Genomic DNA, 144,179 nt, shown 5'->3' on the forward strand with positions numbered 1-144,179 from the left:
ACAAGACCAAAACAAGGCCTGGAAATACAGCTTTTTATTGCTACACATTTACTACAGCTTTTTATTGCTACACATTTATCCCCTTTGTCACTGTGATTAATGGCAAATAAGTCTTGTCAACTGTTGTTGGCTTCATTCTCTTCTGGTTTTTTTTTATTCTCTTCTGTATTCCTCTCAAACTCTCGTTTTATTTCTCCCAGTTAACTAAAGAGAGCTCTGTCCAAAAATTGCTGTGACTGCACAACCGCCATTCATTTCATTCTGCTTTATGTTCAGAGCCCCTTGGAATGAAGAGAGATTGCCCCAGAGCAGTATTAGTAAATTAAGCTTTGGTGCAAGTAACCCCAAAGTCATTAAAAACCTATCTAGAGAACTTGCAGGGAGGTCTTTCTTGAAGGATTGTGCGCAGCAAATGTCCATAGGTTTGATTATGGCTGTGGCAACTCAGAAATAACCATGGAACGCATTAGAATTTCTCCATCAAAATGTCAAAGGGACAATACAGAATAATCTTGATTTCAAGCACATTATTGGAAGCGCAACTCACGGAAATAAGCATGTCCTGCTAACTGGGTAAGAGACACTCTTTCAAGTGGGTGCTCCCTCTTTTTAGCAGCAGGAGAGTAACTAGCCAACCTCACCCCAGCAGTGTCTTTTCTAGTGGCTGTCTGCTGGTGTTCTTTTGCATCTTTTTAGATTGTGAGCCCTTTTGGGACAGGGAGCCATTAGTTATTTGATTTTTTTTCTCTGTAAAGCGCTTTGTGAACTTTAGTTGAAAAGCGGTATATAAATACTGTTAATAATAATAATAATAATAATATTAATAATAATAATAATAATAATAATAAGATGATGATGATGATGATGATGATGATGATGATGATGATGTCAGTAATGGCCCAATTCTATCTGGGCCTTGTACTGATAGAACTTGCATTCTGTCAGTCCAAGGCTTGGGCTGCAGTGTAGCAGCCTCAGTGCATAGGCTGGGGCCGCCAGCATGAATGGCTGGCTGCCCCAAGCATGCATCAATGGAATGTCCAGCCCCCACCTGGAGCATGTAAGTCAGCAATGGGGGTGTTGCAGGGCATTCGTGAGGAGAATCAGGGCTGGCTTGGAGAGTGTCAAGGATGGACTGGGGAAAGATATCGGCGGCGGCAGCTCCACTTACATCCTTTGCCCACAGTTGGCCTCAACACACACCCCTGAATCAGTCAAAGAGCTGTCACAGATCCCAGTAGGCCCACTGGGCACAAGGCAGTGGTGGAGTAGGTAAGTCAAAAATGATTTTACTTACCCCTCCATCACTGCCTCATCCCTGGGTAGCCCATAGCATGCAGCTCTGTGCCAGCACGGCTGCATGAGATAGAAAGTTCCAAGACAGGATTGGGCTGTAAGTGTATTACTTGAGAATCAAGTCAAGAAACCTTTATTAGCATATTTAAAATACAAACAGTGTAAAACAAAAGATAGGATTTACTTGAGACTCTATCCCGTTCCGTCAACCGAAGCAATACTCGTTTCTAAGTAATATGTTGAAGAAGTTTATTCCTTACGTACCATGAACCGTGGAAAATGCACTCTGGGAATGGTCCCAGTAGTATCTGACCAGTATGTTGTTTTACTTCCATTATCATTTTCACAAGCAGTGCTTGACATGTGAATGTCAAGAACCGGGTTCTGCAAACAGGTGTCAGGAATGGGCAGTTGCATTGTGATAATTAAACTTCCGATTTGGAAAAGCCTCGAGGTTTGTACATAAGACTGTCTTTGATGACTTTTTGGAAGCAGAGGCTGCCACACTTCCTGACAGGCTGTTGTAAGTGTAAGTCTGTTGCATAAGCGCTGTCTCGGGGCTTGGCACACTAAAGCAATTTGAGAGTTGGTACTTGCACACCTTAGGAACAGAACTGAAATGCAGCTCTCTTCAGCATTTTCCTCTGTGATTCTGGATGACTAATACCAGTGGCATAGCTAGCGGGGGGTGGGAAGCGGTCCCCCCGGGTGACACCCTTAGTGGGGGGGTGACACTACTAGTAACCAAAATTGCTAAAAACATGGCTGTTAGGAATAATACCATTGTTATATACCATTCAATGTGTAATTTATAGCAGATTACAATGGAACAAACTGGAGTGAAATATCTCCATTCCATCAAATCTTATGACAAAAAAACCAGAAAACAAAAATGTAACTGTCTTATGTATTAATCTAACACACATCTAGTATTTTCTGAATGCTTTAACATCTACCAGATCTAACAATGCTGATATTTAACAATACTTTGGTACCAGTAATGGATTTTGTGGATTGGACTCCACTTCATCAGATGAATGAAGGATTATCTCATGAATAAGCCTTCATGCATCTGGTCAAGTGTACTCTAGTGTACTAAAGCATATGCCGCAACAACTCAATTCGTGTTGAAGGTGTTTGTGGGGAAACCTAAGAAGACCTTGCCTGAGGCCGACCTTCTGATGGAGGCTTAAAAACAGCCTGGTGCCTGTTTTCAGGTAGTTCATTTCAGGATTGGGAAAACTAGGCGCTGGCTTCCTTTTGATGAAGATCCCTTCCCTGATGTTTTGGTTTCTCCTCATGAGAGGTGAAGAATGACAAAACTCTTATTTCTGCCTCTCATCATGAAAGGCAGCAAAACATCCATGTGTGGTAGTTGCCCAGTCACTACTATAACTGTGTTTACAAACACCTGATGAAACTGATATAGTTTCCCACACATCTGATATAGTACTATCAAAACAGCCTTAAACTGTCACTCATGGAAACCCTGGCAAAATCCCTGTCCAGAAAGTGACACTCAAGCAACGTGGATGTACTGCTTCTGTCACAGGCACCTGATGTTGAACCTGTTATTGAATTTCCTTGAAACATTTACAGTAGGTACATTTCACTTTATGTAGCTCACCACCAAGCCACCATGAGAGCGCAGGTCTTCCCTATAAAATACAAGCCAAGATGGTGTAGTAGTGGTTTGGGAGTTAGACCTGGAAGATCCAGGTTCAAATCCCTGCTTAGCCATGAAGCTTCCTGGGGTGACTTTGGTTGAATCACTCTCTCTCTCAGCCTAACCTACCTCACAGGGTTGTTGTGAGCACAAAAGTAGGGAAGGGACCATGTACACCACCCCAAGCTCCTAGGATGAAGGGTAGTATAAAAATGTGAAAACAAAAGAAATAAATATATGTGTTTTGGCAAACTTGCTGAGTGCATTTGCAGCAGCAGACAGTCTCAGAGCTGTATATTTTCAAGCAGCCAGGTATCCTTTTAAGAGTATTATTCTGCTTGATAAATTACTTCAAAATACAGCATGTCTTTTGTTTGTGATGTGGTGCTTTTAACATTTTGCAGTAAATAAGTTTTGCATAATAACAACAACAAACATACACATGGTTTTAGGACAGCACGACCAGTCTGTATGACCTCCACCTGCCAGGCTGTATATTCATTGCATGCAGACAAAAGTAATCCTTATGGACCAAAACATCAAACCAAATTTGCAACTCTACAGATGGACCCTTCAAGGAAAGACCTATTGCCCACAGATGTCCTCTAAAGGTTCATGAATTCCCCTGAAGTTCCCATGCCACAATTGCAATCGTTCAGCAAGTTTCCATTTCTGAGAAGGATAACAGGAACATGATGTGACTGTAAGAACATTTGGGCACCCACATCAACTCTCTACTATTTTTAACCATTGCTATCAGGACCCTTGAGTTATCCACATTCCTTTAGAATGACTATTACAGAAGCACACTGGAGATCTTTGGATCCACATAATCCATTATAAATGTGAGCACTATTTTGGCAATTAGGTTTGCTTGACTTACAGCCCAATCCTGACCAATTTTCCACCACTGATGAAGTTGCGATGCATTCATTAGATAAAGGAACACTTGTTCCTTTACCTTGAGGAGGCCTCTGTGACTGTCTCCCCACTGCAAAATGCAGTGTGTGCCCCACTGGCATGGCTGCGTTGACACTGGAATGTTGGTTACAACTGAGCTGATAGTTCAGCTACTCTTTGAAGCTTACGGTTAACCTGGTTAATAGGTGATTCTCCCTTCATTTCACACTACTTTAGTACACTGGTATCTTAAAATTGGTTTCTTAATCTGTAGAGCCAATTACAGTAATTTTAGTTTTAATTATAGAGTCGACTAATTAATTTTAGAGTCAAATAAGAATAGCAGAAGTGGTGGGGCAGCAAAAATCCAGTAACATGAGAAAACTGAGATTACAAGTGAGGCATCAACAGAATGGCTCACACAGACATCACACAACTCCCAGGAGGGGCAAGAGCAACACTGGTAGTAATTGTACATTTGGCACCTTCAATTTCAATTCAGCAGTGGCGTCACAAGGGGGGTGCTGGCCACACTGGGTGACATGCACAGGGTGTGTGTGTGTGTGTGTGTGTGTGTGCGCGCGTGTGTGTGTGTGTGTGAGAGAGGCATCACTACTAGCCAAAAAATTTTTAATGTTGGTATTTTTGAATATGCCATCATATTATATATCAATTTGTGTGTAATCTCATACAGAATGCAATGAAACAACTGCGTTAAAATATCTATTCTATCAAAAGTTACAGCTAAAAAAACCAATGTAGTGGGGCACTGGTACATCATGCCCACCACCTGAGGTGTTGCCACCTGAGGCGTTGCCCAACCCATTGTGCGGGAGGAGATCAATCATAGGGCTGATGTGCTGACCTCCCACACCAGGTGGCACAAGCCCTCATGAAGCCACTGCACTTCAGTGTTTGTTTTTTTCCCCTTGTTACTGGAGACGCGACTGAACAGCCACTGGGTAGATGGGACTCATCAGCCTGGGAAGGCAGCTCATCTGAGAGAAGGAAAACTCTGATCCCAAACCTCCACTGCCTTGTGGCTACATCCAGTTATGGAAAAGGCTTCAGGAGTCAACCTCGAGGAAAAATCCGGAGCCGGAGTCCCTGAGGCAGTTCATGACTGAACACAGTCACGTTCTGGCAACTCCTGCGACGCCGCTGGAACCAACCGTACTGGCTTCTGCCTTTCCCTTGGACCATTTCAGCGACGTGGAGAGGGGGGATTTGCTGCATGGGTAACAGTCTATCCTCCATATCTACTTTACCCAGGCTTCGCGCACTGGAGAGGACACTCTGTTCCAGAACACTATTCAGAGCGCGATACCATAGTCTCCCGAGACTGAAGGATGCCAACAAGAAGAAGAACCAAGCCAATTCATTCATTCAAGTTGTGGCCCTTACCGATGGTGGTTTTGAATCTATAGTAACTGCTCATTTCCCCAAATAAACATGGAACACTGACACAATTCTGTATTTGTAGCATGCATGACATGAAATATCAGAGCACGATAACAACAGAGAGACTAGTTTGAAATACAGTGTATTTTTCTTTGTCTCTAGTGTAGATATTTTTTGTGCAGTGTAGTGTAGATTATCCTTTTTGACTGCTTTTTAAATAGCCTTTTTCTGTATCTGCAGTCGTTCGTCTGTAAATGCCATGCAGGCATTTTCTCTTTCCCCTGGATTCATACAAAAGAGGAAAGGGAGAGAGCACCTTCCTCCTCCAAAAGGAAGCAGGAGTTATTCCTCAGAGGAATAAGAGTGAGAGAAGCAAGGAAAGGGTAGAAACAGCAGAGCACGGGGTTCCCTCATGGACAAGGTGTGCTGTCTTAGATATGTGCCTAGCCTCTGAGCCAAGAAGAATATGTGCTGCAGTTCACATCAAGTGCCATCTAGGGGCAAACACACAGTGCTGCTATTTAGAGATGTAACACATTATGCTTCTTACCTCTGGTTCAACGAAGGGCTCCAGAGGCTGGCTGTCAGAATTCCTACAGCAGACAATCCAAGGACCACAATCCTTTCTCCCCCCTGTAGTGCTGGTTCAGGACAAAGTCACCTTCTGTTTAATTTTGTCCCAGTCTAGTTAGCTAGAGGCTTCTAGCCAACATTTTGGCTGGTCAGTTTCAAGATGAACAACACCTTCCCCTGCTCCTTAGATACCTTATTCATGTAGGCAGGTCATATGAGTTTGTACATACGACATACATACTACAAATGCTGGCCTGGTGTGCTAATGCTACATGCAAATAGGTTAGCATGCATGATCTTTAAGCATCACCAGATTTCATGGGAAATGTAACTTTGGGTACATTCATGGGTAAGAGAGATGCCAGGTCAGAGGCCTCCAAAACCCTGAGACTTCTGAGGGCCTGGTGATGTGACAACAGAGACACACAGTGCAGGTGAGGCAGAACCACTCCATCATAGTCCATGGAAAAGCACCGCAGCAGCCCTGCCTGCTCTCCTCTGTAAGAAGGCGCTCCTTACACCAGCTTTCTCCGGTGTAAGAAGAGCCTCCTCAGGTGTAAGCAGGCAGGGCAGCTGCTGTGCTTTTTCATGGACTTCGATGGGGTGGGTCTGCCTCACCTGCCACACTCACACCACCGGTCCATGTGTGACAAGGCTGCAGACCATTGAAAAGAGGGCTACTAAAGTCCCAGTGGTACAGGGTAAAGCCCAATGGCAAAGGGGTGGGGCCCAGCAACATCCCCAAATAACCCGATTGCTTTATGGTTCCGGTAGGATTGGGCCACTGGTGTTTCTTTTTCCATTGCCATATTTTATATTCTATGTTCAATTCACTGGATGTATAGAATCCTTATTATTAAAAATATTTTTATACTGCTTTTCAACAAAAGTAGATCACAAAGCAGTTACCATAGTAAAATAAATCAATAAATGGTTCCCTGTCCCCCTAAAGGCTTACAATCTAAAAAAAAAAATACTGAAGAAATACCAGCAATAGCCACTGGAACAGACACTATGCTGGGGCAAAGCAAAACAGTTGCTCTCCCCTTGCTAAATATAAAAGGATACCACTTGAAAAGGTGCCTGTTTGCCCAGTTAGCAGGGCTAGCACTAATTATTTAATGATGATTTTGATCATTGCAAACTGGTTGTTAGATAATTTTATGCCTAATAAAGGTTGACTTGACTTGACTTGACTTGTTAGATAATTCTATATAAACACTTGTTTCATACCTGCAAATATTTGATTTTTTAAAATATTTGGAGTCAATTCATCAATGTATAATTGGAATTCTTTACTAAAGTAAATTCAGCTTTTGTCTTAATGCTGCTGTTTTCAAACTCTCCAGGAGTTTGAAACCCGCAGTAAGTCTTTGCGGGGGCGGGGGGGGGGCGGGGAAGGCCGCAACACGATCCCCAGGATCCTCTGCAAAAGCAGAAGCGGAGCGCAATCGCCCCACTCTCCCTTTCCCTGACCTGGGGTGCCCTGCAGGCGCTAGCGGAAGGCTCCCTGCACCCCTGGGAGGCTGCAGGAGGCTTGGGCAAGTGCACCCAAGCCCCTGCAGCCCCCCTGAGAGGCGCGATCCTGTGGATCACATTGCTGCCTTCCCCCTGTCTCCTGGCTGCCCCCGCCCCTTAAAGGGGCAGAGGCCAGGACCCACAGGCTGGGGCGTCGCGACGCCCCAGTGTGAATACCACTGTCTTAATGGATTGATGAGATCTAACTTCCTCAGACTGCAATCTTATACTAACTTACTTGGAGTAAGTCCCATTGAACTCAGTGGGATTTACTTCTGAGTAGATAGACATAGGCTTGTGCTCTCAGTGTTTAACCCATTTCTGTCTGGCCCACAGGTGTACACATTTGGTCCCTGTTGGTATATGCAACGTTGGGCAGAAATTTAAAGCAACACCACCAACAAAAGAAATTTTGTATAGAGCTGAATCTGCTAGAAGGGGCTGATGGGCATTTTAAAAGCTCTTTGTTCACAGAACTCCAGCCGCGTAGTGTGCTATTGTTTAGAAGAGTCTGGGGAACAATGCTTTCAGTGTGAAGTGTGAATGGTTTCCTTTCCTCTAGTGGGTCGCTTCTGCAGTCATCTCAAAGGAATGCAGATATCAAATAACTCGGGGTTTCTGGTTGCGGTGGGTAGAGCAGCAGTGGAAAAATACACAGTCATGTTATACGTGCCTATCAGCAAGATAGAGAGGCACAGGATGAAGCTGATGCCTTGACGATGTTGTACGGAAGGGCGTCGCATTTAGACATTGGAGCCCTAAATTCATATTGTTATGCAGGGCAGATCCATGGGACTGGCAGGCGTCTGCAATCGGCACCATTTCCTCCTTCAACTTAAGTTGACTCCCATGTGATGAGTGGGACATCTGTCTCGTTTGGTAGGTTTCCAGAAAACAAAAGGAAGCCAGTGATGTTAGAACAATCAGTACTGGCACCAGGTTGCTGGGGGCTCTGGGGAAACGCCCTTTACTGGATTCCCCATGGCTCCCCATTCATGCATCCTGATGGCATATTGACCACTGCTACCATTAGTGAGGTTCAGGGCCCACCCACCCAGGTGGATCCTCTAATGGGTGGGACCCTCTAATGGGTGGACCTGGCTGACCACAAACACCATTCAGGGGTTTGATTTTGGACAGGTTTCAGGCAGTAATTCACAGCAAACTGCCCTCCATGTGTGTTCCCTCCTACCAGCTGAGCCCCCTTAATGTTTCTGATGGGGCTTACCTTGGCTGAGGGGATGGGATTGTAACAAGTTTTGCACGGTGAAAAGAGCAGTAGGACTATTTATGAGAGCACATGTGTATTGTTGTTTCAAAATCGTGCTGCAGAAACACAGACTGGAGACAGAATTCAGCATCATGAGCAGTGGCATAGCTAATTAAACTGCCAAGAGCAAAATGATGTCCTGGAAATGTTTTTTTAAAACACACAGTGTTTTAAAAAAGTGAAAAATGGGGCAGTAGCATAGCCAAGGCATTTGAACATTTGGTAACCCCTCCTCCATGACAAAATCAAGTTTATTAAGAAAATGAATAAATAAAAAGTTGTCTGGTTAATTGGCCATAACTTTCGATAGAATACAGATAATCCAATGTGGTTGGTTTCATTGCATCCAGCATTAAATTACCTTTCCAATGATGGCATTATTCACCATGCTGAGGTTTCCACAATTTTGCCCACTGGTGTCAAGTTCAGCTTATTGCCCCCCTCTAGTTCGTTGCCCTGTGCAATTGCTACACCCTGCACTCCCTTAGCTACCCCATTGATCCCTAGAATCTCAACTTCCTTCATTCTATTTAATTTTTAAAAGACAAAGTTTCTAGACTTTGACCTATGAAAAGACATTTAGAAATATGTGTGGCTAATGCTGGGTGGAGACAGATATACAGACAGACTGACTCCCAGTGAAGTGCGGAAGCCGGGGGAGGAAGCAGTACAGGATTTCCACTGGCCTGAGAGCTTCTGCTTTTTCTTATGATTAGCTGAAGCAGATGAAACAATAAACAAGTATAGACTGGGGGGGGGGAAGGTTGTGATTTATGTATAGAGGGATCCATTAAAAAAAAAGAAAGAATAGTGTACGAAGAAGAGGGGCAGGAGTTTCTCTTCCTTTCACTCACCCTCCCCTCATTTCTGGGCCTTGATCTAACTCAAGACATTGATACACAGAAAGCACCTTCCCCGTTGTTGGATCAGGAACAATAGGCAAAAATTGGATGCACAGTTTTGGATGTGAGTTTCTGCTGTCCATAAGGCATTGCTTTGCTTTCTATGGGATGCAACCTGAACGCGCACCCAATGCACATTCCACAGAAACCATGCAGTCCAGATCTCATGGCAAACCATGGATTGGCCTCCCTAGTTATTGTACCTGGCCCTTTAATGCCCACCTTTAGAAGGACAAGGAAGGCTGTATTGTACTTGAGACAAACCTTTTAGACAATTAAAAAGTGTTCGGGAAGGGGGTGGGTTTGGGGCAGCAGCTGCCATTGACTCCTAACCCCCTTGCCAGACCCAATCCAGTGGTGCAGTTCCATGCAGACATGCGCCAGCTTTTTAGCTAGCACAGGTCCAAGTAGACCCTTGTGCCACAGAGGCTTATCCCCAGGTAAGCTAACAACTGTTTCCTTACCCAGTGGAGACCTCCACAACTGTTTCCCCACCATAGGATGCAGTAGTAGCCATTGTGGCCCCACTGCTTTGGCAGGGGGGAAATGGATAGGATCAGGCTGTGATGCTTCAAGCCTATGCCCACTTACCTGGGAGTAAGCCACATCAAACACAATGTGTGTTTTGACTGCGTGAAGATGCACAGTATCGCCGTGTTTTACATGCCTTGAAAAACAACAGGTTCTGGGGGCAGTTCTTGTGAAACTGAATGATGACTTCTGGAGTCATTCATGCAATTTATTGTAGCCAATGGCCTAGCTGTTTAGAATTCTTCCCACTCTGACAATCTCACTATGGTGGTTTCTTTTTTTTCACTTTTCAGTGAAGAATGGAGCCTAATGCTTTCCTTGCTTGAACCATCTGGATATGATCAGCTTACATATTCTTTGTTCTTTAAACACTTTCAGTGTTGTGCACTTGGACCCCCCTCTCTGCTTCCAATTTATTGCATTCTATAATATGGATGAATGATCTTGCCTTAGTTGTGGGATTAGGGAGAAGGACTGGGGTAGCTGAACTTCAGAGGCATCACAGCCCTATAATTCAATGAGTTTTTAGTTCCATTTACCTTCACTGCGCTATCTGCTCCTCTGAATATCTGGTTTTAATTTGTTTACTTTTCTGTCTGTGATATTTACATGGCCAAGGTACACAGAAAATGGCTAATCCAAAGTTAATGGTGACCTGATGAAAAAAAAACAAAAGTCAAGATAGAGACTGCCATTTTCCAAAGTTGCTACAAGCACCAAAGAATGATGACATAGAGGCTGACATCAGTGTGTCCATTCTAAACAAGGAAGACAGAGTTCTACCTGGAAAAGCTGCATGTTTGCTTTGGCAGAGACCACTGGTTTTTCTGCATGTAAAACAGAGGAAAAACGTTCTCTTGAGAATCCTGGAAGTGAGACTGGTGATGTTTTGTGACCCAGAACATGTTTCTTAGTTTTATGACATCACAAGGATATCTTTTGCCATCCTTTAAGGGTGGAGAAATACTGGGAAACCTTTACATGGCAACCCAAGGCATGTCTACTCAGAAGTAAGCCTGGCTGACTTTAATGGGACTTACTCCCAGGTAAGTGTAAGGTAAGGTAAGGCTGCAATCCTGTGCACACATACCTGGGAGTAAGCACATTGACTATAATGGGACTTACCTATGAGTAGACATACTTTGGATTGGTCTGTTGACGACTGAATATGTGCAGTTCTCTTTGGGAGCTGTGGGACAAGCATGCTTCATTAGGTCTTTGCGTAAGACCCCAGCGGTCTATGGACAGGCACGTGCCAGAATCCACCATGAGACGACTGAACCAATGACAGGTAGCCTGATATATCAAGGAGCAAGTTAGATTTTGGATAGATGTTGAGCACAATGCTGGTTACTGTTATAATTTAAAGGGAATTTTCTTGCAACATGTGTTGGCTTTGGGATCATAAATACACTCATTAGCTCTGTGGGTGCAGTGGCATCACTAGGTTTTACATCACCCGGTGAGGAAGGCCAGCGCATCACCCCTATGATTGACCTCTTCCCATGCAGTGGGCAGGGCAACATCCCAGGCGGTGGGTGTGGTGATGCACCATTGCCGCTCCCCTGCTGGTTTTTTGGCTATACCTTTTGATAGAATAGAGATATTTCAATGCGGTTTGTCATCTTGCATTCTGCATGAAATTACACATCAAATGATATATAGCATGATGGTATTATTAGAAAGTACCAAGATTTTAAACATTTTGGCTGGTAGTGGTGTCACCTCCCCTTGCGTGTCACCCTGTGTGGCCTGCACCCCCTAGTGACACCACTGCATGGGTGTTCAACATTTATCAGGGAGTACTTTAACTGCTGCTGCAAGCCTTCTGATTATACAGGCCTAATATTTCCCTTACATCTTAGGTGGGGCACGACTGGTGCCCCTTTTTGGAGGATGCATTGCTGAAGGCTTCCCTCTTTCTCTGATGGTGCATCATCAAGTGCACCTCTCTTCTCCCACACTTGCTAGATTCCAAACTGAGCAAGCACAGGGGCAATAGTGTAGCTAGAGGAGAGGCAGTGTGGCAAGTACAGCAGGCTCAGCAATGTACCACATAAGTGGGCCCTCCCACTTCTCGCCTGAGCCATTGGGGCATAGATGACAAAGCGCAGGTGCTCCCCAAATGGCTTTGACAACGAGTGGGAGGGGCAGCTTACACGGCACATTGTAGCACCTGCTATACTTACCTCATTGCCTCCCCTCCAGCTACGCTACTGCACAGGGGAAGGGGTGGAGGTGGATGGTGATGGGGGTGCCCTGTTCTACAACCATTGCCAATCTGCCACGGGTTTTGAAATAACTGTTCCTTCTCCATCCCAAAATTTCCCACAGGCAAAGGTAGATACTCTCCTTGCCTCGTGGATTCTGAGAAGCCTGCATGCCTGTTTTAGCTTCTCCTGGGGAAGACTGCAAATGAGGTGGCTGCACACTTGACAACAGAACACTGCTTGTGCCATTGGAGATTGATGGTTTGGGATTATTGAGGGTTCATGTCCAGTAGAAGACATAATGATTGTGGCAGGGAAATGTGGTGATCCCTTTGTCATGCATTAGTCACTGTGCAAGATGCTTAGCCACCAAATCACCAGCTGCTGCCGTTGTGGACTTCTGCAATGAGACAACCAAGGGAAGAGAGAGATTTGTGGCAAAGCATCAGGAAACTGAGTCAATTCCTTTTGAAGGCTTCCTGTGTAGGCTTGGGTCAGGAATGTAACCTCTATGAGCCTTGTTTTGTAGTTTGGGAGGGGGCTGTATATGAACTGCATACATCCTTTTGTCCTTCATGTGGCTATTATAAGGCAACATTCATTGATATTTTTAAACATCAGTGGTGTTTCTTTCATTGGTAGTAACATTCACAGATCACTTCATTCAGTGAACCCAGACAGTACTTGCAGCACTGGAAAGGAAACAGCAGTTCAGCCCCAGAACTAGCCCACATGTTCATCTATGAACTCTATTGAAATGCATGGCAATGGCACAAGACCAAGTTGTGCCAGAGTGCCACCTGCAAGATAGCCACAGATTGTGCAACCTCCGTGTAGAAGATGCTCCTGGAAGTTTGTGGCCACAGGACACAAACTTTTCTCATACAGCACAATACACTTTCAGTTGCATTTCTGCTTCCTCCTGTTTGGGAAAGTTGCTAATTTATGTTCTCTGGGCTGGCTTGCCCTTGAAACTAGGACGTGTTCTTCAGGAATTGGCACAGATCCCTCATAAATCATGCCAATTAAATATGGCAACTGTGTTGAGACTGGCATCTACTAGTTGTAGCATTATGAGCTGCCATCTCATAATTATCCCAGGACATCAAAGAGGCCATAAAATTGTCTTCTTTGTCAAGGCAGCTTCACAGGACCACAGAATGATTCCAGGGACTGATTTGCTTGCAGGGCTGTCCACGAGTCCCTTATGTATCTCACCCATCCATATTTTATATTTGCTTGTAGACGTAGGAGTAGAATTGATTTATGGGAATCATCCTATGTCTGAAAAGTAATGCAAGACTTTGCACATTTATTTAGAAGAAAACCAGCCTCTCGAGACCAATGCATAGAGGGATGGCATAAAATACTGCTTTTAAGTTTGGATGTTATTTGTTTAGCCATGTAGCCTACACTATCCCATGAGTTGGAACAGCAGTTTGATCAACACAGGAACAATTCTTTTAGATTGTGAGCCCTTTTGGGACAGGGAGCCATGAGTTGTTTGCTTGATTTTCTCTGTAAACCGCTTTGTGAACTTTCCGTTGAAAAGCGGTATATAAATACTGTTAATAATAATAATAATAATAATAATAATAATAATAATAATAATAATAATAATTCTGCGCATAGGGAATAATGCCTGGTATGTTGTCACTGCCTTATTTATGAAGATTAATAATGTTTTTACATTCGATACAATTATTACTTTCTGATGGTTGATGCTACAGAGAAAAAAAATCAGGAACCTAACCCCCTCCTCTCTTTCACACACACACACACCAGTCTGAAGTTCTAATTTCATTATCTTTTAATATGTTTTATTATCTTATTGTCATTTAATATGCTTCCCTCGGTTTCTGATAGCTGCCAGTAGGGTACTTAATGGTTCTAACTTGGCCTTGCTGATTTGAAAAGGACATTTGAATCACAACATCACCATCTGTATCTTTGGCAAGCTGAGCAAAACACAGTCAGCTGCAGAATGGGGTTTTAGTCAGGTGATAAAAATAGAGGTGAGTAATGTTCATTATAAATGGGACGGTGGTTCAGATATCACTTTGATAACATTTCCATGCAGCAAGAGAATGCGTTTTTAATGAAGTGGAAAATCTTGAAGCAAATCACGTGCCTGTATTTTTCAGAGAAGTTCTAGCTCATTACCCACAGGCCTTTGCTGTGTAACAGTTGGGTATCAAGTATTAGTTCACAGCCTGCTGATAAAAGAGTACCATTAGCAATGAGCATTTGAGTGCATTTGAGTGGTACCGTTAGCAGTACCATTAGCATTGAGCATTTGAGTGCATTTGAGTGCACTGAGCACTGCCACTGGTATAGAAGGTCCAAGTTTGTCCAGCCCAGTGGGACTATGGCCAGTGCCCAAACTGGTAAACCCAGATAATTCCTCCATTGGAAAAGTATAACAGTGTACCACTGTAGTCTGGGCTAGAGTACACTCTATACTTAGAGTACACAGTAGTGTGTGTTCACAAATTCTTTTGGCCTAGGTACGCTCCTGATTTTTATTGTTGCAATTGAAATAAAATTAATGGTAATATTTTTTTCTAATTTTTTTGGGGGGGAGGGGCAGGTGACCAAGGCCCCTCTAGTTCATGAGGCCTTAGACTGCAGCCCACTCAGTCCATATGTAAATCTGGCACTGAACTCACTGTACCCCAGGATTCTTCATCCTTTATGCTCATTGACTAGGGATAGGGAGATGCTCTTTACACTCTCACATAATACCAGAACCAGGGGACATCCACTAAAACTGAGTGTTGGGCGGGTTAGGACAGACAAAAGAAAATATTTCTTTACTCAGCGTGTGGTCGGTCTGTGGAACTCCTTGCCACAGGATGTGGTGCTGGCGTCTAGCCTAGACGCCTTTAAAAGGGGATTCGACAAGTTTCTGGAGGAAAAATCCATTACGCGGTACAAGCCATGATGTGTATGCGCAACCTCCTGATTTTAGAAATGGGTTATGTCAGAATGCCAGATGCAAGGGAGGGCACCAGGATGAGGTCTCTTGTTATCTGGTGTACTCCCTGGGGCATTTGGTGGGCCGCTGTGAGATACAGGGAGCTGGACTAGATGGGCCTATGGCCTGATCCAGTGGGGCTGTTCTTATGACTGCTGCTCACAAAGGAAAGACAGAACAAGGTGATGTTCTACTAATCATTTTTTTATTGCTAGACATTATCAGTGAAGAAGAGAGGACACAAGGTTCCTGTTATGTCTATAGCAGCAGCCCCATCTTTGCCATTCTGGCCTTAGAAAAATGTATATGAAGGAAGGCTGTGAACCAGAATAACCATGTGTACAAGCTCTATGTTCAGAGGCAGCATAACACTTGATTTGCAACCACCATGAGCAATAAATAGGAGAGTAATAACTCCATTTTGTTTGACTTGTTATGGAGAATCCAACTGGCCACTGCCACTGTCACTGACAGAATGTAGAAACTACATGGGTTTTGAGCCAGCCCTGGCAGTTCTTGCATTTTCATTTATTTGTCCACATTTTTATTTCAACCTTTGTTTTGCCAGGTTCCAGGTCCAAGCTTTGCCTAGAGAACCTATGCCCACTTTAAACTAATTAGCTCTCCTTAGTTCCCCAGCAATGGCCCTACTTCTGCACTGCAGCACTGCTGGGCTCCACCACCAGAGTAGCTCACCTGTTTAATCTGCAGAGGTCCTCTTTCCTCCCCTCTCCGGCCAGCAGCTTCTCCAGCCACCACAGCAACACCTTGGTCCCCAGCAGGTCTTGGGCTTGGCAACCACACACCAGTCTCCAGTGTCACTAGCAAACCCTGTTCCAGCAATTCTCAGAAGTCCATTCACCATCTGTTCATCAGTCCATTAGTCCATCAGCCAGTCCATTGGTTCCTCAATCCAGTAGTCAGTCCTCTCTCTTCCTAGTTCCTTCCTTCTGCTCTCTCAGTCTTTCCAAGCGCCTTTCTTCTACACCCACCCACTCTCACTGCTCCAGGTGCTGCTTTTATCCCTGTAATGACCTGACTGCCTCTAGTGGCTGAAGCTGTGTAGCACACCCACTGTTAAGGCCTAGGCTTTAACCCTATGCTTGCCTGCCAGAGCAAGGGGCCACTGTTGACACCATATCCTATCTCCTTGAGGCATATTGCACATTTCCATTACACCTTTCCTCAAAGGAGTTCAGGGTGGTGTACATGATTCCTTCCCTTCTTTTGTCCACACAGCAAGTGAGGCTGAAAGATAGTGACTGACCCAAGGTCACCAAGGAAGCTTCATGAATGGATCTTCCAGCTGAATCTTGAAACTGGGTCATTCAGGTCTAAGTCTCACTGCTGAATCACTATACTATCCTGCCTTTGCCTAGGGCAGGGCCCTCCAAAACCCAACATGTAGGCCGGATCTGGGTTTGGAAAAAGCCCTTCTCCCATGAGTGGCATTTACTGTTCTGAATCCCTGTGCCCTGATCCCTGATCAGCTTGAAAGAAATGCAGTGCCACGGCAGAATGGTAAGTGCTGCTCGGGATGGGGAGGACTTTTTCAGGACACAGTAAGTTCCAGTTTGGAGACTCCTGGTCTAGGGTATGGGCCTCATCAAAGTGGTGATTTTTCAACATGCATGGAAATGAAGAAGTTACAAAGGAGAGGAGAATGGCTATGGTTTTCAGTGACCAATAAAAAGTTACCACTAATTATTAAGTTATTAAGATACCACTAATAACTTTGTTTACTTACTAGAATAAGCTGTAAACAATTTATATGAGTGCAGTCTTGTGGACAACACCACACCACCTATATAATCTGTGAACAGGGTTACAAGACCCACGTAACAACTGTAAAAGGTAGAGGAGCTCTGCTGAGCATCTGAGAATCATTCTCTAAAATAAATATACATATAATTTTTTTCATTGCTTTGCTAGCTGTTCCTTTAGGACATAAATCAGTTCCTGAAAACAACACAGTGCCAGGAAAAAAAAAGGGAAAGGAAATGACTGTCTTAATTTGCATTTTATCTGAATGTGCTTTCCTTGTGCCAGGAGTAAAAATTAAACCCTGCATTGTTTACTTCAATAAGTTAGGGAATAAAAAGCTTGGAGCAAAATGATAAATGTCATTTGACTATATCGTACCATAATTGTTAATTTCCAATGAGTTGAAATTTGTTTATAGCAATTGGCCGCAGGGTAAAATATAAAATTTGATCATCTAATGGAGGCAGCCAATAGAATGCTCTCATGCTCTTTCACCAGTCACCCTGAGAACCTGCACCGAAGACAGATGAATGGAAGATCACCAGTTGAAATGTGAAATGACCATATGAATTTTGCAGAGATTAATGGATTCATCCCTATTTGCCTAACAGCAAAAGTGAAACCGCAAAAAAAAAAAGAACAGACATTTCCTTCCAATATTTCTAATGGTGTCAGAACATAATGAAGGGGATGTCTCCTTCCAAAATGGACTCCTTGAGTCTTGTTCTCCATACCAGTGGTATCACAACAGATGTGTGGCCAGTGCAGGCTGCACAGGGTGACACCCTCAAAAGAGGGGTGACACTGCACCATCTGAGCCTCCATTTGGCAATCTTTGACCCATTACAGGTTCATCTGCCTTGTGGTCTTGCCTACAATCATGTTTATGCTGCACAATGGCAAGAACATAAAACAACTGGTCCCAGAGTGAGCCAAAGATTACTGAATGGAGGGGGTCTGGAGGGGGGCTTTTCACATTTAAAGCAATGTGATAGCCTGGAAGGCTGGGGTCAACTTGATAAGATCATTGTGTCACCCCTGAACTTCTAGAATGCTGAGATGCTGAAGGTACATGCCATACTCTCCCTGCTAACTGGGTAAAGAGGCACATTTTTCAAGTGATACCCACTTTCACCAATGAATTTGAACAAAATTTGAAATAGTGTCAATTGCCTGCCATATTCCAAATAGCAAATATCATTTCATAATGTAACATACAGCCAGTTATCAAATACTAAAGCATGTCAATTAACAAATAAAGGCTGCAATCCTAACCACACTTTGACTTACTTCTGAGTAGACCTGGTTAAGATGGTGCCCACAGTCTCACCCCAAGTACTAAATACTGGTACATACCAGCTATTTGATGGTATCTAATATTTAATGTTGCTGTGTGTCAATTGTCAAATGCTGGCAAAAATCAAATGTTGGTATATATATATATATATATATATATATATATATATATATATATATATATATATATATATATATATATATATATGTTATAAAGTAACAGCAAATATCAAATAGTCTTGTTAAATATTCAGTATTTGTTGAACATTTTAATAGTATTTGGAAAATACTTGAGCAACATACTTGAATATTCAGTATTCAGTATTTGTTGAACATTTTAATAGTATTTGGAAAATACTTGAGCAACATACTTGAATATTCAGTATTCAGTATTTGTTGAACATTTTAATAGTATTTGGAAAATACTTGAGCAACATACTTGAATATTCAGTATTCAGTATTTGTTGAACATTTTAATAGTATTTGGAAAATACTTGAGCAACATACTTGAATATTCAGTATTCAGTATTTGTTGAACATTTTAATAGTATTTGGAAAATACTTGAGCAACATACTTGAATATTCAGTATTCAGTATTTGTTGAATATTTTAATAGTATTTGGAAAATACTTGAGCAAATACTTGAGTATTTGGAAAATACTTAGACAACATGTCTGACATTTTCTGAGGACAATTTCAGATCAGTAGCAAGTGTCTTCTCATTGATAACAATGTAGCACCCCCAGGAGACCTCAGCTGCTAAAGCTAGGCTTGCCTTTGCAATTAGCCACTATTCTTGGGCCAGGCTTTACATTCTGATTGGCAGAGGGAGGAGGACGGTCTTTAAACCAGACTGCCAGGCATGGCACTGTGGGAGTGAAACATGGACGAGTCCTGACCGGGGAAGGAGAGGTTCTATTTAGAATATTGTTTTCTTTTGGCACAATCATAAACAGCATGTTTCCCAGCGCACTTTGCACGGGTGCTTGCCTTTACAAAAGGGCCATAAAGCGCTTTGCAAGATGACATAGCACTTGCCTGTGCTGGCCTGCACATGCCGGCAGATGGAGCAGCAGCTGCCGGAGAAAGTGAGTTCTGCACTGAGCAGCACAGAGGTGGAAGAGGTAGGGTGGCAGGGGAAGGCGGAGGGGCCGGAAGAGGGCCAGGGATGAGAGTGATCTGGGAAGGGGTGGGATTTGTGACGCTGGTGTGCACCACATCCTGTCCCCCTTCCTGGGCCTTATCTGATGACATGGGGCAATGAGAACATGGCACAAGCAGCTGTGCACGTGCAGGTCCAAGTTGCCCCATTGTGGCCTTATGTGGCCAAATGTCCCTTTACCCTGAGAAGACCTTCATCAGCCAAGACTCCCACACAGGATGCAGCACTGGGTGTGCTGGCACTGATGCACTGCTGTGTGGGAACACGTGCTGGATTGAGCTGTCTATAAACCTTGAATCAGGAATGAGGTCTGAGAAGGGTATGGAACCCATGGCTTCTATGACTTCATGTTATCATCCATTCACCTGCTTTGCTTGAAGTATTTTTATACCTCTTGTCTCCTAGAGCTTGTCATGTTTTTCTTCCACCACTGCTGTTGTCCAGAAGCAACCTGACAAGAACAGTAAGATCAGGGTTGCAATCCTATCCACACTTACCTGGGAGTAAACCCCATTGACTATAATGGGACGTACTTCTGAGTAGACGCGCATATGATTGGGTTGTAAGAGTACAATGTCTTAATACTATGAGATATGGCTGCTGGAAGTGAACATCAGTGGTAGTAAATTCTATCATTGCCTATTTTAATGTGTTCTGATAATTTTTTCAGGGGTTTTGTAGCCTGTGGCTGTAGTTGAGGAGCTAAAAAGGCCATATAATTACAACACTAGTAAAAGAGCCATGTGCTGGAACAGAAAGGCTTCTGTTACTGTGCAATTCTGTGCATGCCTCTTCATTGGCTGTACAAACTTATGTGTGATGGAATGTGTGTGTGCATTATTAGCCATACCTGTGTGAACTTGATTTCGATAGTCGTTCTAGTTATCCCCCCCCCCATTCCACTCCTTCCATAAAGTGAAAGGAATTTAGAGATCCAGAAATAACAGTTTTGTGCATGGACATTCTGCATCATATGTACTGTGAAAACATGGATTCCTTGCTCCCCTGCACATATTCAAACATATGACCAACACTGACTGTGTACTGAAATCTAAATTATATCACTGAAGCTTTGCTTGCAACATAATTAGTTTAAGTTTCTAGTATTCTAAAAACTGTCAACTGAGAGCTTTTGATGACTTTTTATGTTGGCTCATTTTATTATTCAGAACACAGTGCTAAACTGGGTGTCCCCATCGGACAAAAATTCTCTTATTATCATGCATATTTCAACCAACAAGTCATGAAACAACATTTGCTAGGACCCTTACAAAACTATCCATTTTAACTTTGTCTCCAAAAACTGGGACATGGGCAAGAATGAGGCTGTGGCCTTCAATAATTTGAGTACAAAATAACAGCTAGTGCTTTCTCCTGTGCCTAAAATGGCAAAGTTTAAAGGTTTCTTGCAGTTAAATTTGTAATTTTAAAGGGAAACTTTTTTCTTTCCCTTTTCACTGAAAACGGACATTAGACACAACCAAGCAGGAAACTGGACAGTCCTCACTGAAGGAGGACTCACGGAAAGAAGCCTGTAGAAGCCTCACAGAAAAGGACTTAGTACAAGCTTTGTACAGTTCCAGTTTGTCTCATCAGTAGCATAGCTAGAGGGGGACAAAACAGAACATTTTCCGGCACTACACCATGCAAGTGGCCCCTCCCACTTCCTGTCAAAACCATTTTGGGCACAAACAGCAATGAGCAGGCACTTGCCAAACCGAACTGCATTTCCTGTGTGTTGCTGTTGCTGTTCTGAATGGCTCTGAGTGGGAAGGGCGCTTAAACAGCGCACTGTGGCATCTGCAGTACTTACTGTTTTGCCCCCACCACCAGCCACACTGTTGGTTTCCATGAGGCCGGCATGAGAGAACTTGCCACTGGTTTGTACCCACCCAGTGCTTTCACACTTGTACAGTATTTTTCTTTCTTTCTTTGTCCATGCAGCTAGACTGTTTTAAAGCGGATAGCTGAACATTTATGGGCAAAATGATTTGGTCCAAATGCAGTCGCTTTATCCCAGTGCAGTCTGCAAAATTCCAGAAGCCTTTCCATGTCATGCATACTGGACAATGGTTGGCACTCTACTGGCCTAGGATAACAAGGTCTTAATAGTTAGCTTAACTGGAATAAGACTTGCAGGAGCCAGGAGTTTCCTAAGAGTACACGATAAGTGGGTCGAACCTAAATGTTGAGCTTTAAGGAATTCCAAAGTTAAACAAGCATGAAATATTATTGTTGAAGACGCCTGATGTGAGCTATGTTGTCTTGAACTTTCTCGGTCTCGCATGACTTAATACCTCAGGCAATATGTATTGGTTTGGAAGACTGTAAGTTCTATCTCACCTAACCACATATAATTAGGTGAGAATCTATTAGCCATTTAATATACCCTGAGGGGAATTTGGAAAGGTGAGTGGAAAGATATGTACAGCAATGTACTGTGTGTATAGCACTGTACGTTGACACAAGTCACAGATACACAACTTTTTTTGTTATATTTTTGTGAATCTCTTAGGCTGCCACCCTTACCTGGGAGTAATCCCATTGACCTCAATGGGCTTACATCTGAGTAGACTCAACAGTAGGATTATACTGTTAATATGTCAGTGGGACGTCAACATTCTTAGTTCCTGTTTATGCAATTTATCACTACAACCATTGTTGGCTATGTTAATAACTATTACGGATGTGAGATATTCGTGTATACAGGCAAATGTAAGTGGTCAGGTTGTTTTTATGACCAAAAGTTGTGCTCGCAAAATTCCATTCACAAATTAACCTCTGTAGTTTGGGAGCAGTCACGTTTACCCGTGGAATCAGAAAAATAACCGCTCTGCATGACTAACAACACAGATACACCACCAGTGTTACCTCCTTACTGTTTAAGCTGTTCTTCTCTTGAAGAACACACTGGGGACAACCAACTAGGAAGCTCTCCTGCACAAGCTCCATTTTTTTTTAATGTTTTATTTTTTAGTTAGTTCTGTGAATGACTGCATGCTTTCCTTCTGCAATGCTATTTTAAAGTGATAAATAGATATATTCAGTCTCACTACTGTGGAGAAAATACACATCTCCCACCTATCATCCATTATGTAGAATATCATCCTACTTACTTCCTGCATTCAGAGCATGTGCTCTACATACTTCTCTCCCACTTCAGTCTACCGTGAGGACCACTATTCCATCCTGGCTCTTTGTATAACAGTCAGAGGCGTAGCTAAAGTGGACAAGGGGGTACCTTGCCATAATATAACACTTTGGGGATATCTTAAATGCCTCTGAAATGCACTTGTGGTTTCCTTTCCTTCCTTTTGGAGACCTCTAAGATGTCATAGGGGGGGTGTTAAAAGTTTTTGAAGGGATGTTACAAATTTTTGCGCCCCTGGGTGTGAGATGCCTTAGCTATGCCAATGATAACAGCATAATTGTCTCTTCTTCATCCCTGAAGAAGAATGATGTGAGTGGGAAGAGTTGGCATCCTTCAGTCTCGGAAGACTATGGTGTCACACTCTGAATGGTGGTTCTGGAACAGAGTGTCCTCTCCAGTGCGCGAAGCCTGGGTAAAGTAGGTATGGAGGATAGGCTGTTACCCATGCAGCAAATCCCCCCTCTCCACGTCGCTGAAATGGTCCAATGGAAAGGCAGAGGCCAATACGGTTGGTTCCAGCGCCGTCGCAGGAGTTGCCAGAACGTGACTGTGATCAGCCGTGAACTGCCTCAGGGACTCCGGCTCTGGATTTTGCCTCGAGGTTGACTCCTGAAGCCTTTTCCATAACTGGATGTAGCCACAAGGCAGTGGAGGTTTGGGATCAGAGTTTTCCTTCTCTCAGATGAGCTGCCTTCCCAGGCTGATGAGCCCCATCTACCCGGTGGCTGTTTAGTCTCCTCTTACGACAAGTACAGCCAAACTGAGGGCCTATTCTTATCCCCAGCCCCCAGGGGAATGAGTGGGAAGAACTTAGGTATATATAATAAAGGTGAATGTCGCTTAGCGAGGTTCTGATCAACGATAAACCACATATATGACGTTCTGCCATTGATCTCTGCTTTCCCAACCCGAAGCCTCAGGAGCGAGGGGAGCTGTGCTTCCCTTGCCTATGGAGGCTTTTCTGAGCCCCACAGAAGCTGCACACCTCTGCCTTCTGAGGAAGGAAACCAGAAGTGACATTTTAATGCCTTATAAGCCTTTTAAGGCCCAGGGAAGCCCCTGGAGGACTTCCCTGAGCCTCAGGATGTCTTATAAGGCATAGAAACCAGAACCAGAAGTATAATTTTTTTCATCCAAAATGGCCATTCTGAGCCCCGTAGAGGCCACAGGTGGATGTGCATTATCTCTACAGGGCTCAGAAAAGCCTGTACGCTCTGAGGCTATGGAGGATTCACAGGCAACCTTCACAGGTGTCACACAGGCTTCACTCACAGCCTTCAGGGTGTCACTTAATGATGGGAGTCAGACAACACATGCCCATTGTTAAGCAATGCTCACTTGTACAATGTTCTGTCTTGACAGCACAGTGCTAGGTATATCCACTCAGAAGTAAATTCCATTGAGGTCAATGGGACTTACTCCCAAGTAAGTATGCATAGGACTGTAACCTGAGTCTTGTTTCACTTCACATCTGTTTCAAGATAGGCAACTCGGAATGCATCACTGGCTTCCCTTTGTCATATTATATCCCAATCCTATGCCTGTCTACTCAGAAGTAAGTCCTGTTAAATTCAATGGAGCTTATTCCCTGAAAAGTATGTTTAGGATTACAGCCTCTCAGCCCAATCCTATCCAACTTTCCAGCTCCGGTGAAACCGCAATGTAGCCCCGGGGTAAGGGAACAAATGGTCCCAAACCTTAAGGAGGCCTCTGTGACGGCACCCCCAACACAGCAGCACCAGCACTGGAAAATTGGATAGGATTGGGCTGTCTGTCTCTAATGACATTGACAGCAAAAGGATGGAAAGTTAACTTTTTAACAGTGTTTCAAAGGTTCTCTGCCTTCGGAGAATCCATTAATTTGCAGTCTGGGGCCCATGAATGTGAAGAGAGTCACAATTTGCAGTTTGCAAGTCTTAGTAAAGCTTTTGCCATCTCTAGCCCAGGAGATCCATCTCATTCAAGAGTAATGACAGATTCTCATCATAGCAACGGAGTAAGTTGTTCCTCCTGTTATGAATAAATAACACATCTGCAGCTAATTTGTGGATCAGTGCGCGCCTGAGCCTAGGCGTGAGAAGAATCTAAGGTCTGTGGCTGGAAAATAGTTCATTTGTAGTGCAATCCTGTGCATGTCTACTCAGAAATAAACCCCATTGAGTTCAATGGGATTGAAATACAATCGTGCACCACTTAACAATGGCGATGCAGACCGGCATCCCATTGTCCAGTGGTGCTTGATGTTATGATGCTTGATGTGAGGTGCTTTTCCTGGGAAACGGAAAGTTATATGTTTTCACCTGAAATGGGCAGTCTGAGTCTTGGAGAGGCAGTGCGCAGTCATGCACTGCCTCTCCGAGGCTCAGAAAAGCCTCTGGAAGTGAGGGGAGCATGGCTCCCTTTGGCTTCAGAGGTTGTGAGGGGGTGGTCAACAGGGGCCAGCAGCGACTGTTGGATATACAAGCTGTTGCTGGCCACAGCTTCATTAAGCAACACTCAGCTGTGTAGGATTTCATTCACACAGCCCAATCCTATGGGTACCTGCCACTAATGGAACATCATTATGTTGGTGCTGTGATTTCAGTGACAATGCATGCGCATGCAATGGGGCTGCCAGCACAAAAGGCTGGTGACCACAAGCACACTACCAGAGCACCCAGCCACCACTGGAAGAAGTGAGTTGGCACTGGGGTGGGCTGTGGGAGAGGAGGGGAGGATTGGGGCAGGGATTGGGGCTGCTGGGAGGTGTGTCAGAGTAGGGCAGGGGGCAGCTATCAGTGGCAGTGGACTGCCTATATCCTGTGCCACCCACCTGGCCTTGCCACATCCCCTTGGGTCCACTCCGATTTGTCCTGTCGAAAAAGCTGACACAGATCCAAGTAGACCCATTGGGGACCATGGCAGAGTGGAGTAGGTACATAAAAAATTTCTTTCACTCACCTTTCTGCCACGTCTGGATCCCCAGGTGGTCCATTAGAATACAGCAGAGCCAGTACTGGTGTCACTGCAAGCTGTTTGCCGGTGGGGCAGAGGATTGGGCCATAAGTCTTGAAATGCTTGGCCAGAAAAAATACTTGACACAAATTGTGTTTTAGATGTTTAGATATTTCTTTAGCCCTGAGCCAGGAGATAAAATACTCTGTTAAAGAAAGAGGAAATGAAGGTAGTAGGGGGTGCCAATAGAGAGAATTCATTATTTCAGAAATCTCAGCCCCTGGAATGGGATATCTTCTAAAATGTTCCAGCATTTTATTTTCATGCCTTGCTCTGCTTCTCACTTGATGTAATTTAAACATTCATGGGATGAATCATGCGAAATCTCCATGGGATGTACCATAAGGAATGTCTTCATATATCTGGAATATAAACATTCATTTAAAAAGATATTTAAACAAAGCCCTGTTGGTTTGAACTGGGTTGGGCATATTGCAAGCATGAGGTTTTCTGGGGTCCAAAGCAAAGAAGAGTAAGACACTCTTGAGGAAAGTGATATGAAATCTTTTCTGGTGTCCACGAGAGCTTAATTGAGTTTGGACAGCATGTTTCATGCATGGCAATGGCTGGAAGGACTTGTGGGGGCTGTTCCCAAATGCCTTTCAGCGCAATCGAAAGAGTGACCGCCAGCGCAGACTATCGCAAGGTGCCGTAAAGCATGTTGTGACAGAGTTGGGAGTTAATAGCACCAGTGCAAAGGCCTGCACTGTCCTACCAGTGACAGTACAGGACCCAGTGTGTACTGGAGCAGGTAAGAAGAGGAGGGGCTGGGAACAGTGGTGAGAGGGTGGGGAGGGGGTGTAATGGGGCAAGTGTGGAGTGGGGTGGATGAATTGGGCCTGGAGGAGGGTGGGATCGGTGACATGCCATATTCTATTCACCTTCCTTGGTCAGATCTGCTGACCTGGATCCACTCAGACTTGTGCCAGCGATTTAGCAGGTGCATCTCCAAGTAGATGCATTGCCACAGCTGACAAATATCCCCTGACCTCGAGGAGATCTCCAGGCTGCAAAACCCCTCTGTAGGATACAGTGCATGCCATGCTGGTCTTGCTGCATCAGCATGGGGTCCGTTCAATAGGACTGGGCTGCCTGAGAATGATACATTTTAAGGAAACAATGCTGTCACATGGTGAGACGGTGAATTCTCAAGGTTATGAAACTGGATTGAAAGAAGCCTTTGCAGTCCTTTCACGTGTCATGAAACAAGTACTGGATCAGTGGATTTGCAAGATGAAGGAGCCTGACCTGTGCTGTTTGGATTTATGCCAGTTTAATCATCAAAAGAGGCCCAGTGATGGAGCAAGTAGGTGGGGCATTTAGGTATGTGAAAGCATCTTAAGATATATGTACTGAATAGAACTGCATTGATAACCCTCTATGATGCCCAGTAAAACAAACATCTATCTTTTATTAAACTTTTCAGCTTGGCTCTAATGAACTCGCCACATTCCTTTTGCCGGCTCTTTTAAGGGAATCCTTTTACAGTCCTAATCTGCTCTGTAACCCTTTTAGAGGAATCTTTTATTTCTTATAAGTCTCAGGCATAGCGTAGCTGGGGTGGCAGCAGTCAGGGCAAAGGCAAGTGGGAGGGGATGCTAGCATGGCGTGCTGCGGCACCTGAAATACCGTGCTACCCCCCTGATGCTACCCCACATGCCTTAGGAACTATAGGCTTACCCCCTCCCTGAATGCATTAGCATCATGCAACAATGAAGATTCCGCTGGACCATGAAATGTTTATAGCAGAGTAATGTGTCCATTTGACAACATTTAGACTGGGCCAGTCCTTGTCTTTTGGTGGCTTGCAGAGATCCTTCTTGGAGTAGCTAAGTCATTTTTATTATTATTTAATGGGGCTGCATGATTAATGACTGTGGCTGCATCTACTGACACTATATCACCTACCTAGTACATTTTTAAAGCAATTATAATTTATAATTTTAATGCAAATGTTGAATAAAAACCCTTAACACCGCTTCCTGCAGTTCTAACTTTTGGAAGACATGGAAATCCGCAAAAAAATAAAACCATTTTCTCCCAACTCTAGTAGCAACAAAGTCAATTTTACTGCCAACTAAAATTTTAAGTTCACCAACACTGATTTTTGTTGAGATCTCTGGTTTATGTTTCATAAATGACACATGCAGCATTTAAAGGAGGTGACAGAAAACTGGAAATCCACCTGAACTTTCTGTAGTGCTGTGACAACTTGGTCAATCAATGACGCTGCTATTTTGAAGAATTGTACTTTTGATAGAAATGCTCCTGTTAATTTCTTGGCAATTTTTAAGTCCATGACATAGTTATTAAGTGACTCAATTATTTCAGACTCCTGGTGCATGAAGGGATTTAATGATCAAAGGGTGGAATGTGCAAAATGTCAGATTCACAAGCAGATTGGTCCTCGAAGAGTTTTGGGAAATGACCTAGTTACCCGAAGAAACCCTAAACTTGAGACGATTATCTCACAGATACTGGTGAGAATATAATCTGCTGTACAAGTTCATGGAAAATTCTGTCCTATCTGTTCAAAGACACAAAGCCCAGAATACATTTAGGGTGCAACAATGTTCATTTAGGCCTAGAAAATTATGCAGGAAACTTGAAAAATGTGTGAGTACTTTTCTGGTAAAGGCTTTGAAACCAGGAGGAACTTATAAACTAGGGCAAGGGTCGGCAACCAGTGGCTCCGGAGCCGCATGTGGCTCTTTCAGCCATCTGCTGCGGCTCCAGAACCCACGCACACACGCACTGCGCTTCGCAGCTGGGCCAGCCACTGCCGGGACTTCCTCTGGGGGAAGCTGCGTGCAGGAGCCTTGGCGAGGCTGCCCCTTCCCAACGTGGTCCCTCCCCTGCGCCAGCTGCAGCCCTCGCCACCCCAGCCCTGCCAGTCTGCTCCAGGCCCGGGAAGGACAGGGACTCCCTCTCCCGCTGGGTGCTGGAGCCGTCATGTGACCGCGTTGGGCAGCTGAGACCCTCCTCCTCCTGCGCACCATGAGTGAACTGGAGGCTGGGCAGCATCCAAGTCGGTGCCAGGTAGAGCTCGGGCTGCTGCTCAACCTCCTCTTCTGCCTGATCCTGGTCTGGACCAAAGACATCGCTGCCCTGGCTGACTTCTCAGGTAAGGGACCCTTGGCCGTGCCCTCCCATCTCAGCAGCCCAGGTAGGGTCAAAGCATTGGCAGCGGTAATCCAAGGTAGGGCATTGCATGGGGGTGGGGTAGCACTCTGGGCAGGGTCTGTCCTCAATACATGGAGTGAGATATGAACACAGTATAGACTGACACCTTTTCCTTTACTCCCTGGTAAGGCAGGTAATTCAACAGGTGAAGCATGAAGTACAGTGATAAGAGATAAAAGGTTTTACCTTTGGATTTTTTACCCACTGTCAGCCCAATCCTATGCATGTCTTTTCCGAAGTAAGTCCCATTAGATTCAATGGGGCTTACTCCCAGGAAAGTGTGATTGGGATTGGGCTGTGTGTGTCTGTTAAGAACCCTCTAGAGCCCTGGCAGAAAATAAGAAGGGCCCGATCCTATCCAGCTTTCCTGCACTGATGCAGATGTGTCAGTGCACCACGCTGCATCCTGTGGTGATGGGGTTGTCACAGAGGCCTCCTTAAGGTAAGGGAACGCTTGGTGGCAAAGTGGAAAGGGAAAGTGGAAAGTTTTGGTGGAAAGTGGCAAAGGGGGTGACAGAGCGCCTCTCTGTCACCCCCTTTGCTAAACAAATTCGTATGTAAAAATATAAAAAAACTTTATTAATGGGAGCTGACAGAGGAGCGAGCGCCAGCCGACTGCCTGTGTGGGGGAGGGTGCGTAATCAACCGGGGTTTTAATACCCTGACCCCCCTTCCCACGTGCAGCCCTGACCCCCTCTCCCATTCAACCCTGACCCCCCTTCTCGCAAGCAGCCCTGACCCCGATGCAGCCCTGACCCCACGTGGAGCCCTGACCTCCATGCAGCCCTGACTCCCCTACCCACAAGCAGCCCTGACCCCATGGAGCCCTGACCCTCTCTCCCATGCAAACCTGACCCCTGTGGAGCCTGACCCTCAAGCAGCCTGACCCCCCTTCCCACAAGCAGCCCTGACCCCCTCCCTTTTTTTGTAAAGGTAAAAAAAACTATATATGCAGTGTTATCTTCATTTTAGATGTCAAAAGGGGTTTGTGGCTCCCGAGGTTTTTTTTTTCTACAGAAAACGGGTCCAAATGGCTTTTTGAGTGTTTAAGGTTGCCTACCCCTGAACTAGGGAGAGCTTGAGTGGGGCCTCAGCTGCCCCTTATGCAAATATCTCCCATTTTGAAAAAGAGTTCTGTAATTGGCTTCCATTCTTTTCCATTTCCAAACTAATACTTGAACCATCATCCCAAAATTAAGTAAAACCTTCTAATAGCATTAAGTAAACATTCGAGTCCTAAGTTGTGATGGAAGCAGGCAGGCCAGAGGACCTGCGCTGCATCCAGCAGAAGTTTGGGGCAAAAGCAAGGGGAAGCCCTTACACCGTGTTGCACTGCAGTAGGCCCCAATGGGTCTACTCAGATCTGCACCACCTGATGAAGTGGCAAAAAACCGAGCAGAATGGAGCCGCACCTTGCTGCCTGGGAATGGAGTCAGGATCTGACATAACCCTCTGGGGTTAAGTAAAACTGCGAATAACCATGGACACCTCCCCAACTTTTGGAGGTGAAAGGAGCTGGGATCCTCTCACCTCTGGAGGGTCTTCTAGGGCCTGCAGAAGCCATGTGCGACCACCCAGAATGGCTAAAAAGGCTCCCCCCCCCGCAATTTATGGTTCTACCATAAAACCAGGTGACATTTTTAATGCCTTATAAGGCATTATAAAGGTCACTTCTGGTTATATCATAAAACTAGAAGTCACTCCCCCCCCCAATGGCCATTTTGAAGCATGCAGAGGCTGCTGGTGGATACTTGTGGCCTCTGCAGGTCTCAGAAAAGCCCCCAGATATGAATGGAGCACAGGCAGGTTTGGAGAACTGGGGGGGGACATCCCCCAGTAGCTGCAGTTTTAATTAACTGAGGGTGGGCTCCAGAACTGAACCCCCACGGATACTGGGACATGCCTGTACCGGCTAATCAGTAAAGATATTTGGGGCTGAATAAGTCAAACTTTCAATAAAATGAAATGGTTTTATACTTTCCCCTTGAATTATCCAAGAATTCCAGCAGAGGGCAGTATTGCCACAGTTGAATTTGTAGTTGACTGTTTGGAAGCAGATGGTTAGGATTTTCCTAATAGAAAATACATCACACACACAGATTGAGAGAGAGAGAGAGAGAGAGAGAGAGAGAGAGAGAGTCTAAACTGTGCAATGACTAAAGATGTGCATTTTTGCTCTATATACCAAGGACTGAGAAGTAGCAGCCTGTTGTAGTTTTCCAGTTCATCTACCCTGTACATACATGTCGTGAAATACATACAGTACAGCCATAAGCACCTCACATGATCTGGATGTGGGCTGCACATTATTTCCTTTACAAAGGTAAGAAAAAATGTAACATAGCAAATATGTTTTTGCGTGCTTGCAAGTATTTCTATTAGCCATTTTTAAAGAGTCCTTTAAAGGACTCCTTTAAAGTCCTTTAGCAGAGTTGGGAACTCGACTTGGATGTCTCGGACTCAAGCTGCGAAAATGCATGGTTTTGGGTGACTGGGCAACTGGCAAGTCGCGCGCATGGAAGACTTGACTCAAGGACCCCTTGACTCTCGTCCCCACATCTGCTGACTCGAGTCTGCCTGTATCTGGGAGTGCTTGCTTACCGTTTTCACAGTGTGAAAAACCTCGTGGGGCCAGCGTTCTGACTCGGTGAGCAGCAGGAAAGTTCCAGCCAGGAGGCAGGAAAGGGTTAATGTTGCAATGAATTGAGGGGAGGCAGGACTGGCCTCTTTTCCCATCTCTGATAGGAAGGAAGGAATGGGTGGTCATTGGACAAAGGATGGGCATTCTGATATTTTCATTGGCTGAGGAAGAGCACCTTAGCTCCTTCTGGCTTTCCAGATTTTTTTTTTCCAGGTTCCTATCACTATACTGGGTGCTCAGTAGACTTTCAGGGACTGCAAATGATGAAAGGGGCTTGTAAAACATCTGGCAGACCACATCACTTCATCAGTGGGCTTTGGTTGATGAGTCACAAGCTATGCAGATGTGTGTTAATGAGACACATCTACCATATGGCTTTTTCCAACATTATTTAGATGATATGGATACTGCTACTGAAGGTTTTCAATGGGCTTACCCTTTCGAGGTGTAAGGTGCCATTGGCATTCTATATTGTTTAAGCAATTCGAAGGATAGACCAAGCAGTTCCTGGTGTTTTCCAAAAGACTGATGAGTAATATGTAAAGCAGCCCCCATTCTTTTCTGGCTTTTGTTTTTTTGCTTTGTGGGTGAATGCCACCTTGTAAGGAAGTGACCATATGGGCTTCTCCACAACAAGATTTAAAAAACATAGAAAAATGCAATAAGTCTCTAGGCGCAAAAACACACTCAGTATCACTAGCAATTTCCGGACCTTCCAGCCCACACTAGAGGGAGTCAACAGTCATCTGTTTTGATGCAGAGCATGCCAGCTCTGTAAATGTTCAGAAGGCTGAAGTGTGGGATAAAGAACTGCTTAGAAGAGTGAGCTCTCAGCTCAGTTCTGGCAGCTGTAGTTATTTATTCCTCCTGGTCAATAAGAGGAACAATCATTTCAAAACTCCTACACTTCCTCGGGTTCCTGTCAGCAGGAACTGCTCAAACAGCCTTTGGTCTCAGTTGCTGTTTTCTCTCTTCGTCACTGCATTTTATAACTCAGTAAATTTGTAAAAGGGTTAAAGCAATCAGGGAACTGACAGATGAGAGGTCTGGTGCCAAGATTATGAGCTGAGATGACATTCATGGTCTTGGCTCAGAATGGTGGATTTCCAAACTGAGAGCAGGGCTGACCTTAGGAGCTGCTGGGCCCAATGCAAAACATTTTTTGCAGGGAGGCCATACCTGCTGCCCCCCCCCCAACACCAGGATGAGTGTCCATGGTAAAGCACCCAGGAGCGGTGGCACTACTTAATGTTTTGGGGGAATTTCAAGCCTATTGGACACAGGGAACTTTGGTTCCAAACAACACAGTCCTGGAACGTGCTGGAATCCCTAGCATGTATGCACTGCTGAAACAGAGACGCCTGCGTTGGCTTGGTCATGTGGTGAGAATGGATGATGGCTGGATCCCAAAGGATCTCCTCTATGGAGAACTCGTGCAAGGAAAGCGCCCTACAGGTAGACCACAGCTGCGATACAAGGACATCTGCAAGAGGGATCTGAAGGCCTTAGGAGTGGACCTCAACAAGTGGGAAACCCTGGCCTCTGAGCGGCCCGCTTGGAGGCAGGCTGTGCAGCATGGCCTTTCCCAGTTTGAAGAGACACTTGGCCAACAGTCTGAGGCTAAGAGGCAAAGAAGGAAGGCCCATAGCTAGGGAGACAGACCAGGGACAGACTGCACTTGCCCTCAGTGTGGAAGGGATTGCCACTCCTGAATTGGCCTTTTCAGCCACACTAGACGCTGTTCCAGAACCACCTTTCAGAGCGCGATACCATAGTCTTTTGAGACTGAAGGTTGCCAACATGGACACAGGGGTGGGTGTGCGGGCTCTCCAGTGACAATGCTCTTCTTGCTGCACATTCCTCACAATGCCTTGGCATGGAAGATTCCCTGACTGTCACCTACAGTGAGGGGCCACTGTGGGTGCTCTGCTCACTGCCCCAATGTAGGGCCCTTCCAGGCACGGGACTCAATTTGGCCCAATTTGTCAAATTGCCATAAGACCAGCCCTGTCAGGGACAGTTCATTTCAGGAACCCCCCTTTGTTTTTTTACCCCCATCCATCCACCAGCCATGCTGAATTTGTCTTGATAGTTCTGTGACTGATGGAAGTCTTTTATGGATCCAGTAACACTTCTGCTACAGTTGACAGATAAAGCTATGAGTAGAATTGTAAGGAAATTGCTCCAAGCTCAGGCCCACAAAAGAGCTCACCCCAAAACAGCCGTGTTTTTTTTTTTGTAACAAAATGGATAGAGAAAAAAAACAACAACCCAAAACTAAATCTTACACACCCTTCATCCCATCCCCAGCAAGAAATCTTAGTTTCAAGCTGGAAGTCTGATCTAGAAAGAACACTTGAACAACACATTGACATAAGCAGGGTAAGAACCCTGAATTCTTGAAGTTTATTGTAAGTCACTTTGGCAATATTTGACTGTCCGATTCTACTGTCTTGGTCTTTCACAGGTAAATTTCAAGCACTGATATGTAAAGTGACCATTTTACAGCCTGACCAAAGCAACTTTTCCTCCTTCAACATGGTAAAAAGCATGAGATTATGAAAACAAACAACTACACAAATAGATATATAAAAAAATCAAAAACACTGTATCATACATGAACATTCTGACAGAGAATAAGATTTTATATATAAATATTTATATACTTCATATATTGCAATGATCACAGTTTCCTGCACTGACTGATTTATCAAATAAAAATGCATTAAAACAATACTGGTTGAGTAACCTTTCACATTCCTTGTGATCTCTTTACAACCCTCTGAGATATCGTGGAAGACAAAATACAAACAGAGCTCCTGCTTGTTCAGTTTCTAAAATCAAAACAAGACCTATTATCTGCAGGATCAGAATCTAGGCTGGTCTGTCATGGTTCTCATGGGGCTTACAACTAAAACAGCCTCTGTGTGACAAATAAGCCCCAGTCTGGCCATATTAGTTAAAAGTGCTGACCACAGGACTGTCCTCATCACATTGAGGGTTCTGCTCCTTAGTCAGTGATCAGCAAGAATATTTGTTTTGGTTTTGGACATTTTAATCTCACCTTTACTCCAAGGAGCGAAAAGTGGAGCATGTGATTCCCGCCCCCCACTTTTTTTAAACTCTTACAACAACCCTGTGAGATAAGGTAGGCTGAGAGAGTGACTGGCACAAGGTGACTCAGTGAGCTTCTGGCTAGAGTTGGGACTTGAATGACAGTCCCTACTCTATTCTCATTCAAGTCCCTTGACTAGGGACATTCAAGTCCTTTGACCAGTCCCTTTGACTAGGAAACTAGGAGAATTTTTCTCCTACAGTCACTCTAACCACTACACTACCCTGGTTCTTCACATCTGACAAGTGTGTAGAGACTCTCAACATAATCACTCATAAGCATTTCTAAATGCTGAGCTGGAATAGGGCTTATTTCTGGATGCTGTTTTTGGCTGTATTATGTGCACCAGGTTGTGTACCGTATGTCTACTCAGAAGTAAGCCCTGCTGATTTCAATGGTGCTTACTCCCAGGTAAGTGTGTATAGGATTGCAGCCACAGAGGGGCTCCAGAAGCTTTTTTCACATAACTGGTAGGCACAAAGCTGCAGTTTGGTAAAGCTGGGAGGCCCAGTATACGTAATTGAACAGCTAGTCTAGACTTGCTTTTCTCGTGAGTGCAGCACTGCCAACTGGTGACATTTTCAAAATTGCCTATTATGGTAAAGAAGCCATTTTATTGACATGGCTACTTTTTACTGCTAACAGCGGCAACCCTCAGATTGCCTGTAGACTTGTGATGGGCCTGTAGATCTTGCAGAAAACCAGTGGTGGCCAATTCTTGTAACAGGCAAAGCATCTGTTTGAAAAACAGTTGAACTTTTTGTATGACCAAGAACTCCTCAGGTTAGCACACCTTTATTGCCAAACATCCCTGTGATCTTCTTTCGATTAATATAATTTATTGCTTAATAAGTAAAATACTTACGAAGGTTGGTGCTCACAATGTGTAAAAAACCTGATTTGAGTGTCCTTGTTAGCTTTATGAATAAACATTTAAAACAACAATTATTTCATTTATTTTCTCTTTCCTTTTGGGTCTAGGTATATACACTATACATATACATATTTATATTTATATATACACATGCAAAAGTTTGGCAACTGTACTTGAGATTTCTATTATCTCAGGTTTTGGACAATTTATAAATATTCCAGTATTTCTCTCAAAATAGGGTACATTATATTATACAATTCACCATACCCAAGGGACAAGGATAAGTTCTTGAACTCCTATGTTGTCTTCCAGAATTCTATAAACTGTGGTTATCAAAACAACAATTGTCGTAACAGTCTGTTTTGAAGACTATGTACATAATTAGCTCTGTGCAACCCCGTCACACATTTTCATTCTAACCTGGACCAGAAAAGCTCGGCACAGGCTTTGATGTATAAATAACTCTCTCTCTCTCTTATAAAAGGGTGCTTTAAAATTCCATAGGGTCCTAGTGGCATTACTAGTAAAGTCTTTGAAGTCTTCCAGTTATTGACTAGAAGAAAAGTCCCCTTCTACTTGTCAAAAGTCTTTTGGATGTTGGTGTTCAACCACTTCCAAGAGTTAAAGCAAAAATGAAAAAGAATAACTTGATGTTTTCTTCTAGTTTAATGCTGGTTGGAACCTGGAGAGTTGTAAATCCAGTCCAAAACAATTAAAGTCATGCTCCCCATCATAAAGATTATGCCGATGATGAGAAAGATCAGGGCCTGCAATGGAGAAGGTAAAGAAAAATTTCCAATTAGTAATGAAGAGATCTGAAAGCATCTGAAGTTCTCTGAAGTACTGAAGGGATCCGAAGCAATATTGATGGCTGCTGGTCTACTTACTCCAATCTTCTGAGGTGACCGTAAAGGTTCTTTCTTGACAATCCGGAGGTAAAAAGCAGCAGGGAGAATGAAAATCAGCATTGTGGCTGCAGAGGCTCCTGGAACATGAAACAAACAGTAAATGTGACAAGAGAGCATGCTTAGGAAGAAAAATGCAACTGATTTAGGTTAACTTCTTTCTTCTGCATCATGTTGTTTACTGTCGTTATGACGATTTACAGGACAATCCTATATATGTTTGCTCAGAAGTTATGTTCATTGTCTCAATGGGGTTTACTCCTAGGTTAAGTGTGTGCCCTTTTAAATTGCAAGTTCAGAACCTGCAGATTTGTCTCACCGCAGGTTCTGAACCCATGCTGAAAGGCCCCACCTGACCTCCCAAGCACAACTGAAAGTGCCTTCCATTTGTGTCCTGGAGGCTTTCTAAGGCCCAGTTTGTAAAAACCAGAAGTGACTTTCTGATACCTCCAGGGGACTTTCTGAGGCCCGGGGAGGCCACACATGGCCTCAGAACACCTCTGGATGCAACAGGAAGGTGCTTCTGGTTGCATCTGGAGGTCTGACCATGAATGTCATTATCCAAAGTTATTGGCATATGTGGGGTTCCAGGAATGGAACCCCCGCAAATGCCAAGGGCTGACCTGTACCTTATTGGTTGTTCATAAGAACTAGGCCAGAATTCTGAGGTGATTTTTATCAGATGCAAACCAGCTAAGTTTCATGCACTCTTGTTTTGGTTTAGAATTTTGAGTTCCACTGTACAACTATTCCAAATAAACAACTTCATTTTGAAGAAAGACACAGTAAGGCAAGGAAATATTATGCTTTTGTTTTGTTTCTGTAAAAAAGCATACCTATAAATCCAAAGATATCTCTAATAGTAGGGACAAAGATTACTAAGAGGTTGTTAAGTGCCAGGATGACTGCAGCAATCAGTAAATGTCTTATCCAACTGAAAGGTCTTTTGGGGAACAAAAGTGTAGTAACTGAGGTACGAATCTGTAAAAAAAGAAAACATGGTATATCAGCATTTTTAAAAAAGGATTTAGGAGGCACTTCAGATATTTGTGCAGTAAAACATTTTAATTAAAAATAAATAGGTATTTTCATTCATGCTGCTCTTAATAAACAATTTACTGCTACACGGTCACTGTGAAATACACGGGGCATCTTCTACATTCCTGGGAAACTCTTGAATGTTTGCAAAAGGCTTCCACCCAGGCATCCCATCTCTAGATGACATTGGGCAAAAATGGCAGCGATAAATCAGTCTCTTTGCTCTGCTTATGAAAACCTCCCAAACCTGAATGCCACTTCTGCAGCGTTCGTACTTGCAGAGATAATAAGTAGGTAAAAGGTCAATAGCAGTCCCTCTCGGCAACTGTGGATAGTGTTACACAGCAGCTAGGCAGTCCTCTGACTAGCTAAAGAAAACTGAAGGGCAGACCTGAAAGGGACAGATTGTATTCCTTCACCTACTATGGTGGGCTGAGATCAGGGTCCTTAAAAATCAGTGGCAGCTTTGCCTTTGATTCCAGTGGCATGCAGATTACAGATCTTCCTGTTTTGTTTTTTTTACTAATTGGAGGTTTTTCCAGAGTTAATGTGGCTGTTCAGGAGAAATTGCAGAGGATATGGTTTGTTTATGCCATATGTACCCTGGAGATATTTAATGACTTTCTGTTTGGGGCTTCACATGATGCCTACATGCAATAAGCACGTGGGACTTCGAGAACAAAATGTAACCTTTATGCACTGCAATGGAATATTTCTTTGAGGACCTTGTATAACTGTAACTTGAGAAACTCAGGACTGCTGATAGCTGTGGTAGTGCAGAACCGGGGAGAACAGACACACATTGTCAATGACACAGAGTCTTAACTTTGTCCTCTGCGTGGCTGCTTGGAGTCCCTTTGCTGAAGGGATGGGAAGCAGGAAACATGCCATAGCCCAGGAGTGTCGAACCCGTTTCATATAGTGGGCCCAACAGCATTAATCGTGCCTGCTGAGGGCCGGAAGTGATATTAAGTAGGAAGTGATGTCATTAAGAGGATGTCGGCCAGAAACAAGCACGTTATTCTCACATAGAAACTCATTAGCTGCAAATGCAGAGTGAAAATGTGCAAATTATAATTATATTTTCAAGTTATGTGAGAGGCCAATTATCACACTGGCAGTGCCCAATTATCCCGCAGTCTGCCCTTTTAGCAGCTGCACTTCTGCCACAGCTCAGCAGCCAAGAGGTGGTCTGTGAAGTGATGCCTCGCCAGAATTAACTCTGCTGAAAGGGTGGTCCACATGATAACAGGCTCTCCCAGCACCTTGACAGCGTCTCCCTCTCTCATCCCTCTTGTTGTGCCACTTTCCCTACAGCATCCCTTGCCTTCTGAGGCCTTCTTCCACCTCTCCCTCCCAGAACCATGGCAGAAGTGGCGCTGCTGGAAAGGTGGCACTGCTGAAAGTGCTGGGAGAGCCCAATTATCACATGGACCAGATAATGAGCTTCTGGGAGCCACAACCTTGACATTCTGGTCATGGTCTAAACATCACCAAGAGGCAGTTTCTGTACTGAAATTCACCAGGCTTTTTTCCTTCACCTTGTGCTCCAGCTATTTTGACTTGAATATTCAAATCTCACAAAAATGGTTGAAACTGCAGCTGTCCCAAATGTTCTTAGGAACCTTCTCAAAAAGCAGGGTAAGACAGAACAAGGAGAACTTGAGCCATAGCAAAAAAAAAATACAAATTTTTTTCAGTGAGGAAAAATGTATGTCAGTTGAATGTGTGTGGATTTATAAGTGCTTCGTATGGCTGGATTATGCCCTCTATAAATACTAGCATATAAGTAGTGTGCAATTAAAAATTTGTATCAGAGGATTGAGGACTTTCTGCAGCATCCTACAGTCATTACATCAATGCTGCAGGCAAATACATTCATGCAAATATAAAGACCCAGTGAGAAATAGCACTATCAATGCCCCTCAGTCACTTTAAGACCATATGAATAACATCCCAGGTGATCCCCAAAGTAGCTGAGGAAATTATAGAATGTTTTGTACCTCAAAATGTTTAGTGTTTTAAATTATCCATGATTTAAATTATCCAAAGTATCTTAGACCAGCTAAATCTAAATTCAAATTTTAAACAAGCAAACAAGCAGCCAGGGCTTGATTAGCTTAAATGAATGTATTGCTGAATAAACAAATGGAATACCAGGCATGTAAGAAGTCATGCATAAACAGAGTTCTCAGGTATGGTCTGTTCAAATAGGATCTACAATAGTCTTTTTGACTTACAGGGAACAGGACTATTGGCACAGTCAGGGTTACAGCCACAAGAACTGCAAGGCGGACCATTAAAAGCAAGGTGTCAAAAGTGTACACTTTGGTGTATGTATGAAGGAGCTCATCTTCAACTTCTCCTACAAAAACGGAACAAAGAAAGTATCTCAGGCAGATTCTCATTCATTTTAACACAAAACACCCAGACTGAGCTACCTCCAAGAATGAATAAAGAAGCTATATATACTTGAACAGAATAGATCAGGGGTGCCCAAACCCCAGCCTGGGGCCACTTGTAGCCCTGGGGGACTCCCAATTCGGCCCACGGGGAGTTCCCAATCTTCAATGGGTCTCTGGCCCTCTGGAGACTTGCTGGAGCCCGTGCTGACCCAATGCAACTGCTCTCAGTTTGAGGGCAACTGTTTGCCCCCTCACGTGAGCTGTGGGATGAGGGCTCCCTCCGCTGCTTGTTGTTTCACGTCTGTGATGCAGCAGTGGCAGCAAAGGAAAGACCAGCCTTGCTTTGTGCAAGGCCTTTTATAAGCCTTGAGCTATTGCAAGACCTTCATTCATTCCTATAAGTTCCAACTCTAATATATTCATTTATGTAAATTTGTGTAGATGTATTCAAATTTGAAATGTAAATTAATTCTTTTTCCCTGGCCCCCAACACGGTGTCAGAGAGATGATGTGGCCTTCCTGCTAAAATGTTTGGACACCCCGGGAATAGATTAAGCATGCAATCGCACCACTCAGCTGCAAGAAATGAATTGAGCCAATGCAGGCAAAAAGCTGTGCTTTTTCTAAACTCTGGTTAAGATTCAAATGTTCAATGAAATCATGGCAAAACTTATTAAGACTTGGTAGCATGTGCAGGAAGGCATCACTGAGGATTACTTATTACCTTACAAGCAGAGAGGCTGGAGAGGTAGGGAAATTGCCTTGACCATGGCTTAGGAATTCAGCAATTACACTTAACCGTGGTTAAGCCATTTCTGCCCAACACTGCATATATGCAACAGGGATCGAATGTGTACACCTGTGGGCTGGGCAAAAATGGGTTTAGAAAAACAAAACCACTTTTATATCTTTCACATTTGTATACTGCCTTTCCGCCAAGGAGCTCAGGGTATGTAGATCCTCCTATTACTTTTCACCTCACAATGATCCTGTAAGGTAGGTTAGGCAGAGAGACAGTGACAGGCCTCAGGTCACCCAGTGTGCTTCATGCCTGAGCAGGGATTTGAACCTGCGTTTTCCTAGCCCAAGTCCAATACTCTAGCATTATGTCTGCATATGGCCTTGGTCACTGCTATTTCCTTCATCGTGTGCCAGTGCTCAAAATGGGAGAAAAAAGAAAGTGGGATAGCTTCATTTCAAATTAGTCCAGATTTATTTAGGTTTGCTGAAAAGAAGTTGGGTAGTTTTAATCTTCCTGAAACATCATGAGATGCCATCCCCACCTCCATTCTGACTCTTATTCTGAGCAAAGCAGCGTGTATAATGATATTCCTTCCTGTACCACAAAACACTTCTCAAAACAAGTAAAAGAGAAATGGAATAGGAAATAAAGACACTGAAGGGCTAGTATAAGGAAACAGTGATTTCTATAATTAGAAAGCCTTTATAGACACTAAGTTTTCTAGACTGTACAACCCAGCGATTTTCAACTGGTATGCCATAGTGTCTCTGTGTTTCTTCCTCTGTGGCAGAGGGAAATGGACAGATAATTTGTTACTACAGACAGTTGACCTAGAAATAGAGCCACAGAAGAGTCTTCCGGAAGCCAGAAGTGACATCACAAGAGTTGAAGAGCACAGGACAGTGTTTCTCAAAATGTGGCTTGGGATGCAATAGGTGGGTCGTGAGCCATTTTCAGGTGGGTCCCCATTAATTTCAATATTTTATTTTTAATATATTAGACTTGATGTTACCGTTGTATGTGATTGCATCTGGGGACATGTTACAGATCTGTACTTTTAACAGACTACTATGTATATGCTTTATCAATGATAGTCTAAAAAGTGGGTCCCAGTGCTAAACATTTGAGAATCACTGGCATAGAGAATATCAGTATGCTGTAAGAAGAAAAATATTGAAAATCGCTGGTATAACCGTTTACTTCAAGAAAAAGAAAGTGAAAAGCCAAAACCTGCAATTCTGAGGGGAAAGTACATTTTAATAGCAAAGAGTGAAAATGTGTCTTGGAAAGACAATCCAGAAATACAATGACATGCTACAAGAATACTGAGCTAGACACCAGCTCAGAGAATCTGAGAGTTCTGCAGATTAGCCTAGACTTACCATAAAATGTAAGATAACCAAACAGGGCAGCAAGTAGATACATGATGAGCATCCCAGTGATGGAGAGATTAGAAACATTTTGCATCCGTTTTCGTGATCGGCTGTGGACAAAAAAATGTGAAAAATCAGTACATCTCATTATTACACAAATTTTTATAAGGAAGAAAGGAATTGTTTAGTCTTCAACGTGCTACAATATTCTTTTGCTGTTTTTGCTGCAACAGAATCACATGGCTACTGTTTTGGACATTAACATAAATAATATGCTAAAAAGAAGGCAATTCTGAATGAGTGGCATTCTGAAAGAAAGCAGAAAATTGAGAAAAAAGCTTATCTTAAGGTCTAAAAGGAAAATCTATCATCGCAATCTTACTTTTTAAGTTCACTGTATATGGGTAGCACTTCAGGGTGACACACAAATGCGAATGCAAGAATTGGAATTGTGTAGGCAGTCTGAAAAAAAAACACAATAAAGCTCCAGTTCAGCAATGTGAATGCCTTCATGTTGCAACTGTTTCAGGTGACACGCTAGACAAAACAGCACAATGAATAAGAAGGGCTGAGCAAGCAATTAGCTACCCAATGTCGTCTTTTTGGTAGCAGGGAGTCTGTTGACAGGATGAGAAAACAATGGCTTGTGCAATAAGGACATCTGGGAATCGTCATGGGGACAAAAGTTACAGCAGGTATAGTTGCTGGCTATTGCAACCTTTGTATACCCAGAAACACCTTGCAGTGAGAGGCACAGAGAGGACAAATCCTCCTCATTAATTGGAATGGACACCCAGGAAAACCTGACTCTTAAGGGGGGGCCCAATGAAGGACAAGAGCTGGAGCACTGGCTGTGAAAAATTGGCCACACCTGTTAACTCCTGCAATGACTCCTCATTAAAACAGCTCTGAGCCTCCGCTCAGAAAGAGAGAAAGAAAGGAGAGAAAGAAGTGAGTTTCTTTAAGCGAATAATTATTAACATTATTATTATTTTAAAAAGTTATAGACCACTTGTCAACAAAACAATTTACAGAGAAAATAGCAACTAACTAAACAGTTAGTTTAATGAATGAGCCATACCCGAGAGTTAAACACAAAATACTTGGGTTGGCACTTGTCATCGCTCTCTCCATGGGCTTCATATTCTACTCCACTTTGATGAAGTTTATCTTTGGTTTCTTCAAAACTGGAATACTGCTTATTGGTGCTGTCCAGCATAAAATTCACTCCCAAATCAGCAGAATTGTTGGGTAATGTCACTACATGTAATGGAACTGTGGTGTCATTGTACGACCAATTGCCAACAGCATTGTCCAGCACCGGGAGAGGGCAGGGTATCTGGGATTTCTTGTAGATTACCTAAAATAAAGAAGATAAATATACATCAAAGGATTGAATGTGTGAAGTCAGCAGATGAAAAGCTGAATCTTGTTATAAGGTATTCCTACCATTATCTCTAACACTTGCATTTGGCTAGATTCTTTTTTTAAATTTGCCTTTATTTTAAAAAGCAATTAGTCTCATTCAGCTACAGGTAATGTTGGCATCCTTCAGTCTCAGAAGACTATGGTGTCACGCTCTGAATGGTGGCTCTGGAACAGAGTGTCCTCTCCAGTGCGCGAAGCCTGGGTAAAGTAGGTATGGAGGATAGGCTGTTACCCATGCAGCAAATCCCCCCCTCCACGTTGGTGAAATGGTCCAATGGAAAGGCAGAGGCCAATACGGTTGGTTCCAGCGGCGTCGCAGGAGTTGCCAGAACATGACTGCATTCAGCCATGAACTGCCTCAGGGACTCCGGCTCCGGATTTTGCCTCGAGGTTGACTCCTGAAGCCTTCTCTATAACTGGATGTAGCCACAAGGCAGTGGAGGTTTGGGATCAGAGTTTTCCTTCTCTCAGATGAGCTGCCTTCCCAGGCTAACAAGTCCCATCTACCCGGTGGCTGTTTAGTCGCCTCTTACGACAAGTACAGCCAAACTGAGGGCCTATTCTTATCCCCAGCCCCCAGGGATAAGAATCTGAAGGTCCCAGCTGTAGGTCCCAGCTACAGGTGGGACCTCAGTATCTACTGATTTGGTATCCACAGAATCACCACTGATACTGGGGTTCACCTTTAAATGCCTTGTAACAAGGAAAAAAGCACTAAAATCCAATTTCCCATCTTCATGCTGTTAAAAAAGAATAATTTCATTCCACCAGATTCCATTATTCACCCCACCTAGTGGTTGAATGTGGTATAGCGTCTGTGCTGATGCATTCTGAAGCAACAATGAAGGAGCAAGAAACCGGGAAGTGGGTGTTTAAAGCTATTTTTCCACTGATCTGGTATCCACTGATTTTTTTTTAAATTCACTGGGGGTTCTGGAATGGAATGGAATCCCCAGTGGATAAAGAGGCACAATGTATATGCTGCATATATGAGTGCCACAAGGTCTTTTAGCTTACCACATGGCTGTAATTTTCACCACAGTCTCTATGTAAGAGTCAAGATAAAGATGTTTTTAAAAATGAATTTGGTTAATGGATTGTTTTCATTTTCTAACTGTGCCTACAACCAGAGAGCTATTCATCATCAGCAAACCAGAGGATTGAATGCTTTGGATTTTAATTGCTTCCATGCTGATTTGCTCTAGTACACCTAAAGATTCAAACGTACTTAAGATATATAAATGGGTCATCTCTGCAACCTGGATGTGACAGTGCCACCATGTTGGGCTTCTAGTCACTTCATGGCATAGCTGTACCATGCAGTAGTCTTATGGGGGCAATGGAAGGGAAAGCTCCTTCCCACCTTTTTGTATTACTCAAAGCCAGGGCTGGATCAAGTGTTTGTATTGGGAGGGCTGTCATGAAGAAGTCCTTGTTAGGCCTAAGTTGGCATGAGAAGCCTGAACCAAACTAAGAAAGAGTAACTGAGAAGTTGCTAGCAGTTCCCAGCTGCAGGAATGTGGGTAAATAAACAAAGAGGAAGGAATGTGTTGTCTCTCCTTTGATGGCCAGGAAGGACAGATAACAAGAATTACGACCAATTGGAGTGCCTGGCACCTCAGCAGACAGAGAGTCTCCTCATCAAGGGTGATGGAGTGCAGCTGTGGATCTTCAGTTGGGAGGGGTAAGAACTATGAGGGGCTAGCAACATGACCAACTTCGGGAAGGTTCTGTTCATCAAGGGTTCTGATTGGACAGTCTAATAATTATGAAGTCACCTCAGTACTATTAGCATAAGAGGTATAATAATGAGTGCCCAGGGGGTGTGTTGGAAGTTCCTTCTTGGACAGAGTCTCAGGTGCAACGATCTGCACGCGTGTAAGCTCCATTGTCCTTCATGGGCACCTGGCCCCATAGGTAGCCCTGGAGCTAAGAGATCTACAAGAGTAACTGACCCAGGTGAGAGATAGGTATTAATAGAGATACATAACAGCTAGCTTTGTTATTTTATTGCTGATATGTTTCCTAGATGTTTATGCCTCTAGCATTTGCTGCCTTATTGTAGAGTGTGTAACCTTATGTACTTAACAAACTAAAATATCTTTTTCTAAGTTGTTTCATTGTCTGTTGGGGACAAAGTTTCAGAATCCTGCCTAGCTGTTCAGCAAGCTACCAAATACTCGTTGAGGTCTAGTGACTTGAGGACTGAGACTTCAGTTGGAGAAAGAGCTCAGTGCCTGCAAGGGATAGCATTACACCTAGAGGGTCTCAGTGTCCCTGGACTGAACTGGCATGTACAGGGTGGTGGCAGTACTACCGGGCAAGGAGCCTTCAGGGTTTTAAGGTTCAAAAAACCAAGAACCCTAAGTCTTCAACCCCCCTTTGTCTATGACAGGGGCCATGAGCACTAACTAAACTTCAGAGCTGAGGTTAACCAGGAGGGTAGATCTGGACCTCTTGTTACACGTCAGTGATTTTCAGTCAGTGTACCACAGTACACTGGTATGCTGTAAATGGCCTGTAGGTGTGCTGCGGGAGTTTGGGTATGGGTCATTTATTAGTAGGGCCACTGGGTGATGCAAGTGTCGTGTGCCTTGTCAATTGTAAAAAAAAAATTAGATTGTGTGCCTTTACAAGTTTAGTGCTTTGTCAATGAAAAAGGTTGAAAATCACCAAAGGATTCCATTGGCATGTGGACAGGTGCATTAATGTCAAAGTCCTATATATGTTAGTCCCATGGTTTATATCTTTACTTACCACACTTAGAAAAAAAACCATGCAGGTCAGTGAAAATCCACTCGTATAACCAAGATACCCTGCAAAAAAAAATGTGAAGGTTAATCCACAAGTGCAACTGGTGAACTCAGATGCCAGAGATGAATAATCATGTACTACTTTAATAAAGCAGTAGATTTACCTAAATTCTTCAGAAGTGAAAGTGGAAGAATAATTCCAATGCTCACAAATATCACAAGGTAGTTCCCATTTAAATACCATTCCCTAGTATGAGAAAATAAAAGAGTCAGTGACATTAAGGTTATAAGCAAATAGACAATTTTGATTGAATTTTAGAAAATGGAATTAAAACTATACCCAGAATTCTCTTGAAGTCCTAAAAATGCTCTGATTACTTCTGGAAGTTCATACTTAATAATAAAGAGGTAGCTGGACATTGCTGAAATGACAAATATATTCACTTTGGTACATTGCTTTTCCAGTATCCTATCTTACCTAGTTGAAGCTATTTAAATACAGAAGGGCTGTGGTGGACTCCACTCAGCAATACTAGAGGGTCGTTATAGAAGGATTCCATTTGCAGTCTGGTTCAGGACAAATTGGAACCTCCTGATGAACTGTACATTTTACAGAGATATTCGTGTGGCTATCATTTCCCCATTACTGGATAGGCTTCCAGTGCATACATGACAATATTACACCTACGTGCTGTTATCAGGTTCCAATCCTGCCATCAGGATGTTGGAATGTTACAATGTTACATTGTACATTGTACAATCTTACAATGTTGCTAAGTCGTTGCGCCTTTGATTAACTTTCAAAGGAAGATGATAGGTTGTGGATTCCTCCAATTTATATTGTGATGTTTTTGGAGAGATGACATACTTTATGGGAGGAAGCATACATATTAATTGGGTTTTAGCTATAGTATTCAACCCATTTCTGCCCAGCCCACAGATGTACATGTTTGATCCCTGTAACATATATGCAATGTTGGGCAGATATGGCTTAATGTATTTGGGTCTGTTTATATTCCTTATATTGGCTGTATTGTTTTTGATTTTATGCTAGTCTGTGACTGTAATAAAGAAACTACTACAAGTATAACCTAATTATTCACGGATTTTTCACCCACGGTTTTATCTTAACACAATGAGAAGGGCCTTTAACAGAAAAAAGTCATTTTATGCAGGAAAGGGCAGCTGGCAAACAATCAATCAATCATTCCTCTCTCTAGGTGCTTAGAACAGCTTCACTCTGAGGAAAATGACCCCCCCTTCCCCCAATACGTGAAAGAATGCAAAGTGATTATCACACCCTCTTTGCATTCTTTCCCAGTGCTGCACTCCCGCTCCCGTTGAAGGGAGGGGTCACTGCCTCAGAGTGAAGCCTTTCTAAGCATCTGGAGAGAGAATGATTTATTGATTGACTGCCTGATACCTCTGTCCTGCATTACAAAGGTAAACATGGCTGTTTTTAAAATGCTGAGCAAGGGAAATTGTTTTGTAAATGGATTTCCTTTAACACGATTTTTGGGTTCTGGGAACGTGGGATACTGGGAACTGGGAACCCTCGTGGATACCAATCTATGCAACCATTCATTTAGGGTGAATAGAGGATGAGACATTGCCTGAAATGTTCACAACAACCAAAACATTCAGACAATTGGGTTTTCAGTTAAAGAGAAATGCTAGCTTTATTAGGTTACACGGGAAAATTAGTCATTTTGTAAATACCTGTGGAATACAGAGAATAAATATTACCCTCTTGCTTATGTAATTCCCTAAACTCCATTAGACAGTGGTGTTGTAGAGGCAGTGGCATCGCTAAGGCATTTGACACCCGGGGCACAAAAAATTTTAACACCTCCATGCCCACAGTAACACCTTCCTCCTCAATTTTTAACACTCCCCATATGACATCTTAGAGGCCTCCAAAGGTACTACATCTTGATGGGGTGTCTTAAGAGGCCTCCTCTAAGACATCCTGTCAAGGTGTGGTACCCAAGGGAATGCACCACGCCTGCTACCTGCGTTGGCTCCACAGCTTCACCATCCTTTGAGTAGAACAGTTCTGTTCATGTAGAATAGAAATTTATTATTATATAACCATAGGTCATTACGTAGTTCTGTTCATGAGAAAACACTGGAGCAGCAGCTGGTTCTAGAGTTGGGTCCTAACATGAAGGTTGTTATCACAGCTGACAATCAGTGCTTTTTGCATTTTTCACCGTGAATGGTGAAAAACAGTGCAGGTACCTCAAGACACAGTGGAAAAGTCGTGCCCATCCACACCTACTTACTGTGGTGGAGAATCAAGAACAGCAAATGGGGATGTGGACAGGTATTTTTTTCCCTCAGCAGTACTGAGCAAAAAGACCATCCATCCATGTTCTCTTTCACTGTTCTTGGCCACCAACAAGTCTGTGCTTATTACTCAGGTAATACAGGGAGATACAATTAACAGTCTGTTTTTATAGTACAGCATTCAGAACACCTATATCATCAACAGAAAAAAAACATTTCCCACTTACCTCCAATGTTCTGCATTGTAAGAGAAACAAAAGCACCAATTTTTCCAGGCCATCCAAATGCCTTTTCACCCAGTTTTTCATATATTAGTGAGCCTAGGAGCAGCAGAACACACAAAGAGAAATGTGATAAAAATGTTCTGAAGAGATAGCCATGCTACTTGGTTATAGCAAAAACAGTAGTCTCATGTCACCTTAAAGATTAAAGGTGCAGTTTTACCCTGTGCTGGAACAGGCAAGCCAAGAGGCTTGCGCTGTATCCACCATGGGATAGGGGCCCAAAGCAGCCAGAAGTAAGGGGAAACTTTCCCCCTTACGTCCGGGTAAGGCACATTGGCCCCTATGGGTCTCATGGCACATTTGCAACCCTCCTGGGCTGGCGTAAGCCCAAGGGAGCCTCTGGATTGCGCCCTAACACACCTATTTCAGCATGAAGTGGAGTATGCTGAATGAATTGGTTTTGTCTTTACGGTGCTAAAAAAAAATCACTGTTGCTTTTTTAAATTAAAATATTTTTGATTTATTAGATTTGGCACCAGTTTTAGACAATATCTTCAGAAAGTTATCTTCAACTATGAGATAAGACATTTTGGGCATGAGGCATTTAAGTCCACTGTTTGCAACAGGAAAATTAAATATATGCTCAAAGTTCTTCATGGAGATCAATGGAGTGTAAAAATGCTTAACTCTGGTCCCATGGCATGGGGGCTAATGACACTGTTGTCGAGGAGATTTCAGTAATGGAACAGCTGCATTTGTCCTTACATTACACCTGTCAACAGTGGGCAAGTTAACCCTACATTTTTGTCCTCCTGGTTGGATTGTATCTGCTTAAAATGAATCCCTCCACCTCCTAGTTAACAAATACTGTTTGTGCTTCATACCTCCTTCTTTGGCTGTCTTCAATAACAGGTGAACTGAATAAAGGGACATTATGGCTACAATAAGCAGCAAGATTCTGTAAAGAACAAAACAAAACAGAAAAAAATCTGTAATGGAGAATAAAGATTTTCTGGTGTCAAAGTTTTAGAAACAGGAGTGATATTTTCTGATTTAACAGGAGTGTTATAACAGGAGTTATACTCCTGTTTTTACTCCTGTTATAACAAGAGTATAACAAGTAACAAGTGTTACTCCTGTTATAACAAGAGTGATGGGATGAAAGGGTTCAAATATTTTATCTCATTCATTACAAACTATTTCAGAAAGCATTAAATGGAACTTGATCTAACAGAGTTGATTTGCTTATGATTTAAACACAGAGCACTTGAAGCAGTTAGCACTGAGCATAAGCAGGGGTAGGACACTGACCAGAGGGGGGATAGAATTGGGCCAAAAATCAAATAATTAAATGGCTCCCTGTCCCAAAAGGACTCATAATCTAATCTAAAAAGATGCAGAAGAACCCCTGCAAACAGCCTCTAGAACTCCCCTCACTTTCGAAGGGGGTGTGCACAGAGGGGCAGATCTGACACGTGGATAACTGAAACCATGGATACAGGATCAGTGAATATGGGAGCCCCCCTGTATATAGCTATATAGCTGGCATATCCAAGTGGACCCAGGGAGATGGATGAAGGATAGGAAGGGGGTAGGATATTGGATAGGGGGATAGGATATTGCCACTGTCAAGCATGAAAGGGACAGTTGCTCGCCTCACCTGAAAAGCGTCTCTTGCCCAGTTAGCAGGGGATAACTTAAGCCCATTGATTAGACTGGGGCTAAAGTGCAGAATTTTCATTCACTTTTGGCTTAACCCTATGAGGGTCTTGTACTATTGGAACTAGCATTCTGGCAGCAAAAGGTCCTTTATGGTGGTCATGACAGACCATTCAGGGGCGCTGAACCACTGCTGCAAGTGGCAAGTGATTGCAGTTCTATTACCAGTGGCCTGGAAAATAGCCCTGGCACCAAGAAGTCAGTCCTGGGGGCAGGGGATAGTTAGCTCTGCCTGAGCCTACACTGACTTTCCCATGCCTGTAACAGATTGATCATGGCAAGTATCTTGAAAAGCAGAGATATCCTCCAAAGCAACACTATCTACTATCCAAAGAGTTATCATCTTTTACTTTTATCAGTTACATTTAAATGGAACTCTTTCATGAGTACTAACAGAGCACATTTTCAATTTAAAAAAAATAATACAGGTCCAGCCTATTTATACAAGGATTTTTTTATACACGGATTTGACTCAACACGAATGGCCCCCTGCTAATGAGAAGGAATGTGTTGATCCCTGGAGAAAGGGAAAAATGCACCCCTTTAAAATCAGTTTAAAAAACTGAACAGTCCTTTAACAATAGCCTCTTTAATGAGAGAGAGAGAGGGCAGCTGGCTGACAATCCATCAATCCTTCTCTCTCCAGCGGACCCCTCCCTTCCCCCTGAGCACATGAAAGAAAGTCCATCACTTTGCATTGGTGTGGGGAGGGGCTGAGTGAAGCTCCTTTCTAAGCACCTTGAGGGAGACTGATTGTTGGATTGTCTTCTTAATGACTCTATCTTAACATCACAAAGGTCAGCAAAGCTGTTTTTAAATCAACAGAGCAAAGAAACTTTGTTTTTTAAATTGATTTGCTATAGTGCATTTTTTGCCATCCAGCATTTTGGAATCGTACCCACTTGAATAATGAGGCTCAACCTGTAAAACAATAATCTAAACATTGTTTTCAGTTTTCCCCTCCAAACCAGATGGTTTAATAACTAGACCCATTGGCTGAAATGGAATAATTTCTAAAAAGGTGTGTCTGGGTCTGAGAGGTCTATCTATATAGTTTAGAAGTTGCTCAGAAGCACCTGCTCTTGTCTGTCAAAGCACATGCTGTATAGATAGTGTATGGCAGCTTCATGTCATGACTGTCAGCAGTGCTAGAACATTTGGCATGGGCTGATTTTGGAGTGACAGCAAGTCTGTAGCCACATTTCTCTTCATGCTGTCTCAGATTTAGCGCCCTATGGACAGAGAGCATTTTCTAGTGATATTGCTTTAATTACAGAGATGCAGAATTAGGTTAGTTATTTATTCCCTGGGCAGACTGTCACATTACAATGTTGCTGTTAGTGTTACATGATGGAAAAATAAAAGAGAATTTTCAGGGCGGTTATAGAAATACAGAAATGCTGTAGGAACAAAAACTGTGATGAGCAGACAGTCTACTTAAGTGTAGCTTGGACTCTGGTGGTGAAAAATGGGAAGGTTATGTTTTTAGTAATACAAAAGGTGAAGCGTCAAATTTAGTTGGTATGAAAACAAGTACATGAGTATACCCCTTTACATAGCTGACAACGGGCTAGGAGAGTGATGGACAGTTTGAGAAGTTGATTGATCACATGACCAGGATTAGGGTGTTTGACTGGAGGCTGTACTATGAATTGAGTAGGGACTCACCTATATTATCCCTTCCTTCTGGGGAGTTCTGGCTGGTAGTTTGTCTCTCTGATGTAGGAGTATGCTTTTAACTTTCAGTTTTGTAGGCTTTAAGTCTTCTGTTCTAGGGGAAATATTCTTTATCCTTTATTTAGTAGGTTTTAGCCTTCTATTTTAGGGCTTATTTTAGGTTCCATTTACCAGATTTTAATTTCTTTTCTTTTTACCTTTGATAATGCCCTTCACAATGGAGAGTGAAACGACAGAGAGATCAAAATGGCATGGAACATAGTCTAGAAAAGGGTGTCAAACTTGTTTCATGCCAAGGGTTGAAGAAGCATTCATGATGCCTGCTGAGGACCGGAAATGATGTCATTAGGCAGAAAGTGATGTCATTATTCAAGATACAGGAGAGGCAATTTTCATGTGGCCTCTCATGAGTGACAGCAGTAACAGCATGTGGCCTTATAGCAGTAACATCTCAGCACTGCTCAGCCTCTGACAGCCTGAGGGCTGGATAAAAAGCTTCCGCGGGCCACATCTGGCCCCCGGGCCTTACGTTTGACACCCCTGGTCTAGAACCTTGGAAGCTTGCAATTACAAAAAGAGAGCTGCCATTTTGATTTTTACATTTGACTTACAAAAATATATAAATAAGTTGAAAGGCCTAGGCAGCAGAGTTGATTAGCAACAGACACATGAGACAGATTTGTCATGGAATCCCTCATGTCTATTTGAAAGGAAAGTGGTAATTATTACACAGCACACATAGAACCCATTTTTGACGCAAACCCATCTGTAAGTTGTATTTGGCCATGTGTACCTGTGTGCATACAGTAACATAAGAGGTGGACTACAGCTTTTATATACAGAATATAATGAGAATCTCTCAGGATAATTCAGCTTCATATTCTTGCACAAAATAAGTATTGTACTCCCACAAATGTGAGATTTTCACTTGAAACCTAACCCCTCCCCCCTCTCTCTCTATGTTAGTATGCAAACAAGCTTCTAATGATGGACACAGCATGTTAAATAAGTCTTTTCCCCATTTCTCCTGCATTACACCCCAGATACCTACACAAAAAGTACAATTCCAGTGTTGGCCATGGCATAGGACAACCCTAAGATGCCACTTCCCATGATGGCATTGCTCAAGTTAAATGCCGACATTCCAAATGATGTATTTCCTGGGTGCTGTTGGAAAACAATAACAAAATATGTTGTTAGTTGTGCTGGAAATAATGTCCAACATGTGATTCCAAGTGGCTATTTAATCTGTACATTTTTCCCAGTTAAGTTAAGGTGATTTTCACAGGCAATATGTAAAATGGCATTTTTATTTATCTGTCTCTGTAATTTCAATATACTTGTGGACTAAAGTGTACATTTGATTTAAAACTGGTCCTTTTCTGTATCCTGTTATGTAGTAGCTACCATTGTTAGGTAGCAATCCTACACACACTGAATTGGGAGTCAGCTGCTTTGACTATAATGGGACGAACTTCTGAGTAGACATGCATAGGACTGGGCTCTAAGTGAACTCCAGGGGGCAGTATAGCTACAGGGGAGGTGGTGCAGTAAGTATTGCAGGTGCCACAATGCACCATAAGTGGTCTCTCCCAGTTGCTGCTGGAGCCATTCCAGGAAGCAATGCACAGGAGTGCCATCACTGCCCGTAATGGCTCCAGTGGTGACTGGGAGGGTCCGCTTACACTGTGCATTTTGGCGCCTGGAGTACTTACCATGCCTCTCTCCCCATAGGTATGCCACTGACTCCAGACACACCACTTGTTACTACACAGAAAGTGGCATGGGCTGGAGTTCCAGGGGAAACTGGCAGAAAGTTGGAGTCGCCTTCTGGCTGTGCAGGGGGCTGTCTAGATGTCACCACTAGTACTAAATTAAATGATCAACAATTTGCTGCCTCTCAAAGGTGCTCAGGAGCCTGTTGTCACTTTCTCCTGATGGGGCTGTCTCTAACTGTGAGGTATTTCAAACAATGTCCATGCCAAGTAAGCAATGGACAAGAGGAACAATAGCAGAAAGCCTTTGTAGTTAACTAGCCCTAAATATAATTTGTTTCAGTAAAATACTTTGCATTAAAGAATGTTTTCCCAAAATAATTTATAAAGGGCATTCCAATTTATTTTCCTACAGCTCAACCATTACTCATAAACTTACATATTCATCCGTATAGTCTTCTAATTTCTTTTTACTCAGAAACCCATTAGTAAGAAACTTCTGACTTTCCGCATCATCAACAAAGTGACTGAAGACAAACACACACAAAAAAGCAAGGTATAAGCATCATTGCAATCTAGATTCAACCATTTATTATATTTTTATCGTGACCTTCATCGAAGAGCTTGGTGTCCATGATTCTCCTCCCCAGACAGGCTTTTCAAAGGATAAATGGTTCTCATGACAGCCCGAACAACTTATGGGCTCCACCTGTGCATGCTGTTGCAAAAGTATTGTAAAGTGCTGTGTGATAGAGTGTCTAACTGGCGCACTGGTGGGAAGGCCAGAGCCAACTTGTGCATGCCAGGGCTTGCAGGGATGCCTGAAAGAGTAGATAAGTCTGGCGCAGGGGGAGGGCAGGGATGGGTCGAACGGGGGGGGGGAGAGTGGCGGTAAGGGCAGAGTTGGGCTGGAGAGAGGCACAATTGACTGTGCTGGTGTGTGCTGCATCCTATCCCCCTTCCCAGGCCTGAACTGCCAACACTGATCAACCCGGACTTGTGCCAGTGATATCGCTGCTGCGGGTCCAAGTTGACCCACAGAGGCAGCTGGGGCTTACCCCAGGGTAAGGGGAAAATGTCCCTTTACCCTGAGAACTCCAGCAGCCAAAATTCACCTACGGGATGCAGGGCAGCCCATATTGGCACTGCTGCATTGGCACATGGTAATTTACTTAGGATTGGGCTGTAGAAATTCATTCTTGGCACATCTGCTCATTTATTTCCACGAAAGGAAAATTTGTTGCAACTTCAAATTTCAAAAAAAGTCATGTAAATTGAGTGGTAATGGAATTGATCATCATGTATTCAGATCTATAAACTGCACATGAACAGGTACATCTCACAGAATTTTTTTTTATATGGGAGGGAAAATAAACCCTCCCCAGGCTTACTCCTACAAAAATGGAGGCACTGCACTTAATTCATTAAATACAAATGGATGTTTTCTCAGCAGAACCAAATTGTTAATCATTTTGTTTATTTTTAACTGGTTCCTTAAGTGACATTCTAGTGCTTTTTTTACATTTCTTTTTGGTCCTGTCATTCATGCAATTCAATCCTTTCATACCTGCTAATAGTAGCCTTCTCGGGATCGCCCATCTCAGTGTAGTTGTCTTCAGTGCTGTCTCCACTGTTGCTTTCCTCATCGAGTTCTATGCTGACTTTTTGCAGTTCCATGCGATCCATTTGAGCGGTCAGCGATTTCCAGCACACACACACACAGACGCACAAAGAAGCGTCTTCAGTGTCAACAGAACTGTACCTTCTGCTTTAAATGTTCTGCCTCCACAATATGTCGATACTCGGAACACTCTGTTCTATAAACAGGACACAAAAGGACTCATTAGAACTTCCCTCAAATTAGTGAGTTACTTAATTTTTGGGGGGGGGGGGGTTGATAAACATAAAATAAAAAGAATTGTGTTCTCATTTGGAAAAATTCTGGATAAATTAAAACAAACCCTAGTGTTTCTTTGCAACGTGACATAAAGAACAATGCTTCCAATGTACAGCAAGCCAACTGTTTTCCTCATCTTTGTTAATTTATCACTTTAATGGCCCAATCCTGACTAAGCGGCACGCTGGTAAATGCGTGTTTCACTGGCGTGCCTAACCTTCACACTGTCAAAAAATTGCTGTAAAGCTTTTTGTGCCTTTTTGCTGGGACTAGTGCGGGCAGTTGCACAGACACCTGCTGGAGCAGGTGACTCCAGGGCAGGGGAAGGGATAGGGTGGGGAGGGGGTAGAATGGGGCAGGGGAGGGCAGAGCGAGCCTGAGAGGTTGGTGGCACCTGTGTGTGCTGTTTCCCAGCCCTCTTCCCGGGCCTGATCTTCCGACACAGATCCTGTCTGTGCCTCTTTCTTTCACACTGCCTTGTCAGTATTCCAAGAAGCCATCATGAGGAGACCCCTCAGAAGTCAGTATCCTCTCAGTATCCCCACAGGGATATCACTAATCATTTCAATCCTTTCCAGATTACACAAACGGTGAATCCCAAAATAAACCTCTGCTGTAAGAGCTGCTCCACCCACTGCAAGTTGAGTGACTGATTTTTTTTTCTTTCTGATATAAACAGGAACTGCCTTCCCTGCAGAGGACGTCTCCCAACTGCAGGCTTCGACACTACCTCTCTCTGCTTCATGTCTCCTTACTGTCTTTCTCCTTTAGATTCCTGCCACTTTCTTTTTGACCAGAGCTCACAATCACCAGCCTACTCCACTTCCTGACCAATCACCTCTCTGTCGTCCCACAGTGCATGTCAAATACAGGCCTATTTTAGAGGAACCGGTATTTTCAGTCTGAGTCACCAAGTTGATATTGGTATACTGTATTGGGAAGACTTGCAGTACAATTGACCTCATGCAGTGACAGCTTCTGGGTACAGGTACTCAATTACTGTATGCATTTTGTTTTTTGCATTCAGCAGGTCTGCTCTTTTCATTGAAACAAATGGGAGATTTGTGCAGAGAAGCTTTCCGTGTATGAATTGGAAAGCTGTGATGCTCTACTACTAATGAAATAGTACCGCAGCACTTAGCAGAAGGACACATATGGACACTAAGAATATGGGCTTATTACAGTCTTCACAGCCTATAATTAATATGCTATATTTGTAAAGAGAAAAGGTAGGGTAGAGGAGCTGCGGTAAACAATTATAAACATCTAATTCACAATCAAGCAATCAGACAGTGGCCGATATCAACATATCTTTCTAATAGATCCTACATTTTCTGCTGCATTAAATGTATGGTTCAATATATATATAACAGGGGTGGCCAAACTGCAGCTTGTGAGCCACATGCGGCTCATTGAAATATAATGTGTGGCTTGCGGAAATATGTTGGCTTTGTGCGTCACAAATAAAATAAAAGGTAAATTTAAAAAATTTCAAGCTTTATAATTATTTACTGGGTACAGAGAGCCCACTGGATTGAGTTTAATGTTCAAGGTGAGTAAATGTTTTTAAGAATTTAAATGTTTCTTAAATATTGAAGCTCTAAAATATCTCTCGTGGCTCTCAGACTTCTGAAGTTTATTGTATGTGGCTCTTATGTTAAGTAGCTTGGCCACCCCTGGTATATATATGTGGTGCAGTACTGTATATATCCCTACTTACTAGCCTAGGGAGTCAATCATAGACCATTTATACTAGTATGTAATCCATGCTAGACGTATATACAGATTGGTTAGCATCTTAATACACTTGTTACAAATTATTGACTAATTTATGCCTGAACAAAAACCCCTTATTTTCTATTTGATGAAATAAAACATGTATATGTTCCATAAAGAGGCATTTGCATGTTGCTAGTGCATCTTAGCACATTAATATAATAATAAAATATATTATGAACCAAATGCATAGATGAGTGTTTAAGTAGTTTTCTAATTCCTGTAGAATATGAAATACTAAAATACTGAGCATATTTTACAATGGCTCAGGAACTATTTCATTACTTACAATAAAGATTATAGTTAAGAATTAGCAATTTCAATACACCAGGCAGCAGAATCATAGTCATTAGCTAAAGAAATATCAACACAGGACACATAGTTCTATATCTGCCATCATAACTAAGTAACTGGTTACAGTGTGCCAGAAAATTAAACATCAGAAACTTCAAAGTAATAATTATAAGTTTGATCTTTGAAATGATGTTGAAAATAGTAGAGAATTAAAATGTACTAAAAGAAGCCAAAGCAGTATGGTTGTAGTTCTTTACTCTTCCTTTAGCCCCAAGTTATATAGCTGATAGGACTTTCCTAATTTTTCAGCACGGAAGATTAGTTACTAAACATGAACCTACAAAACCATCAGCATTCTGTTCTGTGTAAACGTGCCGTTCCCAACAAACAGACCATCACAAATTTATTTATAGCATAAGAACACTGGAGTAGATGAGTATAAAACTGAACAGTATTATTTTTCAATACCAGCTAAAAGTTAACAGCAAACTTTCAGTTGGAATGTAGATAGCAAACCCTGTCTTTTCCTTAAACTAAAAAAACCCAAAACATACCAAGCTGTTGGATATTATTTCCTACCAGACATAGTCCATGTGTATATTCCTTTCTGTGGTCACTCTTGTAACTGTGAGTGATCACCTAATTTGGAGCTGTAAGAGAAAGCTAGTCAGGTTTAAATTGCAGGACCCTAATTCCAGAGGTACAAGGAAGTCCAGATGAAGCAATACAAAACCATTTTGTTGTGCTAAGGGCATAAAACAGGTATTTTGCCTTCTGGCAAGCAGAATTATATTGCATAATGCCTATAGATTTAGTCTATATCTAGACCAAAAAAATGGTAAATAGAGAATTAAACACTTCTGAAATAAAGGTAATAGGAAAAAAAAAAACTAGTTACAGAAACAGGATTTCCCTTGCACACACTTTTGGGATTATCAGTTTAGTTGTGTAATGCAATGAAAAAAAGATGCAAAAATTCAGGATAGAAATGCTAATGTATAATTGTGTAAACCAGCCAAATTCATGAACACTTTGCTACAAAAAAAGTCCCTATTCGGACCAAACCTTACCATTCTGTCATGTTGCTGCATGACTTTCACCTAGGAATACTTTGGGCAGTTGCATCTGTTGCCTGGGGTCCCAGAAAGCAGTGCAACAGGATGTCCTGCAGACGTGACTGCCCAGAGCATCCGTCCGTCTCCTGATCTAGGGGAAAGTTATATGGCAACACAGTAAAACAGTAAGGTCTGCTCGTGGGGTGGACAGATTAGTCCAAACTCCAGATCTGACAAAGGCCCTGGTGTAAAGCATCCAGAGAAATACTTCCTGCAATGCACATTATCCTTTTCTACTAAAGGTCTGGCTCACAAAATGCATTAGGACAAGGATAATCACCCTGAGACTGCTATGGAGACTTTGCACTCTCAATGTGTCTGCAATGCATACCTCCATGTGCACCCACATCCCACTGGGACTCACTGAACTGGCGGGATACATTTTCAATATGGATGCAGGTGTGAATCTTCACTTGGGCCTTTTGCTATTGTGTGTGATTAGATGACCACATTTAGAATTGGATTGGTGCCAAAATTGAGGGTCTGGCTTTGTAAGGTTTGCTTTATATGGTTGACCATCCTGAGATAGGGAACTCTTAATGCTCCAGTCCTGGATTTGTAAGCACAATTATGGGGTTAATTTGATGCTGCAGTGAATTCAAACAATAGAAAATATCCCTGGATAATCATAGCCACATGCCTGCCCTCTGTCCATCACTAGACATAAGCTTAGTGATCATGACAAAAATAAAGCGACGCCATTACCTTGACTATACAACAATAGGGCAGAATTCAATATTCAGTAGGGATTGAATTCCCTAGTGAACCAAGATGTTAAATAAAATATGTGACTAAGGGAATGATCCTACCCAACTTTCCAGGACCGCTACAGCCACAATGCAGCCGCAAAGTAAGAGAACAAATGTTCTCTTACTTAGAAGAGGCCTCTGTGACAGCCCTCCCATTGCAGGATGTAGCACACGCCCCTTGGGCATGGCTGCACCGGCACTGAAAAATTGGATAGAATCGGGCCCTAAATAACCATACAAATACTTTGCCATCTGTTCTGTTGAAATACATGGAACTTTGGAGTAATAATAATAATAATAACAGGTATTTATATACCGCCTTTCTTGGTCTTTATTCAAGACTTTATTCAAGGCGGTTTACATAGGCAGGCTTTATTAAATCCCTTATTAAATAGGGATTTTTGCAATTTCAAAGAAGGTTCTTTCTTTCAAGAACGACTACATTCAAGGTGTTTCATTCCAATCTGGCTTCACATTCTGGCCTCCATCCTCCCACGCTCAGAGCAGATGGAATTGCTCGGCTTCAGCTTGTCAGCTGCTCCAAGGCCGCACGGTGCCGGTGGCCTCGAACTGGCGACCTTGTGGATGTTATCTTCAGGCAGACGGAGGCTCTACCCTCTAGACCAGACCTCCTGCCACAGTAAACACAGTTTAGGTCTAGACCAGGGGTGCCCAAACCCCGGCTCTGGGGCCACTTGTGGCCCTCAAGGCCTCTCAATGCGGCCCTCAGGGAGCCCCCCGTCTAAAATGAGTCTCTGGCCCTCTGGAGATTTGTTGGAGCCCACACTGGCCCAACGCAACTGCTCTCAGTTTGAGGGCGAGTGTTTGACCTCTCGCATGAGCTGTGGGATGAAGGCTTCCTCCACTGCTTGCTGTTTCACATCTGTGATGCAGTAGTGACAGCAAAGGAAAGGCCAGCCTTGCTTTGTGCAAGGCCTTTTATAGGCCTTGAGCTATTGCAAGACCTTCATTCATTCATAAGTTCATCTTTAATACATTCATTTATGTAAATTTATTCAAATTTAAAATGTAAATTAATTCTTCCCCCCCCCCGGCCCCCAATACAGTGTCAGAGAGACAATGTGGCCCTCCTGCCAAAAACTTTTGGACACCCCTGGTCTAGACTATAAGGCTGAAATCCTATACACACTTTCATGGGAGTAAGCCCATTGAACAAAATAGGACTTGCTTCTGAGCAGACACATATAGGCTCATGCTGTAAAATTTCCCAGCTCCAAAAACGGGTCAAAGACAATCCTGAGCCAACACCCTTAACTAACTAACTAACTAACTAACTAACTAACTAACTAACTAACTAACTAACTAACTAACTAACTAACTAACTAACTAACTAACTAACATTAATCCGTGGTGGTACATGCAAGCTCTGACAATGCTCCAGTGGAGTGTTAAGATACATGCATATGTTTTTGCATAATGCAGTGGTACTCAAACTTTTCTGGCCAGTGGCTCCCTTGACCCCCCGTGGCTGTTGGCCATGACTCCCCATCATGTTCCTGAGGGTTGGAAGTGACATCATTAAACAGGAAGTGGCCAGAAATATTAACTATATTAATATTAATTATATTAATCATATCATTAATTAAATGCAGATCTTAAAATATATTATTAATATACAGCAATATACATGCTTTATAAATGATCAGCTGCTGATCACTGTTGGAGACAGGATGCTGGAGTAGGTAGATTTTGTCTGGTCCAGGAAGACTCATTTTTTTTTAACTTTGTAAGCATATCAATAGAATTGTTTTATCAAATGAACTTTGTGAACAACCAGTCTGACCAACATTACACCCACCCACCGCTGTGGACCCCAATCCAACTAGTCATTTCCCCCATTCTCCTTGGATAGGATTGAACCTTTTATTAATTTAATGAAATTAAATTTTTCCAGCAGCTGGTAGGGAAAACAAAAATAGACCATGAAAATATATCAGAGCTGATAAGGGTTTGGTTAGGAAGCTGATTTGTCTCCTATACTAGGAGATGCACAGCCCAATCCTACGCATGCCTACTCAGAAGTAAGTCCCATTACAGTCAATGGGGTTTACTCCCAGGAAAGTGTGGGTAGGATTGGGCTGGCAATCACTTCATCAATGGCTGATAAGTATTCCCTTCAAATAGCAAGATTCATCACTTTAAAAATACAGCCTCTCCTCTTCAGTCAAACAACAAGATTAATAAATCACTTTAAAAACAGTACCCTTTTTCTGCTCCTGGCCAAGTAAAGTGTGTGCTTCTCTCCCCCACCCCCTTTGCCAACTGCATGGAAACAACTTTAAAACCCCTGGTGCTGGTAAAATAGGAAGCGTTTTATTTGGGGAGTGGGAGGAAAGCGGGAAGGTTTGGAGATTGAAAGGGGGGAGTGGAAGAGGGAGGGGGTTGAAATGAGAGATCTCACTTTGATGAGAAGCGATCCCAGGCTGGGAACTAGGAACCAACCAGACAAGGATCAAGGAGGGTTTCTTTCTGACGGTCAGCAAGGACAAGGACTGCAAAATGAGCATGCTCGGTACTTGCCAGATAGGGGTTGGAATCGAAGAACTTTGGAAACAACATGCAGCGAACACAGAAGGCGGCAGCCTCGGAGTGGAGGGAGAAGAGGGCGGGGTGGCAGCAGCCACTCTTGGAGGGAGCAGCTGAGCAACTCCTGTCTCTTCTGCTTTAAAAAAAGCGCAGAAGATGGGCTCGTATTCTGCCCAGGGGTGTGACTGTATCGCTGCGAGAGGACATCCTGCGCCTCCCCTTTGAGTTCCTGGCGCCTCCCTAAGGAGCCGCGCTTCACAGTTTGAATAACACTGGCATAATGTATTGCCATTGGTACTGCATTGCAGTAGGATGTAAATCCCAGAGCAGCAGAGATGTACTTATAACTCTTGTTTGTAATGCTCTCACTACAACTACAAATATCCAGCCCCTAGACTTACATTGTACAAAGCACATTTAGAACAAGTGAACATGTGGCAAAATTGAACCTGCCTTTCTGTCCAAAGCAGAGATGTTCCCACTAAGCAATGATACAGTAAACACTGGATTCCTAGAACTGTTCAGAAGTTTTCTGATGCACGAACAGTGGAGGTGAAGGATAGTGTTCCCTTGCAGCTGTGGGAAAGCCTACATACATGCACACACAGATAGGAGTACAGCCAGCAGATGTGATCCTGTGCCTCCATATATATGTACACACTTGAAGAAAAGGCAAAGAGTTGGAATTTGTGCTCTGAAGACCGTGCAGAATCTTCATACCATGAATTTGATGGAATCCTTGTTTCCAGGTTGCCAGTATTGTTCACTCCTATACACTGACTTCCCAAGTTACAGACAGATGATTGCATCAGCACTTTTGTGGTGCTTTTGCACAGTAGTGCTTGGTGGACAAGAGCCAGCTGTTTTGAGCTACATATTTCCCGACTTTGACGCAGACCGCTGGAACTGAACAAGGGTGTATATAGGGGACAGTTTAAACATGGACTTTCAAGGGCTTAGGACACAGTCTGTGGGCACTTGAGGGAGACACTTTCCTTGGTTAATCAAGTCTGGGTCTGATCAGCATGTGAGTGGAAGACCAGTCAGGAATCCTATGTATGCTGCTTTGGGCTACATCCGTGGTTCCCGAACTCTTGAGCACTGAGACCCAGTTTTTAAAATGGGACCCACCTTGCTTTACAAAAATAAAAAAGTTTCACTTTACCAGCAGCTCAAACCTCTATTTTTATCCTTTTTACTGTGGTGGGGGAGAATGTTTCTGGAGCATTTGTTGAGCTTCACATTCACAGGATTGGGACCATTCTGGTGGGCTTGTGTTCCCCTTTGTCTGGTTTTTGATAGGAGCCAAGGCATAATTGCCTACTTGCAAATAAACGTGAATATGTTGCTCAGTTTCACTTTCCATAGGTCTCAATACATTTTCCTTGTAAGCTTGGAGACAGGGGACTTCCTTCTCGAGAATTTGTTGAGGCCTGCTTTCATTGAATTGGGACCATTCTGGTGTTGTTGCATTTTCCTTGCCCTCAAAGTGCACCAATGCAATATATTTTATTTGTCAGCTATCAGCTTGTCAGTTTTGTGACCCTCCAAAAATCAGGTAATGACCCACTGGTGAGTCCCAACCTACAAACTGGGAACCACTGGACTACATGAAGAACATTCAGGATGCTAATGAGAAAAGCAAATAATTTGGATTACTGTATATTTATTTTAATTCTAAATTAACTGCAGTTTAACTTGTCCTAAGTACATTCATTTATCTGAACAGCCATTTCGGAAACAGTCACAAGAACAAGTCAATTTGGGTAATTACTGTGCTAAAATTTTAAGAATGAAAATTTTCATGGTTTCAGTAATAAGATGAGCATAATAAACATGTATATTTAATCTATCAAATTCTTGTGCAATAATTGCTATAAATTTGTTCTAAAAATCTTAGTAGTCAAATTATCTCTCAGAATTTACAGTCAAAGGTAGCACTGAATTATCTGCCCCCAAAAGACCAAACAACTGAATATTTACAACCTTCTCCATTTAAATATGAACTATAATGTAATTATACTTTGTAACTTTGCAAAAGAAAATTACCTCCCAATTCTTTCTTTCTTTCTTTCTTTCTTTCTTTCTTTCTTTCTTTCTTTCTTTCTTTCTTTCTTTCTTTCTTTCTTTCTTTCTTCAATAAGCTATAACTTATTTATTTAAAAAGGAACCTGTCTCTCAGAGTTTCCTCATATAAGACCTTCTACAGTTAGACAATGATTTAAAAGCAAATGGGAGTGTATCTGATAAACCAATCAACAATAAAGATAATGCAACACCTCCCTTTGTCAGACTTGCGTCAGTTCTTAAAAAAAAGAGAGAGAGAAGAAAAAGATAAAATTCGGGTGCCGATTCAGGACAAACATATCTGTCACTGCAGCTATTTGCTTTTGGAAATTGGCATTATTACAAAGTGTACATCTGTAGAAAGCCTGACACAGAATCTTGTCATGCTGACAGGATACTGGAGATGGCTTATTTTGCTTATTTAAATTTAAAATGACAGTTTTTCTAATATCAGAATTGCTGTGGTGTAAACAAAGAGTACAAAATCATAAAGGCAAATGGGCATAGACCCACAAGCTACTTTCTTTTCCTCTTTTTTTTCCAGCTACATAGGTAGCTTCAGATAAAAAGATCAACACGGTTCCACTGAGGCTTCCAAAATAGTGGCATAGCTAGAGGGGGTGCAAATCACTATGTTTTTCAGGGAGCTGTGAAAGCAGCCTCTCCCCTTCACCTCCAGAGCCATTCTGGAACACTAGTGCAAAATGGAGGGGAGGGGCTACAGGCATAGCACAGTGTGGCTCCCTGCAAAACCTAGTGCTTTGCACCCCTTCTAGCTACGCTACTGTTTCAAAGCATTTACATTTTCTAAACGGTTGTGAAATAGGCAAACGGAAAGAGGAACAACCCAAATTAGTTGTGGAATTCATTACCTGTGGATGCTGCTAATTCAAATGGCTCTGAAAAGATTTAATATATGGAGAATACAGTTATCAATATACCAATACCAAAAGAGAACTTCCATGTTTAGAAGCAGTATACATTTGATTACTAGCTGCTACAGTTTAGTACTGGGGACTAATATTGCTCTCATATCTTACTTGCTGACTTACCAGTGGCATTCAGCTCTTCACACTTGGAAGACAGAATGATATATCTAAGTGGTTGTTAAAACTTTTGAACACCAGGACCCACTTTTTAGAATGACAATCTGTCGGGACCCACCAGAAGTGACGTCATGGTCAGAAGTGACATCATCAAGCAGGAACATTTTTAACATCCCCCCACATGACAAAATCAAATCTGATTAATTAAGAAAGCGCATTAAAAGTTTACAATAAGTATAAGTTTAAAAATCAAAATAAAGAACACTCCTCCTAACCCTCCCAAGCAGTTGCTGATCTGTTTAAAAAAAAATTGCCCAAACATGCCAAAGGCTGCAAAAACCTATCCACACTTACGTGGGAGTAAGTCCCATTCACTATCACTGTATTTCACTAACACTAAATTTTAAATTATCCTAGGCTGCAATCCTACCCACACTTACCCAGGAGTAAGTTTCCTTTACTGTTAAAAGCATATAAGTAGTAGCCTGTTAAAAGTACAGATCTGTAACATTTCCTCAGATGCAGTCACATACCAAGGAAGCATCAAGTCTAATATCTTAAAGACAAAATACACATAGAAATGAACAGGAACCCACCTGAAATTGGCTTGCAACCCACCAAGTGGGTCCCGACCCAGTTTGAGAAACACTGCTATATCTAATTAGATTTGTTTGCCCCAAAATAGAAATTAATATCTTCTGATTGCCGAAGATCACATAGTTGCTATTTGATGCTTTGACTTCTTTTACAATCTGACAGTGCAATCCTAGGCATGTCTACTCAAAAGTAAGTCTCAATGAATTCAGTAGAACTGACTTGTAGGTGTGTATAAGATTGTAGCCAAAGAGATCTCTGATTGTTCATATAGCAATTCACTATAACATATTTGGGATCTAACTAGATCCTACATAGTATTAAAATGCTAAGGCAATAACTGTCTTTCAAGATCTGATATAAGCGTATTTGTCATTAGTATTAGTAATTATTAGTGCTATCCCAATTCCATGGAGGTCAAGAACAATTATTGTGTCTCTGATCTACACATTTATCAAAATCAGGTAGCTAACCCTGCTGAAACTGTACAGAAATTTCAAACTGTGCATGGGGATCACATGACTGAACATACCTTAATGTTACAAACCATTTGTATGTGGAATATTAGCACATGTGGTATGTGGGAGGTCTGAGACTCTGATATACTAGTATTTCCACAAGCAACAAAGGCTGCAATCCTAACCACACTTTCCTGAGAGTAAGCCCCATTGAACAAAATACGACTTACTTCTGAGTAGACCTGGTTAGGATTGTGCCCAAAGTCATTTTTATATGTGTGAAGATTCAAACATGCTCTTTTCACTGGGGTCCCCCATGCCTGCCCAAAATCTCCTAGCAGCCCTATCACCTGCTGAAAGTCAGACTTCTCAGCTCAACTAACAGCTGGCCAAGCTGGCTGTGCCACCCTGCTGGGTTCTGCCTGGGACTGTGTGAAAGAGGTGATAGTGGCTTCAGAATTGGCTCTATCTTGGGCCAAGAAGTGGACAATTCTCTAGCTGCTGCTACTTCCTGGGCAGTCCCCAAGGTCTGCAAGCCTCAGGAGCTAGTGGGTTCCACCACCTGTTTCCACAAGATCCCCAAGCTGGCTGAACCTGGGGATGCACATTCCTGCAGGTGACAAGAAGATATGCTGTTTCAGGTGAGCTGGGGATATGCCCTGAACCCACGCTTACATGCTGTCTGAAATAGTGTTTCATGGGTATGTAAGTATCCATGCACACACTAAGATGAATGAAGATGAACACTAAGGTCAACCCTGCTGACATAGAAACATTTGATAAATTAACAGCGCAATTCTATTCATGTTTACTCAAAAGTAAGCCCACTGTGTTCAATGGGCTTACTTGCAAGCAAGTATACATAGGACGCAGCTGATAAGTTGAAAGGTGTATTTGTCTTTTTGGGCCTGGACACAGAAAAACAAAGCATAATCTTCTGGAAAACAACAGAACCTCATGAAGACCAAAGTCCATTATAAAATATTTCTCCCCAGCTCCAAGGTGCTATGATTAATTAGCAAACTAAAACAACCTCACAAACCACATTTAAAAATAAATATCCACTGATAAAAAAAATTAAATAGGAGAGCATTTTAGCAGTCACTTACATCATTAGATGAATTGTCCTCACTTTTAGAAGCTGCCACCAGTCTGCCATTTCTAGCTATAATTTAGGTATATGTTAATATACCTAATTTGAGACTCTGATTTTATCCAATATCTTTTAACTATGGAAGTTGTTTGGGTTTCATTTGGCTAGCATTTAGTTTTCAACCCCTTTTCAAGAAGATGGTTCAACAATAAATGAAGGAGTGAGTGATATGCTTAAATGCCAGTTCGTCCACCACTCTGTAACTACAAGCAGATGGCACACTTATGAGATTAGGAGTGATTGTTTATAGAGCAGAAAGTGTGACCTCTAGCTTGGTGCCTCCCAACACCTATCACTGTAGTGCAAACAACTACTAGGAGATTCATGTGCAAGCACACTGTTACTGGATACTTTAGCATGACCTGGTGCTTTAAATTAATGTGCAATCCCCTTAAGCACAATGTTAATGTTGAATTGATGTGCTGACTAATGTGATGCAATGAGTAAAAATATCTAGCCAGTTTGCATGTTGCCAACAGATCATGTCGATAACAAGCCTGTGACATACCCAAAGTCACCCAGAGAGTTCATGGCTAAGCAGCAGGGATTTGAAGCCATGTTTGCCAGACCACGTCCAGAACTTGATCAATATATCAAAGTAGAAGGCAAACAACAGCCTCCCCATCCCAGGTTGGTTGGAGGCAACTTTCTGAGCACAGGATTACCCAGAGCTGTATGAACAGTAAAGAACAGATTTTGCTTTGGTTGACTGCTGTGTGAGCAATTAGACAAGAAATAGCACAGAAAAGCCGAATTTGCTTATGATATACAGGCTAAGTCTGTTTATCTGCATATTTTTCATCTGTGGATCTGGCTCAACATGGGTTCCCTGGACCCATGTTGAACCAGACATGGCTCAACCCTGGACACTCCAGAGGTGAGCTCTGTCTTCCCCAATCCTCCAAAGCAGCAGTTTTCAACCATCTCACAGCACACTGACAAGGCACTAAAATTGTCAAAGCACACCATCAGCTTTTTGACAATTGCCAAGGCACACCATGCTGCCAGTGGGGGGCTCACATCCCCCATTGGCCCTACTTACAAATGACCTTCCCCCAAACACCTGTGGCACACTTGTGGATCACTTGTGGCACACCAATGTGCCATGGCACAGTGGTTGGAAATGGCTGCTCCAAAGGCCTTTCAAGGTTTTAAAACCTCACTTCTGGTTTTTCCATAAAACCAGAAGTGACCTTCTTAGGCCTCTGAGAGGTCACAGAAGGGCTTCTGAGAGTCAGGGAGGCCATGTGCAGCCTCCCTGGCGCTCAGAACACCCTCTGGAGGTGAGGGGAGCGGAGCTGGAGGATTAAAGGTGCCTTAAACCATGGGTTTCATTACCCACAGTTTTTGGTATCCCTGGGAGTTCCGAGAATGGAACACTCACGGATAACAAGTCACCACCTGTACTGGAATGAGAAGTTACAACTTGGATTATCAATTTCATTTTTTTCAAATGGGAAGATAAAAAGAGTATGAAAATAAATAGTAATACAGTGAACTTAGGACATATTATATAGAACAGTGTTGTGAATGCTATTATCATCATTACTGTTATTTGTGGATATAACTGTTTTTTTCTTCTCTTTGCTATATCTATAATTTTTTAAATAAAAATTGAATAAGAAAATATTGTAAATACAGCACAGGCTTTGTTTTTAGTCATCCACAGTTAAAGGAGAAGGCAGTCAGTTCAATGTGATGAAAACTCTGGGAAGCAACACCACATGCTTTTGGTATGCTGCTCAACTGCACATGAGCAGAATCCTAATCACAGGCAGGGTGAGAGGAGTTTTGCAGGGAGTCTGCCCTCCCCTCTTTTCTTCCTACTGCTCCTGACACTTCTTGTTCCCTAGCCTCAGCTACTACTCTTCCTTTAACCACACAGTTTGTACCTCACTGCCAGTAGCTACTATGGCTTTTCCACCTTGGTGAAAACAGGGTGGCGCTTGGCCAGATTCTTGGACACCCCTTGTAGCAACAGGCTCAATAATGACCCTCTCTCCCCAGTACCAAAAGCAGAATGAAATGAATTCAGAATTGAAAACACACTCTCCCCCCCTTTCCAGAGAAGGATAAAGCTTTCAGAAAGGGTCAAGGAGATAGCAAGCAGGACTTAGGTGCTGCCAAATTATTCTTTCTGGTATTCCAACTAGTTTGGTGCATTTTGGGAAAAAAAGATTGTAAAAACCAGCCACATGAATGTAAAAATTGCCAGTTCAGCTCAGGGCCACAGTAGATGTGACAGGGTTCTTGGCCATTCTTAAGATGGAGAGGGGTGAGCATGTCTTTCTGTAACTGTAAAAGAAGGAAATAGGAGATAGCTGCTGCCCTTCCCATCTCCGGAACCCTACTCCCCATAAGTTCAGTGCTCTGAATACTTTTCTCCCCTCTTGGACGAATACTAGAAGAGAGCTGAGAATGGAGGAAAGCACTTGAAGTAGTGTTTCTCAAACTGTGTTTCTCACTAGGTGGGTCGCAAGCCGATTTCAGGTGGGTCTCCATTCATTTCAATATTTTATTTTTAATGTACGTATTAGACTTGATGCTACCATGGTATGTGACTGCATCTGGGGAAATGTTAGACCTGTACTTTTAACAAGCTACTCTGTATACGCTTTTAACAAGGATAGTAAATGGGACTCCTGGGTAAGTGTGGGTAGGATTGCAGCCTAGGATTGCTAAAAATTTTCCTGCTTGATGATGTCACTTCTGGTCATGACATCATTTCCGGTGGGTCCTGACAGATTTTCAGTCTAAAAAGTGGGTCCCAGTGTGAAAAGTGTGAGAACCACTGATGTGGAACAACAGACTCACTGGAAGTAAAATACAGGGGGTGGGGGAGGATTAGTCACCTGTCCAGCATTTTACTTTTGCTATAAAAGTAAAAACTCTCCCTACTTTATATATGAATGCAAAAAAAAAGTATCTGTCACCATTGTAGCTAATTCTGCCCCCAATAACTGAAAAATCACTCTTAGAAATCATTTCACAACACCCATAGTTAAATGCCTCAAGAGACAGTGAGAAATATTGTGGCTTAACACATGCTTAATGTTATTACCAAAGAGTTGTGCAAAGTTTTCTAGCTTAGTCGTGAACCAGCAATGTCACAAAATAGAAGTGGTGTCGATGCTGTGCAGATGGTTAAAGTGGTGCAACTTGGCTGTTTGAATACTTCAGATGCAAATGAAACAGCTGCATAGAACCTTTTGCACTACAAGCTTAGCGGAAAGGCATGAAGATGAGTGGAACTTAAAGGGCACGTTGCAGAAAATCTTGGGGCTTGTTTGAAGGAGCTCAGTCACTTCATGCTGGTCGAGCTAATTGGGTTTCGTTGTTGTTCTGCCCAAACTGTGAACACTAGAACACCAGCAGCAGGAAAGGAGTACCCCAACACTGGAAAGCAAACTGGAGAAGCAAAGCCTCAAGTTCATGCTTTAAAAAAAATGCACATTTCTTATGGCATATGTGCATGATATGCCCAACACATTTTGAAAATAGGCTTCTTCAAGGGCAAGAAAGTCTAGAATGGAAGATTCTCAAACTAATATGTTTTTTAATTTGCCATCAGAATAAGACAGAGCCAGAATCCGGAAAAAGTCTATTTCTGAAACGTGTTGGGCACATCGTATGTCATAATAGATGTGCATTTTTGAGCTCCAGTCTTGAAGTATGATCTCCCCCTTTTTTTCAGTCTTAGGACATATCCAACACTGTCCCGTGCTGTACATTGCAGGGGAAACTTGCAACTGATGGGAAGGATAATGAGCAGAAAAGGCATTAATCAAAACACATTTGGAATACTGCACCCAAGTTTAGGCAAGAGCAGGTTCAGAGGATTGCAAAAGGGTGGTGTGTGGCCTGGAAAAACCATGTCCTATGAAAACAGTTAAAGGAGCTTCTTAGATTCTGGAAAACACTAATGGGAGATATGATAGCTGTCTTCAAGTATCTGAAGGCGTGGCACACAGAAGAAGGGGGGCTTATTCTCTGTGTTTCCTGAAGGCAGGACTAGTAGTAGCAGTAGCAGTAACTTTATTGTCACTGTGCTACAGCACAAAGAAATTTATGCACCTTTGAGATACAAGCATAAATATATACTACAATTCCAACAATCACACTCTACACACTCACCCACACATTCTATACAACATGCATCATAATATAAAAACAGTATAGCAGACCATAATGCCCAGGAGCATGGTAACAACTATACTGCCTTATTCAATGTAATTATGGCTATGGGTTTTGTGTGGTGCGTGCTCTAATAGTTCTGTATTGTCTACCCAAAGGCAACAGTTCAAAGAACTTATGAGCTGGATGGAAGGGGTCTCTCAGAATACTATGTGACTTCTGCAGTCAGCAAGATGTATATATGTCCTCCAAAGCTGGTAGATGAAGGTTGATGATGTGCTGCACGATCTTAATAATTCTCTGCAGAGCTTTTTTGTCCCCTACAGAGCAATTTCCATACCATACCAAGATATCATAGGTTAGGACACTCTCAATGGTGCAACGATAGTAAGACACAAGCAGCTGCTGTGACAAATTTAACCTCCCAAGCTTCCTCAGAAAATATAACCGCTTTTGTGCCTTTGTTATCAACATACTGGTGTTAACTAGAACCAAGGGGTTGACCACAGAAAAGCCAAGTTTGGCTAGACGTGAGGAAGAATTTCCTGACTGCAAGATCTCTCTGGGATTGTCTGTCATGTGCAGTAATGGGTGGTCTCACGTTGGAGGTCTTCAAGCACAGGTTGGTCAGTCACCTATCAGGGAGCAGTTGCCTGCAGTGAGCAGGGTGCCAGAATACATGATGTCCAAGGTCCCTTCCTTGTGGAAGGTCTGTGGAACTCCTTGCCACAGGATGTGGTGATGGCGTCTAGCCTGGACGCCTTTAAAAGGGGATTGGACACGTTTCTGGAGGAAAAATCCATTACGGGGTACAAGCCATGATGTGCATGCGCAACCTCCTGATTTTAGAAATGGGTTATGTCAGAATGCCAGATGCAAGGGAGGGCACCAGGATGAGGTCTCTTGTTATCTGGTGTGCTCCCTGGGGCATTTGGTGGGCCGCTGTGAGATACAGGAAGCTGGACTAGATGGGCCTATGGCCTGATCCAGTGGGGCTGTTCTTATGTTCTTATGTTCCGATTCTAATGTCCCTTCTAACTCTTCATTACATTACGGGTGCCAAACACTTGAGAAAATTACAAGGCACCTTAGAGTCCCTCAAAGCACAGTTTGAAAATCATCAGAAGATAGCAGAGGAGGTACTCTGAATTCTTAGACTAACATCTCCTCAGCGATTACTTTCAATAATAATTTGAATTTCTGAAGCTTTATAAGTTAATAAGTGTTATAGTTTCCTCCAGTCCACATGCGGGTTGTTACCATGCAGGCATCCACCTATTTTCCCGCTGGGCAATTCTTCTATTGTTGAGAAATGACATTTGCCCAATACACAAACCACAATGTTTCTAGTGTGGAAAAGACAGTGGTAAAAAGCCAATCTGTAGCTATTATTCAACTTTTTGATATTTTGATATATTTATCAAAATTATTATATTAGATAGCTTTCAACCAGCAATTCCAACCCTTCTAGCATTTCTAATTGACATGTTGTGACATTTATTGCTTACTCAGGCTGGCTAGGAAAAGACAGCATATTCTCAGCAGCAAACACACTTTCCTGTTTAAGAAAGCGCTTGCACTGTCTAGGGCACTATTGTGCAATTTTGTGTTAACATTGATTAGCCATTTCGCAAATCTCAAAGACTCAATTTTCAGGGTTGTGTCCATGACCCCTTGAAAAAAAAGTCTGAGAAAACAATCCCATTATGAGGCTTTGCAACAGATGTTTGCTTAGCTTGAACTCCAAAAGTGCCGCTGCCCAGAGTGATGGTACATATTTGTTCCTGAATCCTTTCTCCAAGGCACTATTTAAATATGTTGTTGCACTTGGGAAGATTTTTTTTCTCCAAGAATGGCTCACAAAAAAGAAAAAAAAATCTCAGATTGTTATTTATCAATGGCAAGAAGCAGAATACGGTAGGTGAACTGCATTTCATATTCAAACTATGTTGATTATATTTCCCAATTATTATTTCAGAAATTTATATCATGCCTACTTCCTGCTGACAAACTAAAAAAGTAATTTTTTGTTTTGATGTGTTTCTCTTTAAAAAATGGAAGTTACCACCTCTGTAATTCACTTCTTTGGAAAAAAAAATTATATCGTAATACAAAATATATTTCTACCTGTGAGTTTGTTTCCCTAGTTATAACAGAATTCGGTCAAGAGCACTGACTGATATACGGAAATAACCTGAAAATAGATGGCTATGCTGCAGGGGGTGTAAGTGAATGGATAGTAAAGATAATATTACCTACAATACTGGGAGATTCCTGCCTTGATGAATTAGACTAGGTAATATAATCTGGATTTTTGCATGTTTCTATGGGGGGGCAGGTGATGGGGCAGGGTGCCAAATAGAAATGCCTATCCTATAATAGGAGGTGTGGCATAAATCAGTATGTTAGATGTGTTATTGTTCACAAACATGTGGCTTCAGAGTTCACTGTGCACTAGATCACCTTCAGATGACCCAGTTCCACACTGCAATGACAGCCTAAGGGCACAATCCTATGCACTTCTACTCAGAAGTAAGTCCTACTGTGTTGAATGGGGCTTACTCCCAGGAAAGGGTGGATAGGATTGCAGCCTTAGGGACTGCAGAAAGAAGAAAACCTGGGAGTTTACCCAAACCTATCCACACACACTCACCTATTTCCTACCATGACTCCAAATGTGCCTCTTTTCTGCTCATCGTGACTAACTTCTGGGAAGAGGTGTTTGTTCAGTAGCCCTCAACAGCTGCTGATATATCCAATAAGAACAGCAACAAGTACAGTGCCCTACTTATGTCAATGACGTAGAACTAGGATGTTTCTTCTGTATTGACTTTTCCTACAAGACTTTCTCTGCTAACCCCACTTGTTTCTCCAGTGTTCCCAGTAGCAAATAAAAAAACACACTACTGGGACACAAGTAACTGGGTAGGAGAAGTCCACAATATGTGGACTTTTGACATTGTTCGCAGAAAAACAGAGATTCTTGGCTGTTGCAGTTAGTTTGCTTCAAGTATTCCTCCTTTCAAAACCTAAAAATCCTCACCCACATTTCTAACACGCAGCTCTGGAAGGGCCCAATCCTATCTAACTTTCCAGTGCCAATACAGCCGCAATGCAAACCTGAGGTAAGGGAACAGGCATTCTCTTACCTTGAGGAGGTCTCTGTGACTGCTCCCCCCACAGCAAGATGCACCACATACCCTGTTGGCACAGCTGTATCAGTGTTGGAAAGCTGGGTAGAATTGGGCTCTAAATAAATTAGGGTAATGTCTTTAATCTACTATTGTTCTGCAGATGAACAGCAATAGTTGTTGAAAGTGCATAGTTAACTCTACTAGTTATGTATAGTTAGTAATAAATCTATAGTTAGTGTTAACAGTTAGTATATTAGTTAGTATGGTTAGGCCCAAATCCTAACCAGCTTTCCAGCACTGGCATAACTGTGCTAATGGGGTGTGTGCTGCATCTTGCAGTTGGGTGGTACGCATGGCGGTCTCCTCAAGGTAAGGGACTATTTGTTCCCTTACCTCAGAGCTGCATTACCCTTATGTCCGTGCTGGAAAGTTAGTTAGGATTGCACCCTTAGGGCCCAATCCTATTCAACTTTCCAGCTTCAGTGTAGCCACACTGCAGACCCCTGTTAAGGGAACACATGTTCCCATACCTTGAGAAGGCCCCAGTGACTGCCCTTTCACCACAGGATGGAGTGCCCACCCCACTGGCACAACTGCACCAGCACAGGAAAATTGTATAGGATTGGGCCCTTATGGGAGGCAGTCACAGAGACTTTTTTAAGGTATGGAAACATTTGTTCCCTTACCTCAGGGCTGCATTGTGGCTGCACCAGTGCTGGAACATTGAATAGGATTGGGCCCTTAGTAAGTAATAATTCCCAGTTAGTAATAAAGTTAGTTACTAGTTAGTAATAAATTCCAGTTCTCAAAACATCTGACCAGTGCCAAATCCCTGGAAGTAAATGTAGTTCATATCACTTACAATTCAAGCACAAATTTCTCAATAACTTTGAACCAGAAAAGGACTGTTCTAATGCAGTAAGATGCAGGATCCCTGCTGAGGATCCTGATAGGAGGCTCCAGATAGCTAATTCATGGATCCAAACATGATGCTGCAAGTGGCCCAATTTCTCACACTTCATTATGGATTATCAAGAATGTATCCACCAAGGGAAAAAAAAAAATGCTGTGTGTACTTCCATGTCCCTGTGGCCACTTTGCCACAGGGGAAAGGGGGCTTGCCACTTTTGCCACTGAGGTGACCATTCAGTACTCCCTGCCTTCATGGTCTCTTCAGAGGAAAAAAGAAGGCTCAGTCCAGGGAGGAATTTGGTATTCCTCATGTCTGCCAGCACAATTCATGCCCTCAGTCAGTTTCTGATCAGGGCAAGTACCCGTGTGCTACCCTCTTTTTATGAGACTATTCTCTAACAACAAAGGGATGTTTGAATGAGGAACTCCTGGTTGGAACCCATTTTTTGAAGGGGAGCAGGAGGTTGGTTTTTAGCTCCAATCTTTCCCTCAAAAAGTTGGGCCTACCTACTATAATCTCTCATCCATTCATGCTCCCATCATGTGAAGGACCCTGTAGTACATGCACGCACACAGACACACACACCCTGCGAACAAACTCATAATTCATAAAGCTACCGAATTTCAAAAACAGAAGCAGTGAACTTAACTTCAAAAGTCTATAATCTAATCCCGTTACTCTCCTGCATATGCGTACATGACAAAACAAAAACCTCACGATGTCTTCCCTATTTGCCAACACCTCCCCTCCCTTCCATTGCTGTCTCCCTGGTGTCTATTTCTAGATTTTGAGCTCTTAGGGCAGGAACCATCTTCTCATATGTTGTAAAGCACAATATATGAGTACATTGATGGTGCAATGTGAGTCAGAATATCACACCATACATACCAATACTAAACCTGGGGCTACAACATAGTTGGGGGACTGTCTATGTAGAAATATATAAATGTGTGCATTAAAATAAGTAGTACAGGCCCCCTACCCCACCCCAAAAAATCTGCCTGATGCAGACTGAGAATGCTCAGTGGTCCCCTTAAGTAACAGCTGGATGTGAGCGGTGGGATTGGGAAGATGCAAAATTTTGGTGCTGTTCTCTCTTGCAAAAACCACGTTTTTTCTTAGAGTACATATTGAACACCCAATCTGTTTAGTAACACAGATGCACAATCTCCATTTTAATAGGACATGGCATCCCCTAACCTTGTCTTTTCAACAATTGAGGTTGTGCAGTTGTGGTGCTTGGTAGGCTGTGTCACTTGAAGGAAGTCTCTTGCATGTGCAATATGTCTAAAACGTATCTATGATACATTGGAAAAGTATTCTCTTTTTAACTACCCCCCCCCATAGACCTTCCCAGAAACGCAAATTCCACATCAAAACGGGGCGGGGGGGTAGGGAGCAAGCTAGTGATAGGAGTGCTGACAACCTCACTAAATAACAGCACTAACTGAGATGGCTGGGATGTTGGCAACCTTCAGCCTCGAAAGACTATGGTATCGCGCTCTGAATGGTGGTTCTGGCACAGCGTCTAGTGTGGCTGAAAAGGCCGATTCGGGATGGATGGGATGACTTGGCTGTTTACTTTGGTACAGCATTAAATAAGGGAAGTGAACTCACCATAGCAACCTCTGCATCACATCTCTGTCACGCTGCTTCTAAGAAACAGAGAACCTCTCTAAAGAAACATAAATGCCTGACAGACCTCTATCAATTTCATGTTATTCTGAAGAAAATTTATTTTGCTATGTAGCAATAAGCAACTTGCTATTTTACTGCTCCCTGTCCACTCCCCAACTGTACTTTCATATAGAGGACTTGGACATGAAATATTGTCATTAAAATATTATCTGTATCAAAGCATTCTGGCACCACAAACCTGCAATCTTAAAAACTCATATCCTTGAAAGGAAATTTCTACTGAAAATCATTGGACTTACTTGCAAACAAGTGTGCTTTAAGTTCAGGCTACAAATATTTTATTTTTCTGATCCTATGGATCTCAAAAATAGTGAAAAAAATGTATGCAAGAGAAAATTAAAGTAGCCAACACCATGCTTACTTTAAAAGTAGTTTTTAATTAGAAAGCACTGAATAGTGAACACTTATTCGTGTGCTACCAACAGTGTGTGCAGGGACTACTAAGCCGCAAAGGGTCCAATCCTATCCAACTTTGCAGCACCAATGCAGCTGGGCCAATGGGGCATGCACTGCATCCTGTGGTGGGAGGGGGCAGTCATGGAGGTCTCCTTAAGGTATGGGAGTGTTTGTTCCTATACCTTGGGGCTCCATTGCAGCTGCATCAGCACTGGAAAGTTAGACAGGATTGGGCCCAAAGTTATTAAAACTATGTTCACAGAAACATTCATCCCAGTTCAACTCAGTGGCGTAGCTAAGGAGGTGCAGGGGGTAGCAGTTGCACTGGGCATCAAGCTTCAGAAGGACAACAAGCTGAGCTTAACACTTGTGACCAAAATTGTGAAAAACTTGGTATGTATGAATGATACCATCGTGTTATATATCATTGGAAAGGTAATTTAATGCAGAATGAAATGAAACAAACTACATTGGAATATCTGCATTCTATCAAAGGTTATGGCCAATTAAGCATAAATTAAGCAATTGCCTTATGGAACAAAAAGTGGATTTGCTTAACTCAAAACTGACCTATGAGACCGATTGTTCTGAGAGCCAGTGACATATTATCATGTTCTTGACATTTTGCAATGACATGTTATCAAGATATAGCATGAAACCAATGAGGGTTCAATCCTAACCAACTTCCTAGTGCCAAGGTAAGGGTGATGCAGCTCCAAGGTAAGGGAACAAACATTCTCTTTCCTTGAGGAGGCCTCCGTGACCACCACCCAATTGCAGGATGCAGCGCACACTCCATTGGCACAGCTATGCCAGTGCTGGAAAGTTGCTTAGGATTTGGGCCTAAGGTGTTAATATGAGTCATCTCTGATTTCCATGTATCATAATACAGTTACCCCTGCTAACTGGGTAAAAGGCACTTTTTCAAGTATTGCCCCTCTTATATTTAGCAAGGGGAGAATAACCATCCCTCTTCACCCCAGCACATTGTCTCGAACCTATCAAGGGCACGCTTTTTATTTATTTACTTAATTATTTTGATTTTGTCTGGGGGGGGGGGTACAAATCTTCTTTGACCCAGGTAGCAGATAGATATCTTAGCTATGCCACTGACTGGGGGGAGGCAGCAAAGCAATTAGATGGCAAGCTGCTGTGGGGAGGAGGTGAGTCCTCCCAATTTTCACTTTTTAAAAAACCTGGGCATGGCATTACTTCCTGTTGTGACATTGCTTCTGGGGCAACATTTTGGGCTTGGCACTGGGCTACACAATCATTAGCTACACCACAGGTTCAACTCATTTTTCAGACACTTTAAAGTCTTGTATGTTTTTTTTCCCCATATAGAGAATTATCAAGTCAAAACAGAACAGGCATTTGAAAACTTCTTAATGAGTACCTATAGTCATAATATACTTGCTTTGGGAATGTTAACAGAAGAGGCTCAGGGCTTAACTTCTGTATTTCCTGTGTTCATTTAGGAAAAAAAAGGCAACTTTTCTATTAAAAGTACTCAAAGCGGCATACAATAAAAACAACACATGTGTGCGCGCGCGTGCACACACACACACACACACACACACACAAAGCAATAGCTGATTTAGGGCCCAATCCTATCCAACTTTCAAGCACTGATGGAGCCATGCAAGTGGGGCATGTGCTGCATCCTGCACTGGGGGAGGTAGTCATGGAGGCCTCCTCAAGGTAAGGGAACATTTGTTCTCTTACCTTGGGGCTGCATTAAAGCAGCATGGGTGCTAGAAAGTTGGATAGGATTGGCCCCTGCCAGAGCTCTAAAACCATGGTTAATGCAGCACTGTAAAATAACTCTCTCTAAAAGAGCTGGGAGAATTAAAAAGGTCTTCATCTGGTACCTACTGGACAACAAAGTAGGCCACAGGTGGAAGCTTCTTGAAGAAAGAACTCCACAAGAAGGTTGCCACATCTAACAAGTCCCTCTTGTCAGTAAGAACATAAGAAGAGCCCTGCTGGACCAGGCCAAAGGCCCATCTAGTTCAGCTTCCTGTATCTCACAGTGGCCCACTAATGCCCCAGGGAGCACACAAGACAACAGATACAATCTGTGTCCCAGTGCCCTCCCTTGCATCTGGCAATCAGAGGCAGCCTACCTCTAAAACCAAGAGCTCGCAGATACCTACTATGACATGTAGCCCGTAATGAACTTTTCCTCCAGAAATCTGTCCAATGCCCTCTTAAAGGCATCCAGGCAAGATGCCGTCACTACTTCCTGTGGCAAAGAGTTGCACAAACTAATTACACGCTGGGTAAAGAAATATTTTCTTCTGTCTGTCCTAACTCTCCCAACACTCAACTTTTGTGGCTGTCCCCTGGTTCTGGTGTTTTGTGTTCAGTGAAAGACTGCTTCAGCACATTTCTTTAATTCAGGCGAGGGCTTGCCCCACCACCTCCTTTCAATGCCAAGGCTCAAGCCTGAAACTCCTTAGTCCTTCTGAGCATTTCCACTGAAATAAGAAGCTACCGAGTTCCTCCACATCACAGCATAAGGCCTACTATCATTTAGCACAATGACTGCTAATGTTTTTCTTTTCATGGCACACTGATTTCTATGGTCTTCACCTCTTGCAATGTCACTTCTGGCTTCCAGAAGATTCTTCCAGGTTCTGCGGCTCTGTTTCTAGAAAATGCCCAGAATGGCTCCGAAGGGGAGGGGAAGGGGCCACTGGCACAGTGCCTGCAGAACTTAGTGCTTTGCACCCTCCTCTAGCTACGCCACTGCTGCAAAGCCACTTCTCCTCCCCACTGCTCTCTGTGCAAGCAAGGCTTGGCCTGGTTGCTGCCCGGAAGCAGCCAAGAGGGCTCAAGTGTGCCTCCAGGCAGGAAACAAAGAAGGTGAACTACAAGGCCTGGGTGGCCGGGGGGGGGGGGGCCCACCATACCCCCCTGGGTTCCACTCAAGCCTCCACCACAGCTTCAGACAAGAAAAAAGGAAGGGGGGATATTGGATAGCTACAATTTTTGCATGGAGATCAACCTCCAGAAGCTCAGGAGCTGCAATCCTGTGCACACTTTCCTGTGAGTAAACCCCACTGAACACAATGGGTCCTACTTCTGAATAGACATGCACAGGATTGTACCCTGAAAGCCCAGGCCTAGACATATCTACTCAGAAGTAAGTTCCATTATAGTTTATGGGGCTCACTCCCAGGTAAGAGTGGACAGGATTGCAGCCTTACAGCCCAATCCTATGCATGTCTGCTCAGAAGCAAGTTCCATTGAGTTCAGTGGGGCTTACTCCCAGGAAAGTGTGCATAGGATTGCAGCCTAACAGCCCAATCCTATCCACCATTTCCTGGGAGTAAGCCCCATTGACTCTAATGGGATTTACTTCTCAGCAGACATGCATAGGATTGGGCTGTTAGTCCGCGCTTAGCTGGGAGTCTGTCCTATCAGTCGCCAAAGAGGCTTGCATCCAAAGGGAGATCCGTGGTTAGGATCGGGTGACAAGTTTGGTTCCAACAACAGCCTGGCCACCCATCCCTGAGCTGAGTGAATCCAACAACCCCCTTTGGTCAACCCAGAACCATGGCACGACTTTCCGTTGGAAGAAGGATCCGGCCCCAATGCAGCTCACATTGGACCCAAGCCCAGCACCTCCACATACCACCCTGCCCTAGTTGCACTCCACACGCACGCAAATCCCCGGGTAGATCGCAGTTCAGCCTCGAAGGGGGGGGGGACCCTTCTTGGCCCCGATCCCCACTTTCCACGCGCTTTCCACTCTTGCAGGGCCCAGAAAGACCTCCTTCTCTCTTCCACACAGGTGGCCCGTTCTGTGCCCATTTCCTTGCCGTGCCAACCATGGCTGCTTCACTTGCGTGTTTCCCTGCTCGTGGGAACACGCCTGCCCAGCGCCCATGGGCACAACAAGCCAGCGATCGCTTGGAACCCGCACCCGTCCCACTACTAGCGAGGGTTGCTGCAACCCACACATCGGAAGGGGGCCTGCTCGCCTTAGATGAACCCCGTCTCTTCTTCCTGGGGGGGCTCCCTCCCCCCCCCAGACGGTGACTCACTGCCCACTGATCAGTCCGCACACACAGCCTCACACCCCGCCAACGCGGGATGGTTTGAAATGGGCAAAGCCAACCCAACCTAAGCCAACCCAACAGTGCGGCCGCTTCTCAGCGAGGCGCACCCGCCCACTGGTGCCCACGCGTGGGGGGCAGCAGGCGGGCACCTGTGGCTCGATCGCGGCTGTGATTACCTGGGCGAGCTCTTGATGATGCTGGTGAGCAAAACTCAGGCAGGACTCTCGGGGCTTCGCCAGGGACAGCCCGATCTCCAGCTACCCGCCTTGTCTCGGGGCCAGTTCTTGGGCTGGGAGGCACTGGGCACATGGGGTGGCTGCTCCTCGGCAGGAGGGCTGGGGAACTGTGGGCTGGGACCCTCTCCCTCGCCCGCCTTTCTTGGCAGTCCTCCTTTCGGGGAAAGAGTGGAAATTTCCATCATGTGACAGGGGGCAGCATCCCCAGCCTCTCCGGCCAGGCGGACCCCTCCCTTTCGGGGGGGGGGAGAGACACCCACCAATGGCAGCGAGCGGGCAACCTGAGATGTCAACAGAGAGCATCCTCTCCAGGTGGAAAGGACAGGCACGCAGGTCGACTTCCAAACTGGGCTGCTTTGGTGGCGTTGAGTAGGTCTGGGTGGTTGTTTTCCATCTGATCCACCCCCAGGAGCCTGCTTGACTCAGAAAGCTGGCAAAAGCGAGGCACCTACAAATATTCCACAGGGTAGATCCCCATCCCAGTGTTTTTGAACCCTTTTGGAAGTTACATCCTCCCCCCACCAACTTACTCTACTTTCCAGGTCACCCCTAACCTTGTGCCACCAACCCCTTTGTTTGACTCCCTGGTGTGAAGGAGATTCTCTTCTAATGTCTTTTTTTATACATATATGTACATTTTATGTTTTAAATATGGTTTTAATTTCGAGCCGCCTTGAGTGCACTTCGTTGGACAGAAAGGCAGGATATAAATTCTATAAATAAATAAAATAAATATGGGGCCAAGAAGAATGGACATGGGGTGGGTCATTCTGCCATGAGGACTGCTCCCTTTCCCTGCATGCCTTGGCTTAGCAGAAGGGCTTTGGAAGCCATTTCAGCTGCTCTTTGCAGAATTCTCACTCAAGGTCTGAGAGAGAGAGAGAGAGAGAGAGAGAGAGAGAGAGAGAGAATCACCCTCAACCACTGCTTTTATGTGCATAATGTTGTATGTGCTTTTATATTGTAATGATCAATGGTTATATAATAAATTTCTTCATTCATTCAATTTCTTCATTCATTCACCTTAACCACTGTTTGTCTTCAAGCCTTAGGATCAGCCCCAGAGTACCAAACATCAGAGCCCCCTTGCAAGTATCTGATGACCTCCTGGAGATGGCACCCTAATGTCTGAGACCTCCTAGGCCAGCATTTCTCCAACTGTGGGTCAGGACAATTCCAGGTGTGTCCCCGTTCATTTCAATGTGTATTTTATTTTTAATATGTTAGATGTGATACTACCACATATTGTGACTGCATTTGAGGAAATGTTACAGATCTATACTTTCAACAGACAACTATGTATCTGCTTTCAACAATGATAGCCAGTGGGGCTTACTCCCAGGTCAGTGTGGATAGGATTGCAGCCTTTGGGATGATTGGTAATTTTTTTTAACAAAACAGATCAGCAATTACTTGGAAGGGTTAGGAGAGTTCTTTTTAATTTTAAATGATTTTTTTCAACTTATACTTATTAAAGACTTTTAATTTACGTATTTGATTTGATTTGCTCATACGGTGGTGTTTAAAATTTTCTTGCTTAATGATTTCACTTCCAACCTTGTCATCACTTCTGGGTTAATGACATCACTTCTGATGGGTCCTAAACGATTGTCATTCTAAAAAGTGGGTCCTGGTGCTAAAAAGTTTGAGAACCACAGCCCTAGGCCATAGACCAGTTTTTCTCAAACTGTGGGTCGGAACCCACTAGGCGGGTCGCGAGCCAATTTCAGATGTGTCCTCATTCATTTCCATATTTTATTTTGAATATATTAGACTTGATGCTCCCATGGTATGTGACTGCATTTGGGGAAATGTTACGGATCTGTACTACTACTATGTATATTCTTACATAGTAAGAAGCTATTATGTATATTCTTTTAACAATGATAGTCAATGGGACTTACTCCTGGGTAAGTGAGGGTAGGATTGCAACCTAGGATGGTTAAAAATGTTCCTGCTTGATGATGTCACTTCCAGTCATGACATCATTCCCGTGGGTTCTGACAGATTCTCATTCTAAAAAGTGGGTCCCGGTGCTAAATGTGTGAGAACCACTGCCATAGACAATACTGAATGACCTTTGGACTATCCCATGGAGTTGCCTGCCTGTGAATGGAACATAAGGGGTCCTTGGGAGAATGGAACGTAAGGGGTCCTTGGGAGAAGCATCACAGGAACTGCAAGGGGCTGTTGCCAAATGGAAAAATCAGATCTCCCCCTGTGCGTGTCTGTATGTGCAGACGTACTTTTTACTTGTAGTGTACAAGGAAGGTGTGGTGGTTACATCTGAGCCTTGGTTGTTTTCCATCCCACACTGGAATCCCACTTGTTGGCTGTGGAAGGTGATTAACTGTGCAGCCTCCATGTCAGGAAACCCAGGGATTGCACAACTTTGTACAGTGGTGCCTCGCATAACGAATCCGTTCCGCGAGTCCTTTCGTTATGCGAGTTTTTCGTTTTGCGAAGTGCGTTTTCCCATAGGAATGCATTGAAATTTAATTAATGCGTTCCTATGGGCAAGAAAAGTCAGAACAAAGTCAAATTTGGTTTACAAAGTGTTTATTAAGTGCTCTTTAAAGGCATACATACTGTACAGAGGATTTCAAAAACGGGGGGGGGGATGCTGAGTGGGGAGCTTGAAGGCTGTAATCCTGTGCACACTTTCCTGGGAGTAAGCACAATGGGACTTACTTCTGAGGAGACACGCACAGGATTGTGCTCTAAGCTGGGGAGGACACAGCAGCTGCACTCAATTGCTTGCTTTTGCCGTGATTATGGGGGGAAACGTGAAGGAAATGGGGCAGTGAGAGGGTGAATGAGCGATGGGGGGATGCTGAGTGAGGAGTTTGAAGGCTGTAATCCTGTGCACACTTTCCTGGGAGCAAGCTGACATGAAGATCCTCCCCTTACTAGGGTGGATGTGATCATAAAGTGACATGAAGATCCGCCCCTTACTAGGGTGAACGGGATCATAAAGTGACATGAAGATCCGCCCCTTACTAGGGTGAACGGGATCATAAAGTGACATGAAGATCCGCCCCTTACTAGGGTGAACGGGATCATAAAGTGACATGAAGATCCGCCCCTTACTAGGGTGAACGGGATCATAAAGTGACATGAAGATCCGCCCCTTACTAGGGTGGACGGGATCATAAAGGGACATGAAGATCCACCCCTTACTAGGGTGGACGGGATCATAAAGGGACATGAAGATCCGCCCCTTACTAGGGTGGACGGGATCATAAAGGGACATGAAGATCCGCCCCTTACTAGGGTGAACGGGATCATAAAGTGACATGAAGATCCGCCCCTTACTAGGGTGGACGGGATCATAAAGGGACATGAAGATCCGCCCCTTACTAGGGTGGACGGGATCATAAAGGGACATGAAGATCCGCCCCTTACTAGGGTGAACGGGATCATAAAGGGACATGAAGACCCCCCCCCCTTAAGACAAACCAGGACAATAAAAAAAAAATTCATTATGCGAAGCATAAGTCATAAAAATTCGTTATGCGAGTTACCAAACTTCGCACACCGCTTTCGTTCTGCGGGTTTTTCGCTGCGCGGGGCATTCGTTATGCGAGGTACAACTGTATATCATGCCTGTTTGTAGAAAGTCCTCATTATGAAAACTGAAAGTACTGTGGAAGTCTAAATTCCTTTGGAAGATTTGCAGTGTTGACTTCCTTTATGGCCCTTGTTTCATGTGGACTGCAGGTTCAGGTTTTTTCCTAGTCAGTTTTACAGTCATCATCACCATAGGGCTCACAGAAGTTCAGTTTCCATCAATACTCAAAAGGTTAAAAAAAGTTGCCTTCCACTCCCAGCGGTGGCATCACTAGAGGGGGTACAAAGCAAGTTTTGCAGGGAACATGCAAGCAGCCCCCTCCTCTTTCCCTCCAGAGCCATTCAAGGGGGGGTGCATTCCTCTCAGTTTTGCTCCCCCCTGCCTGAAATGGCTCTGAAGGGGAGGGGGAGGGCTGCTTGCATGCTGCAGTGAGACTCCCTGCAAAACCTAGTGCTTTGCATCCCCTCTAGCTATGCTACTGACTCCCAGCATCTGGAAAACCGAAAAATAAAGCAGTCTTTGAATTTATATTTCACCCTTATCATATATTATTTTATCTGTTTTTTCTTAAATGTGAAAAGCAAATTGCCTGGTATTGAAAACATTCCAAAATGCTATTGCTATTTTTTAATATTTTGTCAAAATATACCTGGGTTTTATTTATTAAGCATATTTCCTATATTTCCACAGTGCAATCCTAGGCATGTCTACTGTGACATGAATTCCACTGTATTTAATGGAACTTATTCCCAGGTAAGTACTGTACCTATAGGATTGCAGTCAAAATACTGTAGAGGTAAAAGAACATTTAAATGCCTTCCTTTGGAAAGGTCTTCCTTTGCTTTTAAAAATATTATTTAATGCAACTCAAAGAGCAAACAGCAATAGCACTTCACATTTCTTTTTTTTCAATATTCAAAGAACGTTATATTCATCATTACAGTAACAGCCCAATTCTAACCAACTTCCCAGTGCCGATGCAACTGCAGTACAGTCCCAGCATAAGGGAACAAACATTCTCTTACCTTGAGGAAGCCCCCATGACTGCCCCACTGAAAAAAAAAAATAGTCCATTGCAAATAATAATAAGGAAAATGACTTACCATAAAACCAAAGGCATGCATGTTTGGCAGTGGAACGGCAAGGGTGGTTAGGGGAGTTTGGTAAGGGTGGTTTGACAGTGGAACATATTGCCAAGAGAGGTGGTGAATTCTCTCTCACTGGAGATCTTCAAGCAGAGGTTTGAAAGCCACCTGCTGGAGTTGCTCTAGTAAGATTTCCCTTTACAGGCAGGGCGTTGGACTAAATGACCTTCTGGGCATCTATGATTCTATGATTCCTACCAATCCAGCTTCCAAGGCAGGGGAACTCAAATAGGGCCTTGGTAGATGACTGAAGCGGGCAGGCAGATTCATGGGGAGAGGGTCAAGCATAGGGTCAAACTATCGTTGTAAACATGACACTGAAGACATCACTCAAAAAAGCCAGTAATCTAGCAATGGGGTGCAAGCTAGATTTGGATCATGACATGTGGGGAAATAAGGGGGGTCAAGCAATGAAAACAGTGAGGAAAAATCATCTTAAATCTAACAAAGTATTATGTAAACTAATTTTTTAGATTCAAATCGTAATGCTTCGAAAAATGATTCAACTTAGGCACCTTGCCTGTTTTGTTTTAATTTTTTACACTTTTCACTTATTTCTTGGTATTGTAGTAAATCATTAGGTTTATTAACAGTATTGCATCTTTAAAAAAATATAAAAACAAGTCTCACTGGGCAAGATAATTAGGCCTGCAAATTAAATTAAATAAGCAACTCAATCCTATGCCTGGGTAGTGCCACTCTTGTGTACACTGCCCAGGCAACGGCCATTGCAAAAGTACCATGAGGCACTTCATAGCATCCAGAAGAGGTAATGCGCAGGCAGAGATGCCAGCATCACTTGGGACCGGGCCTCTACTTAACTTAGGCAGCTGGCAGGAGCCTGCAATGGTATGTTACTGAGTAGCAGGGAGGCATTGGGCTACTTAAACCTTCACCAGCTCAGTAGGTGGTGCAGATCCATATAGGGCTTTCAGGGGCGGGGGGGGGGGGGTTTGGGTGGGGAGGGAAGCCAAGGTGCAGTTTAGGCCCATGAGGGGGTGTGACAGCAGAGGCTATTGCTGAATCCTATCCCCCCCTCCCGTACCTGAAAACCCTACATGGATCTGCACCAGTATTGAGCTGGTGAAGGTTTAAGTAGCCCAATAGGGGCTGCTTGGTTCTGACAGGGGGTAAGGGAACCTATGTTCCTTTACCACAAGGGGACCTCTGGCTGCCTCCATGGGCCTGCAGGACACAAGAGGTGGCTGTTTCAGCATCACTGTGTGGTGCTGGCCGCCAAGATAGGATTGGGCTGTCCGTGTAATAGTTTTCTAAGCCCAAAGTCCAACAAGAATATCTGCAATTCAAAATAAATTTTATGAAGAGTGCTGTTCCTTTGTGAAGTGTCTTTAAAATTGTCCTGGCAGGAATCCCTGTTTATCTTGTTTCTATTGTTTCTGTTCTAACCTTTTGCTGTTTATGGGGGGTAAAAACCCTTTGTTTCAACAACTGCTAGCCTTGCAAACGCACCCTGAGGTCAGTCAACTGTACTGTGCTGTGTTTTTTTTTCCTCCTCATGCCCGAAAAAATGTGTAATGGACAACCATTCCTATTTCACTCTGACAGTTGTGCTGCTTCTTCAGGATTTAACCTTAAATACATCTTTTTGCAGGTGCAGTAAACAAGCATATTTCTGACATTCTGGAGGCCACTGGTGTAGCCTGGGGAAGCTAGGCCTGGGGTGGTGACGTTGTGATATCATGCGTTATGTGCATGATGTTATGTGCTGCCACACAACACTGTTCTGTCACTTCCGGGTTTGGAGGAAGGCGGTAGCAGCTTCATGATGTGGCTACTGCCCCCAATTCCTTCTCCAGCAGCTTCCTTGCTGACTTTTAGCTTCTGCCGAGCCGCTGCAAGTTTTCGAACACGGCAGTGTGCTTGGGTTTTTGCACTGGCTCGTCAGAAGCCCAAACTTGGCCAGGAAGCTGATGCTAACTCAGACCCTTCAAAGGAAGAGGAAGAGGATGACTGCTTTCTTGCTTCTTCTGGCTCCTTGGGGCACCCCGTTCTGACAGAGTCGCTCCAAGAACATGAAGAAGCTACTCGGCAAAGCTCAGAGTGGCTCAGACCGGGGGGGGGGGGCAGAAAGGACCAGAGGGGGGCTTATGAAGAAACAGAGAAGTGGCTGCTCCAACATATGATTAAGGACACAGGAAGGTTTAAGGGCATAGTTAAAGTCTAGGACAGCGATTTTCAACCTTGTTCATATCACGGCACACTGACAAAGGCACTGAAATTGTCAAGGTACACCATCAGTTTTTTTCCCCTCAACAAGGCACACCATGCTGCTGGTAGGGGTTCAGATCCCCCAATTGCCCTACTAGTAAATGACCCAGAGTCCCTCGGCACACCCGCAGACCATCCAGTGAGCCACGCGGCACACCAGTGAGCCATGGCACGGTGGTTGAAAATGGTTGGTCTTGGCGTTGAAGTACGATGCAGTCCAACAGCTCAGAGAATAAGTGTAGTTCCATTTTTAGTGGTTTCATATCCTTTACTGCCAATTAAGAATAATGGTTATGGTTGAGCATACCTCAGGGCTAGACTTACTGGAAACTGAGAACAGAAGCTATTCGAATCTGTGCTATAGACAGCAATGATTCTCACATTTCACATGAAGCATTCCTTCTGAGGCAGGTGCTTGGAGGCTTATAGCCAACAGGACACACCAGACTACGCATGATCCAGATTGTACTGGAATATTGCCATACAGACAGACAACATATGGCCTCTATGCAATCTTCCTAACTGTTTCCCCCCCCCCTGCTCTGTCCACCCTGGTGTCATTTCAAAAATGACATTACATGCATCCTGGGAGTCTGAGGCCATATCAGCTGTAATTACATCTGTTTTACACACAGTGATGTCATTTGTAAAGTGAAAAACTCATAGACCAACATGGGCAGTTCGTAGAAAAAAATGGGAAAAATACATAAGTGTTTCCAAAAAGCAGAAAAACCACTTTTATATGTGCAAAAACATTGGCTTGCCGTATCCTTATCCTTAATTAGTGCAAAAGATTTACCCAGAGCCATCTGCTTCATTAGCCAAGAGTGTTATAGTTTTGAGTTGCTGCAACTTGTGTTCACTACAATGATGCTCACCTTGCATAGCGTGCAGCCTAAAGAAATATCTGATTACACAGACCAACACACATTTTGCTTCCTTAAACGTTACACCAATTCCTGGGTATATTTGGGGTGCTGATTCCAAAGATGGCATCCGTTTTGCCCCATCATGTCTAGTTTTGCAGATATAGTTTAGCCTCATTAGTGAATGGTTCAAGCAGCTTCCTCATGAAGGAGCCTACACCATGGCTTCCTCATGAGGAAGCTGCTTGAACCATTCACTAATGAGGCTATACTATATCTCCAAAATTAGACGTGATAGGGCAAAACGGATGCCATTTTTGGAATTGGCACCCCAAATTCATATCAAACCACCATAAAGTTTGGGAAAGACTTTTCTGACCCTCACTTTTGTAGGCCTGCGTTACCCAGTGTGTAATAATGTGTGGAACTTCTTGTCACAGGATGTTGTGATGGCACTTGGCCTGGATGTCTTTAAAATGTAATTGGACAGATTTCTGGAGGAAAAGTCCATCACAAATTTACAAGCCATGGTGATTATATGCAACCTCCAGGTTTTAGAGGTAGCCTATCTCTGAAGGCCACATGCAAAGGAGTGGCAACAGGATATGGGCATCATGTTGTCTTGGGTGCTCCTAGAAGCAACTTGTGACCACTGTGAGATTCAGGAACCTGGACTAGATGGGCCTTTGGCCTGATCCAGCAGGGCTGTTCTTACGTTCTTATGGAAAATCCTGAAGAATGTAAAGATTTAATGTGAAGCAGGAGCTTTTTCCAAGGTGTAACAGAGAATTGAAGGACAACTTAAAATTGGGTTGGAATAAAGGTTTCACTTTGTACCTCAAGGCTTTCTTCAAACTGACCACTATCACATGTAAACCACTTGGCGACCATGTCACAGCACTAGGAAGTGTTGTAGAAATTACCCTGGTGAGACCAATCATTTGGATCATCCCCAACTAATCAAGTTCCTGCCAGGAGGAGAAGTGTTGATCTGGTGGGAAAGACACATGTGAGTGGTTCCACTCAAGTGGTTGAGATAGTCAAACACTCCAATGTGCCACACAGTCGAGCACGTGATATGTACAAGTGCTGACAAAATGACGGTAGGTAGGCATCGTTGTTGAGTGAATGTAATTCAGTAATTATTCATGATCACTATTAATTACACTATTACTATTAATTGGTACTATTGGTAGTATTAATTGCAAAATGCTTTACAGATTCTTATCTTACTTTCCTTAACCTCTGTGGTAGTTTAATATTATACAAATTAAGGACTGAGGCAGAGAGAGAGAGAGAGAGAGAGAGAGGATCTCCCACGGCCATCCAATGCAATCATGAGTTGAGTAGAAATTTGAGCCCAGTTCTGCTTCTTTCAATTCACTGGATCGTTGTGGTTTCAACCTGCATCTTGTGACATGAAACTAACAAATGCATCTATTCCTGATGCGCTTTAGGTGGCCAAATGCTGGGATTTTGGAGAGAGGAATGGCTTTGGTAGGAATGTCATAATTATTCTGAAAATGGGCCAAACACAGGTTGAATTTTTCCAGGGAATTAGCAATTCCAATGGCAACCGCATCTATTAGAGATGGAATTGGAGCTAAAAATGTGATTGTAGTTTTGCTGTCTTTGCAGGAATTTCCCCTTTGAACTGATCGAGGTACCAAACTCTCTCACCACGTCCATTGTTGATTGGTCCAGGTTTTTAAATAACACGATGTAACACTGCTCCACAAGTAGGGAACGTGCACTCATTGAGAAGAACAGCTGTCATAACTTAAAAATTGTGTTGAATGCAGAACACACAGCCAGCAGGATTGCAGAGTATTTATTTTTTAATGAGGGACTTCTTGAAAACATGCCTGTTTATATAATCTGTAACACTGACTTTCTGTTTGGACAAACACTATGAGATGACCTGCAGGCTGCCACTTCTCAACGGTAAAGCATTAATGTGACGGGTGATGATTTGAAAGGCTGCTGCACCCTGGATACCACTTCTAATGTTGAATCATACAGCAGAAAAAAAACTATTCTAGATTGGGAGCATACTTCATTGACACTGGAACAACCATATACAAAAGGCAGTGTAATTGATGCAAATCTTGTAGTGTGCTCAGGGGACTTGTGATTAATTTTCCATGTGAGATTTTATTTGAGGGGTTAATGCATTCATAATCAGGAATAGGGAACCATTTATTGATTTATTTTACTATTTAAACCACTTTGTGAACTACTACTGTTGAAAAGCAGTATATACACATGATGATGATGATGATGATGATGATGATGATGATGATATGCTTTCATATAGTAGTGTCATATAATACAAATGATTGATTTAGCGTCTGCGTCTTTTAGCGTCTGCTGGTTGGAATTATGATGTCTCTGAACAATGATGCTTCCAGCTATCACGACTTAGCAACTGATAGATTCATCCTCTGTGCTTTTAAGCATCCCAACGTCATGTCATTAATTAGACACTGGGTGAAATTTTCCCTTTGTAATCTCCAAAGTCAATACCTGGCATCTCCAAGGAGGTCTGGAAAAGATCCCTGCCTGATCTTGGAGGGTGGCCCAATAATGAGCGTAGGCAATACTAAGCTATATGGACCAACAGTTTGATTTATGGCCTAATCCCATTCAGTGTTGTGCTGAAGTATCCTGGCTAGAGCAGGTAAGACAGTAGAAAGGGAGTTCTCGGGGAGAACTGGGGCATGTCAAGGGCAGGATGGGAGCAGATAGCAGCAGCGGTGGCACTGATACCCTATGCCCCCAACCTGGGGTCAACATACCCCTCAAACCAACAGGGATTTCTGCTGGCCAAAGAGCTGCACAGATCTGAATAGGCTCATTGGGGACAAGACATCAGTAGAGGAGGCAAGTAAAAAAGGTTTTTACTTCTCCATCACTGCCAGGTCCTTGGCCAGCCCATGGCATGCAACAGAGGCTGTGGGTGCAAACCAATTTTGCAGCACTGCGGTAAGGGCAATGCAGCTCTGAGGTAAGGGAACAAACATTCCCTTACCTTGAGGAGGCTTCCTTGACTGCCACCCAACTGCAGAATGCAGCACATGCCCCATTGGCACAGCTGTGTCAGTGCTAGAAAGTTGGTTAGGATTTGGGTCTGTGTTAGCTGTGCGGTCTGGGCCAGCCCAGAATAGGATTAGACTGTTAGTATAAGGTAGCTTCCTATAGCCCAGGTGTGCCCAAACCCCAGCCCTGGGGCCACTTGTGGCCTTCGAGGCCTCTCAATGTGGCCCTCAGGGAGCCCCCAGTCTCCAATGAGTCTCTGGCCCTCCAGAGATTTGTTGGAGCCCACACTGGCCCAACACAATTGCTCTCAGCTTGAGGGCGACTGTTTGACCAATCGCGTGAGCTGTGGGATGAGGGCTCCCTCCACTGCTTATCGTTTCATGTCTGTGATGCAGTAGTGGCAGCAAAGGAAATGCTGGCCTTGCTTTGTGCAGGGCCCTTTATAGGCCTTGAGGTATTGCAAGACCTTCATTCATTCATATAAGTTCATCTTCAATATATTCATTTATGTAAACATATGTAAATTTATTAAAATTTTAAATGTAAAGTAATTCTCCCCCCCCCCGGGCCCCGACACAGTGTCAGAGAGACGATGTGGCCCTCCTGCCAAAAACTTTGGACACCCCTGCTATAGCCCAAAGCTGCAATTCAACTCATCTTAGGGTTGGTTAATTCATAAATGGACATCACCTGAGTATTCAACAGTTGTTGAGTTGCAGCTGAATGTGTAAACTAACACCATTGAAAAGCATTGTGTTTGAGATGATGTGCCTTGTGATCCATGAGAACACTTGCTCATGCAAATCACCATTCAACGTTGCAATGATCACACATGAAACTTGCCTGAAGCAGTGCTTTGGGATAGTGGGTGTGATTAAGGCAAAGGAGCCATAAATGCTGCCATTCAATAAGCCATTTATGTGCAGTGGTTTGTCATGTTGATTGGGTTATTTTTTCCCTTATGCCACTACAAACCCCTTTAGTAAGTTCCTGAGAGTATGGATAAATGTCCCTAATTACACTTGGAGATGACTGCCTTAGGAAGGAATTATATCCTGTATTCGTTGCGGCTACTTATGTTTTCAGCAGGAATTTGCTTCAAAAGATTTTATGAGATATGCAGTTCCATAAAAGATGGCAAGATGAGCTATAAGCAAGGGGAGAGATTGCTTCTTTTCAACATTACATTGAAATCAGCAATATTAGCATCCAGGACCAGCCTCAGGAACTGTCAGGTCCAATTGGAAACACTTCTGCAAGGCCTCCTCCACTAATTTTGTTTAGCTCTTAACTTGAATGGAGCCAGACCAAGAAAAAAACATGTGCAGGTGGATAGGACTCCGGTACCTTTACCGGTATAGTGCGCGCCCAGCCCACAGTGCTCCTCGACTCTCTCCATCTGCAGCAGCCCATTTCAGAGCAAGATGGAGGAGAGGATTGTGCTGGGAGCTGCAAGGACAGGGAAAGAATGAGGTGCGCATGCTGCCACCCGCACGGCACCAATTTTGGGCCAACTGGAAGCAGTGGTGGGCGGAAACCACTTCCAAAGTGACCCAATTTCAGGCCAATTGGAAGCTGCAGTGAGTGGAAGGGCAGTACGGTGCGCCCACCATACGTGGAGCCCCGTTGGGCGAAATTGCCCCAACTGCCTAAAAGTCATATCTTCCTGTGTTGTGCCTGGGGCACATGCCCCTCAAGCTCTGCCCAAGTTACACCTCTGGAAGGAAGTATAGAGGAGAGGAGAGAGGTGTCCTCTACTCCTGCTCTGTTCCTGTTGTTCTTTTTCATGCTAATGTAGTACCAGATAGGGGGTTTGTGGATCAGTAAGGTACTACCCAAGGTGAACACTGACATTTGGCAAACAGTCTCAGGGAGGTCTTGGATCAGCCTTGTATGGCATAGTTTTCCTTCTGTGAACTCATGAGATTTCCAAGCATTGTAAGAGGAACAGAAAAGAACAAAGGGCACAATCCTAACTTCTTATGTCAGTGCTTTCCAGCACTGGCATAAGGGCAATGCAACTCTGAGGTAAGGGAACAAACATTCCCTTACTTTGAGGAGGACTCTGTGAGTGACACCCAATTGCAGGATGCAGCACACGTCCCACTGGTACCGCTATGCCAGTGCTGGAAAGCACTGACATAAGGGGTTAGGATTGCGCCCAAAGCCACATAAACAAGATGGTCCTTATGGCAAACCAGCCTCATGACTTTGTAGAATTTATAGGCTGCATGCAATCACAGCTGAGTAGGAACCAGACACATTGTGAAAATCTTCACTACGCTGAAAATTCTAGCTGTGCCCCAATTACTTGAATGGTATCGTTGGTTCTGTCCCTGTCTGAGTTTTGCATCCGCATATGTTCCAAGCATTCTTTAAGGTGCCTAGTTCTGAATGAAAACTAGCAAGGTTATTTATTTATAGATAATGGCTCTGAAACCGATCCTGTATTTCCCAGTGCAAGTCAGAAATCACTCAGTTTCAAGTGTAAGCAGAATGTCTAAGCCTCAGTATTTGATATGGCAACAGAATCAAATAAAGGCTTGAGATTTCTCTATAGCTCTAATTCACTTCTGTACATATAGAATCTTTCCATAACAGCCGTGTAATATGTAAAGGGTTCCAGATAGGAGTATTAACCAAAATTATTCAAAAGAGGCTAACAGCTCAATCCTATGCAGGCCGACCACCAGCAGAACATGCTTCATAAAAACCACTCCAACAGTCAGCTGTATCCTAACCCTTCTTCCTCTCTGTATCCTCTGCCGAATCCTAACCCCTGTCCAGGCCTGCTGGCTTGTACAGGTTTGCTTGGAATTGTGCCTACTATTTAGCAGGTACAGATCTAAGTAGCCCCATAAGGTAGGCTGGGGCATTACGTGGCGTAAGGGGAAAGATAACCCCTTTTGCGGAGGAGACCTCGAGTCTACTCCAAAGTTGTGCTGGATACAATGAAGGCTATGCAGCCCCACTACACCAGTGCAGGTGTGGGGTTAGGACTGGGTTGCCCATCTATATGTGGCAAAGTCTCTCTTGCAAATTCTCTCTCTCTCTCTCTCTCTCTCTCTCTCTCTCTCTCTCTCTCTCTCTCTCTCTGCCTGCCTGCCTGCCAAATCAACTTTGCTACATAAATGCTGCAATTTCACATTTCTTTGTTCTTCTTCATTCTGACTTTGATCTTAGGGTTAACATGGCGACTGAGTTGTCTGCTGAACTTGTTTTATAGACGGACAGAGGTTAAGTCTTCACACTGATTCTGTTGGTTCCGTCAGCAACATCTGATAGCCTTTGATCGTCAGTTGTTTGTTAACGCACCAGTGGACACTTTCTTGGGTAGGCGGGATTGCTTTCATGAGGTTCCGTACCTTCTTCATAGAGAGAGATCCCAGGGGAAGGATCTGGTTCAAGCAAACACATTCTTTATCCGGAATTCAGCAGGGTTCTAGCCTGTCACCATTCCTGCTCAGCACGGATCTAAGGTCACTAGGGGAGATGAGATGATTGGGGCTGCAATACCATCAGTGCACAGATGACACTTGGTTCTGCTTCATTTCTTATAAAATCCCAGATGGTTGATGAGTTTATTTGCTTTCTCAGTGTCTGGCTGAGAGAGTTGGCTGAACCGCTAGTCTCAAGAAATCAGAGATGATACAGCTTGTAGAAGTTATTCAGAGGATAGGAACCTGTAAAAGAAGGATTGCAGTTCCTGGTAGCTTGGGTGTGCTTTAGAGCCAGCGATGGATAATCGACTATTGGCTCATCTCATAAATCAGTACTGCTGAGTTTGCTCTGAGAACTCTTGGAAGCACTCAGGGTATTTCTGACAGTTTGTCAGAAAGTTAGTAAAGACAAAGCCTCCCTATCAGCCTTCCCAACTCAATGTGCCACTGAGCAAGGGTGAGAAACTGGAGGCAGGGAAGGCAGACTAGTGACAAGAGACATCTTGTTGTCTTCATCCTCCTGTGTTTTGCCACTGGGATGCATGGGAGTTGTAATTTCCAGTGCCTTCCAAATCAATGAATTGGGCAGGAGGCCTAGGTAGCTACAGTTCCCATGTAGCCAGGAGGCAAAGCAAATGACACTCCTGAGCATGTTTTGTATTGCCTAGACTAGGGCGGTCCAACTTTTGCTGCTAAAAGGGCTGCAGTATGCTGGCTCCATCTCCCAAGAGTGCAAGTGCAGAAGTAATTGGCGGCGATGTGATGACCGGAAGCCAATTACTTCTGGGTTCTGAGCTGGGTGGCTGGGTTCTGAGCCAGGTGGCAAGAGAAGGCAGTGGGTGTGGTGGGGCTTTTTAATCTCCCTGCAGCACCATCCTGTCTTCTCCTTCTCCAAAAGAGAAATTGGAATGGCTTGTCAGGGAGTTGGAATGGCTTGTCCTCCTGCTTCAGCAGGAAAAACTGCTGAAGCAGGAGGAGGGTGTGGGTGTGGCAGGGTTCTCTAGTCACCCAAAGAGGCCTCATGGACTGCATGTGACCTGCAGGCCATGTGTAGGACCAGCATGGTCTAGACCAGTGCTTCCTAAACCATTTTGGGCCACTGCCCCTTTTGTACCATAAACTTATCCCTAGTTCCCCCTACCTTACGCTATAAAAAGCATTTTTCACAATAGCAGTATTCATGACCCACTAAGGAAGATAATAACAATAAAATTCAAGATAGTAAAAAAGTCACGTTTATTCAAAATCCAGTTGAAACTTTTTAGTTAAATTTATTCATCGAAATTGATGAACGTGATCCAGTGATACCAGCTTTTCAAAGTCTGATAGTCATTTAACAAGAATCTTAGATCACACTTCTTAGATCGCACTTGATTGATTGATTGATTGATTGATTGATCCCACTTAGTAAGCACTTCACTGTTCAGTACATTCTTAATATAATCGATGGGCTTGATGAACTGATACCATTTTCCTAATGTTTGGTTTAAAGTTACTTAGCAGAAGCCCCCACATTTAGTAATCTGCAGTCAATTTGCGGGAGAACCTGTGGACATTATATATCTGGACTTTCAAAAGGCGTTTGACACGGTCCCTCACCAAAGGCTACTGAAAAAACTCCACAGTCAGGGAATTAGAGGACAGGTCCTCTCGTGGATTGAGAACTGGTTGGAGGCCAGGAAGCAGAGAGTGGGTGTCAATGGGCAATTTTCACAATGGAGAGAGGTGAAAAGTGGTGTGCCCCAAGGATCTGTCCTGGGACCGGTGCTTTTCAACCTCTTCATAAATGACCTGGAGACAGGGTTGAGCAGTGAAGTGGCTAAGTTTGCAGACGACACCAAACTTTTCCGAGTGGTAAAGACCAGAAGTGATTGTGAGGAGCTCCAGAAGGATCTCTCCAGACTGGCAGAATGGGCAGCAAAATGGCAGATGCGCTTTAATGTCAGTAAGTGTAAAGTCATGCACATTGGGGCAAAAAATCAAAACTTTAGATATAGGCTGATGGGTTCTGAGCTGTCTGTGACAGATCAGGAGAGAGATCTTGGGGTGGTGGTGGACAGGTCGATGAAAGTGTCGACCCAATGTGTGGTGGCAGTGAAGAAGGCCAATTCTATGCTTGGGATCATTAGGAAGGGTATTGAGAACAAAACAGTTAGTATTATAATGCCGTTGTACAAATCGATGGTAAGGCCACACCTGGAGTATTGTGTCCAGTTCTGGTCGCCGCATCTCAAAAAAGACATAGTGGAAATGGAAAAGGTGCAAAAGAGAGCGACTAACATGATTACGGGGCTGGGGCACCTTCCTTATGAGGAAGGGCTACGGCGTTTGGGCCTCTTCAGCCTAGAAAAGAGACGCTTGAGGGGGGACATGATTGAGACATACAAAATTATGCAGGGGATGGACAGAGTGGATAGGGAGATGCTCTTTACACTCTCATATAATACCAGAACGAGGGGACATCCACTAAAATTGAGTGTTGGGCGGGTTAGGACAGACAAAAGAAAATATTTCTTTACTCAGCGCGTGGTCGGTCTGTGGAACTCCTTGCCACAGGATGTGGTGCTGGCGTCTAGCCTAGACGCCTTTAAAAGGGGATTGGACGAGTTTCTGGAGGAAAAATCCATTATGGGGTACAAGCCATGATGTGTATGCGCAACCTCCTGATTTTAGGAATGGGTTAAGTCAGAATGCCAGATGTAGGGGAGAGCACCAGGATGAGGTCTCTTGTTATCTGGTGTGCTCCCTGGGGCATTTGGTGGGCCGCTGTGAGATACAGGAAGCTGGACTAGATGGGCCTATGGCCTGATCCAGTGGGGCTGTTCTTATGTTCTTATGTTCAATTTCTTTGTTCCCTTACCCAAGGATGCCTCCAGAGGCCAAAACACCCCACGGAATTCTGCGGATGCTCTATTGGTAGTGCTGCATCGCCACGCAGAGAGCTAGGAACTGGCTGTTTGTTTCTCTTTCTGTTACTGTAAATCCCAAATTATATGTCATTATTGGCCCAGTCCTGTCCAAACCTTACCCTGGCAGATCCCACAATTCACTAGTGCAAAGCCACAGCTCTTGGCACAACAGACTGCAGGGCATTGATTCCCACGTGTGTGAGAAAAGCCTTGTTCCTCCTTGACCTTATATTATGACTTCTTGTAAAGAAAAGAGATAGGGAAGATAAAGGGAGTAAGTCTCAACCATCACAACCGAAGATTAGAAAGGAGAAGTGTTTTACTGTCCAGTTCTATGAACTATTGTATTGAAGCATGATCCCATGCTATCAATTTAAGTAAATGCACTAAATGCAAAAAAAGAGTTGACCTGGTATTTTTCCATAGCAAGCAGGTCAGAACTGCATGGCAGTGTTTGCAGACAGCAGCTTGCTCTGCTACAGCTGAAGCCGCTCTTTAGGACTGAGGTGCTTGCATATGACAAGCAGTGGCATAGCTAGAGGGGGTACCAAGCACTAAGATTTGCAGGGAGCTTCACTGTGGTGTGCAAGCAGTCCCTCCCCCTCCTCTTCAGAGTCATTCTTGTGGCCTGGAATGGCTGTGAAGGGGAGGGAGAGGAGCTGCTTCCATGCTGCGGTGAGGGTCCCTGCAAAACAGTGCTTTGCACTTCCTCTAGCTACACCACTAATGTCAAGATATCCAGCATTTAGTTTCTCAAATATATCCTACGGAATTTTTTTTTGGGGGGGGGGGGCGGCTCAGCAAACTCACTCGCAATATCCTCAAAATCCAAAGTGCATCAAATTTCAAAAGGGCCCCCAAGTGCAAAATGGTATGCGCATGGCGAGCTGACACTATGTCATGTCACCCCAAGTGAAAGCTACGGCTGCTGTGAAACAATCTGAAAAGGGATATTTTAGGTGCATCATAGGAGAACACTGTCCAAGATGCCTCACTTTAAGCATTTCAACTTGTCAAATGAATGTGCAAAAGACCAAAGTGTAGAGTGCATAAAATGAGGGACAACAGCTTGTGTTGTAACACAGTGGGCTCTGTTTGATTAATGAGCTCCTCTTTCTTACATTACAACTTTTTGGCAGGAGGAATCCCAGGTGGTGTGAAAAATACCTGCAGTAAGGGATGTACAAGAGGCCATAACAGCTGAAATGGACAACAGCAGGGCATGCACAAGACTGCATAGTTCACAAGTAAGGCTGCTGTCTGCTGTAGTGAAGGTAAGATACAACCAAGAGTGAGTGGAAGCACTTCAGGGGGGATCTGCTTCACACACATCTCTGCCCACAAGGGGAATGGATAATGTACCAGGTGCAACTTCAAGAGGAGCTGGCTTGTGTCAGTGGAACTTCTTGGCTGACTATCCAGGCCAAGGTCTCTGTGCATCTCAACAGGATGTGCCATAACCACTGTATAACTCTTTATTGTTGTATTTATATACCATCTTTCTCATAGACTCAGGGCCCAATCCTATCCAACTTTCCATTTTCAAGGCAGGTTACATAGGCAGGCTGACCATAAGCCCCATTTTTACAAGTGTTGTTCTATGAGAGAAACCCATAGAACCTGCCATTTCTCCAGATGTTTCCCTTCATAGTGCAATTTTCATCCTGGCTGCACAGCTCTAGCCATCCAAGCTTTCACAGGCAACTGCAAATCAAGCCAGAGACTAGCTCTCAAGATGTTATTCATTTTTTGCCAGCTGGCTCCTCCACATTCTACCCTCCTCCACATTTATTTGCAGAGCTCCATCAGCTCCATCAGTGGCATTCCAGTTGTCCATCCAAGGTGAGACCAAAGCTGATCCTGCTTAGCTTCTTCAGGCAAAGCAGCAGATCAACTTCCAGACCATACCTCCTGCCTCCAGACCACACTAGCTGTGTACAGTTCCACATTCACACTTATAGCTGGTCCTGGTCCTGGTCTACCCAGTAGCATTGCTACAGGACTGGCAGTATGGTAAGTACTGCAGGTGCCTCAATGCATTGTGTAACCCACCCACCCCTCCACTGGAACCATTCTGGGCAATAATGACAACATGTTACCATCGCTGCCCAGAATGGCTCCAACGGGGAGTGGGAGGGGCAGGTTAGATGGACCTGCAATACTTACTGAGCTCTCCTCCTGTAGCTACTGGGTCTGCTGAATCTCAGCAATTGCTACCCATTTCTTTATTTCCTTCCCCTTGCGCTTTGTAGGTCTTGACAGTGACACAAGCAAGCAAGATGCCCAGTAGCAGAGCCAGAGGAGGGGCAGAGCTATAAGTCCTGCACAGCTCTGAAACTCGCCATGTAAGCTGGCCCTTCTCACTCTTGGAGACTGTCCAGGGGCTAAAGCAATGCAGGGAGATGCCTCAGCGTTGCATTCGCTCCTTGGAATGGCCCCAAGAGCGGGGGGGGGGGAAGCTTACATGGTGAGTTTTGAAGTTGTGCAGTACTTACAGCTTTGCCCCCCTCAAGCTCTGCCACTGAAGATACCATACTGGGTTGATGGTTGGTCTGATCTACCAGGTGTGCCCTTACATAATGTGCCTTTCTGTCTTCTACCACCACATGGAACAGGAATTTAAAACAGAAAAAGAAAACAAGTAATATTTCTTTTTTCAAGACTAAAAAAAAAGGTCTTCCTGGGTTCACTAAGCATGCTGATGGTGGGTGAGCAGAAGCCTAAAAACCGGAGGTATAACCATTGCAGGAATTTGCCACACATTTTTCTTTCATTTTCTGATGTAGACATTTTATCACCTATAGTCGTGCAAAAGACATCGCATTACAAAAGCAGCCTCTGTAAGATTTATAGGTGTCTGTCCATGTGCCATTTTGTGAAATATTGAATTAATAAGAAGCAGACAGAAAGCACAAAAGAGGATGCAGTAGCGCAGCGGTAATGACTCGACTCTTGCTTGTTTTGGTCATGATATTTGTGACAGCTCTTGAATATATTCCAGATTTTCAGCATCTATGGAATTTTCCACTGAGTTCTCAATATTCAGATCACACTCGCTGAGTTCCAGCTGTGGCGGTACAGATTAAAACACAGCAGCCCTGCAACACTGGCAGACAGGATTCTTTTTGTCTCTTTCCTCAGTGGATGCCCTTTCCACACACTCATATTAGATACATGGTTGACAAATGCATATTCATTACCATTAATTGATAAAACACAGTGTGCTGCATCCAATTAGAGCACAACCATTTTGGAAGGAGCGAGATCCCAACACTATTCACACATCTGATTACACACAAAATTCTGACAAAGACTTTCTACTGTCATTTATATGGCTTTTTGTGGCAGCCCTGTAAAGGCTTAGGGTGAGTATTATACTGACATCACAGGCATTTATGCTGGTGTCAATATTTCGGATTAGGGTTAAACCAGCTACTTGGACTAGAATACTGGATTTAATTGAAACAACTCCCTGATGGTCTGGTCTGGTTTGATGTAGATATGGGCACTCTGATGTAGCGGATCTCATCAAGGAAACCATTCCCTGCATTGCCATTTATGGGGATGGCTTCTGGGGGGACTCTTGGGAACATTTATGGGGCTCTGGGCTGAGCAATTATTTTAGGTTTTAGATCAGGGGTTTCCAAACCCCAGCTCATGGGCCAAATCCAGCGCTCTGGAGGCTTTTACCCAGACTGTATGGTTCCCCAACCTCTCAGAAGTAGTGTTTTACAGGTGACCAGAATTGTGAATCTGGGCATCTGCAACCCACATGTTCAGGAGATGAACTCAGGGCATCCTGTGAGGGCATATGATACAAATGCCTTGCTTAAGCTGAGTAGGTAATAGTGCAGTTCCAAGCTGGGGGACTCCCTGAAACCCCTGTGTATGTGACCATATTGAAAAAAAGATGGTGGAACTAGGGTTTGTGTCACCTGGTACAGTACGCCAGTCCATCACCCCATAATGGACCTCCGCCCATGCAGTGGGTAGGGCAATGCCCTGGGTGAGTGGGCTTGGTGATGTACCAGAGTGTGCACTGCATCCGGGGAGGGGGAAGTCAGTCACAGAAGCCTCCTCAAGGAAAGGGAGTGTTTGTTCCCTTACCCCATGGCTGTATTGAGGCTGCATTGGCACTTAAAAGTTGGATTGGAAAGTTGGATAGGCGAGGCCACTGTTCACTGGCTGCTGCTCTCCAAGGTTCCAGACAGGCACATTTCCCACTTGATGATGCTGGCGATTGAACCTGGATCCTTCTGAGGCTGTAGTACTGAGCTTTGCATCTCTCCTTGCCTCCTCCTCTTTGGGGTGTCCCCATTTGCAATTCTCATGTTCAGGATGCTACCCCTTCTGTCCATATGAATACATTGCACAGGAACAGTCCAAAGATTATCCGCCCTGCACCAGGAAGTATATGGCTGGCAACCTTCAGTCTCGAAAGACTATGGTAGAAGCCTACAGCACCCGGTGTTCCCAAGCAGTCTCCCATCCAAGTACTAACCAGGCCTGACCCTGCTTAGCTTCCAAGATCAGACAAGATCAGGAATGTGCAGGGTAACAGCTCTTTGAGATACTTCATGTAGGTTTTCTAGTTTAGCACCACTGTCATCGAGGGAATGATGCAGTACACTTCCACAAGGCACAAATGCAGGGAAAAAAAATCCTTCAATGGGATTAAAGTCAATGACTCTGGCTCATCTGATCCTTACACTGCTTGTAATTTATCTATAACTTAAAACAGTAATACCCCAATAACGCTCCTTCCTTTAGCACTGTTTTGCTACCCGCCCTTCAACTTGAACCAGTTCACTAATAGCCAGTCAGTGCCAGTTTCCTTCCTGATCCCCTGTAGTATCACCTGTAGCATTGCTCCAAACAGTGCTTGGCTTTCAAGGAAGGGATCCCCCATGTTGTTGGATGCACTGCCCTACTCGTTTGCAGAAACAAACTTCATTAAAGATTTGCAAGTTATCCAGCACAGGCCTTAAGTGTTTGAGGAATTTTTCCAAGATTGAATTACATCAAGACAAGATAAAGAACCTTAGGATTAAGCATTAATCCTAATTATTAATAATTAAATCATTACACAATTAAATAATAATAATAATAATAATAATAATAATAATAATAATTAATCCTAATTAATTAGGATCCTAATTAATAATAATAATAATGATTACTATTATTATTTATAAATCTTATAAATTATTATTTATTTTAAATCTTTTAACAATGATAGTAAATGGGACTTACTCCTGGGTAAGTGTGGATAGGACTGCAGCTTAGGATTGTTAAAAATGTTCCTGCTTGATGATGTCACTTCCGGTCATGACATCACTTCCAGTGGGGTCCTGACAGATTCTCATTCCATTAAGGATGTGGAACAGCACTGCCTATTGGTTAGAGATGTTGCTTACATCATCATTACTGCATCCCAAGGAAAAACTCTGCCCAAGAACAGGTGAACCAAATGGGGGCATGTCTAGGGCAACGGCTGGTTGTCACTTCTGATTAAGAGGAAGAAAAGAAAGGAAAATCAGACAGAAACAAACATGTGGGCTGTAGCTAATGCAACATGCTTTTAACTTTAGATAATGATTCCAAACCGATGATGAAAAGCATTTTTGGCAGAAGGCGTAGATAAGCACAGACTCTTGGAACTAGGTATGTTGATAGTATGTAGATAACCACCCCCAGAGAATAGTTGCGCAAAAATTCAAGCCATTCATTTTGTAAGAATCCGACCTCAGTAATAGATAAAATCTTCAGTGGATATAACATATAATCTCCGGGAAACTATTATGCTAGAATTTGAAAATAACCCAGGGGTGGTTTATAAACAATTTGAGACCATTCAGGAATATTTTAAAGACAACCTTTCAAATTCCATAAAATAAGCCTAATAGGAATAAAGGATACTATTGAATTTTCCATGCAAGTAAGTAAGATGACCAACTTCCAGGAAATGGTGCATGCCAAGGAAAAAATAGTTCTTGTAATTGTCAGGCATGGCATTCTTAACAGTTCCACATTTCAGTTTATTGTGAAGAATGGGAATATAGAGAAGACTAGAGATTTTAAGAGATGCACATTATACTGAGTATGATACATCACTTGTGCCAATAGTTTTTCAGACTGTGGGTCAGGACCCACTAGGTGGGTGACGAGCCAATGTCAGGTGGCTCCCCATTCATTTCAATATTTTATTTTTAATATATTAGACTTGATGGTACCATGGTATTTGACTACATTTGGGAAAATGTGACAGAACTGTACTTTTAACAAGCTACTATGTATAATCTTTTAACAATGATAGTAAGTGGGACTTACTCCTCGGTAAGCGTGGATAGGACTGCAGTTTAGGATTGTTAAAAATGTTCCTGCTTGATGATGTCACTTCAGGTCATGACATCACTTCCAGTGGGGTCCTGACAGATTCTCATTCTAAAAAGTGGGTCCTGGTGCTAAATGTGTGAGAACCACTGCAATAGAGGGTATGTATGCATGTCTCTGAAGCAGGTTGGTTCTATTTTTCATTTGACCTTCCCAACAGACAGATGCAGAATGTACTTCAACTCTAAGTCAGTTGTTGGCCTGATCTGTGGCAGCACAATGGGGGGGTGCAGTTGGTGTGGGCTGCACTAGGTGTTAACCACAAGAGCATGTGATACAACGCTGCCTGAGCCTCCATTTAGCTATCTTTGGCCTGCTCCGGGACCAGCCACCTTGCGCTCTAACTGACAGTTGTGTTTCTTCAGCTTGCCTGTGAGAACATGAAGCAACTGGGCCCAGAGCAGGCTGAAGGTTGCCAAATGGAGGCAGTCTGAATGTGATAGTCTGGAAGGCTGGGGAGACGTGATTACATCACTGTGTCACCCCTGAATTTCCAGAACGTTGAGCTCCTATAGGTAAGTGCTAGGCCAGGTGACGCTTACCCTGAGAATGCCTCTGAACCTGCCTCAGTGATTTGAAGGCCAATCTAGATGAGTGCCTAAATAAACAAAGTGGCTCAGTGGGTGTGGTGGTGGAAAATATTTTTTTTATTATTAGCTTGTGACAAAGGTCACAAAACATAGCAAAACTGGGGGGGGGGGAAAGGTGAGGTCTACTAATTTGTCTCCACCATGGTTTTTATCCTTGGTCTTTATCATGGGCATCCCATATCCTATTTTTAGTTTTTTTTACAAAGTTTTTTAGTTGATGGCCAACGAAAATGAGCATGCAGAGGCACTGAGATTGGTTTGTAAACTATGGTAGGGAGGAGTACTGAAGTCTACCTATTTCCTCCCAGTTTCACTATGATTAATGGCTTTCCCTATGCACGGTTAGTTAAGAAAGATAGCCCCTATAGGACCACATTTAGTTAGGCCCTGGATTTGTGAATTGCCTTGAATGGTGTTTGATGAAACGGGAAGCTTTGTTCATTAGGTTTCATCTCTGAAAGACCTGGCTCTCCACTCATGCTGGTCATCACTTGTTGTTGTTATGGAGTAATAAAAATGAATGAGTTAATTCACCACCCTGTTTACTATCAGGGTCTATTGTGTAAGCCAGGGGTGCTCAAACTTTCAACTTTAGGGATGCTGGACCTTTAACAAGTGTATAGAAGAGAGAATTTCAGCAGGTGCAGCTTGTCATCTGTGGGATGACAAGTTGCACCTGCTGCAATTCACTCTTCTATACACTTGTTAAAGGTCCAGCATCCCTAAAGTTGAAAGTTTGAGCACCCCTGGTGTAAGCAGACTGAACATGAATTGTCTTGCTAGATCAGATCAAAGATCAGTGTAGTTTAGCATTCTGTTTTTGACAGTGGCACCTGCATTTGTCTGGTGGGTCACATGCAAAGCATGATGGGAATGGCTATCCCTTGCAATTAAGAAAATAAGGAGAGCATTGCTGGGTCAGGCCAAAGATCCATCAACACAAGTAGTCACAAAGGCTTTCTGAGTTGTACGTTCCTCCCATGTACATAGGAAGTTGCTTTATACTGAGCTAGATCATTGGCCCATATAGTTCAGCTTTGTCAATTTTCTCTGTCCTAGCCAGAGATGCCAAGGGTTGAAACTTAGACCTTCTGCAGGCAAAGAAGGTGATCTTTTTGAGGTACAGCATCTCCCTGGACTACTTATGAATGCAGAAGTTTGATCGAGCTATTCTTGTCTTGTTCATAGCCATCAACAGATCTTTAAGAATCTCTCAAATCTTGTGAAAAGTCCTAGAAAGTTCTAGTTTGGAGTGTCACATTTATTCTTCTCTACATTGTTATGCTCAGAGGTGTTCAGAAGCTGGGTCAATTTGTTGAGTCAGTGGACGCAAACATGTTACTTAAAACTTTTTCATTGCTTACTTAAGACGTAATAAGGGTCTAGGTTTGATTAATTATAGGATAGATTTTCTGAAGTCCCGTGGTGGATTTGCCATACTCCTGGCAGTGTGTGCTGGGGGAAGCTGAGTGGAAAATACAACAAAGTGGAAAAGATATCTTTGTGAGTGGCCACTTTTTCTGGCTGTTGGATGAATTCATCAGGTAGAGCAATCCTACCTCACCCCAAGCTGGCACATGTCCCTTGAGTTTGCTCACAAGTGTCGTGAATGCACTATAAAGCATGTTTGCAGCTACTTGGGAACAGGCTAGGCCAGCGCGTGCATATGTGCTGACCTAGCAGTGCCAGCCCTCCGTTGAGAGAGGGTATATTTGTGCTGGCTCGAGCAGGCTGGCAGGAAGTCATATTGGAGGCAGTGAAGTGTGTTTTTGGTTTGGGCCCAGGAGGGGGTGGGACCAGCTATGGCAGTGCAAGATAGATCAAAACCTGTGTCCCTAGCTTGACCAGCATTACACGGGCCACTCAGATTTTTGCCTGCGAAATCGCGGGTGCAGATCCATCTCCTTTCTCTGAGTTGCACCCAAGCTCGCACCTACCTTGTGCTGGATGCAGTGCAGGCCAGTCAGTCTGCCTGTTCCAGCACAAATTAGGATTGCACCCTTAGTTGTTGGTTGGCAACCTTCAGTCTCGAAAGACTATGGTATAAGCCTACAGCACCCAGTATTCCCAGGTGGTCTCCCATCCAAGTACTAACCATAGTAGTACTAATAGTACTACTATTACCATAGTAGCTAATTGGGTAAGAGGCACTTTTTCAAGTGGGTGCTCCTTTTTTTAGCAGGGGGAGAGTAACTGGCCCACTTCACCCCAGCACTGTCTGTTCTAGTGGCTGTCTGCTGGTATTCATTTGCATCTTTTAGATTGTCAGCCCTTTTGGGACAGGGAGCCATTTAGTTATTTGATTTTTCTCTGTAAACCGCTTTGTGAACTTTTAGTTGAAAAGCGGTATATAAATACTGTTAATAATAATAACCAGGCCTGACCCTGCTTAGCTTCCAAGATCAGACGAGATCAGGCATGTGCAAGGTTGTACAGTTGTAAAACTGTATTAATGAGACACATATGTGAAACAAATGGAAAGCACTAGATCAGGAAAGAAGGTCTCCAAATTTAGCTTTGAGAATTCTAGTGATTTAAAAAGGGTTGATGCTTAGTATCATATCAACAAATACAGGGTAATTGAAGCTGATATCTATCCATGGATTTCCTTCTCTCTGCCCACATATTTAGCTGGTTTGTTTTTGCCTAAAAATGAATGTGCTGAAATGAACATGGAGAAGAATTTCTTATTTAAAAAACTGCTCCAGAGAGCTTGTGCTATTTTCAGCTCTGCTTTATTTGGACTAACAGAAGGATGAGAAAATATTCTGCAGAAGCTCCTTAAGGCTATTCCATATAAAGTACAAGGAAAAAACAACAACAACTAAGAACCTAGTATGCATCGAGGGTAATATTTAGGTTAGTAGTGGTTTACTATAATAACCCTATGGTGGGACATTTTTGCAGTTGGAAATATTTTGCGTTAGTGCAAGAAAACCAGAATATTGCAGGGAAAGTTGAACTTCTCTATAGTAACTTGCAAAAAAATTATTTGTAGAAGTATTGGGTGCAGAAATATTGAATTAATGTATTGTCTGATTGATAGCTAGGACATAATGGATTGTACCTATGGGGAAGGGGAAGTTTGACTATAGTGCTTTAGTAATATTTAGGAACAATTAGTTTTGGCCAGGGATGTTAAACTCATTTCATACAGAGGGCTGAAGTTAGCATTCCTGGTGCCTGCTGAGGACTGGAAGTGACATCATTAAGCAGAAAGTGTCATCATTAAGCAGGAAGTGACATCATTAAGTAGATGATGGCCAGAAATCAGGTTCTCACACAGAAACCCATTAGCTGCAAATGACAGAAGAGAAGACATACAAACCTTGTTCATATTTTCAAGATAGAAGAGAGCCTGATTATTATACTGGGAGAGCCCAATTATATCAGGGCTGGAGAAATTACTTCCAGGGGCCACATTCGGCCCACGGGCCTTTTGTTTGACACCTCTTGTTTAGGCAGTGCTAGATTTAGGCATAATCTAAACAAGCTACAGTTTAAGGCCTCCAATCTGCAGGGGACTAAAAAAAAATTCAGAATTGTTTTTGGGTGGGGACTTTTTAAATTTTATGTTTTTAAACAGCGTGTGCAGCAAATTTTGGTATAATTTTTGAACAAGGGGGCTCCAATCTTTATACTGCTTAGGTAACACCTAGTCTAAATCCAGCACTAACTGTGCAATCCTAACTGTGTGTTCCATCAGTGCAGCAGTCCCTGAGCTGGTGGAAGTTTCTGCAAACATGCCATAAGGCAAATCGCAACACCCAGGGAGTAAGCACCGCTAGCGGATCAGCATGTACTGCCTTGTCAGTGCTGCATTCAGACCCAGGGCCACCAACGCAGATGGATAAGGTGCTGAGCGGTGTAGGGGCTGGGAGAGAGTGTGGAAGGGCAGAATGGAGATGGGGAAGGGGCATTTCTGGGTGGGGTGGAATGGGGGACAAATTAGGAGGGGGGTGGGATCAAAGAAGTCCTCTTCCCCCATATCCTAACCCCCCTGCTGGCCCAGCCAGCGTTACATTGGGCTTCTGCTAGATGTATAGCTTGTGGAGATCTGAGTAGTCCCATAGAGCAGACTGGGGTGTTACTTGGGGCAAGAGGGAAAATATCCCCTTATCCCGAGGATACCTCCAGCTGCCCCCTAACCTGGGCTGGATACAGTGCCACGTCGTCTGGTTGCACCAGTGTGGGTTAGGATTGGGCTGTCCCTTTAGGAAGTACATTTGGGACATTAAAATCTCCAAAATCCAGAGGCATCATTCAAACCTGGTCTTTGCTAGGCATTAGTGGGTGTACTTGGAGTAGGGCAGGAGAAGAGGCAACTGTTGCTCAGGGTAGGATCCATGAATGAAGATCAGGCAGGTAAAAAGTGGTGCTTTGCATTCTGACCAGGAAGCGAGTTTAGCTCCTCAAGCACCAGTAAAAAGTGCCTCTGGTAACTTACATCTACACTTACCAATTAAATGGGCTGCTGTATCTCATACAGCTGTAAGATCTGAATAGGGATTGCTCACTTACCTTGGGGAAAGCCTCCATGAACTTCATGGGATTCCTCAGATCTGTGAATGCTCTCTGGCAGGCACAAATCCAGGCATGTAACAACAGTGGCCAGGGACATAGGTGGGGTTAGGATATTGGTACATGGTTGGTTGGCAACCTTCAGTCTCGAAAGACTATGGCATAAAGCCTACAGCACCCAGTATTCCCAGGCGGTCTCCCATCTAAGTACTAACCAGGCCTGACCCTGCTTAGCTTCCGAGATCAGACGAGATTGGGCACATGCAGGGTAACAGTTGCTGTCATTGGTACATGCGCGTGCCACTAATACCTCCTCTGGTCCACCTCCCTCTCCACTCCTTGCCATCCCTTCCACTCTCCTGTTACACCCCCTCCCCACCTTGTTCTATCTTGCTGCTGTCACCTTTGCAGATCCAGTGATGGGGCACCCCATGTGGAACGCCCCTAAAATGTCGACCACCAGAGATCATTTTACTTTCGAAATCATTAGCACAGGTCTGAGAAAACCCATTGTGGATTGGGAGAATTACAGAGGGGAAATTCCCTTTTCCCTCCAAAGCCTTTCAATCGGTCCCCCTGTGGGATTCAGAGCACATATTTTTGGCATGGGGTCGGGGGGGGGGGGAAGGTTAGGATTGGACTGTAAAAGTATGAATTTCTCCACCTCTTCTTTTTAAATAGTTTATTCCCACTTTCTCCAAATGGCTGTTTGGTGCCAAATTTAAATGTATTCTGATGAAATGACAACTTCTAATTATGAAATAAAAAGTTTTTTTAAAAATATGATATAGTTTACGTTGTTCTGGCTATTCTTTTTGTTTTTAAATGCAATAAACTGCAACCTAAATATAATACTGGGAAAGCCAGCCCCTCCCCAATTGTTACAAGGTCTCTGCAACCTTTACTGAACAGTTTGATCTCATTTACCCTCTACCAAACTCAGGGCCAGTCTTTTTGGGCAGTCTTCAATATAAATAAGTGGACAAATATCAGAAGTATTAATTTTTGAAAGAACAGTTAATGATTACTGATCTGAAATACTGATATGGCTGTATGGAGCTGGGTATTACTACATGTTAAGGAATGTAAGATGGACTAGATCAATTCTCCTTTAAGCCATTTCTGGTCAACATTGCATATATGCAACAGGGACCAAATGTGTACACTTGTGGGCCAGGCAAAAATATTAATTTGGTATTTATAGAAATGCAACATATTTTGGGATATTTCACTTTTCTTTCCTGTCGATTTTGGTTTTATTCCAAAGAAGTGTCCTTGTTTAAAAATCTATCTACGATATTAAAGAACAAGTTTAAACAACTTATTTAAAAGGGGCATTTATAACAAAGCATTATTTTTCTGTATTGCATGAATTGCATTAATTATATTATGCATGCAACACCCCAATAATAAACGTGTGACAGAGGCTTGCATTAACTGGGCCACTTTATTGAAATAATAACAAAGAAACTGCAGCAGGGGTAAAAAAAAAACAAAACCCAGTTGTGCTGGCAATCCCTACCCCCCAATTGTGCAGGCAGCTACATAGGGCAGTGATTTTCAATCTTTTTCATCTTGTGGCACACAGTAAGGCATTAAAATTGTCAACGCATAGCATCAGTTTTTTTACCATTGACAAGACACACCACACTGACAGCAGGGGCTTGCATTCCCCAGTAGCCCTACTAACAAATTACTCTCCCCCAAACTCCCATGGCACACCAGTGTACTGTGGCACAGTGGTTGAAAATGGCTGACATAGGGGAATAATATTGACTGCCTATGAAGCCAACGGATGTGCAAGCGAAACCATGCTAGCATTATATGTCAATGCACCTCACCCCCTCTTAATTAACCAATAAAATGCATGCAATTTTGTGCTTCTTCTCAGTGGGAAGGTGGAGGCTGGGTAAGAGCAGCTGATGTGCGATATTATGCGTCACTGATATTATCATTATTCTTTCCATGATCGTCAGGCTTTAGGTGGTATATAAATATGTGGGGGAGGGGTGTATAGGCCCTCAGTTTGGCTCTACTTGACTGTAAAAGGCGACTTAACAGCCACCAGGTAGTTGGGACTCGATAGCCTGGAAAGGCAGCTCATCTGAGAGAAGGAAAACGCTGATCCCAAACCTCCACTGCCTTGTGGCTACATCCTGTTATGGAAAAGGCTTCAGGAGTCAACCTCAAGGCAAAATCTGGAGCTGGAGTCCCTGAGGCAGTTCATGGCTGAACACAGTCACATTCTGGCAACTCCTGTGATGCTGCTGGAACCAACCGTATTTGCCTTTCCGTTGGACCATTTCAGTGACGTGGAGAGGGGGGATTTGCTGCATGGGAAACAGTCTATCCCCCATATCTACTTTACCCAGGCTTCGCACATTGGAGAGGACACTCTGTTCTAGGACCACAATTCAGAGCGTGATACCATAGTCTTCTGAGACTGAAGGATGCCAACAATGAATAAAGTAGTGTTCTTCAACCTGGGTGGTCACAAAACCTCAGTTGTGGCGTTGCTGCAACTTATGGGAATGAAAAAGGTTGCAGACCACTGGATTGGAGCACCACCGGGTAAAAGGGGAGGCATCTGGTGTGTCCCTTTAGGTACCAGGAAATTGTGTCCCTGTCTGGCTCAGTTTCTTAGTAATTGTGCTAAAATAGCTTTCACTAGTGACAAGCTTCATGGTAACTTTTTCTGTTCTGTCTAATATTTGGTAACAATGAATGGTGCTGGGAGTGTGTAACTGGGGTGGGGAGTGGAAAGTGACAGGGGCGGGTGCAGGTAGGGATTGATGGTGAGTCACTAAAGCACTAGGTTGGAACTAATAATAATAATAGCGCATGATCAAATCAAAACCTTTTGTCAACACAGGATATTCTCCCAACGGATTCCCAGATTTTAATGTTAGAAACATTTAGAACAGGCATCCAGTTTTTCAGAGATTCAAAATCCAACAAGAGGTGATTTTTAGGGCAGTTATAAAATGAAATGTCAATACACCACAAAAAAAAAGTAAGACCTTGAGAAACTTTGCCAGGCTCTAGTGTTGTAATATGCTTAGCAATTGGCTCAGCGCATAATGTTCAAATACTTTTGGAGAAAAGCAGCAGAAAGAGACATGGTGAACCCACTGTGACCCTCCCTGAAAAAAGGTTAATGTTCGTGTAGTGGCACAGAGCCATGTTAAGTCAGGGTGTATACCAGCATGAGATCAGCAAGACTGTGGAAGCGAGTATTATCGGTCGTTGCTCAGGTAATGATGGGAAGCCCTGCTTAGGGGCATGCACTTGGCACTGTTTCTCAGTGTTTTCAGAAGAGCGGTGAAGATGCCCAGGCTGTCAGTGGTACTTCATTTTAAGGGAGAGGGACTATTTGAGATGACTGCTTTTTGCTGGTAATTAGACTCTTGGGGGGGGGGAGGTTGGAATTGCTATCGGCCACAAATTTTTTAAAAAGGTGATATTATCCTCCAGGTGTTTCTGTATGCATGACGTGTAGATGGGGGGGAGCAATCTGGCAAGTGCAGCTCTCTCTCTTCCCGTGATCTGTTGTCTATCACTGCAGGTAAACAGAGATGACGGAGAGGCTGAGGGGTGGGACTTTGTGAGCATATTAACAGCAGGGAGCTGCATGTATATGTACACACACTCCAAACACACACATATACACATTTGTATACATGTAACATTCTGCTAATACTTTTCGGAAAATACTTCTGGAAAGGACTCAGAAAAGAGAAGGTTGCTTGTCTAGACCTGTGTCACCCGGAGGACAGAGCAGAAACAAGTATTGTTTTGCAGGATATCTGCGGCCACAGCTGTGCATTACAAGGCAAAGTCAAACAAGAGGGAAAACCCTTTCCAAAGTGTGCTTGGCAACATTTGCGCAGAACAAACATAGAAACTGACAAATAAAGTCCCTTGTGCAAGATATAAATCCTGAAAACTGCATGTTGCCCATGAAAGACCCAAGAAAGGTAAACTGCCCGATAATGATGCAATAACCAATTTTATCAGCTTTCTTTCTCTTTTTTTTTTAACTTCCCACACAGAACTGTAAAGGGAAATGGACACAATGTTTTACTATTTCATCATCTGTGCAGTGGCATAGAAATTCAGTCTAAAGGTACAGTTGCCCTATTGCCTTGGGGAAAGCCCCAGCTATGGTAACAAGTCTCCTCTTACCCTTTTGTGCCTTTTTTTTGTTTTGTTTTTAGAGGCATTTAAATTTGGACCCCAATATCTGCTGGCATCCTCAGTGAGTCAAGTCCGCAGATGCCAGATTCACAGATACCGGGTTTTGACCATCAGAAAGTGGTCAGAGAGGGAGCCGTTCAGATCTCTATTGTGAGGGAGGTGCACATAGATGGTGCCACCACAGAAAAGACCATCTTCTGGGGCACTGCCAGCTGAACCTCCACTGGTGACAGAACTCAAGTTCTGTGTTCACACTACAATGGCCCAAGTTTACAAGTGTGCTCTCCTGGGCTTGCGGAGATGAAAGAAAATATTGTCCTTTGAAAATGTAGGTTAAACATCAGCAGAACTATGATCAGGACCTAAAACTAACATCTGATTTCGTAGCCGATACATTTTTAAAGATGGGCCAGGATGAGCTTTTCTGATCCCAATTGATTGCGATTACAAAATGAAACAGCAGTATTGTATTTTAATTGGGCCTATAAAGTTCTATTATTTTCACAATGTCACTCAAGGAACTCTATATCTTAAAAGAGATTTTAATCATTCAGCTGGTAATAAAAGGCATTAATAGAACATCTGATGTTTTATACCCTTGCTTGGGCTCAGTTAATTGGAAAAATCCAAGTAATATCACAGATCTGGCTGCTCTGCTTTTTTAAAGAAACACATTAGGTAAGTAAAAAAAGTCCCCCCCACTTCCTAAAACTTTTTGGGAACAATTGTCAAAAGGTTTTTTTTAATAATCCATTTTTCAATTCATATGAATTCTCAAAGCAGAGAACAGCATTAAAAATCTTTAAAAATACAATTTAAAACATTCAATCAATAATAAAATATAGCAAATGACAAAATTATCTCAAATAGCAGAGAAAATACAATTCAATCCACTGAAATCTGCACTGCACTCAGAGCTTCCTCAAAAGAAGAGACTTTACAGACTACCTTAATAGGCAGAACATGCTGACTTGGTGGTACTAAAGACACAGAGGTGTCACGAGGGTTTGTGATTGCTCATTGTGTCATCCCGATGGTGGACCTCCTGCTGTACCAGACCACACAGAATAAATTACAATATCATACACACAACCTAAATGCAGAGGCATCACTAGGGTTGGTGAAATCCCATTAACTAGCTTTATTTATTTATTTATTTAAATACATAACAGTACAGGTCACCCAACAAATCAGTAACTAACAAAAAACCAGTGGCTACCTTGATGACACTCACTCAACTGAAATAAGAGTTCTGGTATTCTCTCTGATACATGGCAATGAGAGCTGTGTCATACTAACACTTTATTGGTTCCCTGCTGTGTCATAATATCACCTAATTGGCTCTCAGTACAATCAGAGTGACCAGATGTCATAACCAGAAAAGAGGACAAGGCCTCCCAAAATGTAGGACTTCCAAGAAAAATGTAGAACATGACAAAACTAAAACTAAAAACACTCGTATATTGATTTCATATGGTTAATTTATACACTGTATTACTTATTATTAACTATATTACATATCATTTATTACATATCATTTATTAATTACCAGAAAGCTATGTGCTGCCTGCAAGGCCCTGCTCACAGGGAAAAGGAGAACTTTTAAGTTCTTTTCCAGAACATGAGGATTGCTTTCAAGAGTCACCTGGAGATGGATGCTGATTTGTGAAAACTCCAGGCCAGCCCTGGAGGGCTACACTCCCGTATGCAGAGTTTGTCCTGATGTCTACACAGGCACTGCAAGGAACACTTTTGTGGCTTAAAATGGCAAATAGTGCTGGTTGGTTGGCAACCTTCAGCCTCGAAAGACTATGGTATAAGCCTACAGCACCCGGTATTCCCAGGCGGTCTCCCATCCAAGTACTAACCAGGCCTGACCCTGCTTAGCTTCTGAGATCAGACGAGATAGTGCATAGTGCTGCTTGTTTACAAATCAATCTGCCCTGCAGTGTGCATGTCAAGTTGGGAAAGCGCTGTGGCTAGGTATGACCTTCATATTGTCTACTGCAGTGTTTCTCAAACTGTGGGTCGGGACCCACTAGGTGGGTCGTGAGACAATTTCAGGTGGTTCCCCATTTATTTCAATATTTTATTTTTAATATATTAGACTTGATGCTACCATGATATGTGACTACATTTGGGGAAATGTTATAGACCTGTTCTTTTAACAGGCTACTATGTCTATTATTATTCTTTTAACAATGATAGTAAAGGAAACTTACTCCTGGGTAAGTGTGGGTAGGATTGCAGCCTAGGATAGTTTAAAATTTCCCTGCTTGGTGATGTCACTTCCGGTCATGACATCACTTCTGGTGGGTCCCAACAGATTCGCATTCTCTCCCGGTGGGTCCTGGTGCTAAATGTGTGAGAACCACTGGTCTACTGTATATTTCCTATGTTTTAAAACAAATTATTCCAACTATGTTTACATGAAGGTTCTAAAGAACATTTCTCCTTCTTGTCATCACTTCCAACTCCCTTGCTAAAGCTTGACCTTTTTTGAAGTCAGTAATTCTGTACAATGTGCCCTATGTAATGTTGCATTTGCATGAATATTTGGAGTTTGTCAATGAATAATTCATGCTTAAAATATGTGAGCAAACCAAGGTAGCCCAGCAGGAAAGAGGGCAGTAGATGGAAGTTGCTAACCTGACTCAAAGCCTTACTCAACCATTGACTTTCTGGGTGGTTTGGAACAAGCCCTTTTTGGTCACCTTCACATCTGTAAAATGGGAATAATGGTGATCCATCTCACAGCCCAATCCTGAGCTGCCTGGGGTGCCCAGGCTTGGCTGCACCGAGAAGGGCTGCCGCTGGATCCTGTGCGCCCTGGGCTACCACGGGAGGTGCCTTGGGTGAAGGGGACTTTTGTCCCTTTCTCCCAGGTAAGCAGCCCCGCAATGAGGCTACTCACTTTACTGCTGACCAAAAGGTCGGAGGTAAAGGTGCTCGAGTAGGGCACAGAGCCCTCCCCGAGCACCTTGGATCCTGCAGAGCAGGGCTCCGCAGACCCACCTCCCTCCCTCTCCCCAGCACGCCTCCAGCCTGCCCCCTCCCCGCATCATGCCTCCCTGGAACACCTCCTTCCCGCCCTCTCTCTGCCCCCTGCCGGCCTGCCCAGAATGCCTCCTCCCCACCCCTGTACCTGCCCCTGTTTACCTTGCCAAGGCTTGGCAGTCCGGGAGACCGCCGAGCCGCGGAAGCTGGGCAACCACCCTGCACTAGCCCAGCACCAGCCAACGCTGGGCTAGCACGGGCGGGAGCCCGGTGGTGAGGCTTGCAGATGTGCCTTATGGCACATTTGCTACAGTGCTCGGCGGCACGGAGCCGTGCTGCCAAGCACAGGATTGGGCTCTCAGTGTTCTTCAACCTGTGGGTCGGGGCACCAATGGGGTTATGAAGCCTCATTTGGGGGATCATAGCAACCTTTCCAAGCCGGTGCAAGAGAGGGCTTCAATCCTATCCAATCATGGTACTGCTTTATCAAAACGGAGTTCTTGATATAACCCTGCACAGGATCTTCTTACTGTTTTGCCCTGCAGCTCTTGCTTAGGCTGCAGCCTCACAGGTTGTTGTGAAGATGCAAGAGGTAGGGGGGAACGGGTAGGTGGGGGCAGAGTTGGGCCCTGATGGGCCAGAGCAGGTCCTGGAAGGGGGGCACGATTTGCAGTGGGTCGCCAGTCTCCTTCCTTCCTTCCTTCCTTCCTTCCTTCCTTCCTTCCTATCTATCTATCTATCTATCTATCTATCTATCTATCTATCTATCTATCTATCTATCTATCTATCTATCTATCTATCTAGGCCTTGGCATGAAAAAAATTTGAAGACCATTAATCTCTTTCACAAAAATGTTGTGAGAATAAGCCAGAGGAAAATCGCAAAGCATCTTGCCCATTAGATGTGCTAAAGAAGTGGCCAACAATATGATTTTTAGCATGAAAAACATTCTGTCTGGACCATGCGAAACAAATGCAAATTTCTACAAGGATAAGTGCAACATATTACTGTGTGAAAAAATTCACTTCCCTAACTGACCCACGTTTAACACAGACTCATGGTATGTCACAGGACCAGTTTATCCAAATTGTGTATTTACTCTGAATTTACAAGGTAGTGAGGCTGCACTGAGAAGGGCTGCCGCTGGATCCTGTGCGCCCTGGGCTACTGCGGGAGGTGCCTTGGGAGAAGGGGACTTTTGTCCCTTTCTCCCAGGTAAGCAGCCCCGCAATGAGGCTACTCACTTTACTGCTGACCAAAAGGTCGGAGGTAAAGGTGCTCGTGTAGGGCACAGAGCCCTCCCAGAGCACCTACCACAGACTCATGGTATGTCACAGGACCAGTTTATCCAAATTGTGTATTTACTCTGAATTTGCAAGGTAGTGAGGCTCATTTGTACGGCTGTTTTCCCTGGATCCCCTGGCATGGCACAACAGAGCTTTAAAATAACCACATTCTAATTTATCAACATGTTACAAAAGAGCATCCGAAGTTTGTTTAAATATTTCATTATGTTTAATTTTGTGATTTCATAGAGTGGGTCCTTCTTTTTCCTGGTAAGCTAAGAAAAAAAATTGCTCTGGGAAGTAAAATGCCATGCATATGCTGTGTAGTAAACAATTCACAGCCCGGTACTCACGCTGTCTGTATCTCAAATTATTGCTTTTTGTGATTACTTGCTGCATTTGAATTCTCCATTCTCTCCACAATAGGAGATTGCCTCAAGCCTGCCAAATGCTCTGGAATTATTCCACTTGGTGAGATGGTTGTTTGCAAACATCTCCCTGGCAAATCACAGAGTCCGAACAAGGAGGCAAAACTTGAGGGGGAAAAGGGAAGAAGTTCAGACAAGGGCCATGGTATTTTCCATAGGTCAAGACGGTTTCAAAAGCCTGCAGCCAATCCGGGAGACTGCACAAAATGCACACACAGCACTGAGTAAGATTCACCTACAGGTCAACATGGATGCCATTTCTACAGAAGAACTCCTCCTTTTAAATGACAGACTATTGGGTCTCTGGAAAATGTTACATTCATACGGTTTTTTTGGCAGACAGGTTCTTTAATGTAACACAACTTTAATTTATTTATTACTATATACCACCTTTCTCAAACGGGGTTTTTACAAGTTTTATTCTATGAGAAAAACCCACAGGACCCTCCATTTCTCCAGATGTTTCCTTTCATAGTGAAGTTGTCACTCAGACTGTACAGCTCTTGCACTTTCCAAGCTTCCTCAGGCAGCGGCAAAGCACATCCCAGGCTGGTTTTCAAGATGTTATCCATTTCTTGCCAGCTGACTCTGGCACAGACCACAGTCCTTCGCATTCCTCCATCAGTGGCATTCCAGTTGACCACCCAAGGTGAGACCAAAGTCGATCCTGCTTTGCTTCTTCAGGCAAGGCGGCAGCTTCGATCTCTGTTACTAGGGTCTCTGTTCACGTGGAGCTCTGCCTGACATCCATCTTAGAAGACCTGCCTCAGTCCTGGAACATGCTCAGTCTGAGATTATCTAAGCCAATCGTTGTCAAATGTCCCAGGAGTTTTACTTCCAAGGTAAGCCTTTGTGGGGAGGGTAGCGACATGATCCCCAGGGAGTGGAAGGGGGGTGCTTTTACTTACAGATGGCTGCAGGACATTTAAGGAAGTGCAGGGAGTCCTGCACAGCCTTCCTCAGAGCTCCCCAATGCTTTGAATGTTGAAAAAAAAAAGCGGGCACAAAGCACTCCTAGGGCACTGCTGTTGCCCCGTAACCCTCCCCTTAGAGGGACAGGGGACCCTTTACACAAACTGGTGGGTAGCAACCCACCAGTTTAAGAACCACTAGTCTAAGCAAATAAATTTGTTCTTGGTGCACCTGTACAGTACCTGGAATGGCTTTGATGATTAGTGGGCGGGGCCACCTACACAGCACTAGCAGTACTTACCATACTGCCCCCTGCATCTACACCACTGCTCTCATGCTGTCTTTTCAGTGCTAGATGGTGTCCTTTCTATTCTCTCAGGCCTTTTCTGAAATACCACCTTGGTTGGTTTTAATCTTGCTACTGTGATCCTTTTATTGCTTTTGCTGTTTTAGCGTCGAATGTGTCCGTACGTTGGATTGTTTTAAGATGATCGGTGGACCACACTGAAAGCAGGAAAACAGAAGGACGGGACACAACAAACTATTTAAAAATAAAAATTGAACATAAGTGAGCTGAAATAATGCTTTGCAACGCGGCGTGAATGGTTGGCAACCTTCAGTCTCGAAAGACTATGGTATAAGCCTACAGCACCCGGTATTCCCAGGCGGTCTCCCATCCAAGTACTAACCAGGCCTGACCCTGCTTAGCTTCCAAGATCAGACAAGATCAGGCATGTGCAGGGTAACAGTTGCTGTAATGCGGTGTGAAAAACAATATCATTGAAATGTCCTTCTGTTGTTTTAGACACCTTTTGGGCCCTATCCTATCCAACTTTCCAGTCCCTGATTGGCTGTGCCATTGGCTGTGCCAATAGGGCATCCTGCAGTGGGGGACAGTCCCTTACCTTGGGGCTGCATTGCAGCTGCATTGGTGCTGAAAAGTTGGTTAGGAGTTGGGTCCTTAATGTCTTGGTGCTCAGTAACTTTTGGGTTGATTCACACAAGCAACTTGACGGCTTTTTCCCCCTCTTTCTCTCCTGACCACCTCTGACAGAAATCACATTGGACAGAAATATCTCTGTATAGGACAAAAGGACGGAGCCATTTCTTAATGAAGGCTGGCTTCAGGTTTTCAGGGAGACATTTGCAAATGTCCATTCATGGTCCCCCTCCTACCTGAGTCAGTCCTGAGAGAGTCACTGTACCATCATCACACGAAAACCTGGGGGCATAGATGGTGGCAGGGATCAGAAGCAGGACCTTTTAGGAGCCCTGGGCTGTCACTTGTTGCTCAGTGATGCCAAGCAGCATCACAGATGGTGACACACCAGTCCTGTTTGTGGGTTCTTGGTGCACCCATATACACTCCCTGATGCAGGGAAAAACATTTTGAGAGTATAAGATGCAATCTCTTGAGAACAAGACCGGTAGCATTGCTGTTAGTGCGCCATCTAGTGGCACAAAGAATAATTTACTGCAGTGTTCTTAATTTTAGTCAGTAAACGAGATGCATGACATTGAATGCTCATGAATATTTTGCTTGCTCCCTGCTAGCAACTGATGGACCAGGACCATTTTAAGTGTTCCACCACAATGTGGACAAGTTGGAAACAATGATATCGTTGTGCGCTACCTCAGGTGGCAGGACTAGTGCCAGCTTCTGGGGCAATGCTGGCCCCTGAGTGGTGAGGCGTTCCCTTGCTACAGGGTTTGTTTTGCTTTGGGTGAGAGAGCACAGGAGATTTGGTGTGTGCTTGTCATCTTTGCTTACCAGCAGAGCAGAGTGGAAGCAAGCACCCTCCTCTAAGCAAACAGCACCAGTATTCTCCCACCCACCTGTTCTGTTGCAGAGGGTGCTGCAACCCTCCTCCTTCTCTGGTACCAGTCCTCCAGAAGCCTCAGAAGGCCTCTGCAGGCCTCTGGAAGCAACCGGATGTCACTTTAACAAACCTGGAAGTAAACCAGAAGTGACTTTCCAGCTGTTTCTGGAGGCCTGCAAAGACCCAGCGCATCTTCCAATTGCATCCAGAGGGCTTTAATTTGGAGCCAACCGGACACAAGAATGGGTGGGACGTCCCAACCCAGGACTCACCGGACATTGGGTTGCAACTCACCAAGTGAGTCACTACACACAGTTTGAGAAAGCTTGAGATAGCACACTGCGACAGGTGCACAAAGAGTGGTATTGAGGCCATAGGACAATGCCCAGGGGGAGCAATGGTCAGTGCTCACCTCAGTGCACTGAGCATGGAGCTGTAGTTCAGTGATAGAATTCATGTTTTGCATGTAGAAGGTTTAGGATTTAATCTCTGGCATCTTCAGCTGGAATTGGAAGTCTCCTGCCTGGAATCCTGAAGAATCCGTTTAAGCTATTTCTGCTCAATACATGCAATAGGGATCAAATGTGTACACCTGTTCTCGATGTGTGTGGGCGGATTGTGTGCTCTGCTGATGCTAGTCATGGCAAAAGTGCTGCATTTTGTGACAACGTTCCAGATAGGTGCGCTGGTGGGAAGGTCAGAGCCATCTGCTGGAGTAGATGTTCTGTACTGTGCAGTGCAGGGGTGGGGGGAGGTGTAGGGGAGGGTGAGGAAGGAGTGCAGGAGAGCAATATGGGCAGGGGGTGGATGGATCAGGCCTGGGGGGCAGATTGATGGCACCGATGCAAGCAATATCCTATCTCCCTTTTGGGGCCTGATTTGCCAACATAGGTCAATGCAGACTTACACCAGCAATATTACCGGTGCAGGTTTGAGTTGACATATAGTGGTGGCTGGGGCTTTTCCCAGGGGCAAGGGGGGCGAATGCTTCCTTACCCCAGGGAGACCTCCAGCCTGCTAAATTCCCCTGCAGGATGCACAGTAGACCATGCTGGCATCGCTGAATCAGCGTGGGGAGAACTTAGGTAGGACTGGGCTGCAGCACTGCATTTGTCAGAACTGTCAGTTCCAGTGGCGTCACTATGGTTTGTGTCACATGTTGCGGGAGGCCAGTGTGCCACCCCCATGATGGCCCTCCTCCCATGCAGTGGGTGGGGCAATGCCCTGAGCAGTGGGCATGGACACGTACCATCCCCCCACCCCACTGGGTTTTTGGCTATAACTTTTGATAGAATAGAGATATTTCAACGTGGTTTGTTTCATTGCATCCTGCATGACATTACGCATTGATTGATATATATCAAACATGATGGCATTATTCGAAAATACCAAGATTTAAAAAATGTCAAGAACTCAGTTTTAATAAAGCAGTACCATTATTTGATTGGATCCAAGCCCTCTCCTGAATAGGCTTTGAACGGTTACCACAACCTTGCAAGGATCCCCCAAATGAGGCTTTGTGACCCCCATTGGGGTTGTGATCCCCAGGTTGAAGAACACTGATCTAAGAGACAGCTATGATGCAATAGTTCAAGTTTCAGACTAGAAGCAGAGAGATCTGAGTTCAAAAGTCACCCAGCCACAAGGATCACTGGGTGACCTTGATGGGCCAGTCAGTATATCTCAGCCTGAGGTTGCTGGGATGATTACCAAGTACACCATCCTGAGCTCCTTAGTGGAATGGCAGGATAAAAATGTAAAGGGTAATAATACTAAATAACATTCTTAGATAATGTGAATCAGGATGTAGAACTGTACCTTTATGCATCAATATAAGGCTGAGCCACTGGAACCAGGCAAGCTATAAATCAAAATTAACTAATGAGGAAGATTTGCAGTAGAGATAGACCTGTTTTCCTTCTTTATATATGGGTATGTAATTGTGCGCCCAATCCTATCCAACTTTCCAGCACCAAGGCAGCCGTGCCAATGGGGTGCACACTGCAGCTTATGGGGGGACAATCACAGATGCTTCCTCAGGTGTGGGAACATTTGCTCCCTTGCCTCAAGGCTGCATTGCAGCTGCATTGGTGCTGGAAAGTTGGAAAGCATTGGGCTGTGTGTAGTTAAAAGTTCCATGTGGACATGTACATTCTTGTTGGCATCCTTCAGTCTCGGAAGACTATGGTATCGCGTTCTGAATGGTGTTCTGGAACAGAGTGTCCTCTCCAGTGCGCGAAGCCTGGGTAAAGTAGGTATGGAGGATAGGCTGTTACCCATGCAGCAAATCCCCCCTCTCCACGTCGCTGAAATGGTCCAATGGAAAGGCAGAGGCCAATACGGTTGGTTCCAGCGGCGTCACAGGAGTTGCCAGAACGTGACTGTGTTCAGCCATGAACTGCCTCAGGGACTCCGGCTCCGGCTTTTGCCTCGAGGTTGACTCCTGAAGCCTTTTCCATAACTGGATGTAGCCACAAGGCAGTGGAGGTTTGGGATCAGAGTTTTCCTTCTCTCGGATGAGCTACCTTCCCAGGCTAATGAGTCCCATCTACCTGGTGGAGGGCCTTTTCTTATCCGCAGCCCCCAGGGGATAACTGTTACCCTGTAGATGCCCAATCTCATCTGATCTCTGAAGCTAAGCAGGGTCAGGCCTGGTTAGTACTTGGATGTGAGACTGCCTGGGAATACCGGGTGCTGTAGGCTTATACCATAATCTTTCGAGACTGAAGGTTGCCAACCATTGACATGTGTACACACACACACACACACACACACACTGTACAATTCAAAACAAATCACCAGGATGTCATCACCAACAGCAGCGCATTTTACATTTGGTCTAGTAATTGAATTGTTTCTCGAACAAAATTGAACAAGGCTCTCAGCAATTCCATTAAGCCTTCGTTTTGTGACACACTTCCCAATATTGGCATGGTAGGAGACATGAATAGTGACAGAGTTAATAGTACTTTCAGTGTCTGAAGCTTTGGGGGGTTTGGAGGAAGAGTTCAGACAGGCTGATGGAAGAGCACAGGAAATGGCAACCATTGGGCGAAGTGTAACCCTCCAATTTTCCTACACAAGAATCGGTATGTGGATAAAATAGTATGAGTGACAACCCAATCCTAACTTGTGCTGGAGCAGGCAGGCAGGTGGTCTGTACTGTATCCAATGCAAGGCAGGTGCTGGCTGGAGCGCAACTTGGGGTAAGGGGATATTTTTCCCCTTGCCCGGTGTTGTGTGCCAGCCACCCCATGGGGCTATTCAGATCCACACCAAGTCATTTTGCTGGCACAATTCAAGTGGCCAGTGCAAGGCTGCAGAACCCAGAAGAGGGGGTTAGGATTCATCCTGCACTGCCATGACTGATCCCGCCCCAGGATGTGATCCACTTCCGGGTCCTCCCACCCCTGCCCAAAAATGCCCCCTCCCTGCCTCCATTCCACCCTCCTGCCATCGTCTCCAACCTCCTCTACCGGTCTGCCCAGGCTGGTGCAAACGTACCCCTTCTCAGTCCAAATCCTGAGCTGGGAGGCTGCCGCGCATCCTTGTGGTGGTCCAACCTGCTCTTAAGGAGGCATGAACGTGCTTTATGGCACATTCACAACATTCCCAGGCCAATGCAAGGCACTTGCATCAGCCAAAGACCAGGTAAGGATTCAGACAAGTTGTGACAGCATAAGAGTGGGAGACAGAGGCTCAAACTGATGCAGCCTGGGAGGCTGAGTGCTTTGTAAAAATACAGCGATGGTAGGCAAGACTGTGGACTCATTGTGAGGGAGGTGGGACTTGAAGATGAAGAAAAAGATGTCAAGGAGTCTCTGCTGCTTTGGGTCATGTGCTTCCTCTTGCAGTTCCTACAAAAGATGCTAGATGTGGAAGCATTTGAGAAAATGAAGGATGGGTGACACTTTCTTGCACTTAGTTTTCACTTCTCCATTTGGGGCCCCAAACTGGCTCCTGTCATTTCTGTCTCTAGGAAAGAAAACACTGCTCCTGTGGGCACTGTGGAAAGGGTGACACTAACGATAAGAGCTCCAATCTTAACTAAACCACCAGCACCACCAATGCAGCCACACCTCAGGAGTACATGCTTCATCTTGTGAAGGGGGCAGTATTGGAGGAATTTTCTGGGTAAGAGAACATTTGTTCTCTTCCCCAGGGATAAACCAGCATTGTCCGAATGGGTTTGCTTGGACCTGAGGCAGCTCTTTTGCTGGCACAAGTTTGAGTGGACCCAGGGAGGCTGATCAAGGCCTGTATTGGTAGCACTGCTGTCACCTATGCCTCCATTACTAGCTTTGATCTGTCCCCTTCCTGCCCTGGTCACCATCTCGTCCCACCCCGTTCCGCTCACCCCCACCTCCCACCTGTGCTTCCATAGTGGCACTAGCGCTTCTTGACAGGACACTGGTGCACAGCCACAGCTGCTCATGGCTTGCAGCAGTAGCCCAGCTGCACCCTATGGCATGTCGCCTTTTGTGTCAGCTATAAAGCATATTGCACTGCCCGAACACAAGTTTCAACAATATAGGGCCCAAATAGGATTGGGCCCTGAGTCTGCCAGGCAGAGAGGGCACAGTCTCCTCCTCTCAAATGTGTTTCCCAGTTATCCAGATACAGATTTAAAGAGCGAAATCAGACAAAAACATTCTTCTTCAAGAGCACATGCATCTAGTCCAGTGGCTCCCAAACTGTGAGCCGTGGCTGTCCAGGAGCCATGGAAACTAGCCAGGGGAGCAGTGGAATCCTAAAAAAAACAAAAATAAAAACAAAAAAACCCACCACCCTATACAATGTATAGGATTGTGGCTGTAATGGGGAGCCACAGCCAATGGTCCAGTAGGTCAAGGGAGCCACCAGTCAAAAAAGTTTGGAAACCACTGATTTAGGGCCTCATCCTATCCAACTTCCCAGCACCAGTGCAGCTGCAATGCAGCCCCGAGACAAGGGAACAAACATTCCTTTACCTTGTGGAGGCCTCCATAAGTACCCTCCCACCACAGGGTGTAGCACACATCCCATTGGCATGTCTACACCGGGGATAGGATTTGGCCCTTATTATCTGTTAAAATCCCCCAGAGGCTGACACTTTCCTGGTTGTTAAACTCTCGATTTTCACAGGGCTCAAAATCTTAAGAGATTCTAAAGGAGGCCCCAGTTTGCTCCATTAAACAGCTTCACTCTCAAGCGTCTTAAGCCGTAATCTGAGCCACTCATTGGAATGAGGATGCAGAGATGGAGGACTGGAAAATGCTGCCAGCCACTTCTCAAAGATTTGGTTACTTTGACCTAATGGAAGCTCTCCTCCACTTTCTATGCTCTTCGAGTCCCAGAAGCATTTTCAACACTGAGCCCCATGGAGGCATGAATATCTCATGCTGCAGGCCCACGCGTGGTGAATGGAGGAGGAAGCAGGAACCTGAGGGATCCTGCTTCCTTGATGAAACGGCAATAAACAGTGGAGCAGGAAAGGCTAAGTACATAGAGAGCATATTTAAAAACTTCACTCTAATCATAAGTAACATTTATTTCTTCTTGTATAGAATTCTCAGCCAGCAAGCGGTCAGGACTCCCAGTCCAGTACTAACGCTCGTTCTGCCAAGAGGAAATAAGGAACAGAGTCTAATGCTATATTTATGTACTGCTGAGAGGTTTGCTGCCTACCATAACAAATGGGGAGAACTGGTATGCCCAGCGACCAGGATAATTATTTATTGCCTCTTTCCCATTATGAGCTGTTGGAAGAGAAAAAGATCAGTAACACCAGCCATTGCAGCCCCTGATATTCCCTGCCGCGCAGCTGCTTCTCTTCTATGCCAAGAGTATAATGGCGACAGCCTTCCAGATTTCTGGAAGTTCCATTTCTGGCTCTACTTGTTCTTCTTTCCTTGGAGTTGCCTCTGAAGAAAAAGGGCGTGAGAAAGGGCAACAGCAGAGGGTGACTGTATCACTTCTCGGGCTACATCTTACTGCCCTTTGCTTCCCTTCTTCCAGAAAGGCCATCACTATTTATCTGAATGGTGTGAAGATTCCCAAAAGTAAACTAGGTTCTACTTTTTCTTCATCCCCACTCAAAGTCAGCACCATATTTAATTTTTTTTTTTTCTGGGAACAGACCACTGGAGTGTGTGTGTGTGGGGGGGGGGTGTGGACCACACTGGGTGAAGTTCACACTACTCCCTGGCAGCTATTGGGGTGGGGGCAGGTGGATCACATCCCAGAAGGGGGGGACAGGATCAGCAGTGGGTCCCTAGTTTCATACTTTATTTTTGGGGTCATGGCATGAAAAAGGTTGAAGATCAACCTTGTCTGAGATCCCTGATTGCACCATTAAAATACTTGGTTCATGTGAGCGTCTGCCAGAGGAAGTGGAAGCTTCTGTATACACGTAAAATAGTGTTTCAGTGAAAATCAAATTGAGAAGAATTTCTAAATGTTGTCCTTTTGCCTTTCCAAACTTAGAAACTTTATGCCTAATTTAGGCTTTCCTTATCCCAAAGAAAAAAGAGCCAGCCTTAGTTGTGTGCAAAGCCCTTGTGAACCCCACCACCTCTGTGAAAGCAATCAGTGGGCAGCTCTGTAGCTATTCAAGCTACAGGGGTCTTCCTTCCTCTCCCCTGTTCCAGTCACCAGGTTCTCTGGCCACACCACAAACACCTTGGTTCTCCACCATCTTGTGGTTCAACAGTCACACAACAGTCTCGAGTGTCTGTACTGTGGCGTGGCAGGGCAGGGCAGCCCACACACACACACCTTCTATTATTATTATTATTAACAGTATTTATATACTGTTACCAAAAAGGCTATTTTGTTTAGGGGAATTAGTATATTAGCCTTTTGGAAACTTTTGGGACCATAGGCTGGATACCAAGACAGCGTTAAGCAAAGAGATTCCTTGTCTAGCTTAATGAGGAGACTGGGAGAAAGGTAACTTTCAATCAAAGGATTATATTTTTATTGCAAAAACACACAAAGGTAAACATAATACACATGGAGAATTGATGAGTATAGATTTCTAGTACTTGTCTAGTGTACCTAGCTAGTGGTGGCTGCATGTGCCATGTATTTAGGTGCATCTGAAAAGGAATCAGAAACTGATAGGGTGTAGGGAAGTATTTTAGGGGTTCCTTAATCTACTAAACCCAGTTGCTGACTAAAGATGGGGGAGAAGGGAGGAATAGATAGGGAAGAAGGGAGGGAGTTTAGACGCAAGATATATTTACCTGTCCGGGGGGGGGGCAGTTGGATGGGAGAGAGTCCTGTGTATGGCCACTCCGGCAGGAGGGCAGTCAGAGAGAGAGAGAGAGAGAGAGAGAGAGAGACATGTGCTCTGAGTTCTCTCTTATAAGGGTTGTCTGACCTGGAAGTTGATCTAGAAATGATTGGAAGTATCCCAGAGCTGTGCACATGCTCAGTAACACCCAGGTGAAAAAAAGGTAAAAGGGTCCAGAAACCAGCTATCAGCAAAACCTGACTCTGGGGGAGGGAGACAATCTGTATAAGGTGCTTAAGAATACAACAAAAGAACAATAGACCTTTTCCTCTGGAGGTGCAGGCTTGTTTTGCATAATCAGGAGACACAGTGATTAGGTTCTGCAAGGGAGTGGGGGTTGTGTAATTCATGTGTTTGTAGCTTGGCCATGGCCCTTAGAAACATGTGCTGGGGGAGGAGTGGCCTGCTTGCTTGGTCTGTATGATCCAAAATAATATAACCAGATATAAAAATCACAACTTGGAAGGAAAAAGGGGATTTTCACGTAACAATACCGCTTTACAACCAAAAGTTCAAAGCGGTTTACAGAGAAAAATCAAATAACTAAATGGCTCCCTGTCCCAAAAAGGCTCACAATCTAAAAAGATGCAAAAAGAACACCAGCAGACAGCCACTAGAACAAACAGTGCTGGGGTGAGGTGGGCCAGTTACTCTCCCCTTGCTAAAAAAAGGAGCGCCCACTTGAAAAAGTGCCTCTTACCCAATTAGCAGGGGTTCTAGCAATGATTCTTTCACCTTTATCTCCAAAGTCCTCATTATCCCTGCTTGGTTAGAGCTGTAAGCCTTTGCAAGCCAAAGTTATGGAGTTAACTCTATATTTCTCAGACCTGTCAGCACAAGGGGACACTGATGACACCACACACTATCTCCTCGGGAGAATCTTCTGCATTTTCAATACAGATGCATTGCATGGCTTGAGCCACAAACCTGCTTGGACACAGATGAAATTATTATTATTATTAGGAGGTCTGGAAGGCAGGAGGTCTGGTCTAGAGGGTTGAGCCTCCATTTGCCTGAAGATAGCATCCGAAGGTCGCCAGTTTGAGGCCACCGGCACCGTGCGACCTTGAAGCAGCTGACAAGCTGAACCGAGCTATTCCATCTGCTCTGAGCGTGGGAGGATGGAGGCCAGAATGTGCGACCAGGTCAAGAAAGAAACATCTGAATGTTGTGGTTTCTTGAAAGATAGAAACCTTCTTTCAAATTGTAAAAATCACTACAGGGATTTAAATTGCCTGCCTATGTAAACCGCCTTGAATAAAGTCTAAGGAGAAATCTGAGGACTAAGAAAGGCGGTACAGAAATACCTGCATTAATACTAATACTAATACTAATACTAATACTAATACTAATACTAATACTAATACTAATACTAATACTAATACTAATACTAATACTAATACTAACAGTATGATCCCCCAGTGCTTCAGGATATATTGGAAATGTACAGACTGCTAATTTGTCCTTCTCTGAAATTTGGGCTGAATCAGAAAACAACAACGGTGGCTGCAGTGGGACAAATAATGCATAGATGTTAATTTCAGGAGACAGCCCAATCTTCATGTAGTTCTAATCCTGTGCATCTGATGCTGCATTTTTCATTTTCATTCAATTGCATGAAGCCACTAGAGGGCTCTGAATTCCATGTAAAACAACCTGAGTTTTTTTGGGTGGTGATTAAAAAGCCTTTATATAAACAGAACTCTTTTTTTCCCCTCACAATTTACTCCCTGCATCTGACCTACTCTATGATGTGAGAGATTAACTTCAAAGCGTAAGTAATGTGCAGAAAAGAAAAACAATAATTGTGTGACAGGACTTTGATTGAATGAAATGCCAAGCGATCATTAAGTTACTCTTGGCTAGTAGGGGCAATAAGCCTTAAAAAGAATATCAGAGGCTATTTTCATATCAGGTTTGCCCTTCAGCAATAAATTCCTTATTGTGCCCTGCCTGAGCCTGTCTTGTTTTGCATTTATGCCTGCTGAATGATAGGAGGGCACCTGCAAGTCAATGGCTTATTAACTTGCAATAAAGGCTCATTTGTGTGAAGATGGCCAGAAAAGCCAGACATATTGAAACTGACAATGCTGAAGATGCAACACCTCACAGCCTAACCTTCATCAACTTTTCTGGGACTATGTTCTCATTTCTGCATTCTGGAAAGAAACAACAAGGATCAACATGAGCTTAAACAGAACATATAAAGTCCATGCCACTCACAAATGCAGGTGAGGAGCACAGTTCTGGACATTAGGACATATCAAATGCGCAGAGAGCTCACCTTGTGGCTGAGCATATCATACTACGACACTAGAAGGCCAAATATTACCAGGAATAGACACCACAGTGTTGTGTGCTGAACACTTGAAAAATGACTGACCTTACTGGTGGATGTTGGTTGTGTGGTCAATACTTTAGCTGCTAAATAACTTTAAAAAATGCATTTTAAGAGCTCATGAAATGACATGGACACAGCCACTTGTGATGACAAATGTACCACCCATCATCCATGTAACACTGGTGCACATGACCCTTGCATAACCACATTCTGCCATGATACTACCCAACTGGGATTGGCACTGGGGATCCTATTTTCCCCAGCGAGAATTCCAGGTTGAATCCTATCTGTATCTATCAGAAATCCTGGATACACACACTGTTAGTGAGTGTAGACTAGAGGTGTCAAACATAAGGCCTGTTGGCCAAATGCAACCCCTGGAAGCAATTTATCCAGCCCCCATTATAATTGGGCTCTCCTAGCTTGATAGTTGGAGAGCTACCCAACTATCCTTGAAAATATGAACTATATTTGCACATTTTCTCTTTTGTCATTGGCAGCTAATGAGTTTCTGTGTGAGAAAAAGGGCTTCTTTCTGGCCATCATCTGCTTAATGATGTCACTTCCAGCCCTCAGCAGGCAGCATGAATGCTAACTTCAACCCGCTGTATAAAACGAGCTTGACACCATTGGTGTAGACAATACAGAACCTGGTGTACCACTGGTCTGATTTGGTAGAAAGCAGCTTTGTATGCTCCCTGGAGTGTATATAACACCTTCCGGTGTTGGGAACTTATAGCAACCGGTCCCAAACGTACTGCAGTCACAGCACTCTGCAGTCTTGGTACATTTGGCCGGCCCTCCTGGGAGATCACACATGATTCAGGATGGTGGCACCCAGAAGAGTCAGTAAGAAGAGGCCACCTGGGACATCCTGTGGTGCCCTTGTGACACCCCCAGTTTTGGAAAGCACTGGTTTATAAGATTGCACGGTTAGGCACCTTACATTTGAATGACTGGCTCCTTCTTTTGTCTCTGAATTCCTCTCTCTCTCTCTCTCTCTCTCTCTCTCACACACACACACACACACAGCGAGAGCAAGAGCATGGTTTTCTTTCTTTCTCTTTCCCCTCCAAGCCTGGTTCCTTCTTTGGGAAAGGGCTGCACCTGTTGCCCTTCCTCTCGCTTCTTCTCCTCTCCACAATATGTGTCTTTTCAAAAGGCTTGCATGGGAAGGAGAAAGAAACCAGCAACCAAGGTTGAGGCTAGAGTGGTGAGCTAGACCTCCCACCACCTCTAGTGTTTCTTTCTTTGGTCCTGGGACCAGCCTCTGCCTTTTCAAAAAGGCAGGGAGGCGGGACAGAGAGGGGTACAGCTGGGAATAAAGAAGGACTGGCACATTCCTTTTTGGAATACCATGGACTTGGACATTTTTATCAAGGACATTGGCGTCTATGCTGTAGCATAGCTACAGGGCAGAAGCACGGTGAGTATTGCAGGCAACTCAATATTCCATGTAAGAGTCCCCTTCAGAACCATTCTGGGCAGCAACAGCAATTTGAGTTGCTGTCTAGAATGGCTCTGATAGCAAGCGGGAGGGGCTACTTACACGGCACACTGCGGCACCTGCAATACTTACCATACCCTCCTGTAGCTATGCTACTGTGTCTATGTATGGACACGGTGCTGACTCCTGAACATCAGCATGTGTTGACCAATGGATATGTGACTCTTGCAGTTTGGCATTGCGTTGAGTAGGCTGCATACACTGAGGGGAAAGAAAGATAAATTCTCGTCCATCTGGCAATATGTTCTGGATGCCAGTTTACGAGCAAACCATAAAGCCTCTTCCCTTGCATGCAGCCGAACCACAACAGCTACCTTTCTCCGTTGTGCCCATATGAAACATGATCTTGCTGCCACTGGTTCTCTCACAAGTTACACCCTACTGGTAATTTAATTGGTGAGAGAACAAGCTTTCAAGATATCTACCTCTGTAAAGCACAAACAGCCATAGTTCTCATAAACAGTGGTTCTCAAACTTTTAGCACCAGAACCCATTTTTTAGAATGAGAATCACTGGAAGTGATGTCATGACTGGAAGTGACATCATCAAGCAGGAAAATTTTTCACAATCCTCAGCTGCAATCCTACCTACACTTACCCAGGAGGAAGTCCCATTTACTCATTGTTAAAAGCATTACATAGTAGCCTGTTAAAAGTACAGATTTGTAACATTCCCCCAAATGCAGTAACATACCATGGTAGCATCAAGTCCAGTATATCAAAAATAGAATTTTGAAATGAATGGGGACCCACCTGAAATTGGCTTGCAACCCACAGTTTGAGAAACACTGCCTTATGACTTGTTTGCAGCAGCTTTTTTGCAGTACAGCCACTCCAAAGGGAAAACTTGAGGCACGATAACATGGCTGTGAGGCCTCCCTGTGGGGGGAGGGCCCACCCAGCCTTTCCAAGGGGGACCCCCTTGTGGAGTCTTCAGACTAGTTCACCAGAAGGAAGGGGGGGGTTGTGTCACCCAGCTCCCCCTCTTACAGTTGGCAGCATTTGCCAGAGTCAGGAGCAGGGGCTGCTGTCAGCAGATCCTCCTGCCTGCTCTTCTAACTCCCAACTGCCTTGTCATCCCTGGCCTCCAGGTTTATGTAGGGCAGACCCCTCCCCTTTGGCCCCTCCCCTTCCCTCACAGGGATGGTACAAAAAGGGCGTGTCACTGGGGCTGCCCTCCCCTGGGCTTACCACAACTCCTCCCCTTCCTCTCTCTGTTTCCTTCTCACCTCCTCTCATCTGGAGCTACCAGGGTTGTTCCTGAGATGGCTGGGAAGGCTGTTGCCTCTGCTCTGGTCTCTGCCTTTGGGGGGGTGGGCTGGCCCTGCTCACCTGAGTCCTGTAGCTCTGCAGATGATGTTGGGAGGTCCAGCTGTGGGCTTCCGATGTCATAGCCAGGTGCCCTGCCCAGCAAGGCAGGTCCTGGCTGGCTGGGTGAGGGAGTGCTCCCCTTCTCCCCCGAGGTGGGGGAGGGGCGGCTGCCCAGCAGCCAAATGGCCCGTCTTCCCCCTCCCTCCTCCAAGGCAGAGGGAGAAGCGGGGGGGGGGGGGTTTGGTGCACAGTGTTCCTCTGCTGAGATTTACTGCCCACAGGAGTGCCCAGGCAGTGTATGGGGAGGTGGCCCTATGTTCCACCGGCTTCCTCCCTGATCCTCTGGCCCAGAAGTCTTCTCCCTGGGTAAATTGGGGACCTGTGGAAGGAGGGGAACCCCGACACAGGCTTTAGCCAAAGCATAGAAAGTTGAGCTTCCAGCTTTCCTCTGAAAGACAGGCACTGTGGAAACCAAGCAGAAATGTTTGTTGAGCCTCACAGCTGTTGATGTAGCACTGACTGCTGACAAACCCAATCCTGCTTGCTTTGGCAGCATGAATTTTACCACTAGCTTTATTAGGAACACAACAAGGGCAAGAATAAGATACCTATTTCTTGCAAATAGTTAATGCTGGAAAAAAAAAAGAATGAAACTATAGCAGTGGAAATCAGGTGAAGAAAACAATGTTTTATGGTATATTGTAGAGCTTTGGGCGCTAGATCTAGATTTAATAAGGTGGCTGGTCATGAAATATGGTCCCACTTTCTTTCCGGTGAAGCTGTTTTTTCTCTCTCTAGCATTCCCTGACACGGTAATCAATACTGATTAAATTTAATAAAGCAATTCTTGCTTCATATACAGGTGTTGCTTCATGAGGAACAGAGAACACCGGAGAGAACGAAGTCAAGAAGAATTTTGTATTCCATCTTAATTAAAGAAAAAAACCGCTAAAAGCAGAAAAATAATTCTGAAGTCAGTACAAGTTCTGCAGGACTGTGCGTGTTTCCTCTGGTTTGTATTTATTTTATGTTATATATGCTGTCAAATGGTTGCTTGTTTAAACCGGGATAAGACAGACCCAAGACAGCTTAAAAAGACAGAGCCAGTACAAGGACCAGGACTGGGTAAGGAGCAGAACTGAAAAGCTTGATCATCTAAGAATAGTTGTTTACAGACGAAATATAACTAAAAATCCTCCCCCCACTGATTACCTTGGGGTTTCTGCTACCCTAATGAATCTCCTTCGATCGGTACCCGCTATTTTGCTGAAAAGAGTAAGAGAAAGGGAACAGAGGAAGGAATGGAAGGGAGGGAGGGGAAGGATGAAACCCAGCAGCACTAGTGTGCACCAGACTCCTAATCCCATTCATAAGAAGAGCCCCGCTGGATCAGGCCAAAGGCCCATCTGGTTCAGCTTCCTGTATCTCACAGTGGCTCACCTGAAGTGTTGGTGAGCCACTGTGAGCTACAGTAAGTGGGACTAGATGGGCCTTTGGCCTGATCCAGTGGGACTCTTCTTATGTTCTTAAGAATGAGGTTAGGAGCTTGGTGCACACTGGTGCTGCTGGGTTCCATCCCTCCCCTCCCCCATTGTGCCCCCCACCCACCCCCTTCCTGCCCAGACACTCCCTGTAAATTTGATTTACCCTATTTGGTGATACAATCCACAATGTATTAGTCTTTTTTGTATAGCTGTAGCATGTTAGACATCCTCTTGGTTAAATTACAAGTTCCATGATTTGTGTTGGGTAGAAATACATCAGGTGCATTTTTTCCTGGCACAGAGATGGAAATGCAGCACTTATTGAATTTCTGCCTGGCATATAGTTTTGAAAAACCAAGGATTTATGTCAAGGGGGTGGGAACTACAGGTGACAATTCTATATTTAAGGATTTTGCTAGTAGTACTCCTTTGTCTTCAACAGTAGCATGGCAGGCTGAAAATCAAAAGATGTTCCTCTTCCCAGCATGGAAGGAGTGATAAATCTTTCTCCTATCTATTGAGTTTCTAATATCTTATACTGTTCTGTGCTTGTGACAGTGATGCCTCTTAGGCATTGGCTCAGCCAATCACTGTCAGAGTGTTCAGTTTTGCTTGGGGAGCAAAGCAATTTGCAGCTGAGGTTTTGTAAGAAATGGAAAAGTTGGCTCTGTTGGTTCGGCTTAAAATCCTATAAAGGGAATGACAGAGAACTGAGAAGAGGTTCCAGGACACTAAGAAGCTAAGACCCAGGCACTGTAGAGATAGGAGAAGGAAGGAAGAGTGTCTAGCAGGCAATGCATAAAACCAGGGACCTGAGGAGAAAGTAGGAGCCAAGAAGGAACAGAGACAAAACTACACCAATGGCTTGCATACTGTGCAGGAGGGATCTGTGTACTGGTTAAAGGGGCATAGGGCTTCAAGATCCTAAAAAGCAGGGGTGTGATCTGAAGTTGAGCCAGTGCCCTACCTGAAGAAGCTAAGCAGGAACAGCCTGGGTTCTTGCCTTGGATGGGAGACCAGAAGTTGCTGATGGACTCATGAAAGGCCTGTGAGAGAAGGCACTGTGAAAAGCAACATGAGAAGATGTGGAATGCGTGGAATGCAGAGGAATCAGCCAGAGATGGACAACATCTTGAGAACCAATCAAGGGAGAACTGTGGCTGTTGTGAAGTTTGACAGGGAAGAGCACAGCCAGAATGTTGGCTACACTTGGATGGAATTCACCTCTGATGGATTGTTGCTCTGTGGATTGTTGTTCTGTGTCTCACAGAACAAAACTTAAAAAAAAAAATTGTGGTTTACAATTAGCCTGCCCATGAAAACTACTTTGAAGCTGTGTAAAATCTGAGAACAGCAGTATGCAAACAAATAAATAAAATCTGATATGGGAACTTTAGAGCTAAGATGCAGTGGTTGTGAGGCTAACTTCAAATGTTCGTTTGAATTAATTTTTTTTGCCTGCAGGCATCTAGAGCAGTGGTTCTCGAACTGTGGGTTGGGACACACTGGTGAGTCACGACTTGATTTTTGGTGGGTCCCCATAGCAGCTGACCAGAGCCTCCAGTGAAAACGCAGGTGATGGAAGGATCAGATAACGAACTGCCTCAAGTCCTGAGGCTTTTCAGAAATCAGAATTGCTCTGCAAAGAGCTCCTGCAGTTTGCAAGCATGTGTAAATATAGGGAGATAATTTTTTTCTGGTTACTATTATGAGTAAATAATTAAAAAACATTATTTTTCCCTTAGGTGGAAAATAGACACTCCCAATAGAGTGTCATTTTAAAAAGTGGGTCCCAGTGCTTAAAAGTTTGGCACCAAACTGTTCTAGGGCAATTGTGAATGGCACAGAACTCTGCCATAAAAATTAGTGAGCCTATTGGCCCCTTTGGTTTACCTTTCTGTTGGATCCATTGCCTGCTATCCCACACTGATCTTTGATCACCAGATTATGACCTAGTGAATGCTGATAAATTTATTTCCTATTTGCTCCCTGTCTGTTAAGGACCCCCTCCCTTTCCTACTCCTTTGCCTTAATACCTTCAATTTTGACTTGCAGTAATGAAATCTGAATCTGAAATGAAAGGTCCAGCCTTCTTTTCTGATGGAGTTCAAAAATCTCATTGGTAGCTACAGCAACCAGGCACCAAACCCAACTGGGTTGTGAACTGGAGTTACTGGGACGGAACAAGGGCTGAACCCATCAATGGTGGGAGTCTGGGTCTACTCTATCCCATCAAACAAGTGCTTTGCCTATATTCCTGTCTTGCTTAGATTACATTTCGAGCAGCTAGAATATCGCCCCACAGCTTGTGAAATTGATGTCTCTTGATTCCATGCCACATATCTGTGGCAAATACCGTGAACAGCCTCTATTCACCCAGCTCAAAAATGTTGCATTACAGCTGTGATCTGGCTACCCTAATTAGGAGAGAGGGCCATAAGGTAGGAAGAACAAACAAATACATTTATCTTCAGGTGAAGGAGTTCACGGTTTCCTGATTCTCAATACCTGCCTGGGCAAATTTGTTTTAGAGCAGATCATATGTTTCTGCTCAGCTTCCTTTCGCTTGGATAATTGGGAAAGCAATGGTGAGCAAACAACCAGCAGTTAAGTGGCTCCTGCGCTACATGAATGTAGAAGAACTGAGCCTCAAACAGAAGGCAGCCTCTTTTCTGAATTGTTCCTTGCCTTTGGCAACATTTGGCTCAAGCTGGGAAGATCATGACCCAAAGGTTGTCCACCTCCACCTGCCCCTGTTCCTATAGGAGATGCAGCATCAAACATGGAAGATAGGATTTTTATGACACAGCCATAAGAACATAAGAACAGCCCCACTGGATCAGGCCATAGGCCCATCTAGTCCAGCTTCCTGTATCTCACAGCAGCCCACCAAATACCCCAGGGAGCACACCAGATAACAAGAGACCTCATCCTGGTGCCCTCCCTTGCATCTGGCCTTCTGACATAGCCCATTTCTAAAATCAGGAGGTTGCGCATACACATCATGGCTTGTACCCCATAATGGATTTTTCCTCCAGAAACTTGTCCAGTCCCCTTTTAAAGGCATCCAGGCCAGATGTCGTCACCACATCCTGTGGCAAGGAGTTCCACAGACCAACCACACGCTGAGTAAAGAAATATATTCTCTTGTCTGTTCTAACTCTCCCAACACTCAATTTTAGTGGATGTCCCCTGGTTCTGGTGTTATGTGAGAGTGTAAAGAGCATCTCCCTATCCACTCTGTCCATCCCCTGCATAATTTTGTATGTCTCAATCATCTCCTCCCTCAGGCATCCCATTTTGTTCTCAATACCTTTCCCGATCTGTGTGGATCAGTTCAAGTCACTCAAGGCAACGTGTGAGGCTGAACAATGAGCTCTGAAGAAACTTCCATCTTCTGTTACATACAACCAGTACGACAATTATTGCCACAGTTATCTAAAGTCCAGTTAATAGACACTTCTTTTAGGGCACAATCCTAACCAACTTTGTAGCACTGAGGTAAGGGCGATGCAGCTCCAAGGTAACAGAACAAACAATCCCTTACCTTGAGGAAGCCTCCATGACTGCCCCCCAACCTCAGGATGCAGCCCATTGGCACAGCTATGTCAGTGCAGGAAACTTGGTTTGGATTTGGGAATTAAGTGTAGCTGCCACTGAAAGTTACTCATGGTATATGCTCTAATGTGTGGGAACTTGTTTCCCAACTTCCAACAGCTGCCTGTTGCAGCGGAGGAGAAAAGACCAATCCTTAGTCAACTTCCTGGCCTGTGTTGGAAAACATAACTCAGATGTTGACTCTTATCCAGATGCAAATGAACGTCAAGGTGAGCAATTCTGTGAGCCAGGCTTTGCACCATCTGTATCTGTTGTGTTTGTGGCAAATAATCCAAACTGTATCTAGGTTCCAGGAAATTCTGAGATGAATGTACTTCTAAGTAACTGTGGATATGATATGAGTTTAACAGCCCAGTCCACTCCTCCACCACTCCACAGCATGCACCAGTGAGCTCATGCTGCATGCTGTGGGTGTGTGTGTGTGAAACAACCAGAGGGCCAATGAGATAAGTAAAGATATGTAGCTGGCCTAAGTCCGAGGAGAGGAATGCTGCAATCCTAAACACACTTTCCTGAGAGTAAGCCCAACTGGACAAAATAGGACTTACTCCTGAGTAGGCCTGGTTAGGATTGCGCCTGAAGAGGGTGTGTTGGTGGCAAAAGAGGGGACGGTATCCCATGCAAGTCACTGACACCCAGATGCACCCATTACCTTCCGCTCTCCACCTGGTTTCTCTTCCTCCCCACCCTGAACCTCCCCACCAACCTACCTGCTCCATCACAGCTTCTGAGTGGTTCCATCGCACACAGTGGCAGAGCAACATTTGTGCCATGACTGGGCCTTTTATAACATCAGATTAGAAGACCAGCTGTCATACAAGGCCCATAGGATTGGGCCATAAGACTGCTGTCTTAACCCATTTCTCGCCATGCCACAGGTGTACACATTTGATCCCTGTTGTGTATATGCAACGTTGGGCAGAAACGGCACACTTTCTCGAGAGGTCTGTATTGACCTCTGCGGAACATACTTTGGAGTAAGAGTGTTCAGGAACATGGCATAAGGCTGCAATCCTGCACGTACATTCTTGGAGTAAGCCGCTCTGAACACAATGGGACTTCTTTCTGAGTAGACACACACGGAATTGTGCTGCAAATCTCTCACAACTGCACAGCGGCAACCACATCCAAGTCGGGTATAGCTGCTCTTCCATCTCTTGTTCATCAAGTCTGTAAAATTGCCTCCATTTCTTGAATTGCTCTTGGCATGCTGGCAACTTTCCTGCTTATAGAGACGTCTAGCATGTTCTGAAGCTGACCTTCACTGTAGGGGAGTGTGTGTGTGTTCTTAAAAATGAAACAACGAAGTGTGACTAATGAAAGCTGCAGATTTGGGTTACTATATTTTTTCGTATAGGCATAAATAGCTTGATTGAAATGTTCAGACATCCGATGATGAAGCACTAAGATACAAGCTGCCTACATAGTTGCTATATATACAAAATCTATAGATAGGCCTATACAACAGTGTTATTATATAATCCTGCTTTTTAAAATTGAACCACTATTTTTAGTTAAGATTTTGTGTCTTATTTAAAGTAGAAACTGTTATTTAATAACAGAGAGCCTGCCCAAGTGATATTTGGGGTGATATTTTATCCCCAGAACCAGCCACGTTCATTAAATGATGCCTATTCATTGCCCTTCAGTTGGCTTTCCCTACTTTCTGGTTACATTTTCCTAATTGTGTGGGGGTGGGGGTAGTTTGTCCAAATCACCCTCATTCAAGGGTTGTGGGACCATTTAGCAGTGTGTGTAAGGAGAGGTTTGCACAAACCTGAAATGAACATACGAAGCTGCCTCAGTTAGATCATGGTCCATCTAACTCAGTGTTTCTCAAAGTTTGTCTGCTGTACCACTGCTGCACCACTTCACATGGTCCATCTATTCAAAGAACCACCAGAAGTAACTGACAATTATGTCATCGCCAGTTGCTTTTGAATTGGGAAGCCAGATGCAACACAACCAATATAAGTAAGAGGCTCAGGGTGGACGGGAGGGCTTTTTTGAGTGTGGAAAAGCATATTTTGGAGCTCTGTCCACTGAGCTGAGCCTCTTATTGCTGTTTGTTGCATCACATTCCTGGTCTCGCTGCTGGGCGGCATGTGTCCAGTGGTCCTGCACATACCATCAGACACCACCTCAAGTATCACTGGTGGTACCCATACCACTGGTTGAGAAACACTGATCTAGCTCAAGGTATTGTCTGTTCCCAAACCAATCTGATATCTTTTCAACAAGAGATGCCAGGGGTATCAAACCTAGAACTTTCCTCATGCAACTCATTTTGCCACTAAGCAATTGCCTTAACTCAGTGGTTCTCACACATTTAGCACCAGGACCCACTTTTTAGAACGAGAATCTGTCAGGACCCACCGAAAGTGATGCCATGACCAGAAGTGACATCATCAAGCAGGAACATTTTTAACAGTTTTAGGCTGAAATCCTACCCACTTTTATCCAAGAGTAAGTCCAATTGACTATCATTGTTAAAAGCATACACACTGTAGCCTGTTCAAAGTACAGGTCTGTAACCTTTTCCCAAATGCAGTCACATACCATGGTAGCATCAAGTCTAATATATTAAAAATAAAATATTGTAATGAATGGGGACAGACCTGAAATTGGCTTGCGGCCCACCTAGTGGGTCCCGACCCACAGTTTGAGAAACACTGCCTTAACTCACAATTATTGGCAAGAAAATGATTTGAAAACATGACGCAAGAAGTTTGTTCACGGTTTCTTTCTTGCTTTTGTCTACTTCTTCTGACTATTTATTCTGAAGTGTCTGGATGAGTGCATCGGAGACCGTCTGCCATTGATTTGATTTCCATTGTCCTGCAAATAGCCATTTATCTTAAAGATTTCATTCAATAAAATGCCATCCAGCTTTTCAAGGTGTGAGTGGAGAATGGGCCTCTTTCATTGAAACCAGATTTTGTAGATCTGATGTCATTCCAGTGTAATTAAATTGCAAAGCGTACAATTGACTTGGAAGACTTTCCAAGACTTTCCAGTTTTGTATACCGTATTTTTCGCTCCATAAGATGCACTTTCCCCCCCCCCCCAAAAGTGGGGGGAAAAGTGTGTGCGTCTTATGGGGTGAATACTGCAAAAAAGAGTGCATGTTGGGGACCTTAATGAAGGGGGGATCTTCATGCCAGTTTATGATCCCATTCACCCTAATAAAGGGAGGGATCTTCATGCCAGTTTATGATCCCATTCATCCTAATAAAGGGAGGGATCTTTATGCCAGTTTATGATCCCATTCACCCTAAGAAGGGGGGGGATGGTTCAAATGTTATTCTGTTATAGTTTATTAAATATTTTATTACACTATTTGGTTCAGAATATTTTTTTTCCTGTTTTCCTCCTCTAAAAAATAGGTGCGTCTTATGGTCAGGTGCGTCTTATGGAGTGAAAAATACGGTATGTATTTTCAGTTTTAATGGAGCTGAACAATGTTTTCGTTGGACTGAATTTTGAAGCAAAATTATACAACCTGAGTGCAGGCATCTTCCAGGAGCCATGTAAGTAATTGCATGCCTAGGAGCAAGCTGGTATAAAGGTTACATTTTAATTAGGACTGTGCTAAGAGTACTCATGGATCCAATTCAGCAACATTGAAAAGTATCCCCTTTTGACAACTTTTCAGTAATTACTTTGAAATGTTTTGCCTGTTCAGGAAGCGTCGAACTTGCTGCAAAATGTTTTTGTTGCCCTCATTGACATCAGCATGTACTACATGCCCACATCTGCTCGGCCTTGTAGAATCACAACACCATCACGTTTATCATGTGATGATTTCTATTGACTCTGATCATCCATGTTACTAAACCAGGATGGCCCTAACTCTGAATTGACTGTGTTCAGTGATGACAGCGCACAGTTGTTTTTGATTGGTTTTGATGCTTCACAGAGGCATTGTGCCTCTGTGACCTCTAATTAGCTAGAATCAGCCATGTGAATAATGCAGGAAGGAGAATAAAAGTTATAAACAGGAGGAAGTATTGAAGCAGCAGTCACAACTGGGGAAAAGTTCCCCAGCAGTCACAACTGGGGAAAAATTCTCACAAGTCTAGCATTGTTCCGGAATAATTTTTACACTTGACTCCGGTTGTCTCCCGGGGGGGGGGGGGTCTAACTCTGCATGAGGGGGGGTCTGACTCTGAACTATCTTCATATTTTAAATATTATACCAGTGCTCTTCAACCTTGGGTCGGGTCGCCAGTGGGGTTGTGGAGCCCCGGTTCTGAGGTTGCAACAGCTTATGGGAATGAAAAATGTTGAAGACCACTGGATTAGAGCACCACTAGGTAAAGGGGGAAGCTACT

At 43.9% G+C, this 144,179-nt stretch overlaps 1 protein-coding gene, 1 long non-coding RNA gene and 2 pseudogenes across 2 annotated transcripts; 1 reads left to right on the forward strand and 3 right to left on the reverse strand.

Annotated features, from left to right (window-relative positions):
* Window positions 1–33,864: 33,864 nt before the first annotated feature.
* SLC38A4 (solute carrier family 38 member 4) lies at window positions 33,865–57,909 on the reverse strand. The gene is made up of 16 exons (XM_066633956.1): window positions 57,880–57,909; window positions 55,260–55,509; window positions 54,132–54,219; window positions 53,029–53,144; window positions 49,466–49,539; window positions 48,585–48,677; window positions 46,409–46,490; window positions 46,233–46,315; window positions 46,073–46,131; window positions 42,969–43,247; window positions 42,270–42,349; window positions 41,897–41,997; window positions 39,608–39,732; window positions 37,166–37,310; window positions 36,312–36,409; window positions 33,865–36,191 (listed from the first exon to the last, which is right to left on the reverse strand). Exons 2-16 carry the CDS (start codon window positions 55,376–55,378, stop codon window positions 36,090–36,092), a joined length of 1,644 nt encoding a protein of 547 aa, XP_066490053.1. The 5' UTR covers window positions 55,379–55,509; window positions 57,880–57,909; the 3' UTR covers window positions 33,865–36,089.
* On the forward strand, window positions 56,505–100,386 carry LOC136657235 (uncharacterized). Its single transcript, XR_010794745.1, has 4 exons — window positions 56,505–56,577; window positions 83,013–83,146; window positions 86,228–86,290; window positions 100,305–100,386. It is a non-coding gene; the product is annotated as an uncharacterized lncRNA (long non-coding RNA).
* Window positions 100,387–110,835: 10,449 nt separating this feature from the next.
* Window positions 110,836–110,952, reverse strand: LOC136658107 (5S ribosomal RNA; annotated as a pseudogene).
* A 10,177-nt stretch (window positions 110,953–121,129) lies between these two features.
* Window positions 121,130–121,249, reverse strand: LOC136658147 (5S ribosomal RNA; annotated as a pseudogene).
* Window positions 121,250–144,179: the final 22,930 nt, after the last annotated feature.

Source organism: Tiliqua scincoides, chromosome 7 (genome assembly GCF_035046505.1).
Source record: "Tiliqua scincoides isolate rTilSci1 chromosome 7, rTilSci1.hap2, whole genome shotgun sequence".
Lineage (NCBI taxonomy): Eukaryota > Metazoa > Chordata > Lepidosauria > Squamata > Scincidae > Tiliqua > Tiliqua scincoides.

Coding starts and splice junctions, on each gene's coding strand:
- SLC38A4 (XM_066633956.1), bottom strand. CDS start 55,378: ATGGATCGCATGGAACTGCAAAAAGTCAGCATAGAACTCGATGAGGAA. Junction 49,540..53,028: donor ACTGGAATTGTACTTTTTGT/GTAGGTATCTGG, acceptor TGTTCTTTACAG/AATCTTGCTGCTTATTGTAG. Junction 46,316..46,408: donor GGACTTCAAGAGAATTCTGG/GTATAGTTTTAA, acceptor TTCTCATACTAG/GGAATGGTATTTAAATGGGA.